Genomic DNA, 144,179 nt, shown 5'->3' on the forward strand with positions numbered 1-144,179 from the left:
CTCGGATAGACTTTCTCCAACAGGCTCTTTTTCCTTCACTTTATAAAGTCATTCTCCTGCACAAAGTGAACGGCCTGAAGACATCACTGAGCCTCTTTTTCTCTCAGGTTCAGGGCCAGCACGGCCCCCAGACCACAGGGGCGCAGGGCCTCACAATGGGCTTCAGGCCTTCCCCTCCCCTCCCGCCCCTCCCACATCGCCCTACCCCTCCCCTCCTCCCCTGCAGAAATCACATCCCTTTCTCCAGACTCCCCACTTCAGCTTGACTTCCAGAAGATCTTTACCCTGCGAGTTAGTAATTCAGGACTAATTAGGTGATTGCTTTCATTTATGGTCGCAATTGGGGGGGGATGAAATGGCTTTGCCCCTATTCTTGTTGGAAAAATAAATTACACCCACTGTCACTTGAGATCTTATCTTCCTCCCAATCAAGCAAATTAGCAGCGTGGATCATTTTCCCAGCATTCACTCCTGAACAGACGGCAGTGCCCTGGAACGTGGCTTAGAGCTGTGTGGTCAGTGCAATTGTTTGGGGCTGTTTGTGCCGACAATGACAGGAGACGCCTGTCTCCAAAGAAGAGTGGCCCTTGTCTTGCTTAGGCCAAGGAGCTGCCCGCAGCGCGGCCCGCCTGGCTTCTGAGGAAGATGTACACCGCCATCTAGTGGAGATGGGGGCTCACTGCAGTGTACTCGTTCTCCCGCCTTTCCTTCTGGCCGGTAAGGACAAGCAATAATGCTTCTTGTAAGTTCCTAAAAATAGGGAGGTCTTATATCACCAGGAGTGAAATGTTTGCCTCAATGTCTGTAATGAAAGTGCAACCCCATGCTTGCAAAACGTCTGTCTTGTCAGTAGCCCTCTTTCATCCCGATGTTTAAGTCCAAGACAGGATCGTCATTGTCTGAGCAATGGGCATCTCTCTGAAGCTGGGTTGTTCTCCCCTGTCCCAAGTAGTGTGGGAGGAGACAGTCAGCACCTTCACAGGCGGCTTCATCTCTGCAGCCTCGCCATCACTCCTCATCTCGCCCACAGCAAGCCCGATTCCAAAGTGCACAGGGTAGAGGCATTCGAAAGTTGGCTTGTTCAACCAGGGGCATTCCCACTTCCCAGAGAGAGCCACAAACACACTCACATCCTAAGTCTCTTTTCAGTCTTGGCGTTGAGGGGGTTCCCACTCTGTCTCCTGACTACACACAAGTCAGTGTCTTTTTCCTTTCCGCTCATTCTACCTACATGAAGAGCACGTTGATCTCCCCAGTTTTAACACAGGAACCATGATTTTCTTGGGTTTTGTGTATGGGGGGCGGGGAGAATGGGAGAGAGAGCAAGTACATCCCAATATGGAAGGGCTTGGGGCCGTGGTTCTCAACCAGGGGCAATTTTGCACCCAGGAGACATTTGAAAGTGTCTTGGGACACTTTGGGTGGTCACAGCTTACGTGAGGCTAAAAGTCCTCCCATCACAGGACAGGCCCACAGCAAAGAAGCATCCAACCCCACCCAGAAGTCGTGCTGAGGCTGAGAAAGCCTGGTTTAGGCTCGCAGATATCGCCCTCCAGCAAGCCGGTTAGAACACTGATTGTCCTCAAATGGGCCACACTGCAGAGGCTGTGGATAGATAATTCATTCTCTCCCAAGTCAGTACTGACCGCCGTTTTTCTTCTTTTAGACTCTTCCATTTTAAACATATTTTAGCTCGCTTTTTTTCCCTCTGCTCTGCTGGGAAGAGAAAGGATTGGAAAAGGGGAGGGGAAGGCGACAGCAAAGGAGGATTAGAGGCCTGACCTGTTTCTCCTGGAGAAGCTAAGCACATTCCTCTCTCACACGTGCTTTGTGACCGAGCAGGGTACAATTAAAAGCACAATAATTTGCTTGTTATTCAAGTCAGGCATTAGTCCGGGTAATGGCGTGCTTGGTGGAGAGATGGATTTCCTTGTTCGGAGATAAGCACAGGACTAGCTGAATTCTCCATGGAGAAATCTTGATTTGTTCAGTTCTTTCATGTTCTCTACAGAGAAGGGATTATGTCTTCCTAAAGAGGGACCTTGCTTAAAAAGCTACAAAGTATAAGAAAAGGATTTAGGGCAGAGGGGCCTGTGGTTACGTAGCTGAGGGGTACAGGGAATTTCAGAGCCAAGGATTATTTAAAGCCATAGAGTTAAAAAAATAATTGGTTTAGGGACTTCCCTGGTGGCGCAGTGGTTAAGAATCCACCTGCCAGTGCAGGGAACACGGGTTCGAGCCCTGGTCCGGGAAGATTCCACATGCTGTGGAGCAACTAAGCCCGTGCGCCACAACTACGGAGCCTGCGTGCCACAACTACTGAAGCCCATGTGCCTAAAGCCCGTGCTCTGCAACAAGAGAAGCCACCCAGTGAGAAGCCCATGAACCACAAGGAAGAGTAGCCCCCACTCACCACAACTAGAGAAAGCCCAGGTGCAGCAACAAAGACCTAAGGCAGCCAAAAGTAAAAATAAATTTTAAAAAATTTATTAAAAAAAATAATTGCTTTAGCACTAGTGCATCAGTGCTGGCGAGTATGCTGTAAAGGCAATTAAGCATGAGTTAATATTCATTTTACTTTGGCTAATTACTGCATGGATCCAGGAGAGGGAGGGGAAAGAAAACATGCCCCCTCCCTGGCAATCAGGGAGGACATTGGTTTTGGTTTCTTTGCCTTATAGACACACTTATTAGTTGGGGTGCCCAGAATCCAGCCATCACAAGGGCCTTATTAGTTAAAACACAGGAAAATTGTTCTCTCAAGGCAGAACAGTGAATGCTCTGCTGTCCCAGTGACCAAGCAGAAGCCACTATTAGTTTTAACTCCATCGATTACTGTTAGCCAGAGAGGACACGACATACACAGTCTTGACTTCACCCATGTGCCTGCTGAGCCTGGGTCAGGGGCTCTCAACCCAGAGCAACTCTGCCCCCCTCCCCCCAGCTCCCCGCCCCCGGGACAACTGACAAGTTCAGGAGGCATTTCTGCTGTCACAGCTGGGGAAGGACTGCTGGCGTCCGCTGGGCAGAGGCCAGGGATACTGTAGGAGTATCCCACAATGCCCAGGACAGCCCACAGCAAAGAATTATCGGACACAAAATGTCACCAGTGGCAAAAGTAAGAGGTCCTGGTCTAGACAGAGGCAATTTCCTCTCCTTGAGTAGGTGAAGGTCTTCAGAATCTCTGCTTCCTCAAATACATAATGGACAAGTCATCAGATGACCCTATTTCATGCTAACTAACACACTTTTCTTCCCCCTTTTCTACACTGGGTATTCATTTTCCCACTTCAGGAAATCGAGTGATGCTAAGAAAAACTTGCCCTGGAAGAATGGTCCGCGGGGGCGAACCGAGACCCAAGTCGGTGCCCGCCCTCTCCTTCTCTGATTCACACACACACAGCCAAGTGAGAAGACAGCGAGCTTCTCTGCAATCCCCTGGTTCGGAATTTTGAGAAGTTTTATTCCATTTTCTGAGATTACCCATTCTTCCCTGCATGAAGCATGTTCAGCAAAGTCATTTGTCCTGCAGCTTTACAGGAGTTAAGAGCCCGCAGCTGCAAGATATCCATTTCCTCCCTGGAGAATGAAGACTCCCCCGAGGGAGGTTAATGCTCAGGACAGGGGCATTCCTGGAGCTGGTGACAGCCAAGGGGCTGTGACTCAGGACTGTCCCAGGCAGGCCATCAACTCCCTGGGAGAGCCTCAAGGATGCACTTAGCCTCCGTTTACAGGAGGTGAGGAGGGCAGAGTGCTGCAGATGGGGAGCGGGGTGGCCACACCCAGACTAAACCCTACCGGGCACCCTGCAAGAGACAGAAAACCTCTCCCCTCTGGTCCCACCAGCCCTGCTCTCCCCTTCTGTGCACCCCTTTCAAATGCGTTTTTCTGCTTTGCCCCCTCCCATTAAATCCGTTCTAGGTACAGCGGTCATGGTGAGCCTGGTAAGTCCCAAGTCAGATCATGTTGCTCGGAGCTCAAAACCCTTCAGAGGCTCCCATCTGGATTCGAATAAAAGCAGCCTTCTCCCTCTCTCCCCCTTCCCATCTCCCCCCTTCTCTGTCTCTGTCTCTCTCTCTGTCTCTCTCTCTCTCACACACACACCATACCTCTCCTTCCCTCAAGCCCTTCCAGACACACTGGCGCGCTGTCCCTGGCTGTTCCTGGCAGCTCCCTCCCCATAGCCTCCGGCACTTACTATTCTCTCTGCCAAGAATGTTCTTTCTCTCCGTATCTACAGGGGTTGCTCTCTCCGGTCAGTCCACATGTCCCCTTCTAATTAGGGTAGCCCTCTTTCCCTTTGATGCTTTATTGTTCCCGTAACCTACATCATCTGGTAACATGCTAAAAACTTCCATGCTTTTATTTGCGGGTCCTTCCCTACCCCACCTCTCACTGCCAGATTGCAAGAATCTCTGTATAATTTTTTCACAGCTGTCTATCTCGAGGACCAAGTACAGTGCCTGGCTCCAGCAAGCACTCAGATATTCGCTGAAGAAAATAGGAAATGAACCAGGCTACTTAGCTTCAGAAGCTCTTTCATGGAAGTTCCCATCCCCTCCGTACCAGGTCTCAGCTAGTTGACTGAAGACTAGCACCCTGACAATGAGGCAGCCCTAAACTGTGAATGACAAAAATATTTACTGTGTCTCCAAGGGCCACTTGTGTTTGGTATTTTACTTTTTAAATAGTTTTTTTAATTAATTTTAAAATTTATTTATTTATTTATTTTTGGCTGCGTTGGATCTTCATTGCTGTGCATGGGCTTTCTCTAGTTGCGGCGAACGGGGGCTACTCCTCGTTGCGGTGAGCGGGCTTCTCACTGTGGTGGCTTCTCTTGTTGCAGAGCCTGAGCTCTAGGTGCATGCACTTCAGTAGTTGTGGCACATGGGCTTCAGTAGCTGTGCCTCACAGGCTCTAGAGTGCAGGCTCAGTAGTTGTGGTGCACGGGCTTAGTTGTTCCACGACATGTGGGATCTTCCCGGACCAGGGCTCGAACCCGTGTACCCTGCATTGGCAGGCGGATTCTTAACCACTGCGCTACCAGGAAAGTCCATGTTTGGTTTTTACTTGTAGTGAAATGCAGATAAAACTGTATCATCGTATCACTTATGAGTGTAGAGTTTAGAAACGTTCAGGACATTCACGTTGTGCAGCAGCCAGTGTCCAGAATTCTTTTCTTCTGGAAAAACTGGAACTCTCTGCCCTTCAGCAACCGCTACCCCCAGCCCCTGGTGCCCACCATTCGACTTTCTGTCTGTATGAACTTGACCACTCTAGGTGCCTCATACAAGTGGAATTGACAACATTTGTCTTTCTGTGACTGGTAGGTTAGCATCATGTCCTCAAGATTCATCCATGTTGTAGCCTGTGTCAGAACTTCCTCTTTAAGGCTGAATAATATTCTGTTGTGTATACACCCCGTTTTGCTTATCTATCATCTGTCAGTGGGCAGTTGGGTTGCTTCCACATTTTAGTTATTGTGAACAATGCTGCTGTGAACATAGGTATACAAAGTATCTTGCAAAACCTGCTTTCAGTTATGTTGGGTATATACCCAGAAGTGGAATTGGATCATATGGTAATCCTACTTTTAATTTTGAGGAACCACCATGATATTTTGCACAATGGCTGTACCATTTTACATTCTCACCAGTAGTGCACAGGGTTCCAATTTCCTACATCCTCATCAACCCTTGTTATTTTTTTGTTTTCACAGTAGCCACCCTAAAGTGTGTAAGGTGATATCTCACTGTAGTCTTGACTTGCATTTTCCTAATGATCAGTGATGCTGAGCATCTTTTGATGTGTTTATGGGCCATTTATGTATCTTCTTAGCAGAAATGTCTAATCAAGTCCTTTGCCCATTTTTTAGCCAGGTTGTTTGTTTTGTGGTTGAGTTTTAGGAGTTCTCTATACACTCTAGATATTAATCCCTTATCAGATATGTGATTTCCAAACATCTCCTCTCATTCTGTGATTGCCCTTTTCCTCTGTTGATAGGGTCTTGATGCACAGAGTTTTAAAATTTTTCATGAAGTCCAATTTCTCTATTTTCCTTTTGTTGCCTGTGCCTTTGGTGTCATATTCAAGAAATCATTGCCAAAATCTAATGCCATTAAACTTTGGGGCACTTGTGCTTTTTAAAAGGACCTTTTAATGACAAATTCCCCAGTTTGGTGAGTTCAGAGTCCTGAAACCTAACTATAAGTGTTCCCAATGCAGAAAATACATACGAACCAGAGTGATTAGTCAACATTTCTGTTGGCAAGCGAGGAATGTTTAGGAATGTTCTCTGCCACCTTTGTTTCCTCCCTCTTTTTCCATATATCCCTCCCATTTTTCCTTCCTTCCTTCCTTTCAGATAACATGTCTGGGGCAGGATATGGTGAGGAAAATGCTTTTACCTCACTCCCCTATAACAACACTGACCACCCCATGAGGCTTGGAGAAACAATTTGCCTAATTTGGAGAGAAAAACTCCATTCAAGCCCTGCTGGTATGCAAGTTCAAATCTGCGTGACCACAAAACCCACGTTCATGGACCCACTTGCCTCTATTGCTTTTTTAAGCTATAGGAATGCTGGATGAGGAATGTTGTCTGTTATTAACTAGAAAAACATGATCCCCCTTTGAGCCTTCATGTCATTATCTATAAGATGAAAATGGACAAGCACAGCACATTTCCAGTGTTACTTTTGTAATTTTCAGTGCTATCTTACATGAAAATAACATGAAGACACAGAAGCAAACCTGCCTGATTCCCCCTTATGCCTTGACTTCTTGGCCTGCAGAGAGGCCTCCAAGACCCTCCTTGGATGATCCAGGGTTCAGCCCACACTGAGTTAGACGACCATGGGCTGCCTTCCAGCCCAGTGAGTGTTTGCATGACTGTTTTGGGTTTTTCCTAGACTCCCATTTCTTAAAAGTTTAAGAGGAGAGTCAATCACAGATCTCCATTTCACCTGAGGGCTGGCATGCCATGAGGTCACCAATATTTGTTTTATGTACTGCTAATAGATTAAGTGGCAGTATAATTTCAGAGAAAAGTTAGGTTCCCTGGAAGTCAGGAACCCCAGCATCCTGCCCTTAAACACTCGAATGACCTTGAGCAATGAAAGATCTCCAGACCTTCATTTCTCATCTTCAAATGATAAGACAGATTGGACTACATCACTGTTTCCTAAAGTGTGATGTGTACACCGCTGTGGAAAGTAAGCAATAGGTAGAAAAATGTTAGGTGCTTTTATCTTATGTATATATCTATAAGTCCTTAAATAGCCTCTCAGCTCTACAGTATCTTAGCTATTATTGCTACAGCAAGGCTAAAGTCGGTGACACACACACAAGCAAGACCCAATGCTAGTACATGCAGTGAAGGTATCGCACCTTCAGGAATTGTCCTTTCCACCCAAACTGTCCAGAAAGATTGACACTGATGAAATGGATCACTATTGTGGATCCTCATATACCAAATTCCCATGAGCTTTGCTGAGAAGATCTCAGCAGCATCCCTTTGATGCAATGTGAATAAGGTTTCAGAAAGTTATTAACGTGGTTAGTAACTGACTGCAGTTTGGGAAATCCCACACTTGATTTCCTGATTTCTTCCACGTCTAGCTGTCTTTGACGTGTGATGTGCTTAGACGAAAGTCAGTGTGCTCTCTTCAGGTCAGTCTTAACCTATAACCCGTGTTATACATGTGCCTAATTAAGGACAAACTTCTAGTTCCAGATGGGGAATTTGGAGCAGGCTCTTTTTTCTCTAAATGAATGGGCCTCTACTCCAAGAACACAGTCTTCACATATATGGGTATAAACACATACATACACCAAAGTCAAGTCACTTTCTATCCCCCTATTCACTGTTTAGGCCCTGAAGGTATTGTTTACAGCCCGACACTTGGCTTGCAGGGAAGAATATCATCCACCTGAGATCTTAGGCACAGTGCCTCCAATCTCCTCCTCTCTTTCTGTTAAATTTCTGCAAAGGCAGGAAGTACCAGAGTGATGCAGAGGTTGACTGGAAAGTTGAGAAGAGGCCCCAAAGATGTAAGGCTTAGGATGACCCTGAAGAACAGATGGGGTTTGGACAGTTGACACGCAAGCTAGAGAAAATTCCAACTGGGCAAGGAAGGAGTGGGCACTATAAATGGGGGTCAGGGAAAAGACTGGAACATAGGGTTTGGACTGGGAAGCAGAGAAAGAAGATGCTATAAGGCAGGTTCGAGGGGTGGGTTAAAGAGAGCATGATGGCCCGCTAAATCTTTTAAGCTCCACTCTGTGCCACTCACTCTGTGCTACAAAAGGATTTATTTCAGTGTGAGGTAAGATGTGAGTGCTGTTTTAAGAATTTAACTGAACCAGAATGACCTGGGGACCAGGATGCCAGTCTACTATTATAGGTACTGTTCTCCTGCGGGAAAAAAACAACATAAAATTGTGCATTTAGTGTGCTTGGGCTGCCATAATAGAATACTAGAGACTGGAGGCTTAAACAACAGAAATTTAATTTCTCGCAGTTCTGGAATTCTGCAGTCTAAAATCAAGGTGCCAGCAGAGTTGCTTTCTTCTGAGGCCTCTCTTCCTGGCTTGCAGACAGCTGCCTTCTCACTGAGTCCTCACATGGTCTTACCTGTGTGTGTGCGTGGACAGAGAGAGGCCGCTGATGTCTCTATCTTCTTATAAGGACACGAGTCCAGTCTGATTAGGGCCTCACCATTATGGCCTTATTTAACCTTAATTACCTCCTTAAAGGCCCTATTTCCTAATACAGTCACATTAGAGGTGAGGGCTCTAACACAGGAATTGGCGGGGGCAGAGGGGATACAATTCAGTTCCCAATAAATGGTGTGAACTTGAACCAAAGCACATGATCACAATGGAAATGCAAGGGCAGGACAAGAGGGACTTTGGAAGGACGAAGAGAAGATATTTGTGAAGGGTAGAGAGGACTCAAGGACAGCACTAATGTTACCAACCCAAGCACACGGGGGCTGGAGACGCCTTCCGGAAGAGCCCCTCGCAGGGCTTTATGTGCATTACCCTCCTCCCCATCACTCTCTCCTGCAGGGTGACTCATGCATTTTCCAATGTAAGAGCAGCCTGTCTTTTATCAAACGGGAATCGTTAGGACCAAGTATAAAGAAAGAGTTTTTAGGATGGTGCAATAGACTATAACTAAGGAAAATGGGATGACGTTAAATGAAGGGGATTTAGACTTCAGCAAAAAAAAAAAAAAAAAAGACCGTAATATTGAGCTCTGTTAGGATAATATTCAGTTTCCCAAAGGAAGAGCTGACACATTCATTCAGCGATCCAAAGCCAGTTTCAAAATTGCACTCAAGTATGTTCGGCAAACCACTGTCAGAAGCTGTGAAGCCTCTTCCCTTTTTCATCTACCTCCCAATGTACCTGAGATCCAATATCACCAGCCAGACCATCATAACGTCCCATCTGACTAGCAGTCGTGCTAACCCTTAATCATTTCCATTAAACGTTTGTGCCATCAGAAACCTGAAGATCGTTCACAAGCTGGCTTTGATTGCACTCCCTAGAAGCAGATCCTGAGATGAGGATTCGTGCACATGTTCCCAGGGAGACTGGCAAACGGAGGGGGGAAGCAGAACAGAGACAAGATGAAGCCACGCAAAGACACACACCCAGCAGGTCCTGCAGAGGGTAGTTTCACCACTCTGAAGTGCAAGTGGTGCCTCAGAGCTGGGGCCAAGGAGCTGGGCTTTCCTACCCCCTCATCTACCCGTCACTGGCTAAGGGCTACACCAGAGTGATCTCCAGGCACCACAGTCAACCTTCAGGCACTTCCGTTTCTCCAGGTGTTCAGACAAACTCCAGTAGCCCAAGCGCAGTTTCCCCAAAAAGAGTCCCAGGTACCTACTGTGGCAGTGAAAGCACATCAAAGCCAGTGGGAACATAAAAACTGTAAAAAGGAATTCAAGGGAATCTGGTCAAACACACACCCTAATTGCACAATTCTACTAAAATATAGGCAAAGGAAAAAATCATGAATGGGCACAAAGATTTAACTGGGTATGTTTGTTGCAGTGCTGTTTTAAATGGATGTGTCAATTAGGATGATTTTGGTTTCAGGAAACAGGAACCTCAACTCAAACTGGGCTCAGTAAAACAGGGAGTCTGCTGGTTCACCCACTGAAAGGTTCAGTCGTAGTTCGAGTTTCCACCATGGTTCTACCTGGGTTTCTCTGCCAGTTCTCCCAGCTCTGCCTTCTTCCATGTGCAGACCTTGTTCTTAACTTGGCTTCCACGTGCCTTTTTTTTTTAATGGCTGCAGCTGTTAGAGGAGAGGAGTTTTTTCCCCCTTTCCTAGCCACAGAACACATAGAACATACTGAGCTTCATTCCAGCGGAATTAACTGCGGTTCCGTGCTTGCTCCTGAACCAGTCCCTGTGGCAAGAGGGCATGGGGCCACCTTGGGTTAGTTTACACCAAGCAGGGCTGATTTGGGGTGGGGAGGGAGAAGGGAAATCCTACCCTGACCACGCAGGTGACAGGCAGCAGACAAGGAGAAGTTCTAAATAGTCACTAGAGCCAGGCAAACTGAAGATAACCTAAAATAACTGTAAACTGGACACTGGTTTTACCATTTATCTTCATTCGGTGGAATACCACACATCCGTTTGAAACACATAACAAAACAAAAAGATGTTGAAAATATACTTTATATAGAAAGAGTAGATTATAAAACTCTTGGAAAGACATACACCCATTCATTAACAGCCATTATCTCTATGTGGTGGCATTCTGTTTGGTTTTAAGATTTTCATGTTGAAGTTTTACTTACCCATATTCATATTTTCCAAAATTTTATAATAAAATATTTTTCTTTGTAACAAGAAAAATATCCATTCCACTACCTTCATGCTTTTTAAGGGGCTGCATTTTTCTCATCTGCTTTTCCCATTAAACTTCCAAAGTAGTGTAGCATTTATTCTTTTTTTAATAAATGAAATAGGTCCAACAAATTTATGTGACATGCCCAAGTTCTCACAGCAAGTTATTATATGAGTTGATGTTAAAAATCAAGGAATCTTGGTTTCTATGGCAATTCTGTTCCAGTTCTCCATGTTCAGTGGTTCCTTTCCCTGAGCTGATAAGGAATAATCACACTCTTGACACCCTTGTTCCAAACAAAATCAGTGCTGACAAAGGGACTTCTCCACTCGGCACCAAAAAGGGTTCAACATTTCCAAGAAATGCCAGTTCCTTTCGTGTCACCCCAAAAGCAGTCTAGTGGACCCAGCCCTGATGAACAGGATTATTAGTGACACACAGTGAATGGGGTTCTCTGGCCAGCCCCCATTAGTGGCGCATGGCTACCTGCTGACTGCTGGGGCCAGTCCTGTTGGAATGGGGAACCTGACTCTACGTCCATGGGTTATTTTGTACTTTGTTAACTGTCAGTGCTGGTGTCACAGAGGATTGATCAAACCATCGGGGTGCAGGGACTTCTCCCAGTTCACCGGCCCAAAGATGCACTGGGCTGTCTTTCCAGCCTCTCCATCAATAGCAGTGCCAAGCCCTCCCTTGGGAAAATAACGCTAATAGAAAGATCAAAATACCAGATCCATGTCCTTAGTGAACCATGCCACGTGGGATTTGGATAAATAATCGTCACACCCGCACCCTCATTACCAGCACCAAATCTCTTGGAACCACTACAAATCATCTCATTTTATCCTTGAAATATCAGCCTTATTCTAAATTTAGGCCATTATTTGAGACTACCCAGGCCATATGGAACCCTCCATTCTGAAGACAAATGAAAAACATAAGGTCTCCTTAAGGCCTAATGTAAAACTTCAAACTTCTGTGGCTCCAACATCAGCCGACTTCCCGGAGGACATTTGCCTGGTATATGGCTGCACTGTGTACTGTGACATTTTCTTCATCTATGGCGACATCGAGTGTGGGGCTCATTCCCTTCTGGACACATGGGAAGATTACATCCTTGCTTCTTTTACCTTTGGGTCCCGTGACTAGTTCTGGCCAACTGGTTCTAAGGGGCAGTGATATTCATTTCTGAGCCAAAGCACTTGACAGTGAGACCCTCCACTCACCTCCATGTACATCATCGATCACAGAAGTATGTGTTGAGATGGAGGGGCCATGAGGTCGAAGCAGCCTTTACCATTGAGCCAACACTTGGTAGAGTCTCCCAGACCCACAGCCAACATTAGGTGAATGAAAAATAAATCTGTATGTTTTAAAGATACTTAAGTCCTGTGTTGATTGTTACAATAACACAACTAGCCTACCTTGGCTAATATACATGCTTACTATGGGGTCAGTCACAGTGCTGGGCACTTCACATGCATTATCTCACTTACTGTTCAAAAGTAAGATTGATTCTATTAGGATGCAACTTCACTGATGGAGAAACAGAAAGGTTAAGTAACTTATCCAAGATCACACAGCAACAAAGTGATGCAACTGCATTAGACTCCTAAACGTACATTCATAACCACCACATTGCTAAAGAAGCCAAATGTGAGCTCATAATAATGAGCTGAGTCAGAAGAAGGAGAGAAGCGGGGAGCAAGAGAGCCTTAAGGGCTAGGATTGAGAAAAATTTGAGGATTAGGAGAAAAGTAGGCACCTTAGAGAAAGGCCTAAGGCATCAACTCCCAAAATAATGTTTGGCAATTTAACTACATCAGAATTATTAGAGGTTTAAAAACTACAAATATATAAACTAACAAACAGTTAACTGAATTACATTTGTGTAAATGGAACATGTCACAATCAAGATGAGTATAGCAAAGTTTCACCTATATTAAATGCTGAGAACAATTGCTTGTTTTCCTATCAGGTGGAACACTGAGCCATTTTTCCTCACAAAGTACTTTACTTCCAATGACTACTCAGATGCCAGTCTTCATATAAACCCAACAAAAATTTTAGGAGAATAAATTCTACTGACCATTCATTTGTTTAGAATATAACCAGACTTGGCATTCCATTGGACAGTAAATCAAAGAACCCAAAGCAATAACATTGAACCAGAGTCATTGTGGCATGCCTTAGATGCAGACACATATATTGCCACTTTTAAGAAAATTTTCAAGATGTGATTATAAATAGACATCTCCAGAAGTTAGTAAAAAAAATCTAAATTCAAAATTTCAAGCAATAAGCATAAAAGATGATTCTTCAGTAAATTAAAATTCATTTTCTAACAATGTTGGAAAACATCTACTTATACATATACACATTTGTGCATATAACATTTTATTATGCTTTAAGGAAAGCCTATTGGAAGAATCAATATAAATGTATCATGTCTTAATAGCCCCAAAGTTTAACTCCACCTAAATACTGACAATGAAAAATATCAATTTTAATTTAACCCATAACTATAGGTTTACTTTAGAATCTATGGAACTGTTTTAATTTCTTAACTTGTCAGAATCCACCTGCCCTCCACTCCTGCATTTAGTTCCTGGTTTCAATTTCCATCATTTCTGCCCTGTAGCCTTCATGTTTTTTCAGTTAGACTCTGGACTAAATATCAGCAGAGGACAGAGACACCCCCCCTCCCAACGAGAGGAGGTGCCATTTACATTCTTTATTGAGATGTGCCTATAAACTCATAAAAAATATCCAAGGAATAAACAAAAACTGAAAGAAGGTTGTCACCTAATGAGACCTTCTCCTAAGATGGTGTCCACTGAGCACAAGGACTCTAAAATGATTCCAACCTTCACGTTTCTCATATTGCCTTTTTTAAGCAATTTAAAGTACCCCCAAAAGATGTTTTAGAATGGGAGGAAAGCCAGTTGGAGGAGATACAGGAAAGAACAAATACCCATCACCCCGCTGTCCCACCTCTCCCCCGCACACGATTGCCACTCCAGTTTGACTTCTCAGGGATCCCAGCACAGCACACCAGCACTTAGTCTCACCCTTTGGTAAATGCCCTTCCCAGATCCTTCTTCCTACCAGAACCTGCATATCCATTCTTCAGAGCCCAGTTCAAGTGCCATTTCCACCATGAAGCCCCCTAAAGTTCAATCCACTGGGATCTTTTCTAAATTTCTATTGTTCCAATCTTCTTTTATCACACACTCAGGATGGGCTTGTTTTTGTCAACATTTCCATGTGATTAGTCCTCTTCCCCAACCTAGACAGTAGCCTTCACACATTTTTATTTTCCAGAGTATCTAGCATGACACTGATCACTAGTAGAGGCTGAGTTTCAATGTGTTGTTTATCCACTAACACATTCTGTAGAACAATGTGACCTGAGACAGGCAGCTCAAAAATCATGCCGTGACTGAATTTCATTATGATGAGACTAGATGGAAGGCAAGGGCTTCACAGTTGTAGTAATACTGATTTTTTGGAAAATTTGGTTTCAGTAGTGCTAGCTTTTGTCCATTAAGCAGCAACCACTGCTGAGCATGTCAGACAAAACTTCTGAGAACCCAACATTAATGCTCTTTCATGCGAAATTTTGAAATTCAATTTAGTTATGTTATAGAACAGGAATCACTGAAAACAAGCTAACTCTCCAACAATAGGGGAAGAGATGAGTGAAACGTAGGGTATGTTGCTGACGCCTCCCTTCCTGCCTTGGGTGGCAGCGATGCTGCTTTGGCATAACTTCCCCCCCCCATACAAGCCAGTCCAAATCATCTCATCCTCCCACCCTTTGATACAATGATTCTATCAGTTGTGGGCAAAAACCCAGCTAATCAGTTTGTGGCATTCCCTATCTGCACTGGCTGGTTTCGTCTAGTCCACTCAAAGTGAAGACAGAGCTTTTCTTTGACAGCTGGGGGAGAAGACCTGTCTGGCAAGTCCAGTGCTATGGACTGAACTGCATCCCCCACCCCCAAATTCACATGAAGCCCTAACATCCAATGGGATTACATTGGAAGATATGGCCTTCACTTGGTTATTAGGTTTATAGGAGGTCATGAGGGTGGGGTGCCCTTAATGGGATTAGTGCCCTTACAAGGACAGACACCAAAGAGCTTGCTTCCTCTCTCTCTCCACCCACAGGCAGCAAGAAAAGGCCATGTAAGGGCAAAGAGGAGGCAGCAGTCTGCACCCAAGGAGAGAGCCCTCACCAGATATTGACTCTGCTGGCACCTTGATCTTGGACTTGCAGTCCCTAGAGTGATGACAGATAAATTCCCATGGTTGTGGTATTTGGTTCTGGCAGCCAAAGGTGACCAGGACATCCGGTATGTAGGTGTGAAGCCTGAAACAGGAGGGGCCTTTTATATCCCCTGAAGAAAACCAGCCTGAGGATGGAGCCTTCTGAAGAAGGGCAGACCTCTTGAGACAAAGAAATGCAAACAATGTCCTGATGACCTCACTCCTAATGCAACCTGAAGTTTGGGCTTCTTTCGCTTGCTAATAAAAGCCTAACATGCACAAATTACACAGGCCCAAGAATAAGGTTTAAAAGAGAATAAGGAAACATGAAAACATTGAATTTTCAGGGTAGGGAGGTTGGCAGTTTTTCTTTTATTCCAAATCACTTCACCTCCATTAAGAGCTTACAAAGGGTCAGATATATGCATTATCTCATTTAATCCCCATTTTACAAGGAGGTAACTGTAAGTGCAATTTTAATGTCTGTTCCATGAATTAAAACTTGATTAATAATTGAACTGTTAAAAAATTACTTTATATGCTCCTAGAAACCATTCTCCTATAGAATAGCAACAGTATAGAAGTTGGTTCATACTGAAGAATCACTCTACATAATACCTGAAGGGCAGATGGACAGTCTCTTATCCAAACAAGTTTACAAAGGAAAGATAGCGCCAGTTGAATCTCACATAAATATCATTTAATCCTGCCATTTATTACAGTGATACCAATATGGTTCATAAATAAGATGACCACAACACTAGGGACATGGTAAGGATTCAATAAATATTTGTTGAATTTTATAAACAACCATGAGGTTAACCCTCTGTCATGTATTTCATTCCTTTAATTGTGTTTATTCAAATGCTTCTGTTGAGATAGCATTTCCATACTAGTCTGTTCAAACTAAAACTAAGAATTACACTCACCTGAATCCACATCAAACTGGCATCTCATTCCTCTGTCTGGAAGTCCTTGATATTTTAAAATGCTGTGCTCGATAGCTTCCATACGCCTCTCCAGACCCCTCTCCAGGCTTTCCACACTGTCACCTGTATGATCTATATTGACAAGTTCCAGTTGGGTTTGGCCAACAGAGCGAACAGAAAATAGACAGGAGAACGAGGCTGGAACACTTATCCCCCTGGCTTTCCTTCTGCAGGGCCACCACAGGCTGGCAGTCTCCTGTCATTAGCCACTTCCATACAACCTGGCTCCACAAATTGGTATCTCCACTGAGGGTAGTGCTAACAGAGCCCCACAAACAACCCACTGTTTCTAGCCCCAGCAGATGGCACAACTGCCTGTGATTCTGCTCCACACATAAATAATCCCTTTATCAAATTCACTACAAATTATCCAATTAGGGTATGACATTTGATTTCTCCAGGACCCTGGCTTATACGTAGTGCCCAGGCAAATTTGTAATACAAGTTGAAATCACAAAGTATACACATGCTCTCTTAGCAAAATAAGACCTACAAGTTATGCAGATGTGGGAGATGTGTCTCATAAGTTGACTTAGTGGCCAAGTATTAAATACTAGAGTAGAGATACCTAATTTTTTTTCAGATCTCCATAGAAACTAAAAGAGGGCAAAAAACATTTTAAGCCACCACCAGGTGTCAAGGCCACCTTGAATTTCTTTCTTTCCTCTACCATTCTTGGAATTCTAAGTCTCACCCCAATCCAAAAGTGAAAATAGGTAGGAGGAGGGGCACAGCTCTGATTTCTACCCAACTTTGTAGGTCAAAGTATGGAGGAATCTGGGGAAAGCCACAGTTTGGGAAGAGAAGGGAGGTGGGAACTTCAGGAGAAAGGAAAACATTAAAAGGACCTAGCCCCGAGGTTAGGGGCCATAGGCTATGGGAAAGAGGAAGTATGTCCATCATAGAACACCCAACACTGGCAGAAGGAACCTCTATGATACTAAACCAACATGGATGGTTGTGCAGTTGTGTGGTTCCCACCACATAACTCCAAGGAGCACCGTACACTGTGTTACTCAATGGAAAGGCCATATAAGCAGCAGTCCTGCTGAATCTCACTCAGATCCCAAGTTCCCACATGGTACCTTGGAGGGATTAGCTAGACCAGATGTCATGCCCTACTTTTTAACCTCAAGCTTCTATCATTTGGATTCCGTCACAATAAACATGAAGAACAGACAGAACCCTTGGGGCATTCTGCATGTCTGCAACCTCAGCTTACTTCCAATCATCCAAAAGCTCACAAGATTCTTTCACATGAGCAATAAACAGGGAAAGGGGGCTACTCTAGGACTGGTCAGCAATGTGCCCTCAAAAGCGCTTAAAGGAAAAAAAAAGTGCTTAAAGTATGTGTACGTATATAATCTGAGTTGTCCGCCATCATGAAAACCTGGAACTCCAGCTGCTGCTGGAAAAATTCAAAAGATCTGGCAACGCTGGGTTCGCATTCCCAAAAAGCCACCATCACTGAGGCTGAATAACAGCCATACCCTTAAACCAGGCCTTCCACCGTCTGCCTTACTGACTTATGTTAAATCCTGGCTTCTGGAACCATCTAAGTGGGCCAAGACTGAAAACTCAGACAAGGAGTTCCTGACCTCCCCTTCTCTGGGAAAAAACAAGACACTGGTTGTCACCAGCAACCTGTACGGCTCACTCTAATGAGGAGTCGAAATGATTGGACACTTTTGCCTGAGGGAGACAATCTGCTTCATCATAAGAAGTAGCATCAGCTCTACTGTCATTGAGCAGCAGAGTAACTACCCGGATTATAGAAAGACTTCCAAGGACAACTGCACTTTCAGTTCCAGAGTCTCTCTCCATCTAGAGACATTTAGGAGAACTCCTTAACCTTTCAAGTGGCATGTTGTTTCAGGTTCTACTCTGTACTGTGTCAGGGACTGGGTCTCTGGCTATGCCACCCACCCCAATCCCATCCTGGTGAGATGGTGAGAACATGTGCCCTCACCTGCAGTTCAGCCCCTTTGTTTTGGGAGGTGCAGGTTTGCCCCCCCATTTGTCTGTCTTTGGAGCTTTACGTCACACTCCATTGGGCCTCTGATGAGAACAGAGGAGGAAAATACAGGAGTGTTTCATGAAACAAATGGGGAGCCACTCCTTTTTCATCTCTGTCAGCTGTGCCACCATGACCATGAGGAACAGAAACGAGTGCAGCCCTGAGGAAGCCTTGGCTAACTTCTCAGCCCACAGCCTGTGGGAGCAGGGAGGAAGTCTTCTGTCCTGAACACTGCCAGCCCTCCATACGTAACGCACCTAAAACAGTCGGCACTTATCCCACAACGTCAGACTGCTGCAGGCAGAGCCACAAGCCCTTTTAGAGCTGGGACGTCAGTGGTCTCCCAAGTCACCTCGGAAAAGTTCTCTAAACATAGCACATGATTTTCAGGGTGGCTGCCACTTCCAAGGTTTCAAGAATTAAAGGGTGAGCTTTAACTTGGAAACCAGAGGATTCCATAGCCCTGAAATGGCATAGGATGAATGAGCAAGGAAAACCCTGTGTATGGATATGCAGGACCTCATAACAAAACCTTCGTCCCTCAGCTGGACAATGAGATGCCATGTGGTCTGCACAGCAGGGTCCTGGCAGATACCTTGGTCTGGTGGTGATGCCACGGGCAGGGACTCTGAAAACAATGTAACTGAACTAGGTCTTCATTCATATGACAGCTAGGGTAGTGATTTTTTATTAAAAAGATAAAAACTGAGTTTTACTTCAATAACAAGTATGCTTGCTTTGTTGTTTGTTTACTTCTCTCCTATTAGAATCTTTGTGTACATGAGGTCTGGCATTCATCATGGGCTTGTTCAGACCTATCTAGGATCTCCTGTGAATAGAAACAAAAAGCTATGTGTGGGCCCTAACAAATCAGAGGGTAATATGTTAACCAGATACCACTCTCAAAGGGTCATTCCAAAGATAAATGCGTTTTTGTGCACAAGGTTCTTTGAGCTGCCACGAAAAGAGATATGCTGTGCATCTGGTCCTGTTAATAACTTCTTTGGTTTTCATTAGTGCTCCTACCTGCAGTAACACAAGCAGCTATGTAGCCTGCTTCATTCATTCGTGCACACACTTTAAGTTTATGTATGAAAGTAAACGCTGGACCCTCTCACTTTTTTCAAAGTCTACATTTAAATAGAAAGCAGGGGGCAGGGGACAAATAAAACCTCTTTTCCATCCTTGTTTACATCTAAGTCTGTAACTCCCTGTAATTCATCTTTTTCCAGGGATCTAACGTACAGCATGGTGACTATAGTTAACAGTGTGTTATATACTTGAAAGGTGCAAAAAGAGTAGATCTCATGTGTTCTCACCACAAAAAAGGTAACTATGTGAGGTGACAGAGGTTAATTAGCAGTTAACATCTGAGTTAGCAATAAAGTCAAGGGTAAGAACCCAGCATTTGCAGGAATCCTTATTCTTTGGCTAACACACATCCTTGCCTCACAACAGGAAAGTTCTCTTTCCCTCATCTACTTCTTTCAAATTGAGAAGGTGATTTAACGAATCAAATCCTACCTGTTATATAACAAGTATCCTGAAAAGCAAAGTAAGGTATTTGAAAACACATGTGTTGTAAAGTGGTAACAAGTACAGCTTTAGACTCAGGCCGACTTAAGTTCAGTCTGGGGCTTCGACGTGTACTCCCTGCATGACTTAGGGTAATTTCAACCCCTCTAGATTTCAGTTCTCTCACCTGTAAAATGGGGTGATTCATACCTACGTCATGAAATGTTGAGAGGACTGAATGAGATGAAGTCTGGAGACACTTAGCCAAGTACCCGGCATATTGTGAGTGCTGAGTAGCAACTGGTTTTTGTTGGGGAGGGGGTCGTGGTTATTGACAGACCCCATTCTCACCACACTGAACACTAGCTGAGAGGCACTGTGTCCTCTGCCCCTAACCACAGTACCATCCACAGAGTGCAGACGCCATCAACACTTGCTGAACTGAATAGAAAGCACAGTGAGGACAGTAATCAAGTCATTCAGCAACTGTCTGTTAGGCATTTACTGTCTTCTACAGAACACCTTAAACTCTGGAGATAAAGCCGTAAAGGCAAACAGGTAAACTCCCTGTCTTCGGAGAGTTTACCTCCTAGTGGTAGAAGGCAGATAATCAACAAGTAAAAAAATTACATCATTTCCGATGCTGATAGAGCAATATGAACTATGAAACATTAAAGAGAATTATGGAGTGGAGAATAACTTGGAGTGGCGAATAACTTGGAGTGGGGAACAACTCTGTACAGAAAAATTAATGAAATCATCTTTGAAGAAGTGGTATTAACTCTGAGAATTGAACAGTAAAGAGCTAACCACGAGAAGATCTAGAGGCAGAGGATTTCTGGGAAGCAAATATAAAAACCCAAAGTCAGGTACAAGCTTTTAGTATTTGAACAACAGAAAAGCAGCCTGCATGGTAAGCATGTGAGTGTTTGGCATGGGGTGGGGGACAGCAGAGCCAAGGGCCTCACTATGGACAGCGAGGGTAGTTTGAATTGTTTTCTAGTTATGGTAGGAAGGAAGGCATCAGAAGTTTTCAGTATTTTCTCAGAAAAGATGCCTGCTTGTTACATGATTATGGGATGAAGCAAATGAGGCTGTTCGGGCTCCCGCATAATTATTTCATGCTAATACAGCAGGCAAGATCGTCAAAGCAGGTACTGCTGTGGTTGGTATTCAGAGTTGTATCCAAGGAATGTATTTCCTCAGAAAAATAAAATCAAATCAGGACTTGCTTTTAACTTCAGAGAAGAGAAAATGAGATCAAACCTATCAATTCATTCAATGTCAGAAGGCTATAAAGATTTATGGGCACGGGGAGATCAGCTCGGTGCATTGTGACCACCTAGAGGGGTGGGATAGGGAGGGTGGGAGGGAGACACAAGAGGGAATGGATATGGGGATATATGTATACGTATAGCTGATTCACTTTGTTATACAGCAGAACCTAACACACCATTGTAAAGCAATTATACTCCAATAAAGATGTTAAAAAAAATAAGATTATGGAAGTGAGGTAGGGGAATCTTGCTTTGAAGCCCTTCTCAATCAGAAAAGTTTTTAACATCTTACCTCTGCAAGAGACCATTTTTCTCTTTATGTTGGAGTTCAAACACCCTATTTACCAGGATTCACACCCTAATCTCCAGGAAGTAAAATTTTATAGTGATTAATCTAAACCTCAAGAACCCAGAAAAATGAAAAATTCCTGGGAATGGGATTGTGCCATACTAGTGCTGTACCATTCCATGTCTCATCAGGAAAACAGAAGCCACTATAGGTATTGCAGACAGGAAAGTTAATACAGGAAACAGATATCTGGAAAGAGCCGGCAGAGAGAAAAGTGACCAGGTGAAATTAGCCACAGGCCAGTAATTGCAAGAAGCTGTTCCCATCCTAGGACTGGAGGAACAAAAGGAAAATGTTACTCAACATCCATGATCCGTACACCATTGCCAGAACATTCTATGCTGGTGTTGTTGGGAGAACAGCCTGGGTTTCTTTGCAGAAAGTTGAGTCTAAACTTGTCCACAGCAGTCATGGTTGCTACTGGAACCAGAGTCTACAGGTGCTTTGTTGCTGAATACGCACTGCCTAGGCAGGATGCCTAGAGTCTAGACTTGTCTACCACCACTGCCATCTCTGCTGCACCGCAGAAGCACATAAAATATTGTTTCCTTCCTCATGCCTCCTAATCTCCTACCAGTGCCTCCAATTTGTAGAAGGTAACTAGAAGCCATTGGACAGGGGGATTCTAGAAATGCAGTAGCCTTGTACAAGCCTTTTCTTGTAGCCTTGTAGCCTCCCACGATACACAGGAGAGCATGGAAGAGTGGAAATGGAGCCTGAAGCCAGGAAGCTAGTAAGTAGCACTTCTCTTGAGCTTCACTGTTAGAAGTCCTAGTAAACTAAGGCAAATAAAGGTTGCCTGGAGATGTTCTGAGAAGTGTTTGTGACTATAAAGAAGAAAAGGGAGAATCTGAACATCTAGAGAAGGGAAGAGGATAAGCTTGCGAGACGAGCAAGAACTGTAGTGCTTCCTTTGCATACGGTGTCTTTCTTAAGCTACTCTCCTTTACCAATAAAACTATTGAAGAAACCAACCAAGCCTCATTAACTCTAAAGTGTAAATGACTGATAAGAGTTTCAAGAACAGCCAGTACAGTAGGCAGGAAAAACTTAGAAATATCAAGGAATAGTAGTACAATGAAAACTGACCTAAAACTGTTTCTCAGCCTCAGTGCTACTGACATTTTAGGCCAGGGAATTCTTTGCTGTGGGGAGCTGTCTTTTATACTATAGAACATTTAGCAGCAGCCCTGATTGATATCATGCCCAACTTGTGACAATTAAGAATTTCTCTAGACATGGTCAAATGTTTTCAGGGAGCAAGATCTAAAACCTCTTACAGAAACTTAAGGGGAGAATTAGAGTGTATGTAGGAATTGCCTAATGAGAGAGGATGGGAGGGATTTCAAGCAGGAACAAAACATCAAATGCAAAGGTAAGAAAACATAAAACAGGAATGAGGCTGAAGCGTAGGGTGTAAGGAAGGGAATGGAGGGGTGAAGCTGGGTGGCAGAAAGTGTTTACTATTCCAGGCTACAAGTTTGAGCTTTAATTTCTAGACAATGGGGAGTCATTGAAGGATCAGGAGTAGGGCAATGATTTACTCAAATTTGAGATTAGAAGCATGTCTTTGGTGGCTGTGTGGATAACAGAATAACAGTAGAGGAGATGAAGAGAAAGGTAGTCATTTACCTATTTGTCATCATCCTGACCAGATGATAAGGATAGATATGAAGGCAAGATGAGTGATACTTAGGAGAGGGAATCAACACAAGTTAGTGATTAAGGGAATGTGAAAAGCAAGGAAAAGGAGGACAAGGATTGAAGGCTCGAAACAGGAAAATGAAGCAGGCTAAGAAATCGGTCTGTCGTTTAGGTTGCGCTTTTCTTTAGGTGACAGGTCCTACTTTGGATATGTAAGTTTGAGTTGTCTGTGGGACATACAGGCCAAGATGTCTAGTGGGTAGTTCTATATATATAAGCCTGTTGCTGAGGAAAGGGATCTGGGCTAGATCTGTTTGAGGGTCTTCAGATTAGACAGCAATTGACATGCCCACGAATTGCACCATGGAGGGAAAGCAGACAGCATGAGCAAAGACCCGAGGACAGACTTCAGGGGAATGTTAACATTTGAGGAAGGGAGAAGTCAAGGAAAAAAACCCGTAAAACGATTCTGAAGCCAGCAAAAGTTTGAGAGGAGGGAGTTCCCTGGCCGTCCAGTGGTTAGGCCTCAGTGCTTCCACTGCAGGGGGCACAGGTTTGATCCCTGCTCAGGGAACTAAGATCCCGCATGCTGCACCTAACCCTCCGGTGACAATGGGTCTGGTATGCCTGACCCAAAGGCCGCTGAGGAAGGTTACGTAAGAGCACAAGAAAAAGCCCCTGGATGACCACTGACTGGAGTCCAGCACCCCACACGCTCCCCCTTTCTCCCTTGCCCACCCACTTCTATTACTGGGACACCCCTCTTGCTCTTTCCCAAGGAGCCTGGCTTGGGAAGGAGGGCTCGGGCTGGCCTTGGGTTCAAGCTCAGAGTGACAGTCTGGTGGGCAGACAGGGTCATGACTCAGTTTTGTCTACTAGTGACAGACCAATGTGTCTAGGCCTGTTGGCCCCGCTCCCCCATCTGATTTGGGGGGGCGTCAAACTTATCGAGGTGTAATTTACACACAGTAAACTGCATCCATCAGACAAGGGGGATGAGTTTTGACAGATACTTACACTCATGAAAAACCACCACCACAGTCAAACCACACAATATTCCCACCCCACCCCCCAAATTTCCTCGTGCTCCTTTGCAGTCCTTCCCTCCCTCCACCCCCAGACCACCACTGATCTGCTTTGGGTCCCTAAGGATTCCACAAGCTGCACGGCGTGGCCAAAAAAGAAGTTTGAGAGGAAAGGAGTGGTGAACTGTGCAGAGAAACCAAGCAAGGTAAGGACTAAAAATTAGTCCCACCATTGGATACCGTGATCAGGAGCCCCTGGTAACCTTTGTCAGGAAGGTCCAAGGATTTGATAGCACTAGTATTTCCATGACAAGATTGAGCATGTTTTTAGGCTGAGAGAATGGACCCAGAGAAGGAATGATTAATACTGGTCAGATCTTGAGGAAAAGTGTGGAAATGAAGGGTGCAAACAGTGGTAGGGCCAATCTGAAAGGAGGGCAGGACATCTCTGAGACAGGGATTTGAAAACGACGTGTTCAAGTGACAGAGAATGTTCATGCCTCTGAGAAACAGAAGGCAAGGCCACCTGCTAAGAATTAGATCAAATGAGGTCCTGCGAGAGGAAGAGCTAGATTGGGCATTCCAGGAGGGGGTAAACGTTTCTTATAACTATCACAGGAAGGGAGAGAAATCAAACACAAGAGAAGGTTGACCAGGCAGCTTTGATGACCCAACTGAGATCTGAACCCACTTTGCTTTCAGAGGGGCCACTTTGCAGGGATGTGCAGTTTTCTGGGATGCACTCAACAGCTCATGTTAGGAGTAGACTGAGTTTGGGTAGACCCTGACTGCACTGTCCAACAGAATATGGTAGAAATGATGCTATGTGAGCTTCTAGGTCAGGCCAGTAGACGCTGGCAGCTTCTACTTCTGGTCTGTGGAATACTCTCTTGGAGCCTTGGGCAAAGGTAGGAGAAGTTCAACTACCCTGCTGGATGGACCACGTGGTGAGGCAGAGACCACACAGAAAGAGCAGGGGGCCAGCTGAGCCCCGCATCCATCTAGTCCCTTCCATCAAGGGGCCAGGCATGCGAGCAAAACCCACCAGGACCCTCCAGACCAGTTTAGCACTGATTGACCCAGTCGGTGCAACATGCTGGGTCCTGCCCAAATTCCAGACCCACAAAACCATGACGGGAAATGATGAGAAGCTGTGGTCTCAGTGGAGCTGAAGACTTCAGAAGTAGGGCTGTCCCAGGTTTGGAGCAGCTTGGTGAGGCAGGTGGTGATAAGATCCTGGTAGTATTATAAACATCGGGGAGATATTGCTGACAGACTGGGGGAAGGGGGAAAAGCTTGCCAGGTTCAGATTATTGCTAATCATTCCTAGCAGTTCTTACTTTAAAAAACAGGATTCAAGGAGGAAAATTGTTCACCAGCAGTCACCTCAGCTGCCACTGTGATGCCTGGTGACACATAATTAGAAAACAAATGACAGATTAGTTTAACAATATTCATTAGCAACTAATGAAACGGACAGTGTTTCCTAGTGAAAGCAGTTTGGGCTGTTCATTGATTTTTTTAACATTTTTATTGGGGTATAATTGATTTACAATGGTGTGTTAGTTTCTGCTTTATAACAAAGTGAATCAGCCATACATATACATGTTCCCATATGTCTTCCCTCTTGCGTCTCCCTCCCTCCCACTCTCCCTATCCCACCCCTCCAGGCTGTCACAAAGCACCGAGCTAATATCCCATGTGCCATGCGGCTGCTTCCCACTAACTATCTACCTTACTACGTTTGTTAGTGTGTATATGACCATGACTCTCTCTCGCCCTGTCAAAGCTCACCCTTCCCCCTCCCCATATCCTCAAGTCCGTTCTCCAGTAGGTCTGCGTCTTTATTCCTGTCTTACCCCTAGGTTCTTCATGACTTTTTTTTTTCTTAAATTCCATATATATGTGTTAGCATACGGTATTTGTCTTTTTCTTTCTGACTTACTTCACTCTGTATGACAGACTCTAGGTCTATCCATCTCATTACAAATAGCTCAATTTCGTTTCTTTTTAAGGCTGAGTAATAGTCCATTGTGTATATGTGCCACATCTTCTTTATCCATTCATCCGATGATGGGCACTTAGGTTGTTTCCATCTCCGGGCTATTGTAAATAGAGCTGCAATGAACATTTTGGTACATGACTCTTTTTGAATTTTGGTTTTCTCAGGGTATATGCCCAGTAGTGGGATTGCTGGGTCATATGGTAATTCTATTTGTAGTTTTTTAAGGAACCTCCATATGGTTCTCCATAGTGGCTAAACCAATTCACATTCCCACCAGCAGTGCAAGAGTGTTCCCTTTTCTCCACACCCTCTCCAGCATTTATTGTTTCTAGATTTTTTGACGATGGTCATTCTGACTGGTGTGAGATGATATCTCATTGTAGTTTTGATTTGCATTTCTCTAATGATTAATGATGTTGAGCATTCTTTCATGTGTTTGTTGGCATTCTGTATATCTTCTTTGGAGAAATGTCTATTTAGGTCTTCTGCCCATTTTTGGATTGGGTTGTTTGTTTTTTTGTTATTGAGCTGCATGAGCTGCTTGTAAATTTTGGAGATTAATCCTTTGTCAGTTGCTTCATTTGCAAATATTTTCTCCCATTCTGAGCGTTGTCTTTTGGTCTTGTTTATGGTTTCCTTTGCTGTGCAAAAGCTTTGAAGTTTCATTAGATCCCATTTGTTTATTTTTATTTCCATTACTCTAGGAGGTGGGTCAGAAAGGATCTTGCTGTGATTTATGTCATAGAGTGTTCTGCCTATGTTTTCCTCTAAGAGTTTGATAGTTTCTGACCTTACATTTAGGTCTTTAATCCATTTTGAGCTTATTTTTGTGTATGGTGTTAGGGAGTGTTTTGATTTCATTCTTTTACATGTAGCTGTCCAGTTTTCCCAGCACCATTTATTGAAGAGGCTGTCCTTTCACCACTGTACATTCCTGCCACCTTTATCAAAGATAAGGTGTCCATATGTGCGTGGGTTTATCTCTGGGCCTTCTATCCTCTTCCATTGATCTATCTTTCTGTTTTTGTGCCAGTACCATACTGTCTTGATTACTGTAGCTTTGTAGTATAGTCTGAAGTCAGGGAGCCTAATTCCTCCAGCTCCTTTTTTCGTTCTCAAGATTGCTTTGGCTATTCGGGGTCTTTTGTGTTTCCATACAAATTGCGATATTTTTTGTTCTATTTCTGTGAAAAATGCCAGTGGTAGTTTGAGAGGGATTGCATTGAATCTGTAGATTGCTTTGGGTAGTAGAGTCATTTTCACAATGTTGATTCTTCCCATCCAAGAACATGGTATATCTCTCCATCTATTTGTATCATCTTTAATTTCTTTCATCAGTGTCTTATAATTTTCTGCATACAGGTCTTTCGTCTCCTTAGGTAGGTTTATTCCTAGATATTTTATTCTTTTTGTTGCAATGGTAAATGGGAGTGTTTTCTTGATTTCACTTTCAGATTTTTCATCATTAGTATATAGGAATGCCAGAGATTTCTGTGCATTAATTTTGTATCCTGCTACTTTACCAAATTCATTGATTAGCTCTAGTAGTTTCTGGTAGCATCTTTAGGATTCTCTATGTATAGTATCATTTCATCTGCAAACAGCGACAGCTTTACTTCTTCTTTTCTGATTTGGATTCCTTTTATTTCCTTTTCTTCTCTGATTGCTGTGGCTAAAACTTCCAAAACTATGTTGAATAAGAGTGGTGAGAGTGGGCAACCTTGTCTTGTTCCTGATCTTAGTGGAAACGCTTTCAGTTTTTCACCATTGAGGATGATGTTTGCTGTGGGCTTGTCATATATGGCCTTTATTATGTTGAGGAAAGTTCCCTCTATGCCTACTTTCTGCAGGGTTTTTATCATAAATGGGTGTTGAATTTTGCCGGAAGCTTTCTCTGCATCTATTGGGATGATCATATGGTTTTTCTTCTTCAATTTGTTAATATGGTTTATCACATTGATAGATTTGCGTATATTGAAGAATCCTTGCATTCCTGGAATAAACCCCACTTGATCATGGTGGATGATCCTTTTAATGTGCTGTTGGATTCTGTTTGCTAGTATTTTGTTGAGGATTTTTGCATCTATGTTCATTAATGATATTGGCCTGTAGTTTTCTTTCTTTGTGACATCCTTGTCTGGTTTTGGTATCAAGGTGATGGTGGCCTCGTAGAAGGAATTTGGGGGTGTTCCTCCCTCTGCTATATTTTGGAAGAGTTTGAGAAGGATAGGTGTTAGCTCTTCTCTAAACGTTTGATAGAATTCACCTGTGGAGCCATCTGGTCCTGGGCTTTTTTTGTTGGAAGATTTTTAATCACAGTTTCAATTTCAGTGCTTGTGATTGGTCTGTTCATATTTTCTATTTCTTCCTGATTCAGTCTTGGCAGGTTGTGCATTTCTAAGAATTTGACCATTTCTTCCAGATTGTCCATTTTATTGGCATAGAGTTGCTTGTAGTAGTCTCTCATGATTTTTTTTATTTCTGCAGTGTCAGTTGTTACTTCTCCTTTTTCATTTGTAATTCTATTGATTTGAGCCTTCTCCCTTTTTTTCTTGATGAGTCTGGCTAGTGGTTTATCTATTTTGTTTATCTTCTCAAAGAACCAGCTTTTAGTTTTATTGATCTTTGCTATTGTTTCCTTCATTTCTTTTTCATTTATTTCTGATCTGATTTTTATGATTTCTTTCCTTCTGGTAGCTTTGGGGTTTTTTTGTTCTTCTTTCTCTAATTGCTTGAGGTGCAAGGTTAGGTTGTTTATTCGAGATGTTTCCTGCTTCTTAAAGTGGGCTTGTATTGCTATAAACTTCCCCCTTAGAACTGCTTTTGCTGCATCCCATAGGTTTTGGGTTGTCGTGTCTCCATTGTCATTTGTTTCTAGGTATTTTTTTATTTCCTCTTTGATTTCTTCAGTGATCACTTCATTATTAAGTAGTGTATTGTTTAGCCTCCATGTGTTTGTATTTTTTACAGATCTTTTCCTGTAATTGATATCTAGTCTCATGGCGTTGTGGTCAGAAAAGATACTTGATACAATTTCAATTTTCTTAAATTTACCAAGGCTTGATTTGTGACCCAAGATATGATCTATCCTGGAGAATGTTCCATGAGCACTTGAGAAAAATGTGTATTCTGTTGTTTTTGGATGGAGTGTCCTATAAATATCAATTAAGTCCATCTTGTTTAATGTATCATTTAAAGCTTGTGTTTCCTTATTTATTTTCATTTTGGATGATCTGTCCATGGGTGAAAGTGGGGTGTTAAAGTCCCCTACTATGAATGTGTTACTGTCGATCTCCCCTTTTATGGCTGTTAGTATTTGCCTTATGTATTGTGGTGCTCCTATGTTGGGTGTATAAATATTTACAATTTTTATATCTTCTTCTTGGATCGATCCCTTGATCATTATGTAGTGTCCTTCTTTGTCTCTTTTAATAGTCCTTATTTTAAAGTCTATTTTGTCTGATATGAGAATTGCTACTCCAGCTTTCTTTTGGTTTCCATTTGCATGGAATATATTTTTCCATCCCCTTACTTTCAGTCTGTATGTGTCTCTAGGTCTGAAGTGGGTCTCTTGTAGACATCATATATAAGGGTCTTGTTTTTGTATCCATTCAGCCAATCTGTGTCTTTTGGTGGGAGCATTTAGTCCATTTACATTTAAGGTAATTATCGATATGTATTTTCCTATTCCCATTTTCTAAATTGTTTTGGGTTCGTTATTATAGGTCTTTTCCTTCTCTTGTGTTTCTTGTCTAGAGAAGTTCCTTTAGCATTTGTTGTAAAGCTGGTTTGGTGGTGCTGAACTCTCTCAGCTTTTGCTTGTCTGTAAAGGTTTTAATTTCTCCATCAAATCTGAATGAGATCCTTGCTGGGTAGAGTAGTCTTGGTTGCAGGTTTTTCTCCTTCATCACTTTCAGTATGTCCTGCCACTCCCTCCTGGCTTGTAGGGTTTCTGCTGAGAGATCAGCTGTTAACCTTATGGGGATTCCCTTGTGTGTTATTTGTTGTTTTTCCCTTGCTGCTTTTAATATGCTTTCTTTGTATTTAATTTTTGACAGTTTGATTAAGATGTGTCTTTGTGTATTTCTCCTTGGATTTATCCTGTATGGGACTCTCTGTGCTTCCTGGACTTGATTAACTATTTCCTTTCCCATATTAGGGAAGTTTTCAACTATAATCTCTTCAAATATTTTCTCAGTCCCTTTCTTTTTCTCTTCTTCTTCTGGAACCCCTATAATTCAAATGTTGGTGCGTTTAATGTTGTCCCAGAGGTCTCTGAGACTGTCCTCAGTTCTTTTCATTCTATTTTCTTTATTCTGCTCTGCAGTAGTTATTTCCACTACTTTATCTTCCAGGTCACTTATCCGTTCTTATGCCTCAGTTATTCTGCTATTGATCCCTTCTGGAGTATTTTTAATTTCATTTATTGTGTTGTTCATCATTGCTTGTTTCATCTTTATTTCTTCTAGGTCTTGTTAACTGTTTCTTGCATTTTGTCCATTCTATTTCCAAGATTTTGGATCATCCTTACTATCATTATTCTGAATTCTTTTTCAGGTAGACTGCCCATTTCCTCTTCATTTGTTAGGTCTGGTGCATTTTTATCTTGCTCCTTCATCTGCTGTGTGTTTTTCTGTCTTCTCATTTTGCTTATCTCACTGTGTTTAGGGTCTCCTTTTTGCAGGCTGCAGGTTCGTAGTTCCCGTTGTTTTTGATGTCTGTCTCCAGTGGCTAAGGTTGTTTCAGTGGGCTGTGTAGGCTTCCTGGTCGAGGGGACTGGTGCCTGTGTTGTGGTGGATGAGGCTGGATCTTGTCTCTCTAGTGGGCAGGTTCACGTCTGGTGGTGTGTTTTGGGGTGTCTGTGGCCTTATTATGATTTTAGGCCGCCTCTCTGCTAATGGGTGGGCTTGTGTTCCTGTTTTGCTAGTTGTTTGGCATAGGTTGTCCAGCAATGTGACTTGCTGGTTGTTGAGTGAAGCTGGGTGCTGGTGTTAAGATGGAGGTCTCTGGGAGATTTCCGCCATTTAATATTATGTGGAGCTGGGAAGTCTCTTGTTGACCAGTGACCTGAAGTTGGCTCTCCTACCTCAGAGGCAGAGCCCTGACTCCTGGCTGAAGCACCAAGAGCCTTTCATCCACACAGCTCAGAATAAAAGGGAGAAAAAGTAGAGAGAATTAGTAGAAGTATGAGGAAAGAAAAAGGAAAGGAGGAAAGGAAGGAAGGAAGAAAGAAGCAAAGAAGGAAAGAAAGGAGGGAGGGAGGGAGGGAGGAAGGAAGGAAGGAGGGAGGGAAAGAAGGAAAAAAGACAGGAAGAAAGAAGATACAGTAAAAATAAAATAAAGTATAATATAGTTATTGAATTAAAAAATATTTAGGAAAAAATAAAGGGACAGATAGAACCTTAGGACAAATGTTGGAAGCAAAGCTATACAGAGAAAATCTTACACAGAAGCATACACATATACCCTCACAAAAAGAGGTAAAGGGGAAAAAATCATAAATCCTGCTCTCAGAGACCACCTCCTCAATTTGGGGTGATTCGTTGTCTAAAGGAGGGAATGAAGGAAGGAAAGAAAGAAAGACCAAAGGTAAAGTATAATAAAGTTATTACAATTAAAATTATTAAGAAAAAAATTTAAAAAAAACCATGGACGGATAGAGCCCTAGGACAAATGGTGGAAGCAAGACTATACAGACAAGATCTCACACAGAAGCATACATGTACACATTCACAAAAAGAGGAAAAGGGAAAATAATCATAGATCTCGCTCCTAAAGTCCACCTCTTCAATTTGGGATCATTCCTTGTCTATTCAGGTATTCCACAGATGCAGGGTATATCAAGTTGATTGTGGAGCTTTAATCCACTGCTTCTGAGGCTGCTGGGAGAGATTTTCCCTTTCTCTTCTTTGTTCTCACAGCTCACAGGAGCTCAGCTTTGGATTTGGCCCTGCCTCTGCGTGTAGGTCGCTGGAGGGCGTCTGTTTTTTGTTCAGACAGGACGGGGTTAAAGGAGCCGCTGATTCGGGGGCTCCGGCTCACTCAGGCCGGGGGTGGGGGGGGAGGGAGGGGCACTGCGTGCGGGGCGGGCCTGCGGCGGCAGAGGCCACCGTAACGTTGCTCCAGCCTGAGGCCCGCCATGTGTTCTCCCGGGGAAGTTGTCCCTGGATCCCGGGAACCTGGCAGTGGTGGGCTGCACAGGCTCCATGGAAGAGGGGTGTGGATAGTGACCTGTGCTCACACACAGGCCCCTTGGTGGCGGCAGCAGCAGCCTTAGTGTCTCCCGCCCGTCCCTGGGGTCCGCGCTTTTAGCCGCGGCTCGCACCCGTCTCTGGGGTTCGCACTTTTAGCCGCGGCTCATGCCCGTCTCTGGAGTCCCTTTAAGCGGTGCTCTTAAACCCCTCTCCTCGCACACCAGGAAACAAAGAGGGAAGAAAAAGTCTCTTGCCTCTTCGGCAGGTCCAGACTTTTCCCCGGACTCCCTCCCGGCTAGCCGTGGTGCACTAATCCCTTCAGGCTATGTTCAAGCCGCCAACCCCAGTCCTCTCCCTGCGCTCCGTCTGAAACCGAAATCCGAGCCTCAGCTCGCAGCCCCGCCCACCCCGGCGGGTGAGCAGACAAGCCTCTTGGGCTGGCGAGTGCCGGTCAGCACCGATCCTTTGTGCGGAAATCTCCCTGCTTTGCCCTCCGCACCCGTTGCTGTGCACTCCTCCACAGTCCCGAAGCTCCCCCCTCCGCCTCCCACAGTCTCCACCCGCGAAGGGGCTTCCTAGTGTGTGGAAACTTTTCCTCCTTCACAGCTCCCTCCCACTGGTGCAGGTGCCATCCTTATTCTTTTGTCTCTGTTTTTTCTTTTCTTCTTTTGCCCTACCCAGGTACGTGGGGAGTTTCTTGCCTTTTGGGTGGTCTGAGATCTTCTGCCAGCCTTCAGTAGGTGTTCTGTAGGAGTTGTTCCACGTGTAGATGTATTTCTGGTGTATCCACGGGGAGGAAGGCGATCTCCGCGTCTTACTCTTCCGCCATCTTCAAGCCGTCCCCCTGTTCATTGATTTTAAGCTATCTGCTCTCCGCTCCCCTTTCAGCTAGAGGCCATGGGCTCCAGGGGGAAGGATGGCAAATGGGTCATAAGGCACAGCACAGAGGGGCAGATGGTGGAGGGAACAAAAAGAACCAGAGGAGACAAACTCAGAACGGGAGAGGGGAGATTCCTGGGGGTCCGGGGAGGAGAGGAGAGATGAAGGAAGGAGGTGAGTGTGAACCCGCCCTCCCAGCTGTCTTCAGTCATCTAACTGCTGTCAGAAACAACACTTCCGTTTGCCTCAGGGAGGAAGCAGTGAATGGGGGCAGGGGTGGGGGGAATCCCTGCTTGCTTTCAGGCACTGTTTTCTTTTTCCTTAAAAAAAATTTATCCTAAGTAAGAATTTGAACGACATGCCAAAATCATAGCCATCTCGCTGAATCACTGTAGGACGGTTCTTCAGCTATCAAGGGCCTGCTATACGTTCAATTAAGCAGCCTCTGTCCCCTGTCCTGAACCACTAAGTTATGCACATGTGCAGATAACGGGGCACATGGAAGCTGGAGGCATTAATCATGCAGCCCTCTCTCTGGGCTGCTGTTCTGTAGAAACTGCATCTGTCAACAGGCCGAGAAGCCACAATTCGATCTCGCCTGATGGAGTGAGAGGCACTGCCCAGCCCTCCGCGCCCCTGTTCCCTTGTAGACCCGGGAGTGCCCGCGGCACTTGGAGATCCACTGGCCCTAGTTCTCCCTCGCCCCGCCTCTCTTTTTAACACCTGCTCCTCCGATTGAAATGAAAAATTACCTGGAATTGTTATCATTTGCAAACAAAACTCGTCAGAAGACAAACCTGCTGTTTACAATGGATGTTTTCCTTGTTCCTCCAGTAGGCCTCCTTGGGGGACTTCCCAGATTTGTTTTTTTAACGAATTCTCGGTCTTTGAGGGGAGGCTGGGGCTTGGGCTTGGGAAGAAGCAAACAGACATTTTTTTAAACATCTTTATTGCAGTATAATTGCTTTACAATGGTGTGTTAATTTCTGCTGTATAACAAAGTGCATCAGCTATAGTATACATATATCGCCATATCCCCTCCATTTTGCATCTCCCTCCCACCCTCCCTATCCCACACCTCTAGGTGGACACAGAGCCCCAAGCTGATCTCCCTGTGCTATGCGGCTGCTTCCCACTAGCTATCTATTTTACATTTGGGTGTGTGTATCTCTCCATGTCACTCTCTCACTTCATCCCAGCTTCCCCTTCCCCTCCCTGTGTCAAGTCCATTCTCTACGTCTGCATCTTTATTCCTGTCCTGCGAGTAGGTTGTTCAGAACCATGTGTTTGTTTGTTTTTTAAGATTCCATATATATGTATTAACATGTTCCCTCACGGCCTCCAGATTGTCGCCTAGGAGGCCAGACTGACTAGCCCCGCAAGACTGTTTGCTGGAACACTCGCCAGCTTACCTGGGCTCTCCTGTGGCTGCCCTGCTCAGGCCAGCACCTCATCGTACAGGAGAAAAGGCGGGCAGAGACTAAGCCTGGGTCTCTCCCCGCAGTAAGGGGTTAATTAAATGGGCTAGGAGACATGCCACTGTCTTCTCAAGAACTTTCACCATGCTTCCTCATGATTTAACACTCAATTTACAGCTTATGTCTTTTTTAAAATCCACGTTGTTAAGCATTTATATGGCAGTCTATTGTTTTGTCTGGGTTTCTTTTTGTTTTACTTAGGGTGTGAGGATAACATTGATCGATTTGTAGGGATATGTATATATGCTTGTATGCATACATGCAACTCTATATAGGAGTTGAGTTGGCCTATCTTCTTTTTATACCAAAACGTTGATTTCCACCTGGTGTCTCAAGAACCCTGTGGTTCTACAGTCCCTCTGGGTAAGTAGGAGGCCCTCTGCGGGGGAGTCTCATTATCATCACCCTCGCCAACCCCTAAAAACTTCAGGGGCACTGCTTAACACAGCAGCTCAGTGTGTTAAACAGGTCTTTAAGTTTTTCTGTCTTAAAAAGAGTTTGGGAAACCACTGTTGTAAAATGAAGTCATAGAGACATTTAGACTTGGCCCCTGGCAACAGGCATTCCAGCTCAGATCTGTTCTCCCCGTCTGCTAAATACAGAATCACTAAATTGCACACAGTCAATGGCACTGTTTCTTCTCCTTCCCTCGAAAGCTCTCCAACACTTTGAGGAAATCTACATGTGTATCTGAGCAAGAAACCCAGAGAGGAAAGGAGGAGTGATGATCTGCCAATCATTGAAGCAGGCTTCCCTCCCCACTACTGTCTCCACCAACCCCCATATCAGGCCAACTAGCTCTTAGCTGGGTCAGCGCGCTCCTGACCTCCACATGCAAAGGCAGCAGATCTGTGCAGAGGGAGGGAGCCGGCCAGTAAGGGGAAATCTGGAACCGGGGAACCGCCCAGGTTTTCTGGTGAGATTGAGTCCAGTCAGCTCAAGCAGCAAGAGGGCACACCGTGCTCTTTCCTAGCCTTCCAGGCCTGCCTACTCCGTGCTGTCTTCTCCTAGACTTTCAAGTGGTGCTTCCTCCCAAGGCCTCCCAAGCCAGGCTGAACCCAACCACCAGGATTCAGGTCCTTCTTGCCTCATCTGGAACACTGGCCTCCTGAGCTCTGCTTTACCCTCCCTCACTCCATCTTCCCACAAACCCAGCAGTGCCTCCAATGACCATCTGTGTGGCCTTCCCGCATTTACAAGTCGTGTGTTCATCTGACCAGTTCTTCCCCATCAAGCTGTGGTGTCATCATTCTGGGGAGCCTTCCCTGACCTTCCTCCCCTCCCCACCCCACCCAGGCCAGGTGAGCAGAACTCACACCCTCTTCCGCACTCCCAGCCCCTTGTTACTTGCTTGTAGCTTTCACACTAGGAAGTCATGTATTTGCATGTCTGTCATCTCCATCAACAAACTCAAGATCTAGTTGCGGGCAGGTTCCAGCTCTACTCATTCCTAACTCTGTTGCCTAAGCCAGTGCTTCTCCAACGTTAAGGATCCTCCAAACCATGAGTCTTAGGGATCTTGCTTAAAAAGCAGACTGATTCAGCAGGTCTGGGGTGGGGCCTGAGAGTCTGCATTTCTAACATGCTCCCTGGGATGCCGATGCTGCCCGTCAGTGGACCACACTCCCAGTAGCCAGGCCCTAAATGACCTTCAAACCCAGCCTCTATGTCATATTGCCGGTGCTTAGTACACAATACAAGGATTGAATGACTACCTCTGCCAACCAGTTGTTAAATGACTAAGTCTGCCTACCAATTCTCTTGTCTAATCAGCTCACGGTAAGATCTCAGTCACTTAGGCTGCTTGTCACTAGAAACAATTCAGGTGTGCAGACAAATGGGTCATTAGCCCTTCTCATGTGAAGGCTCCGCTGGCTCACCTCTAGAGGAAGCTGAGTCCTCCCTCCCCACTCCTGGAAAGCCGACAGCCCTGTCACTCCCAGCAGGTCCAGCACACTTTGTTTTCTCTGTAGCACTACTACTGCACTCAATTTTAAAAACCATTCTATCCACGTGTCTCTTCCCTTGCTCATTGCCCACTTCCCAGTGGAGGGCAAGGTCATGAAGGCATGTCTGTCTCTCACTCCATCACCTCATCAGTGCAGAACACAGTGCCTTGCATTTAGGCATCAGAAGTGCTGCCTGAACCACTGGGGCTCTTCTTCCTGTTATCAACACTGAATGACTCCAAGAGCCAAAAAGGTAGAGACCCCCATGGAAAACACCCTGTTTTCACCCTGGAGCAGAGGCAGGGGTTTATCTGGAGAGCACTCTGTCATTTTTTAACTTCAGTTGGTTTTTGAAATGTTGGCGTCCTCTGGCAATGCTGACTTGCATGAAAAGCACACATGTATCCTTCTTTTGTAATGATCTTTATTTCTGACGACGCTAGTACCTCCTGTGCTGTTAACATGTGCTCTGAGGCTGAGGAGCGCTTTCCATTTTCCTCCCAGTGCTTCAACCTTCTAAGGAAACTGTTGAACAAAGAGCCCACCCATGAAGCTTGGCCGGAGGGGAATAAAGCTAGAACATGATCTCACTAAAACAGCTTTGAAATTTAGAAAATTACTTAACATTGCAGCCGAGGGGATTTGCATTTTCTGCCACTAAGAACTGGGTCTGGGTAAGAACACTGAAGGTTTTACTGTTTTCCTTAAAAATTCAGCTATGAAAATATCAGAAATTCTTTAGTTGGAGAAAATTGAGAAACAGGGTAGGAGGGACAAATATAGGCCTGTCCACCCTCCACTGTGAATTCCGAGCACTCTATTTTGTTCAGAAGTATTTTAGGAGTAACTGACAGGAACCCAATTCATACCACCTTAAGCTGAAACATGAAGGAATTGATTGGCTCATGTAATTGTCAAGTTCACAGAAAGATCTAGCATCAGGCTTAACTGGACCCAGGATCTCTACAAAGGTCAGGTGTTAGAAGATCTGTAATTTTTTTTTTTTGTGGTACGCCGGCCTCTCACTGTTGTGGCCTCTCCCGTTGTGGAGCACAGGCTCCGGACATGCAGGCTCAGTGGCCATGGCTCACGGGCCCAGCCGCTCTGTGGCATGTGGGATCCTCCTGGACCGGGGCACGAGCCCGTTCCCCTGCATTGGCAGGTGGACCTCTCAACCACTGCACCACCAGGGAAGCCCAACATCTGTAATTTTCAAATGCTTCAGCACAGACATATGAAATCACGTCTATGTTGGTTAAGCTTCAACTCTAGGGACAATCTGTAGCCATTATACAAAAAAGGAGAAACATTATACAAAACAAGGGAACCTACAAGAGACAACTACACAGTTCTATAATCCAAATCTCTGTCAACACCAAGGCTTTGCCAATTAGCAGTGAGAGTAAGAAGACAGAGGCTAATTAACATGATGAATCTTACGATTAAGTTCTTAATGGTCAAGTTAAAGATATTCAAGGTATGTGGACTGGCCAATCTTTGAGACGTCCCTCCCCTTGCAAGCATAATGTTTACTTATCATTTCTGCAAGACCTATGGCTTTTACCCCTGGCAATCCCCTCCCAGGGCTTAATCCCTAACCAGGTATGTGCCAAGCCATGGGTTTGGAAGATTTCTAGTTATTTATTCTGATCTTCATGGAAAAGAATCTTGTCTCTGGGATACCATCATCTCTGCCTCAAGCGAGCCTTCCACGCAAAGACCTTGATGTGGTCACTCTGCAGACACAGGATGGACTCCCACCCAAAACTGGGTTCGGAGGTCAAGACAGAAAAAAAGGAGACTGGCCTGGGTTCTTACTGTGGTTAGGAGGTGGGGATGGGGAGAGCGTTTGCACAAGGAAAGGGGTGTGTGGTTTGAATCCCGCCCCCTCACCAAAGGAAGGAGCACCCAGGCTTTCTGACCTGCTTACCCACACGTGGGACAGGAGGGGAAGAGGAAGGAAAGAGGCTTGCAAGTTATCAGCAAACATCAAAAAAGGAAGTCAGACTCTTTACTGCGGACCTAAAACAATCAGGATGTTTAAATTCGTAAAGCTAATAGAGTAAATCAACCCACGTGGCTCCTGCTCGCACTTCAATGTACTTATTAGCTGTCTGTATACGTGAGAGAATTTTTGTGAGACTGGTTGTCCTTATCATCTGGAAGCAGGTTAGAGAGCAGTCAGCCCTACCCACCTTAAACATTCTGCTGGTTAACATTACCAGTCAAACACCACCTAAGGGTTTCACACGACCCACTTGTTTCAGTAAGCTTACAAGACCCCTGCTTTCCTTTATGTCACACCCACGCTCAGGCAGATTCTCTGCAAATGCTGACAAATGTTAGCACACTGTCCCGCAGCGACCCCAGCCAAGGGACAGGCCTCTGTTCCAACCAATCCAGATATGGCTTGGGTCACATACCTGAACTGGATCCAAGCTTCTGATGGACCAGGCCTGGTTTCCCTGCCCTGGCCTGAGGATCAGCTTTTATACGGCCTCTGAGCAAGGAACAAAGGGGCAGAAATGATAGCTGTCCACCTCACACCCTTCCCCAGTCGCAGAGAAGACAGGGTCCTCTCCGACTACCATCTTTCCTTCTCAAACGGCAAATGCAAGATGGTATACCCAACAGTGCAACATTATTCAGCCATAAAAGGGAATGAAGTACTGATACATACTTTTAACACAGATAAACCTTGAAACATTTGGCTAATCAAAAGAAGCCAGGCATCAGAAGACCACACGTGATTCCATTTATATGATGTGTCCAGAATAGGCAAACCCAGAGTCAGGAAGTAGATTGGCGGTTGCCAGGCAGTGGGGTGGAGGGGGATGGGGAGTGGCTATAATGGGTACAGTGTTGCTTTTGGTGGTGATGAAAATGTTCTGGAATCAGAGTGATGGTTGTACTTATGAATATCCTTATATCAACTTTATGAATATCCTGAAAACACCAAATTTGTATACTTTAAAAGGTGAGTTTTATGCTTTCAGAATTGTACCTCAACCAACAAATTGAAAATTTATACACACACACACACACACACACATATAAAACAGGCAGCAAATGTGACCTTACAGATAAAATTACTCCTGGCAGAGAAGAGTTTGTGCTGCGTGGTTTGGATCCCCTCTCTCTCAGCCTCTAATGTGACCCAAGGAGGATTTAACTATCCAGTGGTAGTCTATCCATATTCTTGCTTCTCCCCCTAAGGCTTCCTTCCTTCAAATCACAATTTCCCAAGCTGGTCTTCTGCTGATCACCTTGAAGTTTGGCAACACTGTATGGATTAAACAAAGTCAAAAAACTTCCTTCTGCAGTACTTCTGGGGGCCTCGCTGTGCTAATGAGCACTGTGGACCACTGAGAAGAAAACGGCACTCCTCACACTGGACTACCAAACAATTTGGTTCCCCTCCACCACCCCTGGAAGAAACAACTTCTGGAACGAATTCCATGGAAAGTGGTTTGAAAAAAAACACTGTTCTCCAGAACTAACTCGTTCTTCTTTTCTTTGGATGTGGGGAGATCTGTACATAACAGATCTCATTAAAGATTTTTCTTTTTTAATCTGCTCCAGGGTTTGATTCCTAGCTTTGCCCTTATTTTGGTTGTGTGACCTTAAACAATTGCCTCAGTCTCTGAGATTGTTTTCCACCCATCAGATGGAGATAGTATCTACCTCTCAAGGTTGTTAGAGGAATCCAATGAGAACAAACGTTAAGATGCCTACCACAGTACTTGGTACAGAGTTGGTGCTTAATAAATGTGTGTCTTCCTTCTTTACCAAATATATTGACATCAAACCCTTCTGGAAGAAGCAGGCATATCTCTCTGTAACCCCTACAATTCTGACACGTGTTGTGTCCATCATGGACTTTAAGTATTTCCTAACTGAATGGATGAATGAATCATCAATGCCCTGCTAGACCCCCGTCCCTGAGCCACACAAATCCAGGGTAGATGACCCATGACAATGGGACAGTCATAAAATGGGAAGAGTTCTGGAGCTTACAGCTCGATATCTAGAAGAATAATTTTCACCAAACCCCACTAATAGATATTTAAAGTGCAAGGCAGGGAGATGTAAGTGTTCCTAATCTTTGCTTAAGGACACTGATAACATGATGTTGCTTTTCTAGTGTAGGCAGATGGATGATCCTGACTCAGAAAGCATTAAACCAGAGAGAAAATTCAGTACACACAGAAAACCCAGCACTTGGACCTTGGAACCAGGCCACAGGGGCTTGAATCAGAGTCCGGTCAAGTGTGACCTTGACCTCCTCACATCTCGGTTCCCTGTCTCAGCACCTACTTGTAGGGCTGTGGTGAAGATTCGAGTTAACAAATGAGATGTGCTCAGGGCAATGCTGAGATCATAGTAAGCAAGCAACAAATATGGACTGCTATTATATTCATGGTAATTGGCACTTATTAATGCCTCATCATAAACCCTTTGCAGCCCTGTTCCAAAAGACTTTTCTCATCTAACTGTCCTCTAATCTCGCAGGTGAAACAGAAGAGACTCAGCCATGACGAAGGACTTACTGAAGAAACTTTATTCACAGAGCAAGTGTGAAAATGTCTTTTTATTGATATGAAAAGGGAATTTTAAGGCTGTGATACTAGCTCTTAATTCCTTAAAGGGAAGCAGTTACTATAATGATGTACTTGGAGCCACACAGCGGCTAGTTAGCACTCCCCTCTTCATTGGGGAACCATGAAATCTATTATGTTCCCTCAGGAGGGCAGTTTTCAATGAGAAATTGCTACATTTGTAAAGAACATATTGACCATGATGAAAAGATTTTATCCACATCTGCACGATGATGACAAAAATTGCACATGACTAAAAGGTTTGGGCAGCCCAATTCTCAAGAACAAAACCTAGAAACAAATGTCATGATACCCCAAAAAAATGCCTTTATGTGTCACAGGACACCAATCTAAGCCTTTAATTCACATTCCAGTGCAGATGGCCTCAAAGGTGTATTGGATCAGCATTTTGTTTTGTTTTTTTTTTTAGCAGAACAGCCCTTTTCTCAAAATTTTACATGGAACCCAAATATGTAAACAAAAATATATATTGCTGGGCCAGTCTAGGTTGAAAATCATAGGATGGCAGTTCTACCCAGCAGTGGTCCCTGAGCTTCTCAAAGAATTTTCCAGGCACCATGAGATCTCATGAGCTCCCATGAGCCCCCCTCATAAACTCTGATACTAAATTGGAGAAGATCAGGATAAATGAAGGAGGGGATATGGCAATAGAAGCGACTGTGCAATTATCTCCCAAAGACTGATCACACTCTAAAGGGACTTTACAATTACTGGATCCTACCAAGTTCTAAACCACATTAGACTTAATAGCGTTATTTTTTTTTCCTTCAACCTGGTAAGTGGGGCTCTTGAGGAATATCAGACCAGCTCTAAGAAAATTTAAGAAACATTTTCTCTATACGTTTCAGTAGTAGTTTCAGTAAATTTACAACCTGTGTGCTAAGGATGTTCTCATTCTAGACCTGGCTTTCTCAACCTCAGCGCTATCTGCACTTGGGATTGGATAATTTGGGGGGGTCGGGGTAGGAGCTGTCCTCTTCATTCTAAGATGTGTACCTAGATGCCAGTAACAAGCCCCAAGTTATAACAACCTACAGCACTTCCATACGTTACCCAGTGTCCCTTGGGGGACACTATCCTCCCACCTCGTGAGGATTCTCTTCTGGACTCAACACTTCCAGACCATTCCTCACAGTGGCAGGCAGGAGAAATTTAAAACGAGTCTAATCAGGGGCCTCCCTGCTTTGAAGTCCTTCCTTTCATTCCTTCAGCCACGTGGTAAGGACTTGTGAGCACCTGCTGTGTACACGAACTTGCGCTGCTCCACGTGGCCTTCAGAGGGCACCCTTCCCGACCTGAGCCACCTCCACTGGCACTTCGACCTGCAGCCCTCCACCACCTGGCCATCACGTAAACCTGGAGATCTGTTCATACTCTTGCGACTCTGTACTTGCTTTCCCCTGTGTCTGAAATTCCCTTTCTCAACACATCCATCTCCTTGGGAGTCTTTTTTTTTTTAACCATTAAGCAAAGCTCCATCTACCGACATTCAGGGGATAAAGTTATGAACCCTACACGATCCCTGCTCTGCCAAGTCTTAGCCACCAAATATAAACACCTCTCTGAACCTATTGAAGTTGAGGGCTGATCATCTGCCTCTTCCTAGAGACTGAAACTCCTTGAGGAGTTCCTATATGCTCAGCAACCACTGCAACTGTTAGAAGAGTAACTTTAGTAGCATAAGAGTTTCCTGTAGTTAATCAAAAATTCGAGGGCCACGCCAACACTGTTAAATGCCACTAGAGAGGATAAAAAGCAGAGAAGCAATCCACAAAGGAACATTCAATAGGAAAAGACACTACGACTTTTTATAATTCATTGTAAGGACAGCAAAACAGCAACAGGTGTTTGAAGGGGAAAATGGGTAATTGACCAATTTCAGTTCTACTGATTTCAAGATTGCTGGAGGAAGAGAACCCTGGTTGAAGCTACTTTTGAGCCCTCTTTTCAAAACCTTTGCACCAGCCAAAATCTATTTATTAGGCTAAATCTCTGCTGGCTTCTCTAAATTTGTGTCCAGAAAAATTGCAAATATCACACCATCCAGTGGTCACTGGGAGTCTGCTTTCCACAGGCTGATGGATTTTTATAATGTTCCAGGCAATTTCAAGTTGTCAGTAAGAACTAATTCTGTCTCGTTATTTCCTTCATTCTTGCCAGCTCCGTGACCACTTATTGGTTTTTTTTTCTTCATGTTCATTTTCTCCTGCTAACTCTAAAGCCTTGTTTTCCCTCCCTAGCCCCATTCAAAGGTCTGAAGCTCTAATCATAGGGAGCCCCCAGCATAGTTACAGGTGAAAGCATCAGCCCTTCTCAGGGGCTCCAAGGTTGAACCCTAAAGCCCCATACCCCATGAAACCTCCTGCCAAACCTATTACAGCCTGCAAAGCTGTATTACATCATCAGTCCAGCAACTCTGTAGCCGAAGCCCTCTCTCGAGGTGATATTAAACCAACTTGTCAGTCTGTATTCGTGGAGTTACACACACTCACACAGCTGGGGAATAGAAACTGGCTCTGGCACGGCTGTGTATCATCATACAATCTAAAATAGGAATCATTTGTGAACTTATTTACTCAGAATCCATATGGTGGTGAATCCTCAAAGTCATGAGTCTCAACCAGCATATTTCATAGTAGCCAAATTATTAAATGTAGTCCTAGGAGGGCTTACAGACTCAGAATCAAATTCTTGCCATTAAGCAGAAACACAGGCAATTACTTCCTTTGTATCACACATAATTCTTAGGCAGTGGAAACTGCTGGAAGACCTGTGCTCAAAATAAACACTAGCTGCATAGCATGCCAAGTATTAGAAATAAAATGTTCTAGTGTCAGGGAGAGTCCCACAGAGAAGATGAGAAAAGAGCTGTGCCCTGCACAGGGAGGGCCCTGAAAGCTACCCAGAGAAGAGGAGCAGGTCGGAAGAGGGAAGGCTGCACAACACTTTCTAGAGTGGTCCAGACACAGCCAACAGTGCTGGGGGTATCAGTAGGCCTCAGGAAGAGGCAGGGTGGATACAGATGAGGCTGTAGCAGACTAGGAAAGAGTCTTGATTATCCTGAAGATGTCAGAAATTTAATAGGAAGATTATATATCTGTTTTAGAAACTGGCCAAGATGACCTTAATCCCCTCAAGCTGACTAAACTTGAGATAGGATTCTCCCTGACTTCCTTTTTCTTAAAGCATTTTCTTTAGAAAACGTGTAAATTCTCCCTGCCCCCTTTAAAAAGTACATACATCTTTTTAAAAGCCTCTTTTCAGCCCAGGACTGTTTTTTCCACATCCTGGGAAACATCTCTTGAAATACAATTCAAGGGGACAGCACCTTCATCATCCCTTTTCTATGAAAAGGGAAAGGGTAGGAGCCTAACCTCAGTGGGCACCTTGCTCCAAGTTGTAAAACTCCCTCCTATCACTGAGATATGAGAAATTTACTTTTCCTTGGGGTAAAACCAATTAGCAAACATGGATGGCCTAGAGCTCCCTGTCACTACAGCCCTTAGAACACTACCATCCTCTGCTTCAGCTGAGTTGGGCTCAGACTGAGATCTGGCCTCTCTTCCCTATTGCAATAGCTTGAATAAAATCTTCCTTGCCCATTTAATTTTGCTCAGTATACTTTTTGCTGTGACAAAATCTTCTCTTGGACCCACTTTCCCCTTCAGCTACCTCCCCATTTGTCTTCCCTTTTACAGAAAAACTCCTTCCAGGACTTGTCTAGACTCACTGTCCCTCTCCTCTTGCTCCACTCTGACTTTTGCTCTCACCATTCCACCAAGACTTCCCTGTGAATCCCATAAGTGACCTCTCCTTGCTAAATCCCAGGTCACTTCTCAGTCCTCAGTGGCATGTGACCCAGCTGATCACTCCATCCTCCTCGAAATGTCTTCAGCTTCCTCCATGTCTTATTCTTCCTCTTCCCTCTAGCTGCTCCTTCTCAGGCTCTTACTGACCCCCGATCTGTAAACTCTGGAGCATTCCAGGACTCAGTCTTTGTACCTCTTCTCTTCTCCACCTACCCTTAACTCCTAGGTGTTCTCAGCCAGTCTCACTGCACTTAGTACAATGGATTTGCTGAATGTCTCTTCAGCCTGTAGGTCGACCAAAAACTCCAGATGTGCATCACAAGTGGTTATACATAAGTGACTACTAAACATCTCCACTTACATGTCTAACAAGCATCTCAAGCTTGTCCAAGACTGAGCTCCTGTCTGCCCCCGTCAACCTGCTCTTCCCAGAGTCTTCCCCATCATATAAAAGTCAAGTCCATCCTTCTAGTTGCATAGTTGAAAAAAAGCTTACAGGGCCTCCCTGGTGGCGCAGTCGTTGAGGGTCCGCCTGCCGATGCAGGGGGCGCGGGTTCGTGCCCCGGTCCGGGAGGATCCCACGTGCCACGGAGCGGCTGGGCCCATGAGCCATGGCCGCTGGGCCTGCACGTCTGGAGCCTGTGCTCCACAGTGGGAGAGGCCACAGCAGTGAGAGACCTGTGTGCCGCAAAAAAAAAGAAAAAAAATGCTTACAATCACCCTTGATCCTACATTTTCACATAAGTATGTCCAATTTGTCATGATATCCTGTCACTAATTTCAAAATACATCTGGAGCGACTTCCCTGGTGGTCCAGTGGTTAAGAATCCGTCTTGCAATGCAGAGGACGTCGGTTTGATCCCTGGTCAAGGAATTAAGATCCTACATGCTGTGGGGCAGCTGAGCCCACATACCACAACTAATGAGACTGTGGGCCACAACTAAAGAGAATCCCATGCACTGCAACCAAGAGCCCACATGCCACAACGAAAGATCCCTCATGCCACAACTAAGACCCGATGCAGCCAAAAAATAAATAAATAAATATTAAAAAAATATACATCTGGAATCCAGTCTATTTTCACTTCTCCCCCTGCAACCACCCGGGGTCCAAGCCATCATCTCTTGCCTGCATTACTGCAGTGACCTACGACTGGGTCTCCTCTACATCCCCCTTCTGGCACCACCTTCATAATCGACTCTCACCGCAGCAAGCAGACACATCATTCTAAAATATATGTCAGTTAACATCACTCCCCTGCTTAGAACCTCCATGACACATCCCACCTCCGTCAGCACAGCCATGTCCCTGCAGGGGTCCAGCAGGCATCACCTGACTGTTCTCCACTCCTCAGCTGACCACAGGTCCCACTACTTCTTCTCCTCCCTCCACTCCATGATTCTCTCCTTCTCATTCTTTCACAAATCTTCTCCCACTTCAGAACCTTTATTCATGCTGTTCCCTCTCCCTGGAGAGCTTTTCCTTGGGCCTCCACCTCAATGTTACATTCGCAGAAATGCTTGCCCTGAAACTCTATTCAAAGTTGTACATCTTCTCCTTTCCTTGATTGGTTTTTATCCAAAGCTTTTATTCTCTACTATACTGCATATTTCTCTGTGTATTTTTTTGTTTGCTACTACATCGCTCCCTTGACTAGAATATAAGCTCCATGAAGGCAGGATACTGTTGTATCCCCAGCAACTAGAACAGTGCCAGCATCCAGCATGTGCTCAGCCATGAGTGAATGGAGGTAACATGTAAGATGAATCAAAGACAGTGGGGAATAAGGGGATGTGGGGTTACCAGAAATAAGGCTACTGCAGAGGTCCAAACAAGCAAGCAAAGGGGTCCTGAACAAAAGCTGTGACAGATGGAATGGAACTATGGACACACAACCTGTTCCCCTGAGAGGGGGATGTCATAGGAGGGATTCCCAAACTTAATTGGGCATGGAACCCTTCTAGGTGGAAGTGACTTACAGGCCTACAAGTTTCACGGAACCTAAGGTAGGAAACCCAGGATTCGAAGTTCTCTAAAGTTGTTCCCCCAGCACTAAAGTCCAATGATCCTGTGTCAAAAGTCAGACGACTCAGTATATTTAAGCCATGTGTTCTCTTGGTTACATAATAGTCACAATAATGGAAACCCATCTGTGATGTGGGCATCTAATCTCAAAGACGAGTATTAAAATGCTACATCAGTTAGAATCCTCCCAGTCTCCAGTAACAGAACCAGATTAACACATGTGATAAAGACATCTAATCGCCTCATGGAACAGGAAACCTGGGAGCAGGCAGTCCCTGCCAGTCAGGCTTCACCTGGTTTCTCTGATTTTCATATATTTTTTAAACTTAGAGTTGTAAATTGGCTGTTACTGCTCCAGATATTATATCATCGCAATCGAATTCCACCTTGGGAAGAAGGAGGGGCATAAGTCTACTCATTACATTCTGCCTTCATATGGGAAATTGTTTTTTAATGGGATTTTTTTTTTTGGCTGCCTTGGGTCTTCATTGTTACATGCGGGCTTTCTCTAGTTACGGCGAGCAGGGGTTACTCTTCACTGCAGTGTGCGGACTTATTGAGGTGGCTTCTCTTGCTGCGGAGCACGGGCTCTAGGTACATGGGATTGGTAGTTGTGGCACACGGGCTCAGTAGTTGTGGCACACAGGCTCAGTAGTTGTGGTGCACGGGCTTAGTTGCTCCGCGGCATGTGGGATCCTCCTGGACCAGGGCTCGAACCTGTGTCCCCTGCATTGGCAGGCAGATTCTTAACCACTGAGCCACCATGGAAGTCCTATATAGGAAAGTTAAAAAAATATTTCCTAGAAACCACCAGACTCGTTGGCCAGTGTCACATTGACACTTAGAGTTGTAAAGGAAGATGGGTTTGGGTTTGGGAATGGGTTTATTACAACTGGTCCAGACCTCCATGCTTCATCCCTTTGGGTTAAAAGAGGGGTCCCTGTTCCCTAAGATCAAGGATTCTCCACCCTACCTGAACAAAAGAGCAGTCTCTTAATGGGAAAGAAGTGGGGATAGTGGGCAATGAACAATGGGCCACGGCTGCTGGTGATTGTGTCTCTTAGCTTTAAGGCCACCACACCAGCCCCAGCAGTTTCTAACAGTACATGGGATGCCTATCACCCAACAACCTTGACTGACTAGCAGTGGCACCCTGGAAATGCTGTGTTGGGAAGTACCTACCAATGAAGTACTTGTAGGACCTCAGGAAAGAAGAGCTGTACTTTACAGCACCGGCTATGACCCAAATAGCTAAGGAGGTAGCAAGCAGCATGATATCTGTACCGCAGGTCTTTTCTTGTAGCCGGAAAGCCCCAGCAGCCTGTGATGGCAATTCCTGTTTTCTTCCCTCTAGAAGATCAGTCCCAACTGCATTACCCCTGCTTCTGCTTCCTCTGAGTCTGAATGTCATCTGCCCACATTGAGGAGGAAAGGAGGAAGCCCAGGAGAGGCGTATGTAGGAGGAATTCCACATTCCTCCTGACATATGATTGAAGAACGGGTAAAGTGAGTCTTATGCTGTCCTTACCGAGTTCTAAGTATGAGGGACTGTACTGAACACGCAAGCCCAGAATAAGCACTGAAGATAAACCGACTTGCAAACTTTGTATCTGAAAAATCACCTCAAATCTGAAATCACCAGTATTTCTACACCATTTTTAGTATCTATTTTTATGAACCAGTTTTCAAAAACAGCATCAGCAACAGGTCTAGAGCGTTCATTTCCAAACCTGAATATTTTTAAGCAAACATTTCATCTTAGCTAGATGAGTTCAGGAAAAACATTTCATTTATTAAAAGGGCTGCATTACAAAGGTTTGCCCCAAGAGAACACAAGCTACTCGAGAGCAGGGATTTGGGGCTGGTTTGCTCAGTGTCCCCAGCATCTACCCCAGGTGTCCTTCCATCAAAGCATTCAATAAATATTTGTTGAATTAATGCCACTGGATAACTGTCCTTCTTGTGCTGTATGATATGAACTGCATGACTTTCTCCCTGAGGATTAAGATATTGATGGAGCATCCTTCAAGATCAATGGCATGCCCTAGATGAGAGATAGGGATGTGTAGGAGGAAATCTTGCCAGTCAAAGCTATCTATCTATTCAGTCTTAAGTGGAAACTCAAAAGACATGCACCACGGAAGCTAGTTGTAGGCCCAAAGTTACAGCTCTCCTTAAAAGGAACTGTGTCATGCTAGGAAGTCACTTAACAATCATAGCAGACACGTATATAAGTGTCAGGCCCTATTCCAAGGGCTTTATATAGATTACCTCACTTAATCTTCACAACAAGGCTATAAATCAGATTCTGTTACCATCGTGTCCCTCTAACCAATGAGCAAACTGAGGCACTGAGTTAAATCACTAACCCAGTGTCACATACAGAGCATCAGAACTAAAATCTGAACCTGGCACTCTGGCTTAAGTATCCATGTGATTAACATCTGCATTGTGTGGCCACCTTGGCCTCCCAGGACCTCTGGGATTTCAGTTTCCTCACTGTCTGGGGGTCGGGGGCAGACAGTGAGGAATGATGGATACATCAGGAGGCTATCAAACCTTCTCAGCTGCTTGATTGCTTTTTGAAAAGAAATCTTACTTGGCTAGTCAAATTCATAGAAACAATGTAGGATGGTGGTTACCAAGGGCTGGAGGGAGGTGAAAAGGGGGAATTGTTATTTAAAGAGACTAGAGTTGCAGTTTGCCAGAGGAAAAAGTCTGGAGATCTATTTAACAATGAGTATACTTAACACTACTGAGCTGTACACTTAAAAACAGTTAACAAAATTTTCCAACTTATGTGTTTAACCACAGGAAGGGAGGAAAGGAGGAAAGGACCGATGAAAGGACTCTTACCTGGCAGCTCAAGAAGTAAAACACAGGAAGAACTGCTGAATCAGTGGGAAAAGGAGCCCAAGGTCCCAGCCTCTTGGCTTCTTTCCCCAGATACTCCCACCAGAACATCCCCTCGGGGAGATCATCAAAGCAAAGGTTTAAAACCACTAAACAGGACAACTTCTCAATTCTCTTTAAGACAATTTCAAAAGCCTCGGGTCAAATCACACTCTCAAAAGTCTCCAGCTGAAAAACCCTCCTGGCCCCTCAAGGCCGAATCAGTTCACACTCACCACCACGGTCCTTGAGATCGTTCACAATGTAGCCCCAGTGTAAGTGTCCAAGCTTACAGAGCACAGCCAGCCCCCTGTACTCAGAGTTACTCATCACGACGGTCTCTCGAGCCTCTGTGTGTTGCCTATTTCATCCTTGTTTGTGAAGTGAGAGCTGTGTGCGCACCCGCCACCCCAGCTCAGAAGGCTGTTTCTACTCCCACCTTAGTTATGGGTGAGGCGCTATATCTATGCCACTGTCACCTGCACAAGGTGCCCAATTCCCCCACCTTGTCTGTTCTGGGGGCTTAACAAGTATCTAGGACTCTCAGATGGAAGGGTGGAGAGGGAGTAATTCAGAAGAGACTTAGGCACAGGGGAGCATGATGATACCCCATCCCTCCCTATCCCTCAACCAGGGTGCTGAGCCATGGTTCTGATCAGGGAGAGAATGAATGCTGGGAAAGCAGCCAACGCCATAACCAGCTTGTAGCAATGAGGGCCAGAGAACTGAGACTAAGGTACGTTGGGGCCATTGGTGCATATTGTTCAGTTAAAAAAAAGAAAAAAAAACAGGAATGCTAACTAAAGGACAGAATGATTATTATCTTTGACTGTAAACCTCTCTCTGCATCATCCTTGGGTCCTAAAGTGACCTATTTCCATCACATGCACATTCCACCAGCAGCTGAAACTCACCTCAGCACCCATGTTATATTCTGACCCAGTTTACATAGAGCTGACTGAAAGGCAAAGAGTAAGAAAACGAGGCATTTGAAAGGGAAATCCATGCTTCCTAGTTTAGAGCTGCACAAACTCCTTTGCCCACCACAGGAAGGGATTAGGCTACTCAATCCGAGTAACCCATTTCTCTTTGTTTGGGAACATGGTGATTCTATTCAGAGGGCATAAATAAGATAAAGGGCCCACGCATACTAGATTTTTCATTTGGCAAGCAGAATAAAAATCGGAACCTATACCCGTGGGAAAATAATCAGTTTTTCATAGACTTGTTATAGGTTTCACAAAATCTACTGCACACATATTTTTAAAAGAGGGTGGATTTTTAATGATACTTAAAATATATGGCATGGCAAGAATTATTTAAAATGTGTTTCTGAGGCCTGAAGTTTGGTACTGCCTGCTAAAATATAGATGATTTGGATAAGGCTGTCTTCTCGGTATAAACGTGAGACCCAAGCTCATCTTATCATAAAGATAATAGGAAGGTTGGTGTTCAGGCTGTTAAATAACTGGTATAAATCCTCCCAAGATATTAGACCCTCTGAACACGCAAGAGTCAGTGGTTGTCCATTGGCCTGTGTGCATTAAATAACTCCTCTTAACCCAGAGGTCAGCAATCCACTGTTCACATAAAATCAACACAAAGCAGAGCAAGAGGAAGCAGAGCTGAATCCAATAGATATATGACCACGACTCATGCAACAAGTGTTTTCTGAGCAGCACACCAGGCCTGGGAAAGTGGACACATGCTCCACGTGGTCTGGATGCCCAGTCTCGATCCAAGCAGATTGGCTCCGTTTTTATGAGCCATCAGCTTGACTGTCCACATTGGTGGGCATGCTTTTTGCAGGAACACATCTCTGTTCTAAGCGGAAGACTATGCACCTACATCTGTGACCAGCCCTGTATGAGCGTGTGTATGTGCGTGTGTGCATGCGTGCGTATGCGTGACTGACTGACTGAATGAAAGATTTTTTAAATTTCTACATAAAGCAGATCTAATATACGAAGATCTCCATTTACAAAAAGGCTTTCATTTTTTTATCATGCAACAAGTCACTGAAATATCACACTATTTTGTGTCCAGCATCTCCCTTCAAGGAACTATGAAAACATGAAGCATCACTGATGTCAGAAGTCACAGTCTAGATGAGAAGACATGTGACAGACCCTAAACAGAGACCACAGCAAATGTCTGACACCAGGTGTAAAAGCTTCAGGAGTTCACAAAATCCGAAGTCACTAAAAGCCCAAGTTGCTGAGAGGACTTGGAACAGTGGGTGTTAAGAAGGGCAGGAAAGATGGTAGGTTTTAGATTACTAAAGGGGCAGAGGTGGCATTTCACGGAGGTACAAAAAGCAGAAGCAATGACTTAGAAGCAAAAAGAAGCCTTCTGTTTGCCAATAGCAGTGACAGCACCTGCCCTGATCAGAGCCACAGGAAACAGGGCTCATTATAGGGTGGGGACTCGTTATGAAGGGATAACAAGCTGCCCAGAGAAGTTGATTTGTTACATTAGGGAGTCATTCTAGAATCCTGAATAGGAGCAACCGGGTGTTCCTTCCGTTTGGTGAGAACTCACCCCACGATTCCTTTAAAGAGCACGCTCCCCTTGACATTGAGTTAATGATTTCATTTGCACTTAACTTTCCAATATCCCATCTCAGTGATTCCCAACTTATGGACCACAGAGTTATGGCAGAGGTCACTGAAGTCAGATAAGCACTGCCCAGAAACGACTTGCTCCTGACATATCGCCGCTGTCTCGTTCTAATATCTGTAGATACCATGTGAGCCATAAAACGCAAATTCACTCCAAAGCAACAGTCACCTGAGTTGCCCCAGGCGCCAGCCTATGGCTACACATGGAGTCACTTTAACAGTAGCCCAAATGTCACTAGCTCCCGTCTCCCTGTTGTTCATGCAGGACTTCAGCCTCCAGTAAAATGCCCCTCAAGCATTCCTAGGAGTTCCTAGGGATTTGGTGCCTGAGCCTGCAAAAAAGGCCGTCGTCCTCTCAGCGGCCACTGGGCGGCGCTGGGTCCACACATCTCCCTCTCCTGCACCTTCAAGCACCCCAAGGCTTCCACAGACCAAACTGCAGGATGATTCATATGGAGTGGGGAAAACATCTCATTCCTCTTGGGAGCTACCATTCCCAAAGCAGTCACACTGGTGCCATACACGATATCTTACCGAGGGTATTTTAGAAAAACAACTCTTACAGTTGTTACTTACAGCCCTAAAACTGTAAATGAAAACTGTATGTGAAGGTGAATCTAGCAGAGGATGGACAGGAAGAAAAATACCAGGGACAGAGCCCATGCCATGCTCACAATCAACCTTCCCATCATGTGCTATCAAAATGCACATCATCCTGTTTGACCCAGCAAATTAAACTTTTAAGTGCACAAGGAAAAGTGTAGGAGGATTTTCAATGCAGATTATTTGCAAGAGTGACAAAGGAGAAACACACATCTCCTAGTACAGAAGGGGTTACATTATGACACACTGACTGGGTAGAACACAGGCAGCTGTTAAATACAATGACGTCGGCTTGGAAGTACCACTGGAGATCTGTGCGATGCATCGTGAGGTGACACAATGGCAGTTAGAACAGGGCTCCACAGCCTGCTGGGAGCCGGGGTGAGCGGCAGGCAGGCCAGCGAAGCTTCATCTGCCACTCCCCATCGCTTGCATGACCGCCTGAGCCCCCCGCCCCCTCCCCCGTGGAACCACTGTCTTCCACAAAACCGGTCCCTGCTGCCGAACAGGTGGGGGGCCGCTGAGTTAGAAGACATTAGGGACAGCGTGGGCGCATTTCAAGAGTGTGGAGGAGGGGCCAGGGAGAGGTACGTATGGATATTATATGTCAGGAACAAAACCTATGGAGCTATTGACAACCTTTCTCCCTCATACCCATGCCTGAAGGGGAGTCTTTTTTTACCACCCAGATCCTTTATGGAACTGATCTGGGAGACAGTAAGAGAGATAAAGAGTCCTCAAATGGCCACATTTGTCTTCATGAGAAGAGATGAAAGAGGAAGTACTGGATGAGAGGCAGGCAGCCAGCCAGCCAGCCAGGAGATGGAAGAAAAGAGGTACCTGGAGTTTTTAAAGACGGGGAAGGGGGAGGTCCTGGAGCAGCTACTGAAGACTTGGTGTGCGGGAGAGAAGGCTGGGTGACATACGTTCCACGTGTTTTGCCATGTCATGTGCTCCACAGAGTCTACAAATACACCCATTACAAAGATCTAGAACACGCATGAGGCTTTGAGGTCAGACGGTGTTTCTTCCCCATGTTTCTGTGCTGCCCATGAGGTGAGAACAAAAGCTAGTTTAAGGTTGTACATGTATGAAAAACGCCAGGAAAGACACCCCAGAAATTGTCCCAGCGGTAACATCTGTCAAGGTTAATTAGGTACTGGTGGACTTTGTTACAACAAAAGTGTATCACATGTATAATTTTCATGGGCATGTAGTTTACTTTCACTCAGGACAGGGATGTGGGTGAGGCAAGCAGGGTGACTACAGTGCAAAATTTAAGGAGACACTGACTCTCAGCGTCTGGCTGGTTCAGAGCCACATGTAAACACCCCTGTGAGGGAGCGCCTCCTTCACTTAGTGCCCTACCCACCCTGATGGCCTCACCCCATCCTGGCTCTGCTTGCCTTGTTTATCACAGTTCTGAATCTCATTGAAATTCAAACTGGGATGCTATCTGCCACACACACTGTATACAGAGTACACTGCCATTCTGAAAGCACTTTCGTATATGTATTTCACTGTCTCTTCATGACAATCTCAGAGGAAAATGAGACTAGTATTATAATTCCCATTCTACAGATGCAGACCAGAAAGGTTAAAAGACCTGTCCAAGATCACACTGCTAAGTGACAGCAAACTCAGTTCAGCTGACTCTAATGATTACCATCCCCGATTATTTCCATTATACCACCCACATACAAAACAAAGCAAACAAAAATTATCACTCATACCTATCAGGAAAACAATGAATCTCTGAGGTGAACCTAGCCCAGAGATTCATGCCTCCCATCAAATAAGGCCCAGCAGCTCCCATCTGCCCCCTTGGCAACCACGGAGGCAAAGCTCACAGAAGATATAGGCAGCCTCTAGCCAAGATGGCGCCCCATTAGGAGCAGCTCCTCTGAATTCTCTATTAGCAGCAGGTTTTCAGGTTGAGCACCAGGCCTTCATGAGGGCCTCCAGGCAGGTCTGTTGCTGCTTGTTGGCACCAGGTGTGAGCCATGGGAACTCTGGGATCTTGGCGGGGCATGGGGTGTTGTGGGGAGCATCTGCACAGGAGACATGAGCCTAAGAGAAACTCTCAGCATTGGACATCCCAAAAGGGGTCCATGCAGCTACTGGTGGTCGGCCCCTCCGGGTTTCCACCTTGAGGTGAGCGGAAAGGAATAACACGGCATCACTAGCCACCAGCCTGGAGCTCAACCAGCTGGCCTGACAACCTAGAAATTTGCTTAGGGAGTTAATCCGGAGTTAATCCAGGCAGACCCTGAACTACCCTGTTCATCCAGCTGTGTTTCAGGGCACAGCACGATTCCAACACTGCATGTAATAAAAATGAATACCCTTCCCCCGCCCTCTGCAGATTCGTTTTTCTCGGGTCCCACTGGTACTTTCTTTTAAAACTAAGTTTAAAAATAAAGAAATCAACAAAGCACACTCACTTGCCAATTGTGCTTTTTTCCTTCCTTCACAAACCTAATTCATACCTGGCAGAATTCACCCTGCTTTTGTTTACCTGTTCCTCTAAGAATATGAATCCATTTCCCTCTAGCCTGGTTTTAAGTACACTGTTTAGTCAAGCCTTTACTTCCCTCTTCTGTTAAAAAGAGGCAAACATACAGCAAACTCAAGTTCTATATTTGTGAAAACGTTAAGAGGAAACTACCCTAGGATGTTTACACAAGCTGTGTAAAGTGGCTTTAAAGAGGCTCTAGTATTCCAGTATTACCCATACTATATTCGAATTAATACTTCCCAGAAAAAGTAAACTTTAAGTAAGATCAAGTCAGGATCAACTGCACACCCACCTGAGTAGCTGAACAAAATGAATGGAGCAATTCTTTGGTCATCGGACTAAAAGATTCAAGATTGATTTTTTTTCTCCCTTTTATTAAAATATGAAACTCCCTGGTAACCTGAAGTATTATTGTGTCCTGTATCTTGCAAGGATTTATGGGCAATTTATCTAAAAACTGTCTTTCAACAGCTACACGAATGGCTGAAATTGCTTGATCTCATCAGGCAAAGAGTTTTTAAAAATATTAACCTCAGAAAAAGAATATATATATCTATATATCTCGTGCTAAGTACCAGAGTTTTCAATCATGAAATTAAATATTCCTTTGCAAACTCAGTATATCCCAAAACAGCCAATGATAACCTCTTGCAATACTCAGCATCCTGTGGAGAATTGAGTTTCTAAAGGGCCTTATACTGTCCTGAACGTAATGGGAGATTCCTTTAAGGGAGTTTTTCCTTCTGAGGAAAACAGCTCTACACTGTGGACTACTGAGAAGCCCTGCTGGGCCTGTCTTGTTTAGGAGATATCTCCACAGTGGGGTCTTCTGTGTTTACATGGCGCTGCTCCTCTTAGTGAGGGTGACCACTACCGAGCATTGTATTAGGCTCTCAATGTATACACACACACTGCCAACTGGGCACGGCACCGTTATTCTCATTTCTCAGCAGACGAAACAGGGTTAAAAGTCACTTACCTGAGGTGGCGAAGCTCAGGGAGAAGCAGAGCTGGGATGCAGTCCAAGCAGTGAAACCACGAGGCCTGTGCTCTCCAAGGCAAACTCCCCCCAACCCTACCCCCACTGCCTCTTTTAAAACCTCCTCCATACCTGGTAGGCAGGCACACCTGAGACCAGTAGTTCCCTTTGGATAAGAGTCACCTGGGAAGCTTGTTCACTCTACCTTCCCAAAGCCCCTACCCTGGAGATTCTGACTCAGGTGTTCCAAACTGGACCCAGAAATTGTCTTTCTAACCAATGATCCAGGTGATTCTTATCATTAGAGGACTGTGGGAATGGTCTTAGATCAGGGGTGCCCGGGGCCAGGGAGTATTTTTGGCTTTGTGGACTATTAGGTCTCTGTCACAACCACTCAATGCAAAAGGAGCCAGAGAAAATTCATGAATGAACTGGCCTGGCTGTGGTCCAATAATTTATTTACAAAAACAGGCGGCTGGCTACAGTTTGCTGACCCTTCTCTTAGACCATTCATCATACCATTCAAAAAGAGACATTAATGCCTGCTATTTGTCACCTCACTAAGGCTATGTCTCAATCAGGCAATTGACCCAATGAAAATCTTCCCAACACCATGAAACGTCACTCTCATCAAGAGGATAAAGTCAAGGTTGTGTCTTCCCTCCCTCTATAGGGAGCAGCATTTTTAATGTCAGATGCAGGCCTGTGACATCCTGTGTCACATAGGGGAGGACGTAAGTCAGGCACCAGCAGAGAAGCAAAGCTTTCACTTTGGCATTGGTGAGTGCAGTAGGTGGAATTCTAACACTGCCTCTAGGATGGACATCCCCTGCTGAATACACACCTTCCTCCAATGATCCAATCACACTAATTTAAGTGCTACTTTACAGGGATTTTGCAGATGCAATTAAGGTCCCAAATCAGTTGACCTTAAGATAGGGGAATCACCCTGATGGACCTGATCAAATCAAGGGAGGCCTTTAAACCTGAGTCTGGAATTCAGCGGTAGAGAAGTCAGAATTAAAGGGAGAGGAGGAAGAAGAGTCTCCGTTCCTGGAGTTAGTGATGGAGGGGGCATGTGGCAAGGACGGGGGGTGACCTCTAGGAGCTGAGAGCACCCCTGCTGACTGCCAGCAAGGACAGGGGTGCTCAGTCCCACAACCATAAGGAACTGAGTTCTTCCAACCAGTGTGAGCTTGGAAGCAGACACTGAGACCCAGATTAGAACTGGAGCCCTGTCTAAGGCCTTGACATCAGCCGAAGAGACTCCCAGCTCAGCACAGAATTCAGCCATGCCATGACTGGACTTCTGACCTATGGAAACTGTAAGATAATAAAGTTATATATGGCAAACTGCTAAGTTTGTTCTTATTTGTTACAAGCCAATAGAAAACTATTACAGAGAGGTGCAGGACTTTGATGTCGGAATTACTGCTGGGGATTTTTAAGTCCAATAACTTCTGGGTTTAAATATAGATGGATGTGTCCCTTTAGATCCATATTCATTCATTCTGTCTGAATTCTCATGTGGCTCAGGCCAGTGTGCACAGCCCACCTTTCAGGAATGTGATTATCAAGATACCAACTGCAGTAATGTTTACCCAAGACCAACTTGCAGGCTTATTTCAACATACCTGTCATATGCAAAGCATCAAACCAGATATTGGGGGCGGGTGTGTGATAGGGGATGAAAAGATAGACAAGGAGTTTACATCTTGGAGGAGAGACAGACGTTTGGAAAATTAACTGCCAGGCAGGTATGATAATTGAAGTGTAAGAAAACCATATGGGAGCTCAGAAAGCAATAATAGATGGAATTTACATGAGAGGATGCAGTCTAATCCATAGAGTAGAAGCACACTGTATTTTAATGTACAAGACACACTGTATTTTAAAGGACAAGAATGAGGTGGTAACTATAAGATGCTGGTGGAGATTGTGGAGGGTTTTCTTTATGCAGTGGATCTTTGAGGGCCCCGAAAACTCTTCCTGCATCCTGGGAATTAGTAGCTCGGACCACCATATCATTTTTCCAGGTACCTATTGTTATATTCTTTTTTTTACTCCCTCATGAGGCTAACTGATGCTCAGCTGAATTCAGAGGAGCATTTGATTTGCCTGCCATCCTCTGGGAATACTCCTGCTAAATGCATGAAAAGTCACTCAACATTAAAGATCATTCAGCCACGGATGTGAGAGCTACTGTCACCTTATAAAGCTTACAGTAGCCAGTGTCCTCTTAAAATTTTCCCCAGTGCAATCTACAGAAGTGGGGAGGGCTGGAGGGAGCACAGATTAATAGAGTGGAATTTCCTTTGGCACCAGCTCCAAGCAGTCTTTTAACAGAGATGTTTAATTGATCTTTATTGAGCAGAACCTTCCCTTCTGCTTATAAAAGAAACAATCACTTTTCCTTCAGCTTCTATCTGGAGAAGTTAATAGCCCCAGTTTTCTCTTACAGCAGAGATACTTAATGACTGGGAGACTATCATAGAGTTTTTATGTCCAAAATACAAACCCGGTTCTAATCAACCAGCACAGTGAGATTGCCTTGCTTGTATCTGTTGATACTTGGAGGAGCTTTTCCCAACTGACGAGCGCATTGTTCTTTCCACTCAGGCTCTGCTGTCCAATTAACAAATTGAATAGCGAAGTAATCTATAGGCCTTTGCCAAAGACCACTGAGTATGCCCTAATGTGTATCAATTTGATCCTCACATGCAGTAGCTCCTAGATGAGGCCCAAGAACAGAGCCATAATCATTTGTGTACACGGTACAGGAATATTTTGCAGGTGTGAAGACGATCTTTGCAATACTTCCAGGATACAGAGACACTTCCGGGATTCAGCACAAATAGAGCCGTTACTGCTTGGCAGCTATGAAGAGTGATGGAAAAATAAAAAACGTAATACTTATAGAGTTCCTTTAGCTCATTTATAAAGGGCTTTATTGATATTAGCATTATTTTTTGAAATAACTTCCAAACACAACAAGCAGGTATTAATATTTCCGTTTTAGAGCTAGGAAATTTTGTATTAAGTGTTCTGACTACTGTGCTCCTTGAGGACTAGATTTAGCAGTAAACTAGAGGCTAGGACTTCCTGCTACAGTAAACAATTACTATTTGGGAATTTGTTCTAGAGTGCAAAATTCCTGGGTCTTTTTCTTTGTCCTCTCCTCCTTCTGGCTACTGGCTTTCCCCACCTGCCACCTGCCACGCCTTCCCCAGCCCTCCAAGTTGCCATCCTGGCATGGCAGGCACCATGACCATGATTTCTGAACCACATTTTGGAACCTGTAGTATGAAAAATACCAGCGTTCTTAGGTGGACAAGAGGACAGAATTTTTGAAACCACAATTGTCCAGAAAATCGGAGATATGTGATCACTCTCATAGTGTCGCTCTAGCATATTCTCCAGTGACGAGCAAAGGAAGGTGTGGAAGGGAAGCACCTACCATTTACTGACACAGTTAATAGGAATATAATCAAGGCAGGTGTAAGGCCTGGGCCTGAGGTCTTCCTGGGAATGTGAGAGGGAAGGAGGAGGGAGGCTTTATACCTGAGGTATTGGATTCCTTTTTCCCCCATTTTATTGAGATATAGTTGTCATATAATATTATATTAATTTCAGGTGTACAACATAGTAATTTGATATGTGTATAAATTGCAAAATAACTACCACAGTAAGTTTAGCTAACATTAACCACCTCACATAGTTACAATCCTTTTCTTGTGATGAGAACTTTTAAGATCTATACTCTTAGCAACTTTCAAATTAGAAAACAGTATTGTTCGGTGCTTTGTGTCCACCTAGAGGGGTGGGATAGGGAGGGTTGGAGGGAGATGCAAGAGGGAGGAGATATGGGGATATATGTATTTGTATAGCTGATTCACTTAGTTGTACAGCAGAAACTAACAAACCATCATAAAGCAATTATACTCCAATAAAGATGTTTTTTAAAAAAAGAAAACAGTATTTTTAACTATAGTCATCACGAGGTACATTACATCCCCAGGAGTTGTTTCTCTTATAACTGCAAGTTTGTACATTTTGACCACCTTTCCCATCCCCCCTACTCCCACCTCTGGCAACCACTACGCTGTTCTCTGTTTCTATGAGCTCAATTTTCTTCAATTCGTATACGTGAGATTATACAGTATTTGTCTTTCTCTAATTTCACTTAGAGTAATGGGCTCAAGGTCTGTCCTGGCTTTTTTTTGCATCTGGTATCACAACTAAACATGGTTAGAACCATGTTGGTGTTGTTGCCAGGTCCTTGTCAGGTGCCATGGGCTGAGTTGTGTCCCCCCCAAAATTCATAGGATGAAGTCCTAAACTCCAGTACCTCAGCATGGGACTGTATTGGGAGATCAGGCCTTTAAAGAGTAAGTTAAAATGAGGCCATTAGGGTGGATCCCAGTCCAATCTGACTCGTGTGCTTATAAGGATTGGAGATTAGACACACAGAGAGACACCAAGTCTGCCCAGAGGGTAAAAGCCATGTGAGGACACAGGGAGAAGGCAGCCCTCTGCAAGCCAAGGAGAGAGGCCTGGAACAGGCTCTTCCCTCATGAGCCTCAGAGGAAACCAACCCTGCTGACAACTTGACCTTGGACTTCCAGCCTCCAGAACTGTGAGAAACAAATTTCTGTTGTTTAAGCTACCCAGACTGTGGTGTTTTGTTATGACAGCCATAACAAACTCATACAGATACCAAAAATTAACATGGAATGAAGCCTGGAACACCTATCACTTACATGTTGTTTGCTACATGCCAAATACATGCCAAATACTAACTTGATCCTTACCATAGCCCTATGAAGTGGGCACTATTATTCTCACCCCCATCTTACAGACAAGAAAACTGAGGCACAGAGACGCTCAGTGAATTGCCTAAGGCCATACATCTGACATGTGGAAAAGCTGGAATTTGAACCCAGTCACCAGTCTCGGAGTTCCCTGTTTTGTCTCAATTTTCTACCTGTTATCCCCCAACTGATCATCCAAAAACCTTCCAAAACTGGTTCAGGAGGCAGCATGGAAAGCAAACCTGAGGATACTGTGCCCCACTCTTGAGAGGCAAGGACTCGCAACCTGGGAAGCTTAGGAGAGACAAGCAAAGCTGGTTCATCTCAGAGGCCCATGGATGGAAGGAAGAGACACCTGGGCCTGGTGAACCGAGGACCTGGAGGCAGGAAGGCTTTTCCAATGTTGGCTGTCACCCTGATCCACAGCTCTGCCATCAGGTAGCCTTGGGTTCCTCCAGGCGCACTGGGCCTATGAGTACATGGTGTACTACAAGCTCCTGGAGCATATTGGATGTAGAGTCAGAAATGGTTCACTCCCTCTCCAGCAGTCATTTCTCCAGAACAAGCAGGGAAAGGACACCAGAGACAGGGAGGTTCACCTTCATCCTCTAGGCCCGGGTTTCTCAGCACCGGCTCTAGTGACATTTTGAGCTAGGTAATTCTTTGTTATGTGTGACTGCCATGTGCACTGTAGGATGTTTAGCAGCATCCCTGTCCTTACCTACTAGATGCCAGTAGCACATCAGCTACTTGTGACAACCAAAAGTGTCTCCAGATATTGCCAAATATCCCCTAGGGGACAAAATCACCCCCATTGAGAAACACTTCTCTAAGAGAAACAGAAAAAGGTACTTCCTCAAGACAATATTTCCATCTGTTAGAAAGTTGTCTTAATAATGTATGCAAACACTCTACATTTATGGTGTTGTACAGTGCACAACCTGCCCAACTGCCCATGGTCATCCACCTACTCCCTCCCTCTCCTCAAGCTTCACAGGAAAATGAGGATAATCTGCCCTACACTTTACCGCTCCTTTCTACTTTCCCATATTTCTGAGATACTATAAGGAACCGGAGGGCTTCCTTACCTAAACTTGGGGTTCAGTTCGGGATTGACCATTCTCTACCCTTAGGTAAGGATTAAGAAAATAAAAACTGTGCTGATCCTTCTGATTTTCTAGTTCAGCCATTAATGTGACAGACATGAGATGCTGATAAAGTGGCCGATTTATTCAATCCCTTTAATTTATTCAATCCCTTTAAACAAAAAAGTTTAAACTTTTATTGGTTTAGCTTGCCCCAAAAGCAACTATCAAATGTTGGCAGGACACAATGAAGGCCTACCTTTGTTAACATAGCTAAGTCTCTCTCTCTCAGAACTAGCCCATTTATCTCCAGGTTCCTTAGCACACCCGACACACTTACACAGCATTTAAGAGATTTACACAACTGCAAGGTCACATCTTTATTTCTTATCACAGGAACACGACTTCTGTAAACTTTATTTCTGTCACAACCTAAACCAAAATTATTGTAAAAAGAGTGATTTAAACCATACATTTTATCATCGTTAAAAAGAATCTAAATAAAAAAAAAGAATATGTTCTGTGCTAAGGATAAGAAACGACTCCTGCCCTTAAAGCCTTCATTAAGGAGGAAGATGTATAAACTCAAAATTTCAATCACATGAGATAAAGAATCAAAACCTTTATGCACAGAAGTTCCTATTGGCAAAAAGTTATATCTAAGTGATGGCTTCATGATAATCCTGAAGTAGAATCTAGAAAGATGAGAGTATGCACAGTTGGAGTAGGAGGTGCATTAACTGCGCACGGAGCACCTGTGCAAAGATACTCAAGCCTGACACCTGCTGGGCACTGTAAATACTGCAGGTGGGGATTACTAAAGACCAGGGGTCCAAGTGTGAAAAGAGACAGAAATGAAAATAGAGGCGCTGGCCAAAGCAAGCCTGGGAGAGAGCATGGCTTGTATCTCACAGGTGATGAGGCCTGGGACTACCACTGGCTGAGTAAGGGTGCCTCTGCTGATTAGCAAAAGGCGCCCCACTGCTCAAGGATCAATTAGATAAAGGGAGTGATCACAAAAAGCTCCCCTTCCTCAGGGCCAAAGAGCCCCATGAGGCTTGGCCCAGCACAGTTCAGACTACACGCCTCTAGGCAGGGCAAACGCTATGTGGCTAGTATGCACTAACTCTGTGTGAGCAAGCCATTAGCAGCATTATTTTAAGCATAGCTTTTTATGTTAGAAGATCACTCAACACGAGTAGGCAGATGAACTTGGAGGAACTGAGCCCAGGAGCCACGAAACCACCCAGGAGTCTCTGCCATAGTCTGGGCAAAATGTAATATAGATGAAGAAGCAAATTTAGGAGGAGGCCAAAATCTACAAGCTGGACCCACTGGATTGAAGACATAAAGGAAGTTCAGTGAAGGAACTCTGAAGAAAATGGGCTCTACAATAAACTTTTCTTACATTCAATATAAAATATTAGACAAAATAAAGTACCATGGTCTCTCAGGTCCTTTCCAGCTCTAATTTCTTTTGATTTCTAACTTATTACTCTGGTTAAGTAAAGTCCCTTCAGAGGTACACAACACTTCCTACAACTGAATAGGATGCAAAGAATAATCTGACTTCTCTTCACTAGGGGATGAGTTGAACTGTCCTTGCAGAGGAGACAACAGATGGTGTGAAACCCTGATCCTAGAAAAGGGCCAGGCACATGATAAATTTTCAGCTTTTTGAAAACAAATGAACAATCATTTCCTCTCCTAGATCTTCACACCCTCCCTCTGCTGGCTACTTTCTCACAGCTTATAAACATCCTCAAATATACCCACTTAAAAAGCTGTTAGGCCTATGATTCTTTGTATTGCCTCGTGAGTAACCTAAGTCTCTCCCATACCTTCAAACATTTGTCCTCCCAAAAAGCCCAGATCTGTACCTTGGGCCCAGACCTGTCTACCAGGCCCATCTAAAGCACTGAAGATCAAGTAAGGTACTCTCCCCACCCCCAATTCCTTCCTACTGTCCTCTGTATCTCACAAAAAGATGAAGCTGTAAACTGTCACCCAGGCTTGCTGCCCTCCCTTTTCTAACTGCTCACCAGGCCCCACCCATTCTGTCTCTGATCTCCAAAATCCAGTGCAACCGTTTATAACTTAAGTGGGACACTTAGATTACAATTCACCCTGCACCCAATCAACTGCCTTCCACATGGAGGGCCGAGAGAGCCTCTAAACCAGAAGTCCATCTCATTGTTCTTTAGTGTTTCCTGCAGTCTTCAGGATAAACATCCAAACTTCTCACATGACAAACAAGGACCCTTTCTGTGGGGCCCGACTACGTAACCAGTATCAGCTCTCATTTTTTTCCCAAACCCTGAGTTCCAATCCTGTACCTTAGTTTTCCCATATTTTCTTACATTTCTCAAACCTGGACATACACAGCTCCCTCTGGTCAACCCAGGAGCATCTACATATCCTTAGAAAGTATGGCACCTCCTCCAAGAATCCTACCCTGAACTTTCCCTTTTAAGATTCTGTGCTCTGCAAAGGTGAAGGGAGGGAGGGATTAATTAGGAGTTTGGGATTAACATATACATACGAATACATATAAAATAGATAATCAACAAGGACCTACTGAATAGCACAGTGAACTCTACTGCATATCCTGCAACAACATGTATGGGAAAAGAAACTGAAAAAGAATGGATATATGTATAACAGAATAACTTTGCTGTATACCTGAAACTAACACAAAATTGTAAATGAATTCTACTCCAGGTACAAAGGACATGTCACAGAACCAGGCTGAGCCATCCAAACCATGAGACAGTTATTATTTTCCCACTAGAAATGACCATATATTAAATCCTCAGTGATTGCTCAAGAAAAGCTGAAATCTTGAGTGTTACATCTATGAATACCAAGATTGGACATTTTCCCATAGGAACATTGGATGCTAAAAGGTGCCTTAAGTGAGACATAAGTGCTCCTCTCTACGTACCCACAGGTTGTGTCCTGTGGGAAAGGATGTAGCTCTCTCTACGAGGTTGGTCACCAGGCTGAACAAGGAGAAACATGGCAACCATTGTACTGGTTTTGATGATCCCTCAAAACCAAGGATTCGGTTTCCAAGAACGACCTACGGTAGCATAAATAGTGTGTGTCACACATGCCACTGTGTTTCCAGTCACACATTTTAATTGGAGGAATACTTCCTATGAGGTAGGCATTAGTTCCCCATGGCTGCTGTAACAAATTACTACAAATGTGCTTGCTTCTAACAAAACACACTTATTTTCTTATGGTTCTGGAAGACAGAGGTCCAAAACCAGTTTCCCTGGGCTGAAACCAGGAGTCAACAGGGCCATCCATCCTCCTTCTAGAGGCTCTAAGCGAGAATCTGCTTCCTCGCGAGCATTCCTTCACTTCTGGCCACATCAATCCAACCCCAAATTCGTCATCACATTCTCTTTGGGGTAAAAGTTCCCTCTGCCTCTCTCTTACGAGAACACCAGTGGTTATATTTGGGCCCGTCCAGGTAGTCCAGGAGAATCTTCCCATCTGAGAACCATTACTTTCATCCCACTGGCAAAGTGCCTTCTGCCATTTAAGGTGACATTCACAGGTTCTGGAGAGTAGAATGTGGACATTTGGGGGCAATGGTATTATACAGTCTACTACAAGGTAGATACTATAATCTTTCTCAGATGTACGAAATGACGTTTAGGGAAGTAGTCTGTCTCAGGTCTACAATTTCCAGAGTAGAGACTTACATTCTGCCGCTGACATTTTAGGACACACCCTAAAAAACTTTAATCTGTGTCCTTAACTACTGCATAATCCTTGGTTAAGAGTCACACTTAGGTATCAAGACCCAATTGAATAGAACACAAGCACTGTCTCCTCTTTCAGTATGTTTGCCTGGTGTACTGATGAATCTTGCCCAGAGCAGAAGAGTTCAGAAAAGTGTTATGCAGGTGTACGAAGAGAAAGCATTTACTGTTTGATGTGCACGGAGGAACGGAAGGCTTTTTCAAATAAAATAAAATAAAATATGCCACCAAATAGTCAATTGTCACAACAGAGGTAACCCCGTGGGAGTCATGAGGAGACTAAAATTATCTCCAATTGTGCAGGGCAGAAAAGTTTCAATGAAGGCAGGTGTAGTTCAGCCAAGGCCTACAGCACAGAAGTAGGAATTTGGGTATGTACGAATGGGAAAAAAGACATTTGAGGCATGGGAAATAGTTTAATGCAGAATGGACGAGAAATATGCATTAGACCTTTTCTAAAACAACTGGCTTATTAACTTAGTAAATCGATTTAGTCAGTCAAACTAGCTTTAGCTGATTACTTATCCAGGGGATAGCTGTTGAGAGTAATTTTTGTCACAGAACAGTAAATAAAATGGTTGAACTATAGCTTTAGGCTTGCTAAGTGAAATAGATTGCTCTAGATGATTTTCAAGTGACTTACTTGGTAGTACTCACGAAATTGGGGGTTAACAATTGCTTAAGAAAACAAAGAGAATTGATTTTAAATAAAGTAGCTACTGTGTAAACTATCTGTTCAGTAGCTCATGTTAAACGGATGTTTATAATCCCCACTGGACAACGAACTACTTTTTTGCAAATGGCAATGTGAATTGCTGTTGCATAAACTATAGCAATGACCACCTATGTAATTTGTTGTCCAAACCAGAAATCTTCTAAAAATACTGGTGTCCTAATAAAAATAAGCACGAAGGGAACACACAGTGGGTGTCTCCCGTGTGCCTGTGCATGCATCTATATCTCACTGAACCCTCATAACAGCCCCCAAGAGAGGGACTCTGGGCGTCCCCATGCTGCTTGTGGAGAAACAGGCACAGGAAGGTTCAATAGTCTATCTACCTAATATCGCACAGAGGGTGGCAGAGCCCGTTTTTAAACCACCTGCCTCCAATACCAGGTGCCAGGAGCCAGACTCAGCCTACAGCTCTCTTCTGCTCGCCTGGAGGTGAAACAATGTGTCATGATTAGTCAAATCCCGTCTTCACTCATCAGGGTAGGTTGAACACCTGCACGTCCTCCAAGTAGCATGTAGCATAAGCAATAAGATGTTTGTCCCGTGATCGACCAGGAACTTGGAATCAGCTGTGCCTGGTTAGGCTGAGCTGGTTTAGAGTGGAGAGGACCACCAATCTTCCACGTGGACAGGTGCTTTTTGACCTCCTGCCATCAGAGGGCCGAAATCTCCAGCCTGAGAATGTGCTGAGCCCTGCAGCCTAGTTACGCCAGCTCAGAACAATGATGAGCACACCTTTTTCCAGTCACCTTTCCTCATGCTCCCCATGCCTCATACTGCCCTGCTTCTTTATTCTTTATCCCAAAGATACCTAAAGCCCCTTGCCTTTGGGGAGGCGGATTTGAGACCTATTGTCACGTCACATCCTCGCTTGGCTGCCCTGTGAATAAACCTCCTCTTTGCTGCAAACCTCAGCATTTCAGTGTTTTGGCTTGCTGCGCCTCAGACAGAATGGTTGGGAGCAGTGGTACAGGTCCCTTGCCTGTGAGGGATGCTGGTTCCTAGTAGTCACGTTGCAGATGTTTTCTCCTCTCCGGGTGGGAGCGGGGCAGACATCCTGCTCTTCCGGAAAGGGAGAAACACAGGTGCCAAACCCTTGCCCTCAGAGTCACCATCACCTAGGAGCTTGTTAGAAGCACAGAATCCAGGCCCCACCCAGAACTACTGAATACCAGCCTGCATTTAACAAGATCCACAAGAGAGGCATACCCATATTAAAGTTGGAGAGGCACCAAGCTGTCATCGTACTCTCCACGGCTAATAAAAACGAAGCAAAGATTCATCCAGAGACGACTCTGCCTCAGTCACCTGGATATCACATGAGCTCATTTAATCCTCCCCAGAACCTGCAAATGAGACTGAGGGTCAGAGTGGTGTAGCACCCAAGGTTCCATAAAAGAACATGACCAAGGTTCACTGGAGCCCAGACTTCCAAAAAAGAAGGCCCCTGAGCACAGCATGGCACCACCGCAGCCCAAACCGTGGGCCTGGAGAGTAGGCCAGGCTCCCCATGCAGAGTTCACACCATTCGAAAGATGCCCACAGCAGACCACAAGGCAGTATGAGAAGTAAGTTCTGAATGTGGAATCTCTGAATTTTGAGATTTAAAGTAAAAAATCTGTTTTTGGCGGATGGTTAAAACAGTTCTACCAAGGAGTAAAGAGAGGGCATCTCAAGCCTCCTTCTGGACTTAGATTTTAATGCCTACTTATTGAGAAATGCTCCGTGCCTTTGCTCAGCCCTACGTCAAGATGAAGTGCTCTGTGCCCTAGAAGCTTAGGTTCTAAAAAGGCCACAGAAATGGGTGAGACCTCAAAAATGCCAGAACAATGCAACGGCCTTAATCAGACTGTCTTTGCTTTGCCTTGCTTACAAGTCACTGACTTTAAACTGAATATGGTGTCATGTCTTTATGTTTCTTGAAGCTTTTTTTTTTTTACAAAAGATCATATAAAGATTTTCTTCCATGGTAAGACTTTTATATTGTATTTCTCTTAAACTGGAGTGTGGTACATTTACCCTCCATCAGATGATTGCTTACAACTCACCTTGCTTTATTAAGAATACCGCTAGAGGCTTCTATGCCCCTACTAACAAAAATACACTTTCAGGCCCATTCAAACCAGTGAAAATCCAAGATTTCAGAGCACAAGATAATGAAAATTCTCTCTATCCGCGTCTTTTACTACTTTTAGCCTGTTAACAGTCCCTAAGTGTGTCAGAGGAAAGGTACTGTCGCGGGAATTGACATCTTTAACAGCATTCCATACAGGTAACTCTTGATTGTGCCAATATCTCAAAAAGTTGGACATATTTACTGCCTCTATGACATCTCTAGGGTGTGTGGAAGAAATAAAAAAGAGGCCTGTACAATGTATTTCTCAAAATATACACACAAAGAGTTTGAACATACAAACAGGGAAACCTTATAAATAATGTATGGGGAGCAAAGCATTGTCGGTAACGGACCCACTCATTTCGAAAGACAACACTGTCACCAAGTGTCCCCTCACCAATACTGACTGGGAATGTTTAGGGGCCACCAAACCAGAGGCGGAGATTTTTAGGCACTTTCTTGCCAGAAAAGAGAGCCTAGGGCATAAACCACTCAACTTGTTGGCACGAATGCCAGGGCAACCCAAGCAAGTGGATATAGAAGCCTACGTAATGCTTGGAAGTAGGAAGCTTTGGGGGACTACACCTGGGCTGGTACTGGCCTCCCTCCCCAAAGGGACAAGGAGAGCAGAAACCTGGATGGAGTCGAGAGAGAGCAAAAAGAAAGGCAAGGCTGGGTATGGAGCAACCTTTGGATCCAGGAGCATGTGTCTCAGAACTGCCGGGGCTCTGCAGACCAGCTGCATCCCCATTCTCCTTGACCCTCATTGGTATAATGAACTCAGGGTGGGTGCATTCCGGCTGCCAAGTCACCTCCAACCATCCATGGAGTTGACTGTTACTTGCTCACAGTGAACCAACCGCTCTGGACCTAACAGCTACTGCAGGGGGCGGTAGTGGAGAACAAGGTGACGACAACGACCAGATGCGAAGGAGGAAAAGACATTCAGCGGACCGACTGGGTGGACTGATGGTGTGGCATTAAGTCTGCAGAGCTAAAGGGGCCAGATGTAGAAAAGGGAAGGGGAACCATGAGGATATGGTCAAGCCCCTTCGTATAGATATTTCATCCGTATGTTGTATGCAAGTTCCATTCAATTTGCTCTGAGTGAAAAAGAGAGAACAAAATTATCCTTTCAACCATGTCAGTGACTTTATTTACCATCTCATTTGATGAGCTCATAGCCCAGGGTCAGAGGGAAATGGGAGCTGTGAGTCTGCCATCTCTCAGGAAGTCTCAGGCCTCAGAGGCCCCTCATAGCCAAACTACCTCACCTTTTGCACCTTTCAAGCAACGTTATTCCTAAGTGCGAGTCACCCTCTTCATCAGGTTCTCCAAGAAACAGCAGTCTCTCCCAATGACAGAGGAAAAATGGGCTACTTTGGCTTTCTGAGGCACACTATGTAGTTCTCCAAAATGGTACCTGCCTGGGGGATTTTTCAAGAAAATTAAGCATCCGTGGTGATTTGTTTGTCTTCACATAACGTATGACCCAGATGTGCTGAGAAATAAGAAAAGGACGAACGAATCAAGGGCAGCTGATCCAAGGAGGCAAGGGGCAACTTCCACAGCCTACATGGAAAGCTAGAGGAAGGGAACATCCAGCTGGTGGGAGCTGAAGACAGGGGCCAGTCCTCCTTGGGCTCGGGATGCCACCGCCTCTTCCTACATCTTCACGCTCTCCTTCTCTGTTGGCCCCTCCCAGCCATATTAAAGAGCCACAAGGAAATGCTCTCCTCCATTCCATTTTCCTGTCCTCCTATCCAACCCTCCCTTCTTTCCCTTTGCCATCAATTTCTTGACTTGCCCCCCATTTCTCCCCTCCCATCTACACTGCGATCTGGTTTCTGCCCCACTACTCCCGTGAAACTGACCTCCTTGAAGCCCCCAATGATTTCTCTGTTGACAAGTCCAGGGGACTACTTCTCAATCCTTATCTTTGTGACCGCCAAGCCGAGTTAGATCTTAAACAACGTCTCTGTCTTGAAAATCTCTTCCCTTGGCTTTTGCGCCACCTTTCCTTTTCTTTTCATGACACTGATAACAACCAGTGCTGCAGATTCCATCGAATTAAGGAATGCTGTTGCCTACATGTGTGAATGAGCTGTGAGTAAAGTACTGAAGTAGAGGACACCAGAAGTGAAACGTCTTCATGTACGTCCACGCGGCTGAGCAGCAAGTTAACCTTTCATACATGTGCTAGATCAGAAGAGTTGGGTTTTATTTTATTTACTTTTCCCTGGACAGTGTTGAATGACTACCATGTACAAGTTCAGCCCAAAAGGGATGAGAGCCAAAAAAATTTAACTACATATATGTGTTAAGAACTGTGCTAGGTTATCTCATGTTCTAGATCAGTCAAGGCTCACCATTTTACGTATGTGAAAAGCAAAGTTAAAAGTGTATTTGTAGGGCTTCCCTGTTGGCGCAGTGGTTAAGGATCCACCTGCCAGTGCACGGGACACACGTTTGAGCCCTGGTCCGGGAAGATCCCACATGCCACGGAGCAACTAAGACCATGTGCCACAACTATTGAGCCTGCGTGCTAGAGCCCGTGAACCACAACTACTGAAGCCCACACACCTAGACCCCGTGCTCAGCAACAACGAGAAGCCACCACAATGAGAATCCCGCCTACTGCAACAGAGTAGCCCCCGCTCACTGCAACTAGAGAAAGCCTGCACACGGCAATGAAGAGCCTAGGCAGCCAAAGATAAATAAATAAATACGTCTATTTTAAAAAAAATGTGTTTTAGTAACTTACTAAAAGGCACGCAATCAGTAAACATGAGCAAGGATTCAATCCCAAATCTGTCACACTGAAGTTGAAGCTAATACTCGAGATTGATAAAAACAGCACTAATTTAAAACTTCAGAGGTATTTTTTACTTCATACTTTCACTAATGCTCTTTGGAGATAAATCATTTCATTTATATGGGCCTTAGTTTTTACAACTATAATAGTTGGAAGCTTGACTAGGTGATCTGTATGTAGTCTTCCAATTCTAAAATGTTCCACTAATTTGGATTCCTACAATAATTGCCCTTGCAATACATGCATGCTGCCACCAAGTAGCAGTAGAGACTACTAGTTCCTTTCTTATCGTTGGGGGGGTGCATTTTGACAGCAGAATTATCCGTCAATAGTACAACCTGTTAGTATAACTATAAGATAACAAAATAATCTGGTATTCTTTCCTGTAAAAGAGAAGCTTTACATTGTGTCTGTGAATCGTACCAGAATCACCTGTAGCTTTATAAATATAGAGGAAATCCTGAACCCATTGAATGAGAATCTTCAGAGACAGGACTTGGGCATCTGGAATTTTGGGCTCCCATCATTTGTATATTTTATTTCATTTTATTTTTGCCTATGTACAATATTTGTCACATCCTTTTGAATCTTTAAAAGGTTCTTTCTGTTTTAAATTTTAGAATATTCCATAATCTTCACCTACTTTTCATAAGGTGCTATCTGTTATGTTTATTCGATCTTGTGCTTCTCCTGGTTAAGACTTCTTTCTTTCCTTTTTTTTTTCTCGTGGCCCTGCCTCATGTCTTGCAGGATCTTAGTTCCCTGACATGGGATTGGACCCCAGGGTCCCAGCAGTGAAAGTGCCATGTTCTAAACACTGGACCACCAGGGAAGTCCCAGGATTTCAGTTTTAAATGACTTTTTTCCCACTCTAATTCATTCCTGGGATCAGTTTCATGTTTGGACATTAAAGCAACCTTGCATTGCCAGAATAAAGCTACTATGATTTTGATATATGATTGTTTTACATACCATGGATACAGTTTGTGCTTCTCTTTACACATTTTGCATGCATGTTCAAAGGAGTAACTGGCCTGTGATTCTATTTTTGTAATATCCTTTATAGATTATTTTTAAGATTCTATACTTTATTTTTTATTTATTTATTTTTGGCTGCATTGGGTCTTCATTGCTGCATGCATGCTTTCTCTAGGTTTGGCGAGCGGGGGTCTATTCTTTGTTGCAGTGAGCAGGCTTCTCATTGCAGCCTTCTGACCGCATGGGCTTCTGACACCATTCATCGGTGCTACTTCAGTTCCTTACCCCTTCCCTTCTGACCCTGGGCGGTGAAATCCTCTTTCTGCAGCTGGCCTGCGGCAGAAAGTCAATGAGGCAAGTGTAGGCTTGGAGTATCCAAGGAGCAGAAAGGATGTCAGCGTGTGAAAAACAGAGCGAGCAAATTGGAGAGGAGAAGGAAACACTCAGAGAGGAAACAGAGGCCCAGATTTCTAGGTCTGTGGAGGCACTCTGAGGACTTTGCATTTTCTGTGAAGAAGCCACTGAAGAAATTTGAGTGACATGATCTGACTTATGTTTTAACAAGATCTCTCTGGATGCCACGTTGATTAGAGATTGTAGGAGAGCAAGGACAAGCCCCAGAAGACCAACAGTTGATTCAAAGAAGTGATTACTCAAACCTGGTCCCTCTCCTCAATGAGGACGCAGAGCAGGAATCGGCAAATAATGACCACAAATCAAATCAGGCTCTCAGCCTGGATCTGTGGGACTGTGAGCTAATAACGGTTCTCACGTTCAGAAAGCTTGTTGAAGAAGAAAGAGGAGGAGAAGCTACAAAAACTGTATATGGCCCACAAAGCCTAAGATAGTTAAAATCCAGAAGATGCTTTCCAACACCTGATGTAAAGCATGTGGCTGGTAGGAGGTCCTCAACAAAATTTGGAAGAGGAATACATGAGTCAGTTCGTTCCTGAAAACACTGTAAAGTGATAGGGGTCAAGAAACATTTACCCGTTCACCCTTAACCTTCACAAATGATGCCAGTTCCGTTGAGCTATTGAAAAATACATTCTGGCTTTCAAAAAAGTAACCCAGAGGGCATTTTCTCACATAGGCAAGGTCATAAACAACTGTCAAGTGAAGTTGAAATAGCAACAAATCAAATAATAACAAAAACATTTTTACAGAATTTTAAATCTTACAAAGCATTTTCATGTTCATTATCTAATTTAATCCCCAAATCAACATCATGAGATAGTTATTATTTCCCCATTAGAAATGACCACATATTAAATCCTTAGTGATTGCTCAAGAAAAGCTGAAATCTTGAGTGTTACATCCATTAATGCCATGGTTGGGTGTTTTCCCATGGGAACACTGGATGCTAAAATCCACAGGGATTTTCAGCTCAAGATGTCAGACTAGGAAATATAATTACTTTCTGTTCCGCCTGAAACCATATCTAAATAAAACTGTAGAAATACCAAAATTAATCAACCAATAAAAGCCAAGATATTTTGGAAGTCATCAACCACAGAAAGATTTCAACACATTTCGAGAAGGCAAACAATGAAATGGAGGAGCCGTGAATAAAATAATGAAGAAAAAAAGGCTGAACCTAAGTAAGGTCTGCACAAAGCCACTCAGCTTTTGCTGAGCTCTGGTTATAGTAAAGGGCAGAGGAAAGAAGAGGGGCTGGAAACAAGGAGACAAAACGTCATTTTAGGAAAAACAGTTCATTTAATGAGCTCCAGGGAACACTCAGCCTGCTGCCATACTAACTCATGAATTACAATGGATTGTTGGTAAGCAAGACAAGAAAACAGGGAAGAAACAAAAGAAACAAAAATCAAGACATTGTTTCTAACTGAACTCTTCTCAAATGAGATCGAGGAATTATGGTTCAATGCCACAGCTGTAAATCATTTCTGCTCTTGGAGAGGTTACAAAGGGCTTATAATATTTCCCTTTTGTTCAGACAGAATTTAGGTCTGAGCAAAAGCTTTTGTGTCCTCCAACCCCAACATTTATTGGGGATGGAAGCCCAGATTTGCTGGGACATACCATAAAAAGAATCTCATGAGCAGAGGGTCAAACTGATTTTGGAATATATGAATTATGTCCAGTGTGAGTTTCAATAGGTTTTAAAATATATACATACATACACATATATATATATACATTTTTACTGATCTATATGATTTGGGGTTCTGAAACTTCTACATGTCACATGCGTGATACATAACAGACAATGTCAGCCCCAGGAGGGAGAAAACACTCCAATGAAGCAAGCCAAAGAAACAAGTTTTAAGCAAGGTCAAGTGATGTGTAGACCAGGATTGTTCAATTCCTACCTGTCATGCTGAAGCTTCCAGCTCCTGAATAACAACACATGCTTCCCTTGTCCTAGACAGCCAAGAGTATGTCTCCTCTCTTGGGCATAAGAATCTCTAGAGTTACATATCTGTAGTAAGAGTGGACCCAGCTGGCATACTCACAATGACCAAATTGTGTTGATCGTACTTTATACCAATACATCGCCCCACGCTGAAGTTGCAATAAATGATATATTTGCTTTCTAGACATGAATGAGACGCCTTACTGGATATACTCCAGGAAGGCCAGAGAAGCTGGCTTCTAATCCATATGGAACAATTCACTGGTGAATTTCTTTCACGATAGCCCATGATTTATCTAGAATATCATCTTGACATATCTGGATCCTTCAAACTAGACAAAGGGAAAATACGGGCTTCAAGCCTCAATTAGAAATATGGAATGGTGCCATGCTGACAACTGGTGGTCCCTGACCTGTATCTTCTGAGATTAGAACACAGTGTGGTGGATGACCAATTCATGCATTGAACAAAAGAAGACCTCCTACAGGGCAGTGTAGCTGTTCGTTACAGGTATGGCACTTAGGGCTAAGTACCATAAGGACTACAAGAGAAAAAGAAAAACAAGTAACACATGAAGCATATACGATAAGGAGGCACCACAGTCCAGAGCACGAGCTCTGGAATCACACAGGCTTGGATCGAATCCCAGCTAAGCCACTACCATCTATATACCCTGAAGGACAGGCCAAGGTTTAAATGTTGTTTTACCAGATTTCAAAAAAGAAGTGAAGAAAGAACCTATCTGCCAGGAAGGGACATCGTGGGGTGCAGTATCCTGTGGGGTCAGGGCTCTGCATCTCCTGCTCAGAAACCTTGGCCACCTGGCTCATGGTGATGCTGGCAGCTGAGCAGCCCTGGAGAAGGCGATCCTGTCTCCAGGTCTCGCAGAGAAGCTGGGGAGGTCTCCGGACGAGGTGGCCCACACCCTGGTAAGCTCTGGCTGCCTCCTGCCCTCAGGTCTGAGCAGGCTCTGGCCTCTGGGCCCCGTGGTGGGGAAGTCCTGGCCGATACATACACAGGGCTGAGGGGCCTGCAGAGCCAGTCCCGAGGCTGGGTGAGCTCTGGAGGAGGCTTCCACAGTCCCCAGCAGTCTCCGCATGGTGGCCCATCTGGCGCCAAACACCTGCCACCCACAGCGAGAAGTCCCAGCCACTAGAAAGTCCAGAAGGGGCCCCGCCCTTTGCCTTTGGGCCTGGGTTAAGCCACCAGCTGGGCTTGCACGTGACCCCTGCCTCACCCCCTGCCCCGCCCGCCCTTTCTCTGTGACACGTACAATGGATATGTCATAAAGCCAGGCTGAGCCAGTGCTACAAATTCAGAGGAGATAGAATCTAGGAAGAAGCTCTCCCACTTTCACTCTCTGCTCTCAGATCAGGAAGGCAGTACCTCTAATATGGAAGCTATGGACACCACACCTCCTTCCCAGGCTGTCCTCTACCATTCTGCTCATGTTTTCCCCAGCACCCCATTGACGGCTCTGGTGGGTATCGGGGCTTCAGCAGGCAGCACGTCTGACCCCGAACCTATGGACACCACACCTCCTTCACACGCTGTCATCTTCCACTCTGCTCCTGTTTTCTCCAGCACCGCATTTACGGGTTTGGCGGGCATCGGTGCTTCAGCAGGAATCACGTCAGACCACGAACCTATGGACACCACACCTCCTTCACATGCTGTCATCTTCCATTCTGCTCCTGTTTTCCCAAGCACCCCAGTTTCGGCTTTGGCGGGCATCGGTGCTTCAGCAGGGAGCACGTCAGACCCCGAACCTATGGAAACCACACCTCCTTCGCACGCTGTCATCTTCCATTCTGCTCCTGTTTTCCCCAGCACCCCATTTACGGCCCTGGCGGGCATCGGTGCTTCTGCAGTCAGCACGTCTGACCCCGAACCTATGGACACCACACCTCCTTCCCAGGCTGTCATCTTCTATTCTGCTCCTGTTTAATCCAGCACCCCATTTTTGGCTTTGGTGGGCATCGGTGCCTCAGCAGTCAGCACCTCAGACACCGAACCTATGGACACCACACCTCCTTCCCAGGCTGTCATCTTCCATTCTGCTCCTCTTTACCCCAGCACACCATTTACCGCTTAGGCCGGCACTGGTGCTTCAGCAGGTAGCACGTCTAACACCAAAGCTATGGACACCACACCTCCTTCCCAGGCTGTCATTTTCCAGTCTGCCCTGTCTCCAAGTAGAACCACTACCCATTTCACACTGCTGTTCCCAGTTCTGGGAACACACCACCCAGTGGTAGCAATGCCTCAGCCCATGCCTCGGCTCATTTACCTGCAACGTGAGCCAACAGATAGACCAACACTTCAAAGTTATGACAGAAAATTGAGTAAGTTATACGCTTGGAATTTCATTTATTATTATTAACAAGCACAACTGTAGTGCTTAGACTATAACAAGTACTATTCTAAGGGCTTACCAAATATTAACTCACTTATTCCTCATAATGGCAACCCTAGTGGTAGGGAATATTCATAGTGTTCACTTTTTGGGGGGAAACTGAGGCTCAGAGACGTTGAATAGCTTGCCTAATGCCACACAGTTAGTAGGTGGCAAAACCCGGGATTAAAACCAGACCATCTAGACTTTCATCACTTTGCTGTGTCACCTTATTATAAGTTGTGGTTAGGGAAGGGCCTAAATGGACAAGACTCTGAACTAAAAGGAGAAGGGAGAAATGAGAAAATGAGTGATCCTAGAAACTAGAGAAGGTTTAGGCTCAGAAATTTCTGGTGATGAGACCCAGAAGAACAAGAACTTGGTTGGAATGTTAACTTGGGGTAGTATCTGAATCCACTGAGAAATGGTGTTGTTTCCTGTAAAATTTAGAAAGGTCAGTTGGATGAAGATTAACGAAGACAAAAGTAGAAAGGAAAAGAAAAAGGTGCCTTAAGTGAGACATAACCGCTCCCCTCTACGTACCCACAGGCTGTGTCCTGTGGGAAAGGATGGAGCTCTCTCTACCGGGTTGGTCACCAGGCTGAACAAGGAGAAACATGGCAACCATTGTACTGGTTTTGATGATCCCTCAAAACCAAGGCTTCAGTTTCCAAGAACGACCTACGGTAGCATAACTAGTGTGTGTCACACATGCCACTAAGTGTGTTTCCAGTCACACATTTTAATTGGAGAAATACTTCCTATGAGGTAGGCATTAGTTCGCTATGGCTGCTGTAACAAATTACTACAAATGTGCTTGCTTCTAACAAAACACACTTATTTTCTTATGGTTCTGGAAGACAGAGGTCCAAAACCAGTTTCCCTGGGCTGAAACCAGGAGTCAACAGGGCCATCCATCCTCCTTCTAGAGGCTCTAAGCGAGAATCTCTTTCCTCGCCAGCATTCCTTCACTTCTGGCCACATCAATCCAACCCCAACTTCATCATCACATTCTCTTTGGGGTAAAAATTCCCTCTGCCTCTCTCTTACGAGAACACCAGTGGTTATATTTGGGCCCGTCCAGGTAGTCCAGGAGAATCTTCCCATCTGAGAACCATTACTTTCATCCCACTGGCAAAGTGCCTTCTGCCATTTAAGGTGACATTCACAGGTTCTGGAGAGTAGGATGTGGACATTTGGCGGCAATGGTATTATTCGGTCTACTACAAGGTAGATACTATTATCTTTCTCAGATGTAGGAAATGACGTTTAGGGAAGTAGTCTGTCTCAGGTCTACAATTTCCAGAGTAGAGACTTACATTCTGCCACTGACACTTTAGGACACACCCTAAACAACTTTAATCTGTGTCCTTAACTACTGCGTAATCCTTGGTTAAGAGTGACACTTAGGTATCAAGACCCAATTGAATAGAACACAAGTACTGTCTCCTCTTTCACTATGTTTGCCTGGTGTACTGATGAATCTTAGCCAGAGCAGAAGAGTTCAGAAAAGTGTTATGCAGGTGTACGAAGAGAAAGCATTTACTGTTTGATGTGCACGGAGGAACGGAAGGCTTTTTCAAATAAAATAAAATAAAATATGCCACCAAATAGTCAATTGTCACAACAGAGGTAACCCCGTGGGAGTCATGAGGAGACTAAAATTATCTCCAATTGTGCAGGGCAGAAAAGTTTCAATGAAGGCAGGTGTAGTTCAGCCAAGGCCTACAGCACAGAAGTAGGAATTTGGGTATGTACGAATGGGAAAAAAGACATTTGAGGCATGGGAAATAGTTTAATGCAGAATGGACGAGAAATATGCATTAGACCTTTTCTAAAACAACTGGCTTATTAACTCAGTAAATCGATTTAGTCAGTCAAACTAGCTTTAGCTGATTACTTATCCAGGGGATAGCTGTTGAGAGTAATTTTTGTCACAGAACAGTAAATAAAATGGTTGAACTATAGCTTTAGGCTTGCTAAGTGAAATAGATTGCTCTAGATGATTTTCAAGTGACTTACTTGGTAGTACTCACGAAATTGGGGGTTAACAATTGCTTAAGAAAACAAAGAGAATTGATTTTAAATAAAGTAGCTACTGTGTAAACTATCTGTTCAGTAGCTCATGTTAAACGGATGTTTATAATCCCCATTGGACAACCAACTACATTTTTGCAAATGGCAATGTGAATTGCTGTTGCATAAACTATAGCAATGACCACCTATGTAATTTGTTGTCCAAACCAGAAATCTTCTAACAATACTGGTGTCCTAATAAAAATAAGCACGAAGGGAACACACAGTGGGTGTCTCCCGTGTGCCTGTGCATGCATCTATATCTCACTGAACCCTCATAACAGCCCCCAAGAGAGGGACTCTGGGCGTCCCCATGCTGCTTGTGGAGAAACAGGCACAGGAAGGTTCAATAGTCTATCTACCTAATATCGCACAGAGGGTGGCAGAGCCCGTTTTTAAACCACCTGCCTCCAATACCAGTTGCCAGGAGCCAGACTCAGCCTACAGCTCTCTTCTGCTCGCCTGGAGGTGAAACAATGTGTCATGATTAGTCAAATCCCGTCTTCACTCATCAAGGTAGGTTGAACACCTGCCCGTCCTCCAAGTAGCATGTAGCATAAGCAATAAGATGTTTGTCCCGTGATCGTCCAGGAACTTGGAATCAGCTGTGCCTGGTTAGGCTGAGCTGGTTTAGAGTGGAGAGGACCACCGATCTTCCACCTGGGCAAGTGCCTTTTGACCTCCTGCCATCAGAGGGCCGAAATCTCCAGCCTGAGAATGTGCTGAGCCCTGTAGCCTAGTTATGCCAGCTCAAAACAATGATGAGCACACCTTTTTCCAGTCACCTTTCCTCATGCTCCCCATGCCTCATACTGCCCTGCTTCTTTATTCTTTATCCCACAGATACCCAAAGCCCCTTGCCTTTGGGGAGGCGGATTTGAGACCTATTGTCACGTCACGTCCTCGCTTGGCTGCCCTGTGAATAAACCTCCTCTTTGCTGCAAACCTCAGCATTTCAGTGTTTTGGCTTGCTGCGCCTCAGACAGAATGGTTGGGAGCAGTGGTACAGGTCCCTTGCCTGTGAAGGATGCTGGTTCCTAGTAGTCACGTTGCGGATGTTCTCTCCTCTCGGGGTTGGGGAGGGGCAGACATCCTGCTCTTCCGGAAAGGGAGAAACACAGGTGCCAAACCCTTGCCCTCAGTGTCACCGTCACCTAGGAGCTTGTTAGAAGCACAGAATCCAGGCCCCACCCAGAACTACTGAATACCAGCCTGCATTTAACAAGATCCACAAGAGAGGCATACCCATATTAAAGTTGGAGAGGCACCAAGCTGTCATCGTCTTCTCCACGGCTAATGAAAACGAAGCAAAGATTCATCCCGAGCCGACCCTGCCTCAGTCAGCTGGATATCACATGAGCTCATTTAATCCTCCCCAGAACCTGCAAATGAGACTGAGGGTCAGAGTGGCCTAGCACCCAAGGTTCCATAAAAGAACATGACCAAGGCTCACTGGAGCCCAGACTTCCAAAAAAGAAGGCCCCTGAGCACAGCATGGCACCACCGCAGCCCAAACCGTGGGCCTGGAGGGTAGGCCAGGCTCCCCACGCAGAGTTCACACCATTTGACAGATGCCCACAGCAGACCCCAAGGCAATATGAGAAGTAAGTTCTGATTGTGGAATCTCTGAATTTTGAGATTTAAAGAAAAAACTCTGTTCTTGGGGGATGGTTAAAACAGTTCTACCAAGGAGTAAAGAGAGGGCATCTCAAGGCCCCTTCTGGACTTAGAATTTAATGCCTACTTATTGAGAAATGCTCCGTGCATTTGCTCAGCCCTACGTCGAGATGAAGTGCTCTGTGCCCTAGAAGCTTAGGTTCTAAAAAGGCCACAGAAATGGGTGAGACCTCAAAAATGCCAGAACAATGCAACGGCCTTAATCACACTGTCTTTGCTTTGCCTTGCTTACAAGTCACTGACTTTAAACTGAATATGGTGTCATGTCTTTACGTTTCTTGAAGCTTTTTTTTTACAAAAGATCATATAAAGATTTTCTTCCATGGTAAAACTTTTATATTGTATTTCTCTTAAACTGGAGTGTGGTACATTTACCCTCAATCAGATGATTGCTTACAACTCACCTTGCTTTATTAAGAATACCGCTAGAGGCTTCTATGCCCCTACTAACAAAAATACATTTTCAGGCCCATTCAAACCAGTGAAAATCCAAGATTTCAGAGCACAAGATAATGAAAATTCTCTCTATCCGCGTCTTTTACTACTTTTAGCCTGTTAACAGTCCCTAAGTGTGTCAGATGAAAGGTACTGTCGCGGGAATTGACATCTTTAACAGCATTCCATACAGGTAAGTCTTGATTGTTCCAATTTCTCAGAAAGTTGAACACATTTACTGCCTCTATGACATCTCTAGGGTGTCTGGAAGAAATAAAAAAGAGGCCTGTACAATGTATTTCTCAAAATATACACACAAAGAGTTTGCACATACCAACAGGGAAACCTTATAAATAATGTATGGGGAGCAAAGTATTGTCGGTAACGGAACTACTCATTTCGAAAGACAACACTGTCACCAAGTGTCCCCTCACCAAAACTGACTGGGAATGTTTAGGGGCCACCAAACCAGAGGTGGAGATTTTTAGGCACATTCTTGCCACAAAAGAGAGCCTAGGACATAAACCACTCAACTTGTTGGCACGAATGCCAGGGCAACCCAAGCAAGTGGATATAGAAGCCTACGTAATGCTTGGAAGTAGGAAGCTTTGGGGGACTACACCTGGGCTGGTACTGGCCTCCCTCCCCAAAGGGACAAGGAGAGCAGAAACCTGGATGGAGTCAAGAGAGAGCAAAAAGAAAGGCAAGGCTGGGTATGGAGCAACCTTTGGATCCAGGAGCATGTGTCTCAGAACTGCTGGGGCTCTGCAGACCAGCTGCATCCCCATTCTCCTTGACCCTCATTGGTATAATGAACTCAGGGTGGGCGCATCCCGGCTGCCAAGTCACTTCCACCCGTCCATGGAGTTGACGGTTACTTGCTCACAGTGAACCAACCGCTCTGGACCTAACAGCTACTGCAGGGGGCGGTAGTGGAGAACAAGGTGACGACAAGGACCAGATGCGAAGGAGGAAGAGACATTCAGCGGACCGACTGGGTGGACTGATGGTGTGGCGTTAAGTCTGCAGAGCTAAAGGGGCCAGATGTAGAAAAGGGAAGGGGAACCATGAGGATATGGTCAAGCCCCTTCGTATAGATATTTCATCCGTATGTTGTATGCAAGTTCCATTCAATTTGCTCTGAGTGAAGAAGAGAGAACAAAATTATCCTTTCAACCATGTCAGTGACTTTATTTACCATCTCATTTGATGAGCTCATAGCCCAGGGTCAGAGGGAAATGGGAGCTGTGAGTCTGCCATCTCTCAGGAAGTCTCAGGCCTCAGAGGCCCCTCATAGCCAAACTACCTCACCTTTTGCACCTTTCAAGCAACGTTATTCCTAAGTGCGAGTCACCCTCTTCATCAGGTTCTCCAAGAAACAGCAGTCTCTCCCAATGACAGAGGAAAAATGGGCTACTTTGGCTTTCTGAGGCACAATATGTAGTTCTCCAAAATGGTACCTGCCTGGGGGATTTTTCAAGAAAATTAAGCATCAGTGGTGATTTGTTTGTCTTCACATAACGTATGACCCAGATGTGCTGAGAAATAAGAAAAGGACGAACGAATCAAGGGCAGCTGATCCAAGGAGGCAAGGGGCAACTTCCACAGCCTACGTGGAAAGCTAGAGGAAGGGAACATCCAGCTGGTGGGAGCTGAAGACAGGGGCCAGTCCTCCTTGGTCTCGGGATGCCACCGCCTCTTCCTTCATCTTCACGCTCTCCTTCTCTGTTGGCCCCTCCCAGCCATATTAAAGAGCCACAAGGAAATGCTCTCCTCCATTCCATTTTCCTGTCCTCCTATCCAACCCTCCCTTCTTTCCCTTTGCCATCAATTTCTTGACTTGCCCCCCATTTCTCCCCTCCCATCTACACTGCGATCTGGTTTCTGCCCCACTACTCCCGTGAAACTGACCTCCTTGAAGCCCCCAATGATTTCTCTGTTGACAAGTCCAGGGGACTACTTCTCAATCCTTATCTTTGTGACCGCCAAGCCGAGTTAGACCTTAAACAACGTCTCTGTCTTGAAAATCTCTTCCCTTGGCTTCTGCGCCACCTTTCCTTTTCTTTTCATGACACCGATCACAACCAGTGCTGCAGATTCCATCGAATTAAGGAATGCTGTTGCCTACATGTGTGAATGAGCTAAAGTGAGTACAGTACTGAAGTAGAGGACACCTAAAGTGAAACGTCTTCATGTACGTCCACGTGGCTGAGCAGCAAGTTAACCTTTCATACATGTGTTAAAGAAGAAGAGTTGGGTTTTATTTTATTTACTTTTCCCTGGACTGTGTTGAATGGCTATCATCTACAAGTTCAGGCTACTTTTTGCTGAGGCTTAATAATGCACTGGGAGAGCTGAGAGAAAACTGAATAATAGAGCTGTCTTTTTCTTGACCAGCTCACCTTAGTTTCCCAAACTCTAAGTCTTTCTCTAATTCTTTCCCCTTTTTATTCTAGTAAAATGAACATAACACAAAATTCACCATTTGGATCATTTTACAATTCACTGTACCATTCAGTGGAATTTACTACTGTCACAATGTTGTGCAACTATCACCACTGCCTAGCTGCAAAACATTTTCATCAACCAAGAGGAAACCTACACCCATTTTAAGGAGTCATTCCCAATTTCCCTCTCTTCCAAACCCCTGGCAACCACTAATGTATAATCTTTCCTGTGTGTATGGATTTGCCACTGCTGGACATTTCATATAAATGGAACCATACAATATGTAGCCTTTCATGCCTGACTTCTTTCACTTAGTTGCATCCATCATGTAGCATGTATCAGAAATCCACTCACTGTTACAGCTGAATCCTTCATACTGTTTGAATACAAAATTAAAAATACGTTGAGAGTGAAGCTCTGTTTTAATGGCACATCTATTAGGCCAATTCATTGAAAGAAGCTGAAGATGGAGATGTTGTTGTGAAATGATAATCGTTGAGAAGCCTCAGCCAATTGGATAATGAAAAGTTTGGGAAATGTTGCAAAAAATTAGCTGATTTATATTAAAAGCCTATTAAACAAGGATTCAGGAGATTGTCTTTTTCTTGCAGGTAACTTAAATGAGGCAGAAAGAAATAACTGCCCTTTAAAACACATTTTGCAAGGATTCTATTTATTCTTAATAGACGAATGGGAGGGAGTACAGGAAGTTCACATCCAATATGGACTCCCTGTCCAAACACTGTTTGTCGTTCTAGCCACCGCTATCGAATTATATTTCTTGAGAGTAAGGCAGCTCAATTCCTGCATATTACTTTCTAAACTTCATCCATCAAATCCATTAATACAGTATAAACAAGAGTTGTTCATGTTTAAGTGCAGTTCAAATATCAGGTATAAAGAACCCCCAGTAAGAAAAAGAATCCTATATCTCTTGCCAGAATGTGGTCAGCTCTGGGGTGCTCTGCTAGCTGAAAGACACATTCCTTATTAAGAGGATAGAGGCTGTTTAAGAGGGATGAGAGCCAAAAAAATTTAACTACATATATGTGTTAAGAACAGTGCTAGGTTATCTCATGTTCTATATCAGTCAAGGCTCACCATTTTACATACGTGAAAAGCAAAGTTAAAAGTGTATTCGTAGGGCTTCCCTGTTGGCGCAGTGGTTAAGGATCCACCTGCCAGTGCACGGGACACACGTTTGAGCCCTGGTCCGGGAAGATCCCACATGCCACGGAGCAACTAAGACCATGTGCCACAACTATTGAGCCTGCGTGCTAGAGCCCGTGAACCACAACTACTGAAGCCCACGCACCTAGACCCCGTGCTCAGCAACGAGAAGCCACCACAATGAGAATACCGCGTACTGCAACAGAGTAGCCCCCGCTCACTGCAACTAGAGAAAGCCTGCGCACAGCAACAAAGAGCCTAGGCAGCCAAAGATAAATAAATAAATACGTCTATTTTAAAAAAAATGTGTTTTAGTAACTTACTAAAAGGCACGCAATCAGTAAACATGAGCAAGGATTCAATCCCAAATCTGTCACACTGAAGTTGAAGCTAATACTCGAGATTGATAAAAACAGCACTAATTTAAAACTTCAGAGGTATTTTTTACTTCATACTTTCACTAATGCTCTTTGGAGATAAATCATTTCATTTATATGGGCCTTAGTTTTTACAACTATAATAGTTGGAAGCTTGACTAGGTGATCTGTATGTAGTCTTCCAATTCTAAAATGTTCCACTAATTTGGATTCCTACAATAATTGCCCTTGCAATACATGCATGCTGCCACCAAGTAGCAGTAGAGACTACTAGTTCCTTTCTTATCCCTAGTGGGGGTGCATTTTGACAGCAGACTTCTCCGTCAATAGTACAACCTGTTAGTACAACTATAAGATAACAAAATAATCTGGTATTCTTTCCTGTAAAAGAGAAGCTTTACATTGTGTCTGTGAATCGTACCAGAATCACCTGTAGCTTTATAAATATAGAGGAAATCCTGAACCCATTGAATGAGAATCTTCAGAGACAGGACCGGGCATCTGGAATTTTGGGCTCCCATCATTTGTATATTTTATTTCATTTTATTTTTGCCTATGTACAATATTTGTCACATCCTTTTGAATCTTTAAAAGGTTCTTTCTGTTTTAAATTTTAGAATATTCCATAATCTTCACCTACTTTTCATAAGGTGTTATCTGTTATGTTTATTCGATCTTGTGCTTCTCCTGGTTAAGACTTCTTTCTTTCCTTTTTTTTTTCTCATGGCCCTGCCTCATGTCTTGCAGGATCTTAGTTCCCTGACATGGGATTGGACCCCAGGGTCCCAGCAGTGAAAGCGCCATGTTCTAAACACTGGACCACCAGGGAAGTCCCAAGATTTCAGTTTTAAATGACTTTTTTCCCACTCTAATTCATTCCTGGGATCAGTTTCATGTTTGGACATTAAAGCAACCTTGCATTGCCAGAATAAAGCTACTTTGATTTTGATATATGATTGTTTTACATACCATGGATACAGTTTGTGCTTCTCTTTACACATTGTGCATGCATGTTCAAAGGAGAAACTGGCCTGTGATTCTATTCTTGTAATATCCTTTATAGATTATTTTTAAGATTCTATACTTTATTTTTTATTTATTTATTTTTGGCTGCATTGGGTCTTCATTGCTGCATGCATGCTTTCTCTAGTTTTGGCGAGCGGGGGTCTATTCTTTGTGGCAGTGAGTAGGCTTCTCATTGCAGCCTTCTGACCGCATGGGCTTCTGACACCATTCGTCGGCGCTACTTCAGTTCCTTGCCCCTTCCCTTCTGACCCTGGGCGGTGAAATCCTCTTTCTGCAGCTGGCCTGCGGCAGAAAGTCAATGAGGCAAGAGTAGGCTTGGAGTATCCAAGGAGCAGAAAGGATGTCAGCGTGTGAAAAACAGAGCGAGCAAATTGGAGAGGAGAAGGAAACACTCAGAGAGGAAACAGAGGCCCAGATTTCTAGGTCTGTGGAGGCACTCTTAGGACTTTGCATTTTCTGTGAAGAAGCCACTGAAGAAATTTGAGTGACATGATCTGACTTATGTTTTAACTAGATCTCTCTGGATGTCACATTGATTAGAGATTGTAGGAGAGCAAGGACAAGCCCCAGAACACCAACAGTTGATTTAAAGAAGTGATTACTCAAACATGGTCCCCCTCTTCAATGAGGACGCAGAGCAGGAATCGGAAAATAATGGCCACAAATCAAATCAGGCTCTCAGCCTGGATCTGTGGGACTGTGAGCTAATAACGGTTCTCACGTTCAGAAAGCTTGTTGAAGAAGAAAGAGGAGAAGAAGCTACAGAAACTGTATATGGCCCACAAAGCCTAAGATATTTAAAATCCAGAAGATGCTTTCCAACACCTGATGTAAAGCATGTGGCTGGTAGGAGGTCCTCAACCAAATTTGGAAGAGGAATACATGAGTCAGTTCGTACCTGAAAACACTGTAAAGTGATAGCGGTCAAGAAACATTTACCCGTTCACCCTTAACCTTCACAAATGTTGCCAGTTCCATTGAGCTACTGAAAAATACATTCTGGCTTTCAAAAAAGTAACGCAGAGGGCATTTTCTCACATAGGCAAGGTCATAAACAACTGTCAAGTGAAGTTGAAATAGCAACAAATCAAATAATAACAAAAACATTTTTACAGAATTTTAAATCTTACAAAGCATTTTCATGTTCATTATCTAATTTAATTCCCAAATCAACGTCATGAGATAGTTATTATTTCCCCATTAGAAATGACCACATAATAAATCCTTAGTGATTGCTCAAGAAAAGCTGAAATCTTGAGTGTTACCTCCATTAATGCCATGGTTGGGTGTTTTCCCATGGGAACACTGGATGCTAAAATCCACAGGGATTTTCAGCTCAAGATGGCAGACTAGGAAATATATTTACTTTCTGTTCCTCCTGAAACCATATCTAAATAAAACTGTAGAAATACCAAAATTAATCAACCAATGAAAGCCAAGATATTTTGGAAGTCATCAACCACAGAAAGATTTCAACACATTTCGAGAAGGCAAACAATGAAATGGAGGAGCCGTGAATAAAATAATGAAGAAAAAAAGGCTGAACCTAAGTAAGGTCTGCACAAAGCCACTCAGATTTTGCTGAGCTCTGGTTATAGTAAAGGGCAGAGGAAAGAAGAGGGGCTGAAAACAAGGAGACAAACGTCATTTTAGGAAAAACAGTTCATTTAATGAGCTCCAGGGAACACTCAGCCTGCTGCCATACTAACTCATGAATTACAATGGATAGTTGGTAAGCAAGACAAGAAAACAGGGAAGAAACAAAAGAAACAAAAATCAAGACATTGTTTCTAACTGAACTCTTCTCAAATGAGATCGAGGAATTATGGTTCAATGCCACAGCTGTAAATCATTTCTGCTCTTGGAGAGGTTACAAAGGGCTTATAATATTTCCCTTTTGTTCAGACAGAATTTAGGTCTGAGCAAAAGCTTTTGTGTCCTCCAACCCCAACATTTATTGGGGATGGAAGCCCAGATTTGCTGGGACATACCATAAAAAGAATCTCATGAGCAGAGGGTCAAACTGATGTTGGAATATATGAATTATGTCCAGTGTGAGTTTCAATAGGTTTTAAAATATATACATACATACACATATATATATATACATTTTTACTGATCTATATGATTTGGGGTTCTGAAACTTCTACATGTCACATGCGTGATACATAACAGACAATGTCAGCCCCAGGAGGGAGAAAACACTCCAATGAAGCAAGCCAAAGAAACAAGTTTTAAGCAAGGTCAAGTGATGTGTAGACCAGGATTGTTCAATTCCTACCTGTCATGCTGAAGCTTCCAGCTCCTGAATAACAACACATGCTTCCCTTGTCCTAGACAGCCAAGAGTATGTCTCCTCTCTTGGGCATAAGAATCTCTAGAGTTACATATCTGTAGTAAGAGTGGACCCAGCTGGCATACTCACAATGACCAAATTGTGTTGATCGTACTTTATACCAATACATCGCCCCACGCTGAAGTTGCAATAAATGATATATTTGCTTTCTAGACATGAATGAGACGCCTTACTGGAAGGCCAGAGAAGCTGGCTTCTAATCCATATGGAACAATTCACTGGTGAATTTCTTTCACGATAGCCCATGATTTATCTAGAATATCATCTTTACATATCTGGATCCTTCAAACTAGACAAAGGGAAAATGCGGGCTTCAAGCCTCAATTAGAAATATGGAATGGTGCCATGCTGAAAACTGGTGGTCCCTGACCTGTATCTTCTGAGATTAGAACACACTGTGGTGGATGACCAATTCATGCATTGAACAAAAGAAGACCTCCTACAGGGCAGTGTAGCTGTTCGTTACAGGTATGGCACTTAGGGCTAAGTACCATAAGGACTACAAGAGAAAAAGAAAAACAAGTAACACATGAAGCATATATGATAAGGAGGCACCACAGTCCAGAGCACGAGCTCTGGAATCACACAGGCTTGGATCGAATCCCAGCTAAGCCACTACCATCTATATACCCTGAAGGACAGGCCAAGGTTTAAATGTTGTTCTACCAGATTTCAAAAAAGAAGTGAAGAAAGAACCTATCTGCCGGGAAGGGACATCGTGGGGTGCAGTATCCAGTCGGATCAGGGCTCTGCATCTCCTGCTCAGAAAACTTGGCCACCTGGCTCATGGTGATGCTGGCAGCTGAGCAGCCCTGGAGAAGGCGATCCTGTCTCCAGGTCTCGCAGAGAAGCTGGGGAGGTCTCCAGACGAGGTGGCCCACACCCTGGTAAGCTCTGGCTGCCTCCTGCCCTCAGGTCTGAGCAGGCTCTGGTCTCTGGGCCCCGTGGTGGGGAAGTCCTGGCCGATACATACACAGGGCTGAGGGGCCTGCAGAGCCAGTCCCCAGGCAGGGTGAGCTCTGGAGGAGGCTTCCACAGTCCCCAGCAGTCTCCGCATGGTGGCCCATCTGGCGCCAAACACCTGCCACCCACAGCGAGAAGTCCCAGCCACTAGAAAGTCCAGAAGGGGCCCCACCCTTTGCCTTTGGGCCTGGGTTAAGCCACCAGCTGGGCTTGCACGTGACCCCTGCCTCACCCCCTGCCCCGCCCGCCCTTTCTCTGTGACACGTACAATGGATATGTCATAAAGCCAGGCTGAGCCAGTGCTATAAATTCAGAGGAGTTAGAATCAAGGGAGAAGCTCTCCCACTTTCACTCTCTGCTCTCAGATCAGGCAGGCAGTACCTCTAATATGGAAGCTATGGACACCACACCTCCTTCCCAGGCTGTCCTCTACCATTCTGCTCATGTTTTCCCCAGCACCCCGTTGACGGCTTTGGCGGGTATCGGGGCTTCAGCAGGCAGCACGTCTGACCCCGAACCTATGGACACCACACCTCCTTCACATGCTGTTATCTTCCATTCTGCTCCTGTTTTCCCCAGCACCCCATTGACGGCTTTGGCGTGCATCGGTGCTTCAGCAGGCAGCATCTCAGACCCCGAAGCTATGGACACCACACCTCCTTCACACGCTGTCATCTTCCACTCTGCTCCTGTTTTCCCCAGCACCCCATTTACGGGTTTGGCGGGCATCGGTGCTTCAGCAAGAATCACGTCAGACCCCGAACCTATGGACACCACACCTCCTTCACATGCTCTCATCTTCCATTCTGCTCCTGTTTTCCCAAGCACCCCAGTTTCGGCTTTGGCGGGCATCGGTGCTTCAGCAGGGAGCACGTCAGACCCCGAACCTATGGACACCACACCTCCTTCACACGCTGTCATCTTCCATTCTGCTCCTGTTTTCCCCAGCACCCCATTTACGGCCCTGGCGGGCATCGGTGCTTCCGCAGTCAGCACGTCTGACCCCGAACCTATGGACACCACACCTCCTTCCCAGGCTGTCATCTTCCATCCTGCTCCTCTTTACCCCAGCACCCCATTTACCACTTAGGCCGGCACTGGTGCTTCAGCAGGCAGCACCTCTAACACCAAAGCTATGGACACCACACCTCCTTCCCAGGCTGTCATTTTCCAGTCTGCCCTGTCTCCAAGTAGAACCTCTACCCATTTCACACTGCTGTTCCCAGTTCTGGGAACACACCACCCAGTGGTAGCAATGCCTCAGCCCATGCATCGACTCATTTACCTGCAACTTCAGCCAACAGATAGACCAACACTTCAAAGTTATGACAGAAAATTGAGTAAGTTATACACCTGGAATTTCATTTATTATTATTAACAAGCACAACTGTAGTGCTTAGACTATAACAAGTACTATTCTAAGGGCTTACCAAATATTAACTCACTTATTCCTCATAATGGCAACCCTAGTGGTAGGGAATATTCATAGTGTTCACTTTTTGGGGGGAAACTGAGGCTCAGAGACGTTGAATAGCTTGCCTAATGCCACACAGTTAGTAGGTGGCAAAACCCGGGATTAAAACCAGACCATCTAGACTTTCATCACTTTGCTGTGTCACCTTATTATAAGTTGTGGTTAGGGAAGGGACTAAATTGACAAGACTCTGAACTAAAAGGAGAAGGGAGAAATCAGAAAATGAGTGATCCTAGAAACTAGAGAAGGTTTAGGCTCAGAAATTTCTGGTGATGAGACCCAGAAGAACAAGAACTTGGTTGGAATGTTAACTTGGGGTAGTATCTGAATCCACTGAGAAATGGTGTTGTTTCCTGTAAAATTTAGAAAGGTCAGTTGGATGAAGATTAACGAAGACAAAAGTAGAAAGGAAAAGAAAAAGGTGCCTTAAGTGAGACATAACCGCTCCCCTCTACGTACCCACAGGTTGTGTCCTGTGGGAAAGGATGGAGCTCTCTCTACCGGGTTGGTCACCAGTCTGAACAAGGAGAAACATGGCAACCATTGTACTGGTTTTGATGATCCCTCAAAACCAAGGCTTCAGTTTCCAAGAACAACCTACGGTAGCATAACTAGTGTGTGTCACACATGCCACTAAGTGTGTTTCCAGTCACACATTTTAATTGGAGAAATACTTCCTATGAGGTAGGCATTAGTTCCCTATGGCTGCTGTAACAAATTACTACAAATGTGCTTGCTTCTAACAAAACACACTTATTTTCTTATGGTTCTGGAAGACAGAGGTCCAAAACCAGTTTCCCTGGGCTGAAACCAGGAGTCAACAGGGCCATCCATCCTCCTTCTAGAGGCTCTAAGCGAGAATCTCTTTCCTCGCCAGCATTCCTTCACTTCTGGCCACATCAATCCAACCCCAACTTCATCATCACATTCTCTTTGGGGTAAAAATTCCCTCTGCCTCTCTCTTACGAGAACACCAGTGGTTATATTTGGGCCCGTCCAGGTAGTCCAGGAGAATCTTCCCATCTGAGAACCATTACTTTCATCCCACTGGCAAAGTGCCTTCTGCCATTTAAGGTGACATTCACAGGTTCTGGAGAGTAGGATGTGGACATTTGGCGGCAATGGTATTATTCGGTCTACTACAAGGTAGATACTATTATCTTTCTCAGATGTAGGAAATGACGTTTAGGGAAGTAGTCTGTCTCAGGTCTACAATTTCCAGAGTAGAGACTTACATTCTGCCACTGACACTTTAGGACACACCCTAAAAACTTTAACCTGTGTCCTTAACTACTGCGTAATCCTTGGTTAAGAGTCACACTTAGGTATCAAGACCCAATTGAATAGAATGCAAGTACTGTCTCCTCTTTCACTATGTTTGCCTGGTGTACTGATGTATCTTGCCCAGAGCAGAAGAGTTCAGAAAAGTGTTATGCAGGTGTACGAAGAGAAAGCATTTACTGTTTGATGTGCACGGAGGAACAGAAGGCTTTTTCAAATAAAATAAAATAAAATATGCCACCAAATAGTCAATTGTCAAAACAGAGGTAACCCCGTGGGAGTCATGGGGAGACTAAAATTATCTCCAATTGTGCAGGGCAGAAAAGTTTCAATGAAGGCAGGTGTAGTTCAGCCAAGGCCTACAGCACAGAAGTAGGAATTTGGGTATGTACGAATGGGAAAAAAGACATTTGAGGCATGGGAAATAGTTTAATGCAGAATGGACGAGAAATATGCATTAGACCTTTTCTAAAACAACTGGCTTATTAACTCAGTAAATCGATTTAGTCAGTCAAACTAGCTTTAGCTGATTACTTATCCAGGGGATAGCTGCTGAGAGTAATTTTTGTCACAGAACAGTAAATAAAATGGTTGAACTATAGCTTTAGGCTTGCTAAGTGAAATAGATGGCTCTAGATGATTTTCAAGTGACTTACTTGGTAGTACTCACGAAATTGGGGGTTAACAATTGCTGAAGAAAACAAAGAGAATTGATTTTAAATAAAGTAGCTACTGTGTAAACTATCTGTTCAGTAGCTCATGTTAAACGGATGTTTATAATCCCCATTGGACAACCAACTACATTTTTGCAAATGGCAATGTGAATTGCTGTTGCATAAACTATAGCAATGACCACCTATGTAATTTGTTGTCCAAACCAGAAATCTTCTAACAATACTGGTGTCCTAATAAAAATAAGCACGAAGGGAACACACAGTGGGTGTCTCCCGTGTGCCTGTGCATGCATCTATATCTCACTGAACCCTCATAACAGCCCCCAAGAGAGGGACTCTGGGCGTCCCCATGCTGCTTGTGGAGAAACAGGCACAGGAAGGTTCAATAGTCTATCTACCTAATATCACACAGAGGGTGGCAGAGCCCGTTTTTAAACCACCTGCCTCCAATACCAGATGCCAGGAGCCAGACTCAGCCTACAGCTCTCTTCTGCTCGCCTGGAGGTGAAACAATGTGTCATGATTAGTCAAATCCCGTCTTCACTCATCAAGGTAGGTTGAACACCTGCACGTCCTCCAAGTAGCATGTAGCATAAGCAATAAGATGTTTGTCCCGTGATCGTCCAGGAACTTGGAATCAGCTGTGCCTGGTTAGGCTGAGCTGGTTTAGAGTGGAGAGGACCACCGATCTTCCACCTGGGCAAGTGCCTTTTGACCTCCTGCCATCAGAGGGCCGAAATCTCCAGCCTGAGAATGTGCTGAGCCCTGTAGCCTAGTTACGCCAGCTCAGAACAATGATGAGCACACCTTTTTCCAGTCACCTTTCCTCATGCTCCCCATGCCTCATACTGCCCTGCTTCTTTATTCTTTATCCCACAGATACCCAAAGCCCCTTGCCTTTGGGGAGGCGGATTTGAGACCTATTGTCACGTCACGTCCTCGCTTGGCTGCCCTGTGAATAAACCTCCTCTTTGCTGCAAACCTCAGCATTTCAGTGTTTTGGCTTGCTGCGCCTCAGACTGAATGGTTGGGAGCAGTGGTACAGCTCCCTTGCCTGTGAGGGATGCTGGTTCCTAGTAGTCACGTTGCGGATGTTTTCTCCTCTCGGGGTGGGGGAGGGCCAGACATCCTGCTCTTCCGGAAAGGGAGAAACACAGGTGCCAAACCCTTGCCCTCAGCGTCACCGTCACCTAGGAGCTTGTTAGAAGCACAGAATCCAGGCCCCACCCAGAACTACTGAATACCAGCCTGCATTTAACAAGATCCACAAGAGAGGCATACCCATATTAAAGTTGGAGAGGCACCAAGATGTCATCGTCTTCTCCACGGCTAATGAAAACGAAGCAAAGGTTCATCCCGAGCCGACTCTGCCTCAGTCACCTGGATATCACATGAGCTCATTTAATCCTCCCCAGAACCTGCAAATGAGACTGAGGGTCAGAGTGGTCTAGCACCCAAGGTTCCATAAAAGAACATGACCAAGGCTCACTGGAGCCCAGACTTCCAAAAAAGAAGGCCCCTGAGCACAGCATGGCACCACCGCAGCCCAAACCGTGGGCCTGGAGGGTAGGCCAGGCTCCCCACGCAGAGTTCACATCATTCGACAGATGCCCACCCCAGACCGCAAGGCAATATGAGAAGTAAGTTCTGATTGTGGAATCTCTGAATTTTGAGATTTAAAGAAAAAAATCTGTTTTCGGGGGATGGTTTAAACAGTTCTACCAAGGAGTAAAGAGGGGGCATCTCAAGGCCCCTTCTGGACTTAGAATTTAATGCCTACTTATTGAGAAATGCTCCGTGCATTTGCTCAGCCCTACGTCGAGATGAAGTTCTCTGTGCCCTAGAAGCTTAGGTTCTAAAAAGGCCACTGAAATGGGTGAGACCTAAAAAATGCCAGAACAACGCAACGGCCTTAATCAGACTGTCTTTGCTTTGCCTTGCTTACAAGTCACTGACTTTAAACTGAATATGGTGTCATGTCTTTACGTTTCTTGAAGCTTTTTTTTTTTACAAAAGATCATATAAAGATTTTCTTCCATGGTAAAACTTTTATATTGTATTTCTCTTAAACTGGAGTGTGGTACATTTACCCTCCATCAGATGATTGCTTACAACTCACCTTGCTTTATTAAGAATACCGCTAGAGGCTTCTATGTCCCTACTAACAAAAATACATTTTCAGGCCCATTCAAACCAGTGAAAATCCAAGATTTCAGAGCACAAGATAATGAAAATTCTCTCTATCCGCGTCTTTTACTACTTTTAGCCTGTTAACAGTCCCTAAGTGTGTCAGATGAAAGGTATTGTCGCGGGAATTGACATCTTTAACAGCATTCCATACAGGTAAGTCTTGATTGTTCCAATTTCTCAGAAAGTTGGACACATTTACTGCCTCTATGACATCTCTAGGGTGTGTGGAAGAAATAAAAAAGAGGCCAGTACAATGTATTTCTCAAAATATACACACAAAGAGTTTGCACATACAAACAGGGAAACCTTATAAATAATGTATGGGGAGCAAAGTATTGTCGGTAACGGAACTACTCATTTCGAAAGACAACACTGTCACCAAGTGTCCCCTCACCAAAACTGACTGGGAATGTTTAGGGGCCACCAAACAAGAGGTGGAGATTTTTAGGCACATTCTTGCCAGAAAAGAGAGCCTAGGGCATAAACCACTCAACTTGTTGGCACGAATGCCAGGGCAACCCAAGCAAGTGGATATAGAAGCCTACGTAATGCATGGAAGTAGGAAGCTTTGGGGGACTACACCTGGGCTGGTACTGGCCTCCCTCCCCAAAGGGACAAGGAGAGCAGACACCTGGATGGAGTCAAGAGAGAGCAAAAAGAAAGGCAAGGCTGGGTATGGAGCAACGTTTGGATCCAGGGGCATGTGTCACAGAACTGCTGGGGCTCTGCAGACCAGCTGCATCCCCATTCTCCTTGACACTCATTGGTATAATGAACTCAGGGTGGGCGCATCCCGGCTGCCAAGTCACTTCCACCCGTCCATGGAGTTGACGGTTACTTGCTCACAGTGAACCAACCGCTCTGGACCTAACAGCTACCGCAGGGGGCGGTAGTGGAGAACAAGGTGACGACAAGGACCAGATGCGAAGGAGGAAGAGACATTCAGCGGACCGACTGGGTGGACTGATGGTGTGGCGTTAAGTCTGCAGAGCTAAAGGGGCCAGGTGTAGAAAAGGGAAGGGGAACCATGAGGATATGGTCAAGCCCCTTCGTATAGATATTTCATCCGTATGTTGTATGCAAGTTCCATTCAATTTGCTCTGAGTGAAAAAGAGAGAACAAAATTATCCTTTCAACCATGTCAGTGACTTTATTTACCATCTCATTTGATGAGCTCATAGCCCAGGGTCAGAGGGAAATGGGAGCTGTGAGTCTGCCATCTCTCAGGAAGTCTCAGGCCTCAGAGGCCCCTCATAGCCAAACTACCTCACCTTTTGCACCTTTCAAGCAACGTTATTCCTAAGTGCGAGTCACCCTCTTCATCAGGTTCTCCAAGAAACAGCAGTCTCTCCCAATGACAGAGGAAAAATGGGCTACTTTGGCTTTCTGAGGCACAATATGTAGTTCTCCAAAATGGTACCTGCCTGGGGGATTTTTCAAGAAAATTAAGCATCAGTGGTGATTTGTTTGTCTTCACATAACGTATGACCCAGATGTGCTGAGAAATAAGAAAAGGACGAACGAATCAAGGGCAGCTGATCCAAGGAGGCAAGGGGCAACTTCCACAGCCTACGTGGAAAGCTAGAGGAAGGGAACATCCAGCTGGTGGGAGCTGAAGACAGGGGCCAGTCCTCCTTGGGCTCGGGATGCCACCGCCTCTTCCTACATCTTCACGCTCTCCTTCTCTGTTGGCCCCTCCCAGCCATATTAAAGAGCCACAAGGAAATGCTCTCCTCCATTCCATTTTCCTGTCCTCCTATCCACCCCTCCCTTCTTTCCCTTTGCCATCAATTTCTTGACTTGCCCCCCATTTCTCCCCTCCCATCTACACTGCGATCTGGTTTCTGCCCCACTACTCCTGTGAAACTGACCTCCTTGAAGCCCCCAATGATTTCTCTGTTGACAAGTCCAGGGGACTACTTCTCAATCCTTATCTTTGTGACCGCCAAGCCGAGTTAGACCTTAAACAACGTCTCTGTCTTGAAAATCTCTTCCCTTGGCTTCTGCGCCACCTTTCCTTTTCTTTTCATGACACCGATCACAACCAGTGCTGCAGATTCCATCGAATTAAGGAATGCTGTTGCCTACATGTGTGAATGAGCTAAAGTGAGTACAGTACTGAAGTAGAGGACACCTAAAGTGAAACGTCTTCATGTACGTCCACGTGGCTGAGCAGCAAGTTAACCTTTCATACATGTGTTAAAGAAGAAGAGCTTGGTTTTATTTTATTTACTTTTCCCTGGACTGTGTTGAATGGCTATCATCTACAAGTTCAGGCTACTTTTTGCTGAGGATTAATAATGCACTGGGAGAGCTGAGAGAAAACTGAATAATAGAGCTGTCTTTTTCTTGACCAGTTCACCTTAGTTTCCCAAACTCTAAGTCTTTCTCTAATTCTTTCCCCTTTTTATTGTAGTAAAATGAACATAACACAAAATTCACCATTTGGATCATTTTACAATTCACTGTACCATTCAGTGGAATTTACTACTGTCACAATGTTGTGCAACTATCACCACTGCCTAGCTGCAAAACATTTTCATCAACCAAGAAGAAACCTACACCCATTTTAAGGAGTCATTCCAAATTACCCTCTCTTCCAAACCCCTGGCAACCACTAATGTATAATCTTTTCTGTGTGTATGGATTTGCCACTGCTGTACATTTCATATAAATGGAACCATACAATATGTAGCCTTTCATGCCTGACTTCTTTCACTTAGTTGCATCCATCATGTAGCATGTATCAGAAATCCACTCACTGTTACGGCTGAATCCTTCATACTGTTTGAATACAAAATTAAATATACGTTGAGAGTGAAGCTCTGTTTTAATGGCACATCTATTAGGCCAATTCATTGAAAGAAGCTGAAGATGGAGATGTTGTTGTGAAATGATAATCGTTGAGAAGCCTCAGCCAATTGGATAATGAAAAGTTTGGGAAATGTTGCAAAAAATTAGCTGATTTATATTAAAAGCCTATTAAACAAGGATTCAGGAGATTGTCTTTTTCTTGCAGGTAACTTAAATGAGGCAGAAAGAAATAATTGCCCATTAAAACACATTTTGAAAGGATTCTATTTATTCTTAATAGACGAATGGGAGGGAGTACAGGAAGTTCACATCCAATATGGACTCCCTGTCCAAACACTGTTTGTCGTTCTAGCCACCGCTATCGAATTATATTTCTTGAGAGGAAGGCAGCTCAATTCCTGCATATTACTTTCTAAACTTCATCCATCAAATCCATTAATACAGTATAACCAAGAGTTGTTCATGTTTAAGTGCAGTTCAAATATCAGGTATAAAGAACCCCCAGTAAGAAAAAGAATCCTATATCTCTTGCCAGAATGTGGTCAGCTCTGGGGTGCTCTGCTAGCTGAAAGACACATTCCTTATTAAGAGGATAGAGGCTGTTTAAGAGGGATGAGAGCCAAAAAAATTTAACTACATATATGTGTTAAGAACAGTGCTAGGTTATCTCATGTTCTAGATCAGTCAAGGCTCACCATTTTACATACGTGAAAAGCAAAGTTAAAAGTGTATTTGTAGGGCTTCCCTGTTGGCGCAGTGGTTAAGGATCCACCTGCCAGTGCACGGGACACACGTTTGAGCCCTGGTCCGGGAAGATCCCACATGCCACGGAGCAACTAAGACCATGTGCCACAACTACTGAGCCTGCGTGCTAGAGCCCGTGAACCACAACTACTGAAGCCCACGCACCTAGGCCCCGTGCTCAGCAACAGCGAGAAGCCACCACAATGAGAATCCCGCGTACTGCAACAGAGTAGCCCCCGCTCACTGCAACTAGAGAAAGCCTGCGCACAGCAACAAAGAGCCTAGGCAGCCAAAGATAAATAAATAAATACGTCTATTTTAAAAAAAATGTGTTTTAGTAACTTACTAAAAGGCACGCAATCAGTAAACATGAGCAAGGATTCAATCCCAAATCTGTCACACTGAAGTTGAAGCTAATACTCGAGATTGATAAAAACAGCACTAATTTAAAACTTCAGAGGTATTTTTTACTTCATACTTTCACTAATGCTCTTTGGAGATAAATCATTTCATTTATATGGGCCTTAGTTTTTACAACTATAATAGTTGGAAGCTTGACTAGGTGATCTGTATGTAGTCTTCCAATTCTAAAATGTTCCACTAATTTGGATTCCTACAATAATTGCCCTTGCAATACATGCATGCTGCCACCAAGTAGCAGTAGAGACTACTAGTTCCTTTCTTATCCCTAGTGGGGGTGCATTTTGACAGCAGACTTCTCCGTCAATAGTACAACCTGTTAGTACAACTATAAGATAACAAAATAATCTGGTATTCTTTCCTGTAAAAGAGAAGCTTTACATTGTGTCTGTGAATCGTACCAGAATCACCTGTAGCTTTATAAATATAGAGGAAATCCTGAACCCATTGAATGAGAATCTTCAGAGACAGGACTTGGGCATCTGGAATTTTGGGCTCCCATCATTTGTATATTTTATTTCATTTTATTTTTGCCTATGTACAATATTTGTCACATCCTTTTGAATCTTTAAAAGGTTCTTTCTGTTTTAAATTTTAGAATATTCCATAATCTTCACCTACTTTTCATAAGGTGTTATCTGTTATGTTTATTCGATCTTGTGCTTCTCCTGGTTAAGACTTCTTTCTTTCCTTTTTTTTTTCTCGTGGCCCTGCCTCATGTCTTGCAGGATCTTAGTTCCCTGACATGGGATTGGACCCCAGGGTCCCAGCAGTGAAAGCGCCATGTTCTAAACACTGGACCACCAGGGAAGTCCCAAGATTTCAGTTTTAAATGACTTTTTTCCCACTCTAATTCATTCCTGGGATCAGTTTCATGTTTGGACATTAAAGCAACCTTGCATTGCCAGAATAAAGCTACTTTGATTTTGATATATGATTGTTTTACATACCATGGATACAGTTTGTGCTTCTCTTTACACATTTTGCATGCATGTTCAAAGGAGAAACTGGCCTGTGATTCTATTCTTGTAATATCCTTTATAGATTATTTTTAAGATTCTATACTTTATTTTTTATTTATTTATTTTTGGCTGCATTGGGTCTTCATTGCTGCATGCATGCTTTCTCTAGTTTTGTCGAGCGGGGGTCTATTCTTTGTTGCAGTGAGTATGCTTCTCATTGCAGCCTTCTGACCGCATGGGCTTCTGACACCATTCGTCGGTGCTACTTCAGTTCCTTACCCCTTCCCTTCTGACCCTGGGCGGTGAAATCCTCTTTCTGCAGCAGGCCTGCAGCAGAAAGTCAATGAGGCAAGTAGTAGGCTTGGAGTATCCAAGGAGCAGAAAGGATGTCAGCGTGTGAAAAACAGAGCGAGCAAATTGGAGAGGAGAAGGAAACACTCAGAGAGGAAACAGAGGCCCAGATTTCTAGGTCTGTGGAGGCACTCTGAGGACTTTGCATTTTCTGTGAAGAAGCCACTGAAGAAATTTGAGTGACATGATCTGACTTATGTTTTAACAAGATCTCTCTGGATGCCACGTTGATTAGAGATTGTAGGAGAGCAAGGACAAGCCCCAGAAGACCAACAGTTGATTCAAAGAAGTGATTACTCAAACCTGGTCCCCCGCCTCAATGAGGACGCAGAGCAGAAATCGACAAATAATGGCCACAAATCAAATCAGGCTCTCAGCCTGGATCTGTGGGACTGTGAGCTAATAACGGTTCTCACGTTCAGAAAGCTTGTTGAAGAAGAAAGAGGAGGAGAAGCTACAGAAACTGTATATGGCCCACAAAGCCTAAGATATTTAAAATCCAGAAGATGCTTTCCAACACCTGATGTAAAGCATGTGGCTGGTAGGAGGTCCTCAACCAAATTTGGAAGAGGAATACATGAGTCAGTTCGTTCCTGAAAACACTGTAAAGTGATAGGGATCAAGAAACATTTACCCGTTCACCCTTAACCTTCACAAATGATGCCAGTTCCGTTGAGCTATTGAAAAATACATTCTGGCTTTCAAAAAAGTAACCCAGAGGGCATTTTCTCACATAGGCAAGGTCATAAACAACTGTCAAGTGAAGGTGAAATAGCAACAAATCAAATAATAACAAAAACATTTTTTACAGAATTTTAAATCTTACAAAGCATTTTCATGTTCATTATCTAATTTAATCCCCAAATCAACGTCATGAGATAGTTATTATTTCCCCATTAGAAATGACCACATATTAAATCCTTAGTGATTGCTCAAGAAAAGCTGAAATCTTGAGTGTTACATCCATTAATGCCATGGTTGGGTGTTTTCCCATGGGAACACTGGATGCTAAAATCCACAGGGATTTTCAGCTCAAGATGGCAGACTAGGAAATATATTTACTTTCTGTTCCTCCTGAAACCATATCTCAATAAAACTGTAGAAATACCAAAATTAATCAACCAATAAAAGCCAAGATATTTTGGAAGTCATCAACCACAGAAAGATTTCAACACATTTCGAGAAGGCAAACAATGAAATGGAGGAGCCGTGAATAAAATAATGAAGAAAAAAAGGCTGAACCTAAGTAAGGTCTGCACAAAGCCACTCAGCTTTTGCTGAGCTCTGTTATAGTAAAGGGCACAGGAAAGAAGAGGGGCTGAAAACAAGGAGACAAAACGTCATTTTAGGAAAAACAGTTCGTTTAATGAGCTCCAGGGAACACTCAGCCTGCTGCCATACTAACTCATGAATTACAATGGATTGTTGGTAAGCAAGACAAGAAAACAGGGAAGAAACAAAAGAAACAAAAATCAAGACATTGTTTCTAACTGAACTCTTCTCAAAGGAGATCGAGGAATTATGGTTCAATGCCACAGCTGTAAATCATTTCTGCTCTTGGAGAGGTTACAAAGGGCTTATAATATTTCCTTTTTGTTCAGACAGAATTTAGGTCTGAGCAAAAGCTTTTGTGTCCTCCAACCCTAACATTTATTGGGGATGGAAGCCCAGATTTGCTGGGAAATACCATAAAAAGAATCTCATGAGCAGAGGGTCAAACTGATGTTGGAATATATGAATTATGTCCAGTGTGAGTTTCAATAGGTTTTAAAATATATACATACATACACATATATATATATACATTTTTACTGATCTATATGATTTGGGGTTCTGAAACTTCTACATGTCACATGCGTGATACATAACAGACAATGTCAGCCCCAGGAGGGAGAAAACACTCCAATGAAGCAAGCCAAAGAAACAAGTTTTAAGCAAGGTCAAGTGATGTGTAGACCAGGATTGTTCAATTCCTACCTGTCATGCTGAAGCTTCCAGCTCCTGAATCACAACACATGCTTCCCTTGTCCTAGACAGCCAAGAGTATGTCTCCTCTCTTGGGCATAAGAATCTCTAGAGTTACATATCTGTAGTAAGAGTGGACCCAGCTGGCATACTCACAATGACCAAATTGTGTTGATCGTACTTTATACCAATACATCGCCCCACGCTGAAGTTGCAATAAATGATATATTTGCTTTCTAGACATGAATGAGACGCCTTACTAGAAGGCCAGAGAAGCTGGCTTCTAATCCATATGGAACAATTCACTGGTGAATTTCTTTCACGATAGCCCATGATTTATCTAGAATATCATCTTGACATATCTGGATCCTTCAAACTAGACAAAGGGAAAATACGGGCTTCAAGCCTCAATTAGAAATATGGAATGGTGTCATGCTGACAACTGGTGGTCCCTGACCTGTATCTTCTGAGATTAGAACACAGTGTGGTGGATGACCAATTCATGCATTGAACAAAAGAAGACCTCCTACAGGGCAGTGTAGCTGTTCGTTACAGGTATGGCACTTAGGGCTAAGTACCATAAGGACTACAAGAGAAAAAGAAAAACAAGTAACACATGAAGCATATACGATAAGGAGGCACCACAGTCCAGAGCACGAGCTCTGGAATCACACAGGCTTGGATCGAATCCCAGCTAAGCCACTACCATCTATATACCCTGAAGGACAGGCCAAGGTTTAAATGTTGTTTTACCAGATTTCAAAAAAGAAGTGAAGAAAGAACCTATCTGCCGGGAAGGGACATCGTGGGGTGCAGTATCCAGTCGGATCAGGGCTCTGCATCTCCTGCTCAGAAAACTTGGCCACCTGGCTCATGGTGATGCTGGCAGCTGAGCAGCCCTGGAGAAGGCGATCCTGTCTCCAGGTCTCGCAGAGAAGCTGGGGAGGTCTCCGGACGAGGTGGCCCACACCCTGGTAAGCTCTGGCTGCCTCCTGCCCTCAGGTCTGAGCAGGCTCTGGCCTCTGGGCCCCGTAGTGGGGAAGGCCTGGCCGATACATACACAGGGCTGAGGGGCCTGCAGAGCCAGTCCCCAGGCAGGGTGAGCTCTGGAGGAGGCTTCCACAGTCCCCAGCAGTCTCCGCATGGTGGCCCGTCTGGCGCCAAACACCTGCCACCCACAGCGAGAAGTCCCAGCCACTAGAAAGTCCAGAAGGGGCCCCGCCCTTTGCCTTTGGGCCTGGGTTAAGCCACCAGCTGGGCTTGCACGTGACCCCTGCCTCACCCCCTGCCCCGCCCGCCCTTCCTCTGTGACACGTACAATGGATATGTCATAAAGCCAGGCTGAGCCACTGCTATAAATTCAGAGGAGTTAGAATCTAGGGAGTAGCTCTCCCACTTTCACTCTCTGCTCTCAGATCAGGCTGGCAGTACCTCTAATATGGAAGCTATGGACACCACACCTCCTTCCCAGGCTGTCCTCTACCATTCTGCTCATGTTTTCCCCAGCACCCCATTGACGGCTTTGGCGGGTATCGGGGCTTCAGCAGGCAGCACGTCTGACCCCGAACCTATGGACACCACACCTCCTTCACATGCTGTTATCTTCCATTCTGCTCCTGTTTTCCCCAGCACCCCATTGACGGCTTTGGCGTGCATCGGTGCTTCAGCAGGCAGCACCTCAGACCCCGAAGCTATGGACACCACACCTCCTTCACACGCTGTCATCTTCCACTCTGCTCCTGTTTTCCCCAGCACCCCATTTACGGGTTTGGCGGGCATCGGTACTTCAGCAGGAATCACGTTAGACCCCGAACCTATGGACACCGCACCTCCTTCACATGCTGTCATCTTCCATTCTGCTCCTGTTTTCCCAAGCACCCCAGTTTCGGCTTTGGCGGGCATCGGTGCTTCAGCAGGGAGCACGTCAGACCCCGAACCTATGGACACCACACCTCCTTCACACGCTGTCATCTTCCATTCTGCTCCTGTTTTCCCCAGCACCCCATTTACGGCCCTGGCGGGCATCGGTGCTTCCGCAGTCAGCACGTCTGACCCCGAACCTATGGACACCACACCTCCTTCCCAGGCTGTCATCTTCTATTCTGCTCCTGTTTTCTCCAGCATGCCATTTTCGGCTTTGGTGGGCATCGGTGCCTCAGCAGTCAGCACCTCAGACCCCGAACCTATGGACACCACACCTCCTTCCCAGGCTGTCATCTTCCATCCTGCTCCTCTTTACCCCAGCACCCCATTTACCGCTTAGGTCGGCACTGGTGCTTCAGCAGGCAGCACCTCTAACACCAAAGCTATGGACACCACACCTCCTTCCCAGGCTGTCATTTTCCAGTCTGCCCTGTCTCCAAGTAGAACCACTACCCATTTCACACTGCTGTTCCCAGTTCTGGGAACACACCACCCAGTGGTAGCAATGCCTCAGCCCATGCCTCGACTCATTTACCTGCAACGTGAGCCAACAGATAGACCAACACTTCAAAGTTATGACAGAAAATTGAGTAAGTTATACGCTTGGAATTTCATTTATTATTATTAACAAGCACAACTGTAGTGCTTAGACTATAACAAGTACTATTCTAAGGGCTTACCAAATATTAACTCACTTATTCCTCATAATGGCAACCCTAGTGGTAGGGAATATTCATAGTGTTCACTTTTTGGGGGGAAACTGAGGCTCAGAGACGTTGAATAGCTTGCCTAATGCCACACAGTTAGTAGGTGGCAAAACCCGGGATTAAAACCAGACCATCTAGACTTTCATCACTTTGCTGTGTCACCTTATTATAAGTTGTGGTTAGGGAAGGGACTAAATTGACAAGACTCTGAACTAAAAGGAGAAGGGAGAAATGAGAAAATGAGTGATCCTAGAAACTAGAGAAGGTTTAGGCTCAGAAATTTCTGGTGATGAGACCCAGAAGAACAAGAACTTGGTTGGAATGTTAACTTGGGGTAGTATCTGAATCCACTGAGAAATGGTGTTGTTTCCTGTAAAATTTAGAAAGGTCAGTTGGATGAAGATTAACGAAGACAAAAGTAGAAAGGAAAAGAAAAAGGTGCCTTAAGTGAGACATAACCGCTCCCCTCTACGTACCCACAGGTTGTGTCCTGTGGGAAAGGATGGAGCTCTCTCTACCGGGTTGGTCACCAGTCTGAACAAGGAGAAACATGGCAACCATTGTACTGGTTTTGATGATCCCTCAAAACCAAGGCTTCAGTTTCCAAGAACAACCTACGGTAGCATAACTAGTGTGTGTCACACATGCCACTAAGTGTGTTTCCAGTCACACATTTTAATTGGAGAAATACTTCCTATGAGGTAGGCATTAGTTCCCTATGGCTGCTGTAACAAATTACTACAAATGTGCTTGCTTCTAACAAAACACACTTATTTTCTTATGGTTCTGGAAGACAGAGGTCCAAAACCAGTTTCCCTGGGCTGAAACCAGGAGTCAACAGGGCCATCCATCCTCCTTCTAGAGGCTCTAAGCGAGAATCTCTTTCCTCGCCAGCATTCCTTCACTTCTGGCCACATCAATCCAACCCCAACTTCATCATCACATTCTCTTTGGGGTAAAAATTCTCTCTGCCTCTCTCTTACGAGAACACCAGTGGTTATATTTGGGCCCGTCCAGGTAGTCCAGGAGAATCTTCCCATCTGAGAACCATTACTTTCATCCCACTGGCAAAGTGCCTTCTGCCATTTAAGGTGACATTCACAGGTTCTGGAGAGTAGGGTGTGGACATTTGGCGGCAATGGTATTATTCGGTCTACTACAAGGTAGATACTATTATCTTTCTCAGATGTAGGAAATGACGTTTAGGGAAGTAGTCTGTCTCAGGTCTACAATTTCCAGAGTAGAGACTTACATTCTGCCACTGACACTTTAGGACCCTAAACAACTTTAATCTGTGTCCTTAACTACTGCGTAATCCTTGGTTAAGAGTCACACTTAGGTATCAAGACCCAATTGAATAGAACGCAAGTACTGTCTCCTCTTTCACTATGTTTGCCTGGTGTACTGATGAATCTTGCCCAGAGCAGAAGAGTTCAGAAAAGTGTTATGCAGGTGTACGAAGAGAAAGCATTTACTGTTTGATGTGCACGGAGGAACGGAAGGCTTTTTCAAATAAAATAAAATAAAATATGCCACCAAATAGTCAATTGTCACAACAGAGGTAACCCCGTGGGAGTCATGAGGAGACTAAAATTATCTCCAATTGTGCAGGGCAGAAAAGTTTCAATGAAGGCAGGTGTAGTTCAGCCAAGGCCTACAGCACAGAAGTAGGAATTTGGGTATGTACGAATGGGAAAAAAGACATTTGAGGCATGGGAAATAGTTTAATGCAGAATGGACGAGAAATATGCATTAGACCTTTTCTAAAACAACTGGCTTATTAACTCAGTAAATCGATTTAGTCAGTCAAACTAGCTTTAGCTGATTACTTATCCAGGAGATAGCTGTTGAGAGTAATTTTTGTCACAGAACAGTAAATAAAATGGTTGAACTATAGCTTTAGGCTTGCTAAGTGAAATAGATTGCTCTAGATGATTTTCAAGTGACTTACTTGGTAGTACTCACGAAATTGGGGGTTAACAATTGCTTAAGAAAACAAAGAGAATTGATTTTAAATAAAGTAGCTACTGTGTAAACTATCTGTTCAGTAGCTCATGTTAAACGGATGTTTATAATCCCCATTGGACAACCAACTACATTTTTGCAAATGGCAATGTGAATTGCTGTTGCATAAACTATAGCTATGACCACCTATGTAATTTGTTGTCCAAACCAGAAATCTTCTAACAATACTGGTGTCCTAATAAAAATAAGCACGAAGGGAACACACAGTGGGTGTCTCCCGTGTGCCTGTGCATGCATCTATATCTCACTGAACCCTCATAACAGCCCCCAAGAGAGGGACTCTGGGCGTCCCCATGCTGCTTGTGGAGAAACAGGCACAGGAAGGTTCAATAGTCTATCTACCTAATATCACACAGAGGGTGGCAGAGCCCGTTTTTAAACCACCTGCCTCCAATACCAGGTGCCAGGAGCCAGACTCAGCCTACAGCTCTCTTCTGCTCGCCTGGAGGTGAAACAATGTGTCATGATTAGTCAAATCCCGTCTTCACTCATCAAGGTAGGTTGAACACCTGCCCGTCCTCCAAGTAGCATGTAGCATAAGCAATAAGATGTTTGTCCCGTGATCGTCCAGGAACTTGGAATCAGCTGTGCCTGGTTAGGCTGAGCTGGTTTAGAGTGGAGAGGACCACCGATCTTCCACCTGGGCAAGTGCCTTTTGACCTCCTGCCATCAGAGGGCCGAAATCTCCAGCCTGAGAATGTGCTGAGCCCTGTAGCCTAGTTACGGCAGCTCAGAACAATGATGAGCACACCTTTTTCCAGTCACCTTTCCTCATGCTCCCCATGCCTCATACTGCCCTGCTTCTTTATTCTTTATCCCACAGATACCCAAAGCCCCTTGCCTTTGGGGAGGCGGATTTGAGACCTATTGTCACGTCACCTCCTCGCTTGGCTGCCCTGTGAATAAACCTCCTCTTTGCCGCAAACCTCAGCATTTCAGTGTTTTGGCTTGCTGTGCCTCAGACAGAATGGTTGGGAGCAGTGGTACAGGTCCCTTGCCTGTGAGGGATGCTGGTTCCTAGTAGTCACGTTGCGGATGTTTTCTCCTCTCGGGGTGGGGGCGGGCCAGACATCCTGCTCTTCCAGAAAGGGAGAAACACAGGTGCCAAACCCTTGCCCTCAGCGTCACCGTCACCTAGGAGCTTGTTAGAAGCACAGAATTCAGGCCCCACCCAGAACTACTGAATACCAGCCTGCATTTAACAAGATCCACAAGAGAGGCATACCCATATTAAAGTTGGAGAGGCACCAAGCTGTCATCGTCTTCTCCACGGCTAATGAAAACGAAGCAAAGGTTCATCCCGAGCCGACTCTGCCTCAGTCACCAGTATATCACGTGAGCTCATTTAATCCTCCCCAGAACCTGCAAATGAGACTGAGGGTCAGAGTGGTCTAGCACCCAAGGTTCCATAAAAGAACATGACCAAGGTTCACTGGAGCCCAGACTTCCAAAAAAGAAGGCCCCTGAGCACAGTATGGCACCACCGCAGCCCAAACCGTGGGCCTGGAGGGTAGGCCAGGCTCCCCATGCAGAGTTCACACCATTCGACAGATGCCCACAGCAGACCACAAGGCAGTATGAGAAGTAAGTTCTGAATGTGGAATCTCTGAATTTTGAGATTTAATGTAAAATATCTGTTTTTGGCGGATGGTTAAAACAGTTCTACCAAGGAGTAAAGAGAGGGCATCTCAAGCCTCCTTCTGGACTTAGATTTTAATGCCTACTTATTGAGAAATGCTCCGTGCCTTTGCTCAGCCCTACGTCAAGATGAAGTGCTCTGTGCCCTAGAAGCTTAGGTTCTAAAAAGGCCACAGAAATGGGTGAGACCTCAAAAATCCCAGAACAATGCAACGGCCTTAATCAGACTGTCTTTGCTTTGCCTTGCTTACAAGTCACTGACTTTAAACTGAATATGGTGTCATGTCTTTATGTTTCTTGAAGCTTTTTTTTTTACAAAAGATCATATAAAGATTTTCTTCCATGGTAAGACTTTTATATTGTATTTCTCTTAAACTGGAGTGTGGTACATTTACCCTCCATCAGATGATTGCTTACAACTCACCTTGCTTTATTAAGAATACTGCTAGAGGCTTCTATGCCCCTACTAACAAAAATACACTTTCAGGCCCATTCAAACCAGTGAAAATCCAAGATTTCAGAGCACAAGATAATGAAAATTCTCTCTATCCGCGTCTTTTACTACTTTTAGCCTGTTAACAGTCCCTAAGTGTGTCAGAGGAAAGGTACTGTCGCGGGAATTGACATCTTTAACAGCATTCCATACAGGTAACTCTTGATTGTTCCAATTTCTCAAAAAGTTGGACATATTTACTGCCTCTATGACATCTCTAGGGTGTGTGGAAGAAATAAAAAAGAGGCCTGTACAATGTATTTCTCAAAATATACACACAAAGAGTTTGCACATACAAACAGGGAAACCTTATAAATAATGTATGGGGAGCAAAGCATTGTCGGTAATGGACCCACTCATTTCGAAAGACAACACTGTCACCAAGTGTCCCCTCACCAATACTGACTGGGAATGTTTAGGGGCCACCAAACCAGAGGCGGAGATTTTTAGGCACTTTCTTGCCAGAAAAGAGAGCCTAGGGCATAAACCACTCAACTTGTTGGCACGAATGCCAGGGCAACCCAAGCAAGTGGATATAGAAGCCTACGTAATGCTTGGAAGTAGGAAGCTTTGGGGGACTACACCTGGGCTGGTACTGGCCTCCCTCCCCAAAGGGACAAGGAGAGCAGAAACCTGGATGGAGTCAAGAGAGAGCAAAAAGAAAGGCAAGGCTGGGTATGGAGCAACCTTTGGATCCAGGAGCATGTGTCTCAGAACTGCCGGGGCTCTGCAGACCAGCTGCATCCCCATTCTCCTTGACCCTCATTGGTATAATGAACTCAGGGTGGGTGCATTCCGGCTGCCAAGTCACCTCCAACCATCCATGGAGTTGACTGTTACTTGCTCACAGTGAACCAACCGCTCTGGACCTAACAGCTACTGCAGGGGGCGGTAGTGGAGAACAAGGTGATGACAAGGACCAGATGCGAAGGAGGAAGAGACATTCAGCGGACCGACTGGGTGGACTGATGGTGTGGCGTTAAGTCTGCAGAGCTAAAGGGGCCAGATGTAGAAAAGGGAAGGGGAACCATGAGGATATGGTCAAGCCCCTTCGTATAGATATTTCATCCGTATGTTGTATGCAAGTTCCATTCAATTTGCTCTGAGTGAAGAAGAGAGAACAAAATTATCCTTTAAACCATGTCAGTGACTTTATTTACCATCTCATTTCATGAGCTCATAGCCCAGGGTCAGAGGGAAATGGGAGCTGTGAGTCTGCCATCTCTCAGGAAGTCTCAGGCCTCAGAGGCCCCTCATAGCCAAACTACCTCACCTTTTGCACCTTTCAAGCAACGTTATTCCTAAGTGCGAGTCACCCTCTTCATCAGGTTCTCCAAGAAACAGCAGTCTCTCCCAATGACAGAGGAAAAATGGGCTACTTTGGCTTTCTGAGGCACAATATGTAGTTCTCCAAAATGGTACCTGCCTGGGGGATTTTTCAAGAAAATTAAGCATCCGTGGTGATTTGTTTGTCTTCACATAACGTATGACCCAGATGTGCTGAGAAATAAGAAAAGGACGAACGAATCAAGGGCAGCTGATCCAAGGAGGCAAGGGGCAACTTCCACAGCCTACGTGGAAAGCTAGAGGAAGGGAACATCCAGCTGGTGGGAGCTGAAGACAGGGGCCAGTCCTCCTTGGGCTCGGGATGCCACCGCCTCTTCCTACATCTTCACGCTCTCCTTCTCTGTTGGCCCCTCCCAGCCATATTAAAGAGCCACAAGGAAATGCTCTCCTCCATTCCATTTTCCTGTCCTCCTATCCACCCCTCCCTTCTTTCCCTTTGCCATCAATTTCTTGACTTGCCCCCCATTTCTCCCCTCCCATCTACACTGCGATCTGGTTTCTGCCCCACTACTCCCGTGAAACTGACCTCCTTGAAGCCCCCAATGATTTCTCTGTTGACAAGTCCAGGGGACTACTTCTCAATCCTTATCTTTGTGACCGCCAAGCCGAGTTAGATCTTAAACAACGTCTCTGTCTTGAAAATCTCTTCCCTTGGCTTTTGCGCCACCTTTCCTTTTCTTTTCATGACACCGATAACAACCAGTGCTGCAGATTCCATCGAATTAAGGAATGCTGTTGCCTACATGTGTGAATGAGCTGTGAGTAAAGTACTGAAGTAGAGGACACCAGAAGTGAAACGTCTTCATGTACGTCCACGCGGCTGAGCAGCAAGTTAACCTTTCATACATGTGCTAGATCAGAAGAGTTGGGTTTTATTTTATTTACTTTTCCCTGGACAGTGTTGAATGACTACCATGTACAAGTTCAGCCCAAAAGGGATGAGAGACAAAAAAATTTAACTACATATATGTGTTAAGAACAGTGCTAGGTTATCTCATGTTCTAGATCAGTCAAGGCTCACCATTTTACGTATGTGAAAAGCAAAGTTAAAAGTGTATTTGTAGGGCTTCCCTGTTGGCGCAGTGGTTAAGGATCCACCTGCCAGTGCACGGGACACACGTTTGAGCCCTGGTCCGGGAAGATCCCACATGCCACGGAGCAACTAAGACCATGTGCCACAACTATTGAGCCTGCGTGCTAGAGCCCGTGAACCACAACTACTGAAGCCCACACACCTAGACCCCGTGCTCAGCAACAACGAGAAGCCACCACAATGAGAATCCCGCCTACTGCAACAGAGTAGCCCCCGCTCACTGCAACTAGAGAAAGCCTGCGCACGGCAATGAAGAGCCTAGGCAGCCAAAGATAAATAAATAAATACGTCTATTTTTTAAAAAATGTGTTTTAGTAACTTACTAAAAGGCACGCAATCAGTAAACATGAGCAAGGATTCAATCCCAAATCTGTCACACTGAAGTTGAAGCTAATACTCGAGATTGATAAAAACAGCACTAATTTAAAACTTCAGAGGTATTTTTTACTTCATACTTTCACTAATGCTCTTTGGAGATAAATCATTTCATTTATATGGGCCTTAGTTTTTACAACTATAATAGTTGGAAGCTTGACTAGGTGATCTGTATGTAGTCTTCCAATTCTAAAATGTTCCACTAATTTGGATTCCTACAATAATTGCCCTTGCAATACATGCATGCTGCCACCAAGTAGCAGTAGAGACTACTACTAGTTCCTTTCTTATCCCTAGTGGGGGTGCATTTTGACAGCAGAATTATCCGTCAATAGTACAACCTGTTAGTATAACTATAAGATAACAAAATAATCTGGTATTCTTTCCTGTAAAAGAGAAGCTTTACATTGTGTCTGTGAATCGTACCAGAATCACCTGTAGCTTTATAAATATAGAGGAAATCCTGAACCCATTGAATGAGAATCTTCAGAGACAGGACTTGGGCATCTGGAATTTTGGGCTCCCATCATTTGTATATTTTATTTCATTTTATTTTTGCCTATGTACAATATTTGTCACATCCTTTTGAATCTTTAAAAGGTTCTTTCTGTTTTAAATTTTAGAATATTCCATAATCTTCACCTACTTTTCATAAGGTGTTATCTGTTATGTTTATTCGATCTTGTGCTTCTCCTGGTTAAGACTTCTTTCTTTCCTTTTTTTTTTCTCGTGGCCCTGCCTCATGTCTTGCAGGATCTTAGTTCCCTGACATGGGATTGGACCCCAGGGTCCCAGCAGTGAAAGTGCCATGTTCTAAACACTGGACCACCAGGGAAGTCCCAGGATTTCAGTTTTAAATGACTTTTTTCCCACTCTAATTCATTCCTGGGATCAGTTTCATGTTTGGACATTAAAGCAACCTTGCATTGCCAGAATAAAGCTACTTTGATTTTGATATATGATTGTTTTACATACCATGGATACAGTTTGTGCTTCTCTTTACACATTGTGCATGCATGTTCAAAGGAGAAACTGGCCTGTGATTCTATTTTTGTAATATCCTTTATAGGTTATTTTTAAGATTCTATACTTTATTTTTTATTTATTTATTTTTGGCTGCATTGGGTCTTCATTGCTGCATGCATGCTTTCTCTAGGTTTGGCGAGCGGGGGTCTATTCTTTGTTGCAGTGAGCAGGTTTCTCATTGCAGCCTTCTGACCGCATGGGCTTCTGACACCATTCATCGGTGCTACTTCAGTTCCTTACCCCTTCCCTTCTGACCCTGGGCGGTGAAATCCTCTTTCTGCAGCTGGCCTGCGGCAGAAAGTCAATGAGGCAAGTGTAGGCTTGGAGTATCCAAGGAGCAGAAAGGATGTCAGCGTGTGAAAAACAGAGCGAGCAAATTGGAGAGGAGAAGGAAACACTCAGAGAGGAAATAGAGGCCCAGATTTCTAGGTCTGTGGAGGCACTCTGAGGACTTTGCATTTTCTGTGAAGAAGCCACTGAAGAAATTTGAGTGACATGATCTGACTTATGTTTTAACAAGATCTCTCTGGATGCCACGTTGATTAGAGATTGTAGGAGAGCAAGGACAAGCCCCAGAAGACCAACAGTTGATTCAAAGAAGTGATTACTCAAACCTGGTCCCTCTCCTCAATGAGGACGCAGAGCAGGAATCGGCAAATAATGACCACAAATCAAATCACGCTCTCAGCCTGGATGTGTGGGACTGTGAGCTAATAACGGTTCTCACGTTCAGAAAGCTTGTTGAAGAAGAAAGAGGAGGAGAAGCTACAGAAACTGTATATGGCCCACAAAGCCTAAGATATTTACAATCCAGAAGATGCTTTCCAACACCCGATGTAAAGCATGTGGCTGGTAGGAGGTCCTCAACCAAATTTGGAAGAGGAATACATGAGTCAGTTCGTTCCTGAAAACACTGTAAAGTGATAGGGGTCAAGAAACATTTACCCGTTCACCCTTAACCTTCACAAATGATGCCAGTTCCGTTGAGCTATTGAAAAATACATTCTGGCTTTCAAAAAAGTAACCCAGAGGGCATTTTCTCACATAGGCAAGGTCATAAACAACTGTCAAGTGAAGTTGAAATAGCAACAAATCAAATAATAACAAAAACATTTTTACAGAATTTTAAATCTTACAAAGCATTTTCATGTTCATTATCTAATTTAATCCCCAAATCAACGTCATGAGATAGTTATTATTTCCCCATTAGAAATGACCACATATTAAATCCTTAGTGATTGCTCAAGAAAAGCTGAAATCTTGAGTGTTACATCCATTAATGCCATGGTTGGGTGTTTTCCCATGGGAACACTGGATGCTAAAATCCACAGGGATTTTCAGCTCAAGATGGCAGACTAGGAAATATAATTACTTTCTGTTCCTCCTGAAACCATATCTAAATAAAACTGTAGAAATACCAAAATTAATCAACCAATAAAAGCCAAGATATTTTGGAAGTCATCAACCACAGAAAGATTTCAACACATTTCGAGAAGGCAAACAATGAAATGGAGGAGCCGTGAATAAAATAATGAAGAAAAAAAGGCTGAACCTAAGTAAGGTCTGCACAAAGCCACTCAGCTTTTGCTGAGCTCTGGTTATAGTAAAGGGCAGAGGAAAGAAGAGGGGCTGGAAACAAGGAGACAAAACGTCATTTTAGGAAAAACAGTTCATTTAATGAGCTCCAGGGAACACTCAGCCTGCTGCCATACTAACTCATGAATTACAATGGATTGTTGGTAAGCAAGACAAGAAAACAGGGAAGAAACAAAAGAAACAAAAATCAAGACATTGTTTCTAACTGAACTCTTCTCAAATGAGATCGAGGAATTATGGTTCAATGCCACAGCTGTAAATCATTTCTGCTCTTGGAGAGGTTACAAAGGGCTTATAATATTTCCCTTTTGTTCAGACAGAATTTAGGTCTGAGCAAAAGCTTTTGTGTCCTCCAACCCCAACATTTATTGGGGATGGAAGCCCAGATTTGCTGGGACATACCATAAAAAGAATCTCATGAGCAGAGGGTCAAACTGATTTTGGAATATATGAATTATGTCCAGTGTGAGTTTCAATAGGTTTTAAAATATATACATACATACACATATATATATATATATAGATTTTTACTGATCTATATGATTTTGGGTTCTGAAACTTCTACATGTCACATGCGTGATACATAACAGACAATGTCAGCCCCAGGAGGGAGAAAACACTCCAATGAAGCAAGCCAAAGAAACAAGTTTTAAGCAAGGTCAAGTGATGTGTAGACCAGGATTGTTCAATTCCTACCTGTCATGCTGAAGCTTCCAGCTCCTGAATAACAACACATGCTTCCCTTGTCCTAGACAACCAAGAGTATGTCTCCTCTCTTGGGCATAAGAATCTCTAGAGTTACATATCTGTAGTAAGAGTGGACCCAGCTGGCATACTCACAATGACCAAATTGTGTCGATCGTACTTTATACCAATACATCGCCCCACGCTGAAGTTGCAATAAATGATATATTTGCTTTTAGACATGAATGAGACGCCTTACTGGATATACTCCAGGAAGGCCAGAGAAGCTGGCTTCTAATCCATACGGAACAATTCACTGGTGAATTTCTTTCACGATAGCCCATGATTTATCTAGAATATCATCTTGACATATCTGGATCCTTCAAACTAGACAAAGGGAAAATACGGGCTTCAAGCCTCAATTAGAAATATGGAATGGTGCCATGCTGACAACTGGTGGTCCCTGACCTGTATCTTCTGAGATTAGAACACAGTGTGGTGGATGACCAATTCATGCATTGAACAAAAGAAGACCTCCTAAAGGGCAGTGTAGCTGTTCGTTACAGGTATGGCACTTAGGGCTAAGTACCATAAGGACTACAAGAGAAAAAGAAAAACAAGTAACACATGAAGCATATACGATAAGGAGGCACCACAGTCCAGAGCACGAGCTCTGGAATCACACAGGCTTGGATCGAATCCCAGCTAAGCCACTACCATCTATATACCCTGAAGGACAGGCCAAGGTTTAAATGTTGTTTTACCAGATTTCAAAAAAGAAGTGAAGAAAGAACCTATCTGCCAGGAAGGGACATCGTGGGGTGCAGTATCCTGTGGGGTCAGGGCTCTGCATCTCCTGCTCAGAAACCTTGGCCACCTGGCTCATTGTGATGCTGGCAGCTGAGCAGCCCTGGAGAAGGCAATCCTGTCTCCAGGTCTCGCAGAGAAGCTGGGGAGGTCTCCGGATGAGGTGGCCCACACCCTGGTAAGCTCTGGCTGCCTCCTGCCCTCAGGTCTGAGCAGGCTCTGGCCTCTGGGCCCCGTGGTAGGGAAGGCCTGGCCGATACATACACAGGGCTGAGGGGCCTGCAGAGCCAGTCCCCAGGCAGGGTGAGCTCTGGAGGAGGCTTCCACAGTCCCCAGCAGTCTCCGCATGGTGGCCCATCTGGCGCCAAACACCTGCCACCCACAGCGAGAAGTCCCAGCCACTAGAAAGTCCAGAAGGGGCCCCGCCCTTTGCCTTTGGGCCTGGGTTAAGCCACCAGCTGGGCTTGCACGTGACCCCTGCCTCACCCCCTGCCCCGCCCGCCCTTTCTCTGTGACACGTACAATGGATATGTCATAAAGCCAGGCTGAGCCAGTGCTACAAATTCAGAGGAGATAGAATCCAGGAAGAAGCTCTCCCACTTTCACTCTCTGCTCTCAGATCAGGAAGGCAGTACCTCTAATATGGAAGCTATGGACACCACACCTCCTTCCCAGGCTGTCCTCTACCATTCTGCTCATGTTTTCCCCAGCACCCCATTGACGGCTCTGGCGGGTATCGGGGCTTCAGCAGGCAGCACGTCTGACCCCGAACCTATGGACACCACACCTCCTTCACACGCTGTCATCTTCCACTCTGCTCCTGTTTTCTCCAGCACCGCATTTACGGGTTTGGGGGGCATCGGTGCTTCAGCAGGAATCACGTCAGACCACGAACCTATGGACACCACACCTCCTTCACATGCTGTCATCTTCCATTCTGCTCCTGTTTTCCCAAGCACCCCAGTTTCGGCTTTGGCGGGCATCGGTGCTTCAGCAGGGAGCACGTCAGACCCCGAACCTATGGAAACCACACCTCCTTCGCACGCTGTCATCTTCCATTCTGCTCCTGTTTTCCCCAGCACCCCATTTACGGCCCTGGCGGGCATCGGTGATTCCGCAGTCAGCACGTCTGACCCCGAACCTATGGACACCACACCTCCTTCCCAGGCTGTCATCTTCTATTCTGCTCCTGTTTAATCCAGCACCCCATTTTCGGCTTTGGTGGGCATCGGTGCCTCAGCAGTCAGCAACTCAGACCCCGAACCTATGGACACCACACCTCCTTCCCAGGCTGTCATCTTCCATTCTGCTCCTCTTTACCCCAGCACACCATTTACCGCTTAGGCCGGCACTGGTGCTTCAGCAGGCAGCACGTCTAACACCAAAGCTATGGACACCACACCTCCTTCCCAGGCTGTCATTTTCCAGTCTGCCCTGTCTCCAAGTAGAACCACTACCCATTTCACACTGCTGTTCCCAGTTCTGGGAACACACCACCCAGTGGTAGCAATGCCTCAGCCCATGCCTCGGCTCATTTACCTGCAACGTGAGCCAACAGATAGACCAACACTTCAAAGTTATGACAGAAAATTGAGTAAGTTATACGCTTGGAATTTCATTTATTATTATTAACAAGCACAACTGTAGTGCTTAGACTATAACAAGTACTATTCTAAGGGCTTACCAAATATTAACTCACTTATTCCTCATAATGGCAACCCTAGTGTAGGGAATATTCATAATGTTCACTTTTTGGGGGGAAACTGAGGCTCAGAGACGTTGAATAGCTTGCCTAATGCCACACAGTTAGTAGGTGGCAAAACCCGGGATTAAAACCAGACCATCTAGACTTTCATCACTTTGCTGTGTCACCTTATTATAAGTTGTGGTTAGGGAAGGGCCTAAATGGACAAGACTCTGAACTAAAAGGAGAAGGGAGAAATGAGAAAATGAGTGATCCTAGAAACTAGAGAAGGTTTAGGCTCAGAAATTTCTGGTGATGAGACCCAGAAGAACAAGAACTTGGTTGGAATGTTAACTTGGGGTAGTATCTGAATCCACTGAGAAATGGTGTTGTTTCCTGTAAAATATAGAAAGGTCAGTTGGATGAAGATTAACGAAGACAAAAGTAGAAAGGAAAAGAAAAAGGTGCCTTAAGTGAGACATAACCGCTCCCCTCTACGTACCCACAGGTTGTGTCCTGTGGGAAAGGATGGAGCTCTCTCTACCGGGTTGGTCACCAGGCTGAACAAGGAGAAACATGGCAACCATTGTACTGGTTTTGATGATCCCTCAAAACCAAGGCTTCAGTTTCCAAGAACGACCTACGGTAGCATAACTAGTGTGTGTCACACATGCCACTAAGTGTGTTTCCAGTCACACATTTTAATTGGAGAAATACTTCCTATGAGGTAGGCATTAGTTCGCTATGGCTGCTGTAACAAATTACTACAAATGTGCTTGCTTCTAACAAAACACACTTATTTTCTTATGGTTCTGGAAGACAGAGGTCCAAAACCAGTTTCCCTGGGCTGAAACCAGGAGTCAACAGGGCCATCCATCCTCCTTCTAGAGGCTCTAAGCGAGAATCTCTTTCCTCGCCAGCATTCCTTCACTTCTGGCCACATCAATCCAACCCCAACTTCATCATCACATTCTCTTTGGGGTAAAAATTCCCTCTGCCTCTCTCTTACGAGAACACCAGTGGTTATATTTGGGCCCGTCCAGGTAGTCCAGGAGAATCTTCCCATCTGAGAACCATTACTTTCATCCCACTGGCAAAGTACCTTCTGCCATTTAAGGTGACATTCACAGGTTCTGGAGAGTAGGATGTGGACATTTGGCGGCAATGGTATTATTCGGTCTACTACAAGGTAGATACTATTATCTTTCTCAGATGTAGGAAATGACGTTTAGGGAAGTAGTCTGTCTCAGGTCTACAATTTCCAGAGTAGAGACTTACATTCTGCCACTGACACTTTAGGACACACCCTAAACAACTTTAATCTGTGTCCTTAACTACTGCGTAATCCTTGGTTAAGAGTCACACTTAGGTATCAAGACCCAATTGAATAGAACACAAGTACTGTCTCCTCTTTCACTATGTTTGCCTGGTGTACTGATGAATCTTGCCCAGAGCAGAAGAGTTCAGAAAAGTGTTATGCAGGTGTACGAAGAGAAAGCATTTACTGTTTGATGTGCACGGAGGAACGGAAGGCTTTTTCAAATAAAATAAAATAAAATATGCCACCAAATAGTCAATTGTCACAACAGAGGTAACCCCGTGGGAGTCATGAGGAGACTAAAATTATCTCCAATTGTGCAGGGCAGAAAAGTTTCAATGAAGGCAGGTGTAGTTCAGCCAAGGCCTACAGCACAGAAGTAGGAATTTGGGTATGTACGAATGGGAAAAAAGACATTTGAGGCATGGGAAATAGTTTAATGCAGAATGGACGAGAAATATGCATTAGACCTTTTCTAAAACAACTGGCTTATTAACTTAGTAAATCGATTTAGTCAGTCAAACTAGCTTTAGCTGATTACTTATCCAGGGGATAGCTGTTGAGAGTAATTTTTGTCACAGAACAGTAAATAAAATGGTTGAACTATAGCTTTAGGCTTGCTAAGTGAAATAGATTGCTCTAGATGATTTTCAAGTGACTTACTTGGTAGTACTCACGAAATTGGGGGTTAACAATTGCTTAAGAAAACAAAGAGAATTGATTTTAAATAAAGTAGCTACTGTGTAAACTATCTGTTCAGTAGCTCATGTTAAACGGATGTTTATAATCCCCATTGGACAACCAACTACATTTTTGCAAATGGCAATGTGAATTGCTGTTGCATAAACTATAGCAATGACCACCTATGTAATTTGTTGTCCAAACCAGAAATCTTCTAACAATACTGGTGTCCTAATAAAAATAAGCACGAAGGGAACACACAGTGGGTGTCTCCCGTGTGCCTGTGCATGCATCTATATCTCACTGAACCCTCATAACAGCCCCCAAGAGAGGGACTCTGGGCGTCCCCATGCTGCTTGTGGAGAAACAGGCACAGGAAGGTTCAATAGTCTATCTACCTAATATCGCACAGAGGGTGGCAGAGCCCGTTTTTAAACCACCTGCCTCCAATACCAGGTGCCAGGAGCCAGACTCAGCCTACAGCTCTCTTCTGCTCGCCTGGAGGTGAAACAATGTGTCATGATTAGTCAAATCCCGTCTTCACTCATCAAGGTAGGTTGAACACCTGCCCGTCCTCCAAGTAGCATGTAGCATAAGCAATAAGATGTTTGTCCCGTGATCGTCCAGGAACTTGGAATCAGCTGTGCCTGGTTAGGCTGAGCTGGTTTAGAGTGGAGAGGACCACCGATCTTCCACCTGGGCAAGTGCCTTTTGACCTCCTGCCATCAGAGGGCCGAAATCTCCAGCCTGAGAATGTGCTGAGCCCTGTAGCCTAGTTATGCCAGCTCAGAACAATGATGAGCACACCTTTTTCCAGTCACCTTTCCTCATGCTCCCCATGCCTCATACTGCCCTGCTTCTTTATTCTTTATCCCACAGATACCCAAAGCCCCTGGCCTTTGGGGAGGCGGATTTGAGACCTATTGTCACGTCACGTCCTCGCTTGGCTGCCCTGTAAATAAACCTCCTCTTTGCTGCAAACTTCAGCATTTCAGTGTTTTGGCTTGTTGCGCCTCAGACAGAATGGTTGGGAGCAGTGGTACAGGTCCCTTGCCTGTGAAGGATGCTGGTTCCTAGTAGTCACGTTGCGGATGTTTTCTCCTCTCGGGGTTGGGGAGAGGCAGACATCCTGCTCTTCCGGAAAGGGAGAAACACAGGTGCCAAACCCTTGCCCTCAGTGTCACCGTCACCTAGGAGCTTGTTAGAAGCACAGAACCCAGGCCCCACCCAGAACTACTGAATACCAGCCTGCATTTAACAAGATCCACAAGAGAGGCATACCCATATTAAAGTTGGAGAGGCACCAAGCTGTCATCGTCTTCTCCACGGCTAATGAAAACGAAGCAAAGATTCATCCCGAGCCGAACCTGCCTCAGTCAGCTGGATATAACATGAGCTCATTTAATCCTCCCCAGAACCTGCAAATGAGACTGAGGGTCAGAGTGGCCTAGCACCCAAGGTTCCATAAAAGAACATGACCAAGGCTCACTGGAGCCCAGACTTCCAAAAAAGAAGGCCCCTGAGCACAGCATGGCACCACCGCAGCCCAAACCGTGGGCCTGGAGGGTAGGCCAGGCTCCCCACGCAGAGTTCACACCATTTGACAGATGCCCACAGCAGACCACAAGGCAATATGAGAAGTAAGTTCTGATTGTGGAATCTCTGAATTTTGAGATTTAAAGAAAAAACTCTGTTCTTGGGGGATGGTTAAAACAGTTCTATCAAGGAGTAAAGAGAGGGCATCTCAAGGCCCCTTCTGGACTTAGAATTTAATGCCTACTTATTGAGAAATGCTCCGTGCATTTGCTCAGCCCTACGTCGAGATGAAGTTCTCTGTGCCCTAGAAGCTTAGGTTCTAAAAACGCCACAGAAATGGGTGAGACCTCAAAAATGCCAGAACAATGCAACGGCCTTAATCAGACTGTCTTTGCTTTGCCTTGCTTACAAGTCACTGACTTTAAACTGAATATGGTGTCATGTCTTTATGTTTCTTGAAGCTTTTTTTTTACAAAAGATCATATAAAGATTTTCTTCCATGGTAAAACTTTTATATTGTATTTCTCTTAAACTGGAGTGTGGTACATTTACCCTCCATCAGATGATTGCTTACAACTCACCTTGCTTTATTAAGAATACCGCTAGAGGCTTCTATGTCCCTACTAACAAAAATACATTTTCAGGCCCATTCAAACCAGTGAAAACCCAAGATTTCAGAGCACAAGGTAATGAAAATTCTCTCTATCCGCGTCTTTTACTACTTTTAGCCTGTTAACAGTCCCTAAGTGTGTCAGATGAAAGGTACTGTCGCGGGAATTGACATCTTTAACAGCATTCCATACAGGTAAGTCTTGATTGTTCCATTTTCTCAGAAAGTTGAACACATTTACTGCCTCTATGACATCTCTAGGGTGTGTGGAAGAAATAAAAAAGAGGCCTGTACAATGTATTTCTCAAAATATACACACAAAGAGTTTGCACATACAAACAGGGAAACCTTATAAATAATGTATGGGGAGCAAAGTATTGTCGGTAATGGAACTACTCATTTCGAAAGACAACACTGTCACCAAGTGTCCCCTCACCAAAACTGACTGGGAATGTTTAGGGGCCACCAAACCAGAGGTGGAGATTTTTAGGCACATTCTTGCCAGAAAAGAGAGCCTAGGGCATAAACCACTCAACTTGTTGGCACGAATGCCAGGGCAACCCAAGCAAGTGGATATAGAAGCCTACGTAATGCTTGGAAGTAGGAAGCTTTGGGGGACTACACCTGGGCTGGTACTGGCCTCCCTCCCCAAAGGGACAAGGAGAGCAGAAACCTGGATGGAGTCAAGAGAGAGCAAAAAGAAAGGCAAGGCTGGGTATGGAGCAACGTTTGGATCCAGGAGCATGTGTCTCAGAACTGCTGGAGCTCTGCAGACCAGCTGCATCCCCATTCTCCTTGACCCTCATTGGTATAATGAACTCAGGGTGGGCGCATCCCGGCTGCCAAGTCACTTCCACCCGTCCATGGTGTTGACGGTTACTTGCTCACAGTGAACCAACCGCTCTGGACCTAACAGCTACTGCAGGGGGCGGTAGTGGAGAACAAGGTGACGACAAGGACCAGATGCTAAGGAGGAAGAGACATTCAGCGGACCGACTGGGTGGACTGATGGTGTGGCGTTAAGTCTGCAGAGCTAAAGGGGCCAGATGTAGAAAAGGGAAGGGGAACCATGAGGATATGGTCAAGCCCCTTCGTATAGATATTTCATCCGTATGTTGTATGCAAGTTCCATTCAATTTGCTCTGAGTGAAGAAGAGAGAACAAAATTATCCTTTCAACCATGTCAGTGACTTTATTTACCATCTCATTTGATGAGCTCATAGCCCAGGGTCAGAGGGAAATGGGAGCTGTGAGTCTGCCATCTCTCAGGAAGTCTCAGGCCTCAGAGGCCCCTCATAGCCAAACTACCTCACCTTTTGCACCTTTCAAGCAACGTTATTCCTAAGTGCGAGTCACCCTCTTCATCAGGTTCTCCAAGAAACAGCAGTCTCTCCCAATGACAGAGGAAAGATGGGCTACTTTGGCTTTCTGAGGCACAATATGTAGTTCTCCAAAATGGTACCTGCCTGGGGGATTTTTCAAGAAAATTAAGCATTAGTGGTGATTTGTTTGTCTTCACATAACGTATGACCCAGATGTGCTGAGAAATAAGAAAAGGACGAACGAATCAAGGGCAGCTGATCCAAGGAGGCAAGGGGCAACTTCCACAGCCTACGTGGAAAGGTAGAGGAAGGGAACATCCAGCTGGTGGGAGCTGAAGACAGGGGCCAGTCCTCCTTGGGCTCGGGATGCCACCGCCTCTTCCTACATCTTCACGCTCTCCTTCTCTGTTGGCCCCTCCCAGCCATATTAAAGAGCCACAAGGAAATGCTCTCCTCCATTCCATTTTCCTGTCCTCCTATCCAACCCTCCCTTCTTTCCCTTTGCCATCAATTTCTTGACTTGCCCCCCATTTCTCCCCTCCCATCTACACTGCGATCTGGTTTCTGCCCCACTACTCCCGTGAAACTGACCTCCTTGAAGCCCCCAATGATTTCTCTGTTGACAATCCAGGGGACTACTTCTCAATCCTTATCTTTGTGACCGCCAAGCCGAGTTAGACCTTAAACAACGTCTCTGTCTTGAAAATCTCTTCCATTGGCTTTTGCGCCACCTTTCCTTTTCTTTTCATGACACCGATCACAACCAGTGCTGCAGATTCCATCGAATTAAGGAATGCTGTTGCCTACATGTGTGAATGAGCTAAAGTGAGTACAGTACTGAAGTAGAGGACACCTAAAGTGAAACGTCTTCATGTACGTCCACGTGGCTGAGCAGCAAGTTAACCTTTCATACATGTGTTAAAGAAGAAGAGTTGGGTTTTATTTTATTTACTTTTCCCTGGACTGTGTTGAATGGCTATCGTCTACAAGTTCAGGCTACTTTTTGCTGAGGATTAATAATGCACTGGGAGAGCTGAGAGAAAACTGAATAATAGAGCTGTCTTTTTCTTGACCAGCTCACCTTAGTTTCCCAAACTCTAAGTCTTTCTCTAATTCTTTCCCCTTTTTATTGTAGTAAAATGAACATAACACAAAATTCACCATTTGGATCATTTTACAATTCACTGTACCATTCAGTGGAATTTACTACTGTCACAATGTTGTGCAACTATCACCACTGCCTAGCTGCAAAACATTTTCATCAACCAAGAGGAAACCTACACCCATTTTAAGGAGTCATTCCCAATTTCCCTCTCTTCCAAACCCCTGGCAACCACTAATGTATAATCTTTCCTGTGTGTATGGATTTGCCACTGCTGGACATTTCATATAAATGGAACCATACAATATGTAGCCTTTCATGCCTGACTTCTTTCACTTAGTTGCATCCATCATGTAGCATGTATCAGAAATCCACTCACTGTTACAGCTGAATCCTTCATACTGTTTGAATACAAAATTAAAAATACGTTGAGAGTGAAGCTCTGTTTTAATGGCACATCTATTAGGCCAATTCATTGAAAGAAGCTGAAGATGGAGATGTTGTTGTGAAATGATAATCGTTGAGAAGCCTCAGCCAATTGGATAATGAAAAGTTTGGGAAATGTTGCAAAAAATTAGCTGATTTATATTAAAAGCCTATTAAACAAGGATTCAGGAGATTGTCTTTTTCTTGCAGGTAACTTAAATGAGGCAGAAAGAAATAACTGCCCTTTAAAACACATTTTGAAAGGATTCTATTTATTCTTAATAGACGAATGGGAGGGAGTACAGGAAGTTCACATCCAATATGGACTCCCTGTCCAAACACTGTTTGTCGTTCTAGCCACCGCTATCGAATTATATTTCTTGAGAGGAAGGCAGCTCAATTCCTGCATATTACTTTCTAAACTTCATCCATCAAATCCATTAATACAGTATAAACAAGAGTTGTTCATGTTTAAGTGCAGTTCAAATATCAGGTATAAAGAACCCCCAGTAAGAAAAAGAATCCTATATCTCTTGCCAGAATGTGGTCAGCTCTGGGGTGCTCTGCTAGCTGAAAGACACATTCCTTATTAAGAGGATAGAGGCTGTTTAAGAGGGATGAGAGCCAAAAAAATTTAACTACATATATGTGTTAAGAACAGTGCTAGGTTATCTCATGTTCTAGATCAGTCAAGGCTCACCATTTTACATACGTGAAAAGCAAAGTTAAAAGTGTATTCGTAGGGCTTCCCTGTTGGCGCAGTGGTTAAGGATCCACCTGCCAGTGCACGGGACACACGTTTGAGCCCTGGTCCGGGAAGATCCCACATGCCACGGAGCAACTAAGACCATGTGCCACAACTACTGAGCCTGCGTGCTAGAGCCCGTGAACCACAACTACTGAAGCCCACACACCTAGACCCCGTGCTCAGCAACGAGAAGCCACCACAATGAGAATACCGCGTACTGCAACAGAGTAGCCCCCGCTCACTGCAACTAGAGAAAGCCTGCGCACAGCAACAAAGAGCCTAGGCAGCCAAAGATAAATAAATAAATACGTCTATTTTAAAAAAATGTGTTTTAGTAACTTACTAAAAGGCACGCAATCAGTAAACATGAGCAAGGATTCAATCCCAAATCTGTCACACTGAAGTTGAAGCTAATACTCGAGATTGATAAAAACAGCACTAATTTAAAACTTCAGAGGTATTTTTTACTTCATACTTTCACTAATGCTCTTTGGAGATAAATCATTTCATTTATATGGGCCTTAGTTTTTACAACTATAATAGTTGGAAGCTTGACTAGGTGATCTGTATGTAGTCTTCCAATTCTAAAATGTTCCACTAATTTGGATTCCTACAATAATTGCCCTTGCAATACATGCATGCTGCCACCAAGTAGCAGTAGAGACTACTAGTTCCTTTCTTATCCCTAGTGGGGGTGCATTTTGACAGCAGACTTATCCGTCAATAGTACAACCTGTTAGTACAACTATAAGATAACAAAATAATCTGGTATTCTTTCCTGTAAAAGAGAAGCTTTACATTGTGTCTGTGAATCGTACCAGAATCACCTGTAGCTTTATAAATATAGAGGAAATCCTGAACCCATTGAATGAGAATCTTCAGAGACAGGACTTGGGCATCTGGAATTTTGGGCTCCCATCATTTGTATATTTTATTTCATTTTATTTTTGCCTATGTACAATATTTGTCACACCCTTTTGAATCTTTAAAAGGTTCTTTCTGTTTTAAATTTTAGAATATTCCATAATCTTCACCTACTTTTCATAAGGTGTTATCTGTTATGTTTATTCGATCTTGTGCTTCTCCTGGTTAAGACTTCTTTCTTTCCTTTTTTTTTTCTCATGGCCCTGCCTCATTTCTTGCAGGATCTTAGTTCCCTGACATGGGATTGGACCCCAGGGTCCCAGCAGTGAAAGCGCCATGTTCTAAACACTGGACCACCAGGGAAGTCCCAAGATTTCAGTTTTAAATGACTTTTTTCCCACTCTAATTCATTCCTGGGATCAGTTTCATGTTTGGACATTAAAGCAACCTTGCATTGCCAGAATAAAGCTACTTTGATTTTGATATATGATTGTTTTACATACCATGGATACAGTTTGTGCTTCTCTTTACACATTGTGCATGCATGTTCAAAGGAGAAACTGGCCTGTGATTCTATTCTTGTAATATCCTTTATAGATTATTTTTAAGATTCTATACTTTATTTTTTATTTATTTATTTTTGGCTGCATTGGGTCTTCATTGCTGCATGCATGCTTTCTCTAGTTTTGGCGAGCGGGGGTCTATTCTTTGTTGCAGTGAGTAGGCTTCTCATTGCAGCCTTCTGACCGCATGGGCTTCTGACACCATTCGTCGGCGCTACTTCAGTTCCTTGCCCCTTCCCTTCTGACCCTGGGCGGTGAAATCCTCTTTCTGCAGCTGGCCTGCGGCAGAAAGTCAATGAGGCAAGAGTAGGCTTGGAGTATCCAAGGAGCAGAAAGGATGTCAGCGTGTGAAAAACAGAGCGAGCAAATTGGAGAGGAGAAGGAAACACTCAGAGAGGAAACAGAGGCCCAGATTTCTAGGTCTGTGGAGGCACTCTTAGGACTTTGCATTTTCTGTGAAGAAGCCACTGAAGAAATTTGAGTGACATGATCTGACTTATGTTTTAACTAGATCTCTCTGGATGTCACATTGATTAGAGATTGTAGGAGAGCAAGGACAAGCCCCAGAACACCAACAGTTGATTTAAAGAAGTGATTACTCAAACATGGTCCCCCTCTTCAATGAGGACGCAGAGCAGGAATTGGAAAATAATGGCCACAAATCAAATCAGGCTCTCAGCCTGGATCTGTGGGACTGTGAGCTAATAACGGTTCTCACGTTCAGAAAGCTTGTTGAAGAAGAAAGAGGAGAAGAAGCTACAGAAACTGTATATGGCCCACAAAGCCTAAGATATTTAAAATCCAGAAGATGCTTTCCAACACCTGATGTAAAGCATGTGGCTGGTAGGAGGTCCTCAACCAAATTTGGAAGAGGAATACATGAGTCAGTTCGTTCCTGAAAACACTGTAAAGTGATAGCGGTCAAGAAACATTTACCCGTTCACCCTTAACCTTCACAAATGTTGCCAGTTCCATTGAGCTATTGAAAAATACATTCTGGCTTTCAAAAAAGTAACGCAGAGGGCATTTTCTCACATAGGCAAGGTCATAAACAACTGTCAAGTGAAGTTGAAATAGCAACAAATCAAATAATAACAAAAACATTTTTACAGAATTTTAAATCTTACAAAGCATTTTCATGTTCATTATCTAATTTAATTCCCAAATCAACGTCATGAGATAGTTATTATTTCCCCATTAGAAATGACCACATATTAAATCCTTAGTGATTGCTCAAGAAAAGCTGAAATCTTGAGTGTTACATCCATTAATGCCATGGTTGGGTGATTTCCCATGGGAACACTGGATGCTAAAATCCACAGGGATTTTCAGCTCAAGATGGCAGACTAGGAAATATATTTACTTTCTGTTCCTCCTGAAACCATATCTAAATAAAACTGTAGAAATACCAAAATTAATCAACCAATGAAAGCCAAGATATTTTGGAAGTCATCAACCACAGAAAGATTTCAACACATTTCGAGAAGGCAAACAATGAAATGGAGGAGCCGTGAATAAAATAATGAAGAAAAAAAGGCTGAACCTAAGTAAGGTCTGCACAAAGCCACTCAGATTTTGCTGAGCTCTGGTTATAGTAAAGGGCAGAGGAAAGAAGAGGGGCTGAAAACAAGGAGACAAACGTCATTTTAGGAAAAACAGTTCATTTAATGAGCTCCAGGGAACACTCAGCCTGCTGCCATACTAACTCATGAATTACAATGGATTGTTGGTAAGCAAGACAAGAAAACAGGGAAGAAACAAAAGAAACAAAAATCAAGACATTGTTTCTAACTGAACTCTTCTCAAATGAGATCGAGGAATTATGGTTCAATGCCACAGCTGTAAATCATTTCTGCTCTTGGAGAGGTTACAAAGGGCTTATAATATTTCCCTTTTGTTCAGACAGAATTTAGGTCTGAGCAAAAGCTTTTGTGTCCTCCAACCCCAACATTTATTGGGGATGGAAGCCCAGATTTGCTGGGACATACCATAAAAAGAATCTCATGAGCAGAGGGTCAAACTGATTTTGGAATATATGAATTATGTCCAGTGTGAGTTTCAATAGGTTTTAAAATATATACATACATACACACATATATATATACATTTTTACTGATCTATATGATTTTGGGTTCTGAAACTTCTACATGTCACATGCGTGAAACATAACAGACAATGTCAGCCCCAGGAGGGAGAAAACACTCCAATGAACAAGCCAAAGAAACAAGTTTTAAGCAAGGTCAAGTGATGTGTAGACCAGGATTGTTCAATTCCTACCTGTCATGCTGAAGCTTCCAGCTCCTGAATAACAACACATGCTTCCCTTGTCCTAGACAGCCAAGAGTATGTCTCCTCTCTTGGGCATAAGAATCTCTAGAGTTACATATCTGTAGTAAGAGTGGACCCAGCTGGCATACTCACAATGACCAAATTGTGTTGATCGTACTTTATACCAATACATCGCCCCACGCTGAAGTTGCAATAAATGATATATTTGCTTTCTAGACATGAATGAGACGCCTTACTAGAAGGCCAGAGAAGCTGGCTTCTAATCCATATGGAACAATTCACTGGTGAATTTCTTTCACGATAGCCCATGATTTATCTAGAATATCATCTTGACATATCTGGATCCTTCAAACTAGACAAAGGGAAAATACGGGCTTCAAGCCTCAATTAGAAATATGGAATGGTGCCATGCTGACAACTGGTGGTCCCTGACCTGTATCTTCTGAGATTAGAACACAGTGTGGTGGATGACCAATTCATGCATTGAACAAAAGAAGACCTCCTACAGGGCAGTGTAGCTGTTCATTACAGGTATGGCACTTAGGGCTAAGTACCATAAGGACTACAAGAGAAAAAGAAAAACAAGTAACACATGAAGCATATACGATAAGGAGGCACCACAGTCCAGAGCACGAGCTCTGGAATCACACAGGCTTGGATCGAATCCCAGCTAAGCCACTACCATCTATATACCCTGAAGGACAGGCCAAGGTTTAATGTTGTTTTACCAGATTTCAAAAAAGAAGTGAAGAAAGAACCTATCTGCCGGGAAGGGACATCGTGGGGTGCAGTATCCAGTCGGATCAGGGCTCTGCATCTCCTGCTCAGAAACCTTGGCCACCTGGCTCATGGTGATGCTGGCAGCTGAGCAGCCCTGGAGAAGGCGATCCTGTCTCCAGGTCTCGCAGAGAAGCTGGGGAGGTCTCCGGACGAGGTGGCCCACACCCTGGTAAGCTCTGGCTGCCTCCTGCCCTCAGGTCTGAGCAGGCTCTGGCCTCTGGGCCCCGTGGTGGGGAAGTCCTGGCCGATACATACACAGGGTTGAGGGGCCTGCAGAGCCAGTCCCCAGGCAGGGTGAGCTCTGTAGGAGGCTTCCACAGTCCCCAGCAGTCTCCGCATGGTGGCCCGTCTGGCGCCAAACACCTGCCACCCACAGCGAGAAGTCCCAGCCACTAGAAAGTCCAGAAGGGGCCCCACCCTTTGCCTTTGGGCCTGGGTTAAGCCACCAGCTGGGCTTGCACGTGACCCCTGCCCCGCCCGCCCTTCCTCTGTGACACGTACAATGGATATGTCATAAAGCCAGGCTGAGCCACTGCTATAAATTCAGAGGAGTTAGAATCTAGGGAGTAGCTCTCCCACTTTCACTCTCTGCTCTCAGATCAGGCTGGCAGTACCTCTAATATGGAAGCTATGGACACCACACCTCCTTCCCAGGCTGTCCTCTACCATTCTGCTCATGTTTTCCCCAGCACCCCATTGACGGCTTTGGCGGGTATCGGGGCTTCAGCAGGCAGCACGTCTGACCCCGAACCTATGGACACCACACCTCCTTCACATGCTGTTATCTTCCATTCTGCTCCTGTTTTCCCCAGCACCCCATTGACGGCTTTGGCGTGCATCGGTGCTTCAGCAGGCAGCACCTCAGACCCCGAAGCTATGGACACCACACCTCCTTCACACGCTGTCATCTTCCACTCTGCTCCTGTTTTCCCCAGCACCCCATTTACGGGTTTGGCGGGCATCGGTACTTCAGCAGGAATCACGTCAGACCCCGAACCTATGGACACCGCACCTCCTTCACATGCTGTCATCTTCCATTCTGCTCCTGTTTTCCCAAGCACCCCAATTTCGGCTTTGGCGGGCATCGGTGCTTCAGCAGGGAGCACGTCAGACCCCGAACCTATGGACACCACACCTCATTCACACGCTGTCATCTTCCATTCTGCTCCTGTTTTCCCCAGCACCCCATTTACGGCCCTGGCGGGCATCGGTGCTTCCGCAGTCAGCACGTCTGACCCCGAACCTATGGACACCACACCTCCTTCCCAGGCTGTCATCTACTATTCTGCTCCTGTTTTCTCCAGCATGCCATTTTCGGCTTTGGTGGGCATCGGTGCCTCAGCAGTCAGCACCTCAGACCCCGAACCTATGGACACCACACCTCCTTCCCAGGCTGTCATCTTCCATCCTGCTCCTCTTTACCCCAGCACCCCATTTACCGCTTAGGTCGGCACTGGTGCTTCAGCAGGCAGCACCTCTAACACCAAAGCTATGGACACCACACCTCCTTCCCAGGCTGTCATTTTCCAGTCTGCCCTGTCTCCAAGTAGAACCACTACCCATTTCACACTGCTGTTCCCAGTTCTGGGAACACACCACCCAGTGGTAGCAATGCCTCAGCCCATGCCTCGACTCATTTACCTGCAACGTGAGCCAACAGATAGACCAACACTTCAAAGTTATGACAGAAAATTGAGTAAGTTATACGCTTGGAATTTCATTTATTATTATTAACAAGCACAACTGTAGTGCTTAGACTATAACAAGTACTATTCTAAGGGCTTACCAAATATTAACTCACTTATTCCTCATAATGGCAACCCTAGTGTAGGGAATATTCATAGTGTTCACTTTTTGGGGGGAAACTGAGGCTCAGAGACGTTGAATAGCTTGCCTAATGCCACACAGTTAGTAGGTGGCAAAACCCGGGATTAAAACCAGACCATCTAGACTTTCATCACTTTGCTGTGTCACCTTATTATAAGTTGTGGTTAGGGAAGGGACTAAATTGACAAGACTCTGAACTAAAAGGAGAAGGGAGAAATGAGAAAATGAGTGATCCTAGAAACTAGAGAAGGTTTAGGCTCAGAAATTTCTGGTGATGAGACCCAGAAGAACAAGAACTTGGTTGGAATATTAACTTGGGGTAGTATCTGAATCCACTGAGAAATGGTGTTGTTTCCTGTAAAATTTAGAAAGGTCAGTTGGATGAAGATTAACGAAGACAAAAGTAGAAAGGAAAAGAAAAAGGTGCCTTAAGTGAGACATAACCGCTCCCCTCTACGTACCCACAGGTTGTGTCCTGTGGGAAAGGATGGAGCTCTCTCTACCGGGTTGGTCACCAGGCTGAACAAGGAGAAACATGGCAACCATTGTACTGGTTTTGATGATCCCTCAAAACCAAGGCTTCAGTTTCCAAGAACGACCTACGGTAGCATAACTAGTGTGTGTCACACATGCCACTAAGTGTGTTTCCAGTCACACATTTTAATTGGAGAAATACTTCCTATGAGGTAGGCATTAGTTCGCTATGGCTGCTGTAACAAATTACTACAAATGTGCTTGCTTCTAACAAAACACACTTATTTTCTTATGGTTCTGGAAGACAGAGGTCCAAAACCAGTTTCCCTGGGCTGAAACCAGGAGTCAACAGGGCCATCCATCCTCCTTCTAGAGGCTCTAAGCGAGAATCTCTTTCCTCGCCAGCATTCCTTCACTTCTGGCCACATCAATCCAACCCCAACTTCATCATCACATTCTCTTTGGGGTAAAAATTCCCTCTGCCTCTCTCTTACGAGAACACCAGTGGTTATATTTGGGCCCGTCCAGGTAGTCCAGGAGAATCTTCCCATCTGAGAACCATTACTTTCATCCCACTGGCAAAGTGCCTTCTGCCATTTAAGGTGACATTCACAGGTTCTGGAGAGTAGGATGTGGACATTTGGGGGCAATGGTATTATTCGGTCTACTACAAGGTAGATACTATTATCTTTCTCAGATGTAGGAAATGACGTTTAGGGAAGTAGTCTGTCTCAGGTCTACAATTTCCAGAGTAGAGACTTACATTCTGCCACTGACACTTTAGGACACACCCTAAACAACTTTAATCTGTGTCCTTAACTACTGCGTAATCCTTGGTTAAGAGTCACACTTAGGTATCAAGACCCAATTGAATAGAACGCAAGTACTGTCTCCTCTTTCACTATGTTTGCCTGGTGTACTGATGAATCTTGCCCAGAGCAGAAGAGTTCAGAAAAGTGTTATGCAGGTGTACGAAGAGAAAGCATTTACTGTTTGATGTGCACGGAGGAACGGAAGGCTTTTTCAAATAAAATAAAATAAAATATGCCACCAAATAGTCAATTGTCAAAACAGAGGTAACCCCGTGGGAGTCATGAGGAGACTAAAATTATCTCCAATTGTGCAGGGCAGAAAAGTTTCAATGAAGGCAGGTGTAGTTCAGCCAAGGCCTACAGCACAGAAGTAGGAATTTGGGTATGTACGAATGGGAAAAAAGACATTTGAGGCATGGGAAATAGTTTAATGCAGAATGGACGAGAAATATGCATTAGACCTTTTCTAAAACAACTGGCTTATTAACTCAGTAAATCGATTTAGTCAGTCAAACTAGCTTTAGCTGATTACTTATCCAGGAGATAGCTGTTGAGAGTAATTTTTGTCACAGAACAGTAAATAAAATGGTTGAACTATAGCTTTAGGCTTGCTAAGTGAAATAGATTGCTCTAGATGATTTTCAAGTGACTTACTTGGTAGTACTCACGAAATTGGGGGTTGACAATTGCTTAAGAAAACAAAGAGAATTGATTTTAAATAAAGTAGCTACTGTGTAAACTATCTGTTCAGTAGCTCATGTTAAACGGATGTTTATAATCCCCATTGGACAACCAACTACATTTTTGCAAATGGCAATGTGAATTGCTGTTGCATAAACTATAGCTATGACCACCTATGTAATTTGTTGTCCAAACCAGAAATCTTCTAACAATACTGGTGTCCTAATAAAAATAAGCACGAAGGGAACACACAGTGGGTGTCTCCCGTGTGCCTGTGCATGCATCTATATCTCACTGAACCCTCATAACAGCCCCCAAGAGAGGGACTCTGGGCGTCCCCATGCTGCTTGTGGAGAAACAGGCACAGGAAGGTTCAATAGTCTATCTACCTAATATCACACAGAGGGTGGCAGAGCCCGTTTTTAAACCACCTGCCTCCAATACCAGGTGCCAGGAGCCAGACTCAGCCTACAGCTCTCTTCTGCTCGCCTGGAGGTGAAACAATGTGTCATGATTAGTCAAATCCCGTCTTCACTCATCAAGGTAGGTTGAACACCTGCCCGTCCTCCAAGTAGCATGTAGCATAAGCAATAAGATGTTTGTCCCGTGATCGTCCAGGAACTTGGAATCAGCTGTGCCTGGTTAGGCTGAGCTGGTTTAGAGTGGAGAGGACCACCGATCTTCCACCTGGGCAAGTGCCTTTTGACCTCCTGCCATCAGAGGGCCGAAATCTCCAGCCTGAGAATGTGCTGAGCCCTGTAGCCTAGTTACGGCAGCTCAGAACAATGATGAGCACACCTTTTTCCAGTCACCTTTCCTCATGCTCCCCATGCCTCATACTGCCCTGCTTCTTTATTCTTTATCCCACAGATACCCAAAGCCCCTTGCCTTTGGGGAGGCGGATTTGAGACCTATTGTCACGTCACCTCCTCGCTTGGCTGCCCTGTGAATAAACCTCCTCTTTGCCGCAAACCTCAGCATTTCAGTGTTTTGGCTTGCTGTGCCTCAGACAGAATGGTTGGGAGCAGCGGTACAGGTCCCTTGCCTGTGAGGGATGCTGGTTCCTAGTAGTCACGTTGCGGATGTTTTCTCCTCTCGGGGTGGGGGCGGGGCAGACATCCTGCTCTTCCAGAAAGGGAGAAACACAGGTGCCAAACCCTTGCCCTCAGCGTCACCGTCACCTAGGAGCTTGTTAGAAGCACAGAATTCAGGCCCCACCCAGAACTACTGAATACCAGCCTGCATTTAACAAGATCCACAAGAGAGGCATACCCATATTAAAGTTGGAGAGGCACCAAGCTGTCTTCGTCTTCTCCACGGCTAATGAAAACGAAGCAAAGGTTCATCCCGAGCCGACTCTGCCTCAGTCACCAGTATATCACGTGAGCTCATTTAATCCTCCCCAGAACCTGCAAATGAGACTGAGGGTCAGAGTGGTCTAGCACCCAAGGTTCCATAAAAGAACATGACCAAGGTTCACTGGAGCCCAGACTTCCAAAAAAGAAGGCCCCTGAGCACAGTATGGCACCACCGCAGCCCAAACCGTGGGCCTGGAGGGTAGGCCAGGCTCCCCATGCAGAGTTCACACCATTCGACAGATGCCCACAGCAGACCACAAGGCAGTATGAGAAGTAAGTTCTGAATGTGGAATCTCTGAATTTTGAGATTTAAAGTAAAATATCTGTTTTTGGCGGATGGTTAAAACAGTTCTACCAAGGAGTAAAGAGAGGGCATCTCAAGCCTCCTTCTGGACTTAGATTTTAATACCTACTTATTGAGAAATGCTCCGTGCCTTTGCTCAGCCCTACGTCAAGATGAAGTGCGCTGTGCCCTAGAAGCTTAGGTTCTAAAAAGGCCACAGAAATGGGTGAGACCTCAAAAATGCCAGAACAATGCAACGGCCTTAATCAGACTGTCTTTGCTTTGCCTTGCTTACAAGTCACTGACTTTAAACTGAATATGGTGTCATGTCTTTATGTTTCTTGAAGCTTTTTTTTTTTACAAAAGATCATATAAAGATTTTCTTCCATGGTAAGACTTTTATATTGTATTTCTCTTAAACTGGAGTGTGGTACATTTACCCTCCATCAGATGATTGCTTACAACTCACCTTGCTTTATTAAGAATACTGCTAGAGGCTTCTATGCCCCTACTAACAAAAATACACTTTCAGGCCCATTCAAACCAGTGAAAATCCAAGATTTCAGAGCACAAGATAATGAAAATTCTCTCTATCCGCGTCTTTTACTACTTTTAGCCTGTTAACAGTCCCTAAGTGTGTCAGAGGAAAGGTACTGTCGCGGGAATTGACATCTTTAACAGCATTCCATACAGGTAACTCTTGATTGTTCCAATTTCTCAAAAAGTTGGACATATTTACTGCCTCTATGACATCTCTAGGGTGTGTGGAAGAAATAAAAAAGAGGCCTGTACAATGTATTTCTCAAAATATACACACAAAGAGTTTGCACATACAAACAGGGAAACCTTATAAATAATGTATGGGGAGCAAAGCATTGTCGGTAATGGACCCACTCATTTCGAAAGACAACACTGTCACCAAGTGTCCCCTCACCAATACTGACTGGGAATGTTTAGGGGCCACCAAACCAGAGGCGGAGATTTTTAGGCACTTTCTTGCCAGAAAAGAGAGCCTAGGGCATAAACCACTCAACTTGTTGGCACGAATGCCAGGGCAACCCAAGCAAGTGGATATAGAAGCCTACGTAATGCTTGGAAGTAGGAAGCTTTGGGGGACTACACCTGGGCTGGTACTGGCCTCCCTCTCCAAAGGGACAAGGAGAGCAGAAACCTGGATGGAGTCAAGAGAGAGCAAAAAGAAAGGCAAGGCTGGGTATGGAGCAACCTTTGGATCCAGGAGCATGTGTCTCAGAACTGCCGGGGCTCTGCAGACCAGCTGCATCCCCATTCTCCTTGACCCTCATTGGTATAATGAACTCAGGGTGGGTGCATTCCGGCTGCCAAGTCACCTCCAACCATCCATGGAGTTGACTGTTACTTGCTCACAGTGAACCAACCGCTCTGGACCTAACAGCTACTGCAGGGGTCGGTAGTGGAGAACAAGGTGATGACAACGACCAGATGCGAAGGAGGAAGAGACATTCAGCGGACCGACTGGGTGGACTGATGGTGTGGCGTTAAGTCTGCAGAGCTAAAGGGGCCAGATGTAGAAAAGGGAAGGGGAACCATGAGGATATGGTCAAGCCCCTTCGTATAGATATTTCATCCGTATGTTGTATGCAAGTTCCATTCAATTTGCTCTGAGTGAAAAAGAGAGAACAAAATTATCCTTTCAACCATGTCAGTGACTTTATTTACCATCTCATTTCATGAGCTCATAGCCCAGGGTCAGAGGGAAATGGGAGCTGTGAGTCTGCCATCTCTCAGGAAGTCTCAGGCCTCAGAGGCCCCTCATAGCCAAACTACCTCACCTTTTGCACCTTTCAAGCAACGTTATTCCTAAGTGCGAGTCACCCTCTTCATCAGGTTCTCCAAGAAACAGCAGTCTCTCCCAATGACAGAGGAAAAATGGGCTACTTTGGCTTTCTGAGGCACAATATGTAGTTCTCCAAAATGGTACCTGCCTGGGGGATTTTTGAAGAAAATTAAGCATTCGTGGTGATTTGTTTGTCTTCACATAACGTATGACCCAGATGTGCTGAGAAATAAGAAAAGGACGAACGAATCAAGGGCAGCTGATCCAAGGAGGCAAGGGGCAACTTCCACAGCCTACGTGGAAAGCTAGAGGAAGGGAACATCCAGCTGGTGGGAGCTGAAGACAGGGGCCAGTCCTCCTTGGGCTCGGGATGCCACCGCCTCTTCCTACATCTTCACGCCCTCCTTCTCTGTTGGCCCCTCCCAGCCATATTAAAGAGCCACAAGGAAATGCTCTCCTCCATTCCATTTTCCTGTCCTCCTATCCACCCCTCCCTTCTTTCCCTTTGCCATCAATTTCTTGACTTGCCCCCCATTTCTCCCCTCCCATCTACACTGCGATCTGGTTTCTGCCCCACTACTCCCGTGAAACTGACCTCCTTGAAGCCCCCAATGATTTCTCTGTTGACAAGTCCAGGGGACTACTTCTCAATCCTTATCTTTGTGACCGCCAAGCCGAGTTAGATCTTAAACAACGTCTCTGTCTTGAAAATCTCTTCCCTTGGCTTTTGCGCCACCTTTCCTTTTCTTTTCATGACACCGATAACAACCAGTGCTGCAGATTCCATCGAATTAAGGAATGCTGTTGCCTACATGTGTGAATGAGCTGTGAGTAAAGTACTGAAGTAGAGGACACCAGAAGTGAAACGTCTTCATGTACGTCCACGCGGCTGAGCAGCAAGTTAACCTTTCATACATGTGCTAGATCAGAAGAGTTGGGTTTTATTTTATTTACTTTTCCCTGGACAGTGTTGAATGACTACCATGTACAAGTTCAGCCCAAAAGGGATGAGAGACAAAAAAATTTAACTACATATATGTGTTAAGAACAGTGCTAGGTTATCTCATGTTCTAGATCAGTCAAGGCTCACCATTTTACGTATGTGAAAAGCAAAGTTAAAAGTGTATTTGTAGGGCTTCCCTGTTGGCGCAGTGGTTAAGGATCCACCTGCCAGTGCACGGGACACACGTTTGAGCCCTGGTCCGGGAAGATCCCACATGCCACGGAGCAACTAAGACCATGTGCCACAACTATTGAGCCTGCGTGCTAGAGCCCGTGAACCACAACTACTGAAGCCCACACACCTAGACCCCGTGCTCAGCAACAACGAGAAGCCACCACAATGAGAATCCCGCCTACTGCAACAGAGTAGCCCCCGCTCACTGCAACTAGAGAAAGCCTGCGCACGGCAATGAAGAGCCTAGGCAGCCAAAGATAAATAAATAAATACGTCTATTTTTTAAAAAATGTGTTTTAGTAACTTACTAAAAGGCACGCAATCAGTAAACATGAGCAAGGATTCAATCCCAAATCTGTCACACTGAAGTTGAAGCTAATACTCGAGATTGATAAAAACAGCACTAATTTAAAACTTCAGAGGTATTTTTTACTTCATACTTTCACTAATGCTCTTTGGAGATAAATCATTTCATTTATATGGGCCTTAGTTTTTACAACTATAATAGTTGGAAGCTTGACTAGGTGATCTGTATGTAGTCTTCCAATTCTAAAATGTTCCACTAATTTGGATTCCTACAATAATTGCCCTTGCAATACATGCATGCTGCCACCAAGTAGCAGTAGAGACTACTAGTTCCTTTCTTATCCCTAGTGGGGGTGCATTTTGACAGCAGAATTATCCGTCAATAGTACAACCTGTTAGTATAACTATAAGATAACAAAATAATCTGGTATTCTTTCCTGTAAAAGAGAAGCTTTACATTGTGTCTGTGAATCGTACCAGAATCACCTGTAGCTTTATAAATATAGAGGAAATCCTGAACCCATTGAATGAGAATCTTCAGAGACAGGACTTGGGCATCTGGAATTTTGGGCTCCCATCATTTGTATATTTTATTTCATTTTATTTTTGCCTATGTACAATATTTGTCACATCCTTTTGAATCTTTAAAAGGTTCTTTCTGTTTTAAATTTTAGAATATTCCATAATCTTCACCTACTTTTCATAAGGTGTTATCTGTTATGTTTATTCGATCTTGTGCTTCTCCTGGTTAAGACTTCTTTCTTTCCTTTTTTTTTTCTCGTGGCCCTGCCTCATGTCTTGCAGGATCTTAGTTCCCTGACATGGGATTGGACCCCAGGGTCCCAGCAGTGAAAGTGCCATGTTCTAAACACTGGACCACCAGGGAAGTCCCAGGATTTCAGTTTTAAATGACTTTTTTCCCACTCTAATTCATTCCTGGGATCAGTTTCATGTTTGGACATTAAAGCAACCTTGCATTGCCAGAATAAAGCTACTTTGATTTTGATATATGATTGTTTTACATACCATGGATACAGTTTGTGCTTCTCTTTACACATTGTGCATGCATGTTCAAAGGAGAAACTGGCCTGTGATTCTATTTTTGTAATATCCTTTATAGATTATTTTTAAGATTCTATACTTTATTTTTTATTTATTTATTTTTGGCTGCATTGGGTCTTCATTGCTGCATGCATGCTTTCTCTAGGTTTGGCGAGCGGGGGTCTATTCTTTGTTGCAGTGAGCAGGTTTCTCATTGCAGCCTTCTGACCGCATGGGCTTCTGACACCATTCATCGGTGCTACTTCAGTTCCTTACCCCTTCCCTTCTGACCCTGGGCGGTGAAATCCTCTTTCTGCAGCTGGCCTGCCGCAGAAAGTCAATGAGGCAAGTGTAGGCTTGGAGTATCCAAGGAGCAGAAAGGATGTCAGCGTGTGAAAAACAGAGCGAGCAAATTGGAGAGGAGAAGGAAACACTCAGAGAGGAAATAGAGGCCCAGATTTCTAGGTCTGTGGAGGCACTCTGAGGACTTTGCATTTTCTGTGAAGAAGCCACTGAAGAAATTTGAGTGACATGATCTGACTTATGTTTTAACAAGATCTCTCTGGATGCCACGTTGATTAGAGATTGTAGGAGAGCAAGGACAAGCCCCAGAAGACCAACAGTTGATTCAAAGAAGTGATTACTCAAACCTGGTCCCTCTCCTCAATGAGGACGCAGAGCAGGAATCGGCAAATAATGACCACAAATCAAATCACGCTCTCAGCCTGGATGTGTGGGACTGTGAGCTAATAACGGTTCTCACGTTCAGAAAGCTTGTTGAAGAAGAAAGAGGAGGAGAAGCTACAGAAACTGTATATGGCCCACAAAGCCTAAGATATTTACAATCCAGAAGATGCTTTCCAACACCCGATGTAAAGCATGTGGCTGGTAGGAGGTCCTCAACCAAATTTGGAAGAGGAATACATGAGTCAGTTCGTTCCTCAAAACACTGTAAAGTGATAGGGGTCAAGAAACATTTACCCGTTCACCCTTAACCTTCACAAATGATGCCAGTTCCGTTGAGCTATTGAAAAATACATTCTGGCTTTCAAAAAAGTAACCCAGAGGGCATTTTCTCACATAGGCAAGGTCATAAACAACTGTCAAGTGAAGTTGAAATAGCAACAAATCAAATAATAACAAAAACATTTTTACAGAATTTTAAATCTTACAAAGCATTTTCATGTTCATTATCTAATTTAATCCCCATATCAACGTCATGAGATAGTTATTATTTCCCCATTAGAAATGACCACATATTAAATCCTTAGTGATTGCTCAAGAAAAGCTGAAATCTTGAGTGTTACATCCATTAATGCCATGGTTGGGTGTTTTCCCATGGGAACACTGGATGCTAAAATCCACAGGGATTTTCAGCTCAAGATGGCAGACTAGGAAATATAATTACTTTCTGTTCCTCCTGAAACCATATCTAAATAAAACTGTAGAAATACCAAAATTAATCAACCAATAAAAGCCAAGATATTTTGGAAGTCATCAACCACAGAAAGATTTCAACACATTTCGAGAAGGCAAACAATGAAATGGAGGAGCCGTGAATAAAATAATGAAGAAAAAAAGGCTGAACCTAAGTAAGGTCTGCACAAAGCCACTCAGCTTTTGCTGAGCTCTGGTTATAGTAAAGGGCAGAGGAAAGAAGAGGGGCTGGAAACAAGGAGACAAAACGTCATTTTAGGAAAAACAGTTCATTTAATGAGCTCCAGGGAACACTCAGCCTGCTGCCATACTAACTCATGAATTACAATGGATTGTTGGTAAGCAAGACAAGAAAACAGGGAAGAAACAAAAGAAACAAAAATCAAGACATTGTTTCTAACTGAACTCTTCTCAAATGAGATCGAGGAATTATGGTTCAATGCCACAGCTGTAAATCATTTCTGCTCTTGGAGAGGTTACAAAGGGCTTATAATATTTCCCTTTTGTTCAGACAGAATTTAGGTCTGAGCAAAAGCTTTTGTGTCCTCCAACCCCAACATTTATTGGGGATGGAAGCCCAGATTTGCTGGGACATACCATAAAAAGAATCTCATGAGCAGAGGGTCAAACTGATTTTGGAATATATGAATTATGTCCAGTGTGAGTTTCAATAGGTTTTAAAATATATACATACATACACATATATATATATATATACATTTTTACTGATCTATATGATTTGGGGTTCTGAAACTTCTACATGTCACATGCGTGATACATAACAGACAATGTCAGCCCCAGGAGGGAGAAAACACTCCAATGAAGCAAGCCAAAGAAACAAGTTTTAAGCAAGGTCAAGTGATGTGTAGACCAGGATTGTTCAATTCCTACCTGTCATGCTGAAGCTTCCAGCTCCTGAATAACAACACATGCTTCCCTTGTCCTAGACAGCCAAGAGTATGTCTCCTCTCTTGGGCATAAGAATCTCTAGAGTTACATATCTGTAGTAAGAGTGGACCCAGCTGGCATACTCACAATGACCAAATTGTGTCGATCGTACTTTATACCAATACATCGCCCCACGCTGAAGTTGCAATAAATGATATATTTGCTTTTAGACATGAATGAGACGCCTTACTGGATATACTCCAGGAAGGCCAGAGAAGCTGGCTTCTAATCCATACGGAACAATTCACTGGTGAATTTCTTTCACGATAGCCCATGATTTATCTAGAATATCATCTTGACATATCTGGATCCTTCAAACTAGACAAAGGGAAAATACGGGCTTCAAGCCTCAATTAGAAATATGGAATGGTGCCATGCTGACAACTGGTGGTCCCTGACCTGTATCTTCTGAGATTAGAACACACTGTGGTGGATGACCAATTCATGCATTGAACAAAAGAAGACCTCCTACAGGGCAGTGTAGCTGTTCGTTACAGGTATGGCACTTAGGGCTAAGTACCATAAGGACTACAAGAGAAAAAGAAAAACAAGTAACACATGAAGCATATACGATAAGGAGGCACCACAGTCCAGAGCACGAGCTCTGGAATCACACAGGCTTGGATCGAATCCCAGCTAAGCCACTACCATCTATATACCCTGAAGGACAGGCCAAGGTTTAAATGTTGTTTTACCAGATTTCAAAAAAGAAGTGAAGAAAGAACCTATCTGCCAGGAAGGGACATCGTGGGGTGCAGTATCCTGTGGGGTCAGGGCTCTGCATCTCCTGCTCAGAAACCTTGGCCACCTGGCTCATTGTGATGCTGGCAGCTGAGCAGCCCTGGAGAAGGCAATCCTGTCTCCAGGTCTCGCAGAGAAGCTGGGGAGGTCTCCGGATGAGGTGGCCCACACCCTGGTAAGCTCTGGCTGCCTCCTGCCCTCAGGTCTGAGCAGGCTCTGGCCTCTGGGCCCCGTGGTAGGGAAGGCCTGGCCGATACATACACAGGGCTGAGGGGCCTGCAGAGCCAGTCCCCAGGCAGGGTGAGCTCTGGAGGAGGCTTCCACAGTCCCCAGCAGTCTCCGCATGGTGGCCCATCTGGCGCCAAACACCTGCCACCCACAGCGAGAAGTCCCAGCCACTAGAAAGTCCAGAAGGGGCCCCGCCCTTTGCCTTTGGGCCTGGGTTAAGCCACCAGCTGGGCTTGCACGTGACCCCTGCCTCACCCCCTGCCCCGCCCGCCCTTTCTCTGTGACACGTACAATGGATATGTCATAAAGCCAGGCTGAGCCAGTGCTACAAATTCAGAGGAGATAGAATCCAGGAAGAAGCTCTCCCACTTTCACTCTCTGCTCTCAGAT

This window comes from Delphinapterus leucas, chromosome 12, assembly GCF_059928025.1.
Source record: "Delphinapterus leucas isolate spDelLeu-1000000601 "Yukka" chromosome 12, BTC_Dleu_Yukka2, whole genome shotgun sequence".
NCBI classification, from domain to species: Eukaryota; Metazoa; Chordata; class Mammalia; order Artiodactyla; family Monodontidae; genus Delphinapterus; species Delphinapterus leucas.